Source organism: Convolutriloba macropyga, chromosome 4 (genome assembly GCF_964194025.1).
Source record: "Convolutriloba macropyga chromosome 4, txConMacr16.3, whole genome shotgun sequence".
Taxonomy (NCBI): domain Eukaryota; kingdom Metazoa; phylum Xenacoelomorpha; order Acoela; family Convolutidae; genus Convolutriloba; species Convolutriloba macropyga.
In genome coordinates this window covers 55,817,941-55,926,348 of record NC_134471.1, presented here as the reverse complement: position 1 = coordinate 55,926,348, position 108,408 = coordinate 55,817,941, and the positions used below count along the sequence as shown (strand labels likewise).

At 37.2% G+C, this 108,408-nt stretch overlaps 2 protein-coding genes across 2 annotated transcripts in view; one reads left to right on the top strand and one right to left on the bottom strand.

The window, feature by feature from the left end:
- The first annotated feature begins 14,328 nt into the window (after window positions 1-14,328).
- LOC142338533 (uncharacterized) lies at window positions 14,329-75,324 on the top strand. Its single transcript, XM_075388319.1, has 8 exons — window positions 14,329-15,655; window positions 19,976-20,104; window positions 26,314-26,463; window positions 26,658-26,763; window positions 40,413-40,629; window positions 56,462-56,609; window positions 68,337-68,596; window positions 74,734-75,324. Exons 1-8 carry the CDS (start codon window positions 15,268-15,270, stop codon window positions 75,160-75,162), a joined length of 1,827 nt encoding a protein of 608 aa, XP_075244434.1. The 5' UTR covers window positions 14,329-15,267; the 3' UTR covers window positions 75,163-75,324.
- A 32,361-nt stretch (window positions 75,325-107,685) lies between these two features.
- Window positions 107,686-108,408, bottom strand: part of LOC142338532 (uncharacterized) — a 16,396-nt gene continuing 15,673 nt past the window's right edge. The window contains exon 3 of the mRNA XM_075388318.1: window positions 107,686-108,017. Within this exon, the coding sequence (XP_075244433.1) occupies window positions 107,890-108,017 (128 nt within the window). The 3' untranslated portion in view covers window positions 107,686-107,889. The remainder of the gene's footprint in view (window positions 108,018-108,408) is intronic.

Genomic DNA, 108,408 nt, shown 5'->3' with positions numbered 1-108,408 from the left:
TGAATGGAGCCTCAAATCAAAACTCTCCATCTCGAAAGAGAAATGTGAATGCAGTTTCTTTTCGAGCAACACAAAAGAAAACACGTACTGGACTTGTACATTGGCGGAACGAGAGTTAAACAAACAGGGAATCCAAAGTTTCTGGGCGTCACATATGACAGACAACTTAGATTCAACGCGCATGTCAGAGATGTTACAAAGAAAGTAATCAATCGAAGCAGAGTTCTTTACATCCTTTCGGGCACTGACTGGGGATACGACAAGGCCACCCTGCGCCGCACCTATATCGCAACGGGAATAACAGTAATTCAGTACGCTGGACCGTCCTGGAAACCGCGGATTTCCAAAACTAGCTTTGAAGAGCTGGAAAGGAGCCAGAGATTTGCAGCTCGAGCCAGTACGGGACAGTTTAAGACAATCCCTGTCCAAGATGTTCTGTACGAAGCAGAGCTTAGTACCATTCAATGTACCGCCACCCAACAAGCGGCAATCGCGTTCGATAAATCGCTTTGGTTAACAAGTACAAACCCCAGAAGGAACATAGCCGAAAAGCGGATACAACAACGAACGACTATGCAAAGCTGGCGAAGCAAAACTACGGAATCATGGAAAACCATCTTCGGAACAAAGATCGAGGCAGCCCCTTTTTCCTGGACCTAGGAAACACTGGGAGAGAGTAACGTGCAAGACTGATCGCAAGGACACAAAAAAGAGCGACCCACCGGATGTTCAGAGGCGCCAAGCCCTCGTCAACATCCTGAACTCAGAGCCAACTGAATTAGTGCCTACAGAGATGGATCAGCAGTGGAAAGTAACAGAAACGGCGGAGCGGGTGTCATCATAGTGGCTGGTGACGACAGACTGTAAGTTGCAAGACCAGCCGGGGTCTTTACCAGGCCGAGCTAGTGACTCTAAACACAGCTCTAAAGACGTGCCTTGATAATTACACGCGCAAATCGTTGAAAGTCATCACTGATTCGCTCTCCGCAGTAAATCAAATGGAACAACGCTGCAACTCAAATTCACCCAAGAGCCACCTGGAAGAACAAGCAATGTCACTTATCAAGGAATATAACGATAGAAATATAACCCCGCTCCTGATCTGGTGCCCAAGTCATGTGGGGTAGACGGAAACGAAATGGCTGACAAACTGGCAGAACAGGGAAGTAAGATGGAACAGACTGCCGATCACCCCCATGACACCGCAAAGAATACCATTAACAGACACTTGAAGGAGGAGGCACCCAAAGAGAGAAGCATAAACGCCAACGTCAGCCGAAAGGAACAAGTGGAGATCAGTAGGCTGCGTTCTGGCCACCACCCCGAGCTAAGATACTGGAAACGCAAGATAGGAAAATGCGAGTCAGAACTGTGTAGAGGATGTGAAGAAAGAACAAAAACGTTTGAACACATCCTTTTAAACTGACCTATCTTAGACGACGTGAGACAAAATCAACCAGAATGGAACGACACCTGGTAAAACCCAATTACAGCACTTAATCTCTGGAATACCTGGATCGGGAGAGCGGGCCCCGATTAACACACACACGCACACAGAGCAGCAGCTTTCGATTTTAACACATTGGAATCTGCTAGTGAGGTAAATTGCAATCTATTTAAGTAAGGGCCTCGATACCAATGAATGGTTTATGAATAAGGCAATCATGTGGCACTTTATCAGTATACATTGCGTAGATATCTTCACCTTTCTTAAGATGATAATCATTTTTAAGATGGTCCAGTTGAACAAGTTGTGTAATTGTTTACTTGCTTTTTAAAAATCCATGTTGGAAAGGAGTGATTGTCTGTATAATAAGTGGTAAAATCTAGGGTATAGATGTCGTTCAAAACATAAAGACAAGTTAGTTAACTGTTATAAAACTAAGTCAATTACAAAATTTTATGTATAAGAGTTTTCACTATATCTAGCATCATCAGGTAAAATGCAATTTAACATTTATTCTCTTTGCAATTAAAATGATTTCAATTCACTTAGAAAACAAAACAGTACAATAAGACGTTCTTGGAATATTGTTTTTTGTTATTTCCTTTCAAGATCTTTGAATTTAGATCAAAGATCCTTGGGACCTAAACACCCTGTGAGAAACAAGTATAACGAGGTGCACTACCTTGCAGATGTAAACAAACTTGTATGTGAGTTACGCGAGAATAAAACTGAGCGTGAGAAGCTTTGTGAAATTGGGGCGTCCGCAAAATGGTATGCAAAAAATGTACGCGAAACACAATGGATAGAGGGGTAAAAAAATTTCATGATTACCTAAAACCAATGATTTGCGGGCGGTACCATTTGACAAAGGCTGCTTTTTCTGTGTGATAAAGAAGTCAACGTACAAGGAAAAACTTGATTAGGTGCTGAACTCGGATCAATTTCAAAAAATTAATGGAGCAAAAGATGAGATTGGGATAAAAATGAAAAGCTGATCAACAACAACCTACAACAATGAATGAAGCAAGAGAAGATTAGTGACAAAATTTATCAAATACTCAGGTCAACAGGTTCACAACCATTGAAGCTTTATCGCTTGGCAAAAACCCATAAAAAAGAAACAACTCGCCAACTTGTTCTTTCGATACCTGGTAACAGTTACCAAAAATTTAAACAGATTTCTGACATCATTTTGCAGAAAGCACCGGGCGCAAACATTGAAACCAGCACGCAAAATGCTAGGAAAGCCTTAGAGTCTCTCATACTTGAAGATGACGAGCAGGTAGTATCTCTAGACGTAAAAAGTTTGTACATCAACGTTCCAGTTGGAGAGGCTAAAAAAATTGCTCTAAGAGAACTCTATTCAAGCAACCTAGCTCCAGATATCTCAAGCTCCGCCAAAAAGTTTGTTAAAGCTTGCAGTGAAAATTTTTATTTTAAAAGTAATGGGAATTGGTATATACAATCAGATGGTCTGGCTATGCGTGCATCATTGGCTGTAATACTAGCAAACGTGTGGATGAAATCGTTTGAGGCATCACTGCAAAGACCAGAGGTCAGTGAAAATATCACCAGACCCCACCAAAACGGGATGTGCAAGGACTGTAACCGAAGAGTGACTTTCCGAGAAAGAGGAATAGAATATGAATCATGCAAAAACTGGTTTCATTCAAAATGCCGAAAGATGACGAATGAGGAATACGCCAAAATGCAGGAAGTTGTTTGGATTTAAACGTATTGCAGCAATCATCAGACAGTGGGGTGTTACGAGGAGAAGAAATTGATTAGAAGGTATGTGGATGATATTATCTGCACGGCTCGTGGTGACCCGGACGGGTACTTTAAATTTGCAAACTCATTACACAACAACCTGCAATTTACCTTAGAAAAAGTTAACATGTCAGGGGATTTGGTTTTTCCTGACATTAACATAAATGTGACCAGCAAGACTAATATCACCTGCCATTGTTATCAAAAATCAACTGCCACTGGGATAATACTGAATTTTTGCAGCAGTGCACCGCTTCAGCATAAGAAAAATGTGATTCAAGGACGGTTCACAGGATTTTTAAAGCAACATCTAATTGGCTGGCCTTCGATCAGGCTCTTGAAAAAAAAATTTGCTGGACCAAAAATCAGTATCCAGAGGAATGGTCTCAAAACTTTGCAAGCAAATTGAAGAAACTATTCGAATTGCAAGTGGTTTTTATAACCGGAAATTAAGATCATGACTCCCCACCCTGAAATCATCTTTCGATAGAGACTTGAAATCCCACGTGGTATATGAAAAAAAATGTAATGGATGCGGATCCATCAATGTTGGGCAAACAAGCCGGCATGTTACTACAAGGATAACAAAACATCAAAAGAAGGATTCACAGGTGCGTCCATATATGGTTGAATGTTGTGGCGGCACCAATGACATTGAATGGAAAATTCTGGACGCTTGTCGGACAGTAGAAAAGGTGATGACTATCGAAGCTATATACATCAGCAAGCTGAATACGGCACTAAACACACGCGATGAATATAAGGGGCGGAAATTCTCGCTAAATTTTAGTTCAAATCATAATTTTGACCGGATAAGGATACATAGGGCAAAAAAAATTGTGCATGACAAAACAAGATTTGCAAAACCTCCACAAGAGGGATACTTAGGGTTAGGTCAAATTCGGAATACCCTTAAAAATAAAAAACATCGCCAAAATCGAAAAATCCGGAATAGAAATGTTTTTAAAGAAATTGATAACAGATGTATGTATGAGCTGTAAATAGGCTGAATATTATACATGGGAAAAAAATTTTGATTGAGTTTTTTAGAATAGTTCCTTGAATTGTTTTAATTGAGGTCTCAGACAAATGTAAATAGATATTCATTTTATCTTTTAACAATTTATGAAACAAATTTAACCTGACGATGAACGTAAAGTTCTTAAATGATGTTTGTTTTAAATATCGGAGTAATTTCAATTTGACAAATTGGTTTCTTTAGCATTAGATTAATAAAGTCTTTAGTGACTTTCTAACGTTTCGGTAACATTTTGGAGGATTTGAATGTTTTGAATCGTAAAAATATAATTTTCAAGTTGAGTAACATGACAAATTTTGACTAGTATTTCTATATCAACTCCTGGCTTCGATACTCATCGCGCGTGTCCTCTTTTTTGAAGCTCTGTCATCCTCGCGGTTTTATGTCTGCAAGTTCGCCCGACATAGGAGAAATTGCATCCAGTACGTTATTTTGCATACCTTGTGCGATCTTCGATGCTGCCAAAACTGGAATTTATGGCTGGTAAACTGGTTTTTAGTATATGTGTTGTGTAGATCACTGTATGATCCGTTATCTTTTGCAGTTTTTCTTTAATTCTAAACTATATTTGGCCTCTATACTGTAATAAAAGTTTGGATATGTCCCTCTGCTTTGACGTAACGTTTGACGTACAATCCGCTTTTGTTTTTGCTGTCCCTTTAGAGTCAACAGTTGTGGTCTCTATATCGAACTCATCAAAATCTGTCAGAAAATAGCGAGAAAAGAATAAATTCTCTGAATGAATTATTCATGGGAAGACAATGATAACCGAGGTTCGAGTCTAGGTTTTTACCTTGTGCCAAGCATAAGAAGCCAAGTCCAGAAGAAATCTCTGAATTTCAGAGGAACTACTCCACTCAATTAACTAATGAGTAGTGGAGTCGACTCTGTATTTCAAGCGGTTCCGCGCAAGCGAGCACAAAAAAATCCTTCGTGAGGTGAAGTCAAAAATAGACTATAAAGACGTAATCAACATAATCTTCACGTGATTGTGTCGCTCAAAAATTTTCTGGGTTTTCCAAGCATAGGTTGACACCTAACGAGGCTAACGAGGGTCCTCTCGGACGATTTTTATACAAATTGTTTCTTGTTTACAATGTGTAATCACCAATGAAAAAAAATTCTTTGTCTTCATGTTGCTCAATTGAAAAATTAGCAGATAAGGAAGCCATTGCTGAACACGCGCGATGAGTGCCAAAAACAGGAGTTGACATTGAACTATTAGTCAACAGTTGTCATGCTGCTCAATTCGAAAATTACATTTTAGCGATTCAAAACTTTGAAACGTTCCAAAATAACGCTAGATATAGCATAAAGATATAAAGAATAGCTAGATAAACTGTGATTGACTTGTACATAAAACATTCAACATAATTGACTTAGCTTTTTAACAAACAACAGCTTAGTTGAATCTTCAATGGGTCTAAAATTGTCTATTCGTTTTTAGTCACTTGTTAATATTGGGGTTTAAAAACCATATTTTTACTCGGACGGGAAATAAAAAGGTGTAGAATCTGTCTTACTAATTTAAACACATGCACACTCAGAGAAATACAAACATAATTTATTATGAAACTAGCGAAAATATCACAACACATGCCAGGTTTGCAGGCAATGAAAGCAGCAAAGACACTTTAATATTAACTTCAGGAGTACTCAATTGTTTTTCTTTAAAGTAATGTTCAATATTTGAAGAAAGTTGTAATTGCGAACAGAAATTTAAATAATTTGCGTTGCTTTTACTTTGGCAGACCCAAGCGTCAAAGAGTGGTAAATAATTATTGCTGGCATTAGGTTCTTCTCTTTAAAAGATGATTTAAGATCGAAAGAGTCGTGGAAACAGTCGTAGCGTTTTTTAAAATTAAACTTTTCCAGAAAAAAGTTAGAATCAAGCTCGATTGATTCAAATAGGGATCTTGATTCTGAATTATGCCGCATCATCAGGTTGAGCATTTCGAGATTTTCTTCTAAGACAAATGTATAAATGGAACAAATGAGAAGAAAAAGAAAATAGAAGGTTTACGCACCGTTTACAAACTCAAAAGTTCTTTCAAACTCAAAGATTAAATTTAAAAAATGCAGTTTCTTCTGATAATCAAACTCTTGGGGTATTGATTTAATTTCGAAAGGCAAATTATTACATTCAAAAGGAACAGCAAAACTGAAAGACCTTCGTGCAAATGCAGTCCCGAGATTAAGATCCTTTCAATATGTATACATATTGGCATCTAGTCAGCTTATCATTTCGGAAAACTAATGCGCCAAAATACACGGGAGTTTTTCATGGATGATGAACCAAACGGTGACATAAAATAGAGATTTGCAAGGGACACAATGTTTCACGGGTAGCCAATGAAGCTGTTTGATATAATTTGCTGTTGGTGAAACCGGTGATAGCCCAAAATGAGACAAGCTGCGTTCATTCTACGCTGTAATTTCTGTATACTATACATAGCTAGTTCTTAAGAGAGTGAGTTTCAGTATTGTAGTCGCGAGAGAGCCATTACCCGAACAAAGTCGATCAACGACTTTCTGTCGACCGTATCTCAGATGTAATAAGATTTTCGCAGGAAATAATAACATCTACAACACACAAAACAAAATTTTCGTATATAAAAGGGTGGAATCTAAGCTGAAGATAAAGAACGAAAGTTTGTTAGAAAAATGGGCCTCTGCTGAAATTTCGATATGGCAATTTAAACTATTACTTCTGCTAATAAACATGTACTCAGTTTTCTTCGAATTTATTCAGAGCATAGCAATACTGAGCCACTTCTGCAGAGTTTTTTGCATCAAATCAAGAGCCTCCTGATTTATCGAAGCATTGTAAACAAAATAGATAACAGTGTCATCGGCATAACAACGATAACTGACATCAAAACGTTCGAACAGAACTTCCAGACGAACAAGATAGCACGAAAAAACGGACCTACAACAGACCTTTGAAGAACACCCCTTCTTAAAGTTTTTGGCATGCAATATTCACCATCGATCAACACTTTTTGAGATCTGGTACTCAGATAACTAACTACAAAACTAAGCACTTTATCTTTGAAACCCAAACCTTCAAGATTCGAAAGAAGTAATTCATGATCGAGTGTGTCAATGGCAGCTGCAGCTGATAGATCCCAATATAAAAAGTGCTTTTTTCTCTTATTTCATTTGAGGACCAAATCATTCTTCACCTTAACGAGAAAAAACTTGGCACTTTGTTTATTACTAAATAAACCTTTTTTTTCAAGTTGTTCAGACAATTGCATAAAAACCGCCCGTTCTAATAGTTTTGAAATGTAATTTATGTTTAACTTGGCCTTCAACTGGGGCCTAACAAAGGCCATTTTAAAAGACGGGGGAAAACATCCCACACTCAATGAAAGATAAAGAAGTTCCAGGAGGTCGAGAAAACAATAATCTGCAAATGACTTATCAAGATGTGTCGGAATGATGTCCGATGGAGATGTACCGTTTGATGACACCAAAATCAAATCTCTAAACTGACTTATCGACAACGCTATGAACGAATTCATTGAGTTTACTTTCAGATTTTCAGAGCCTATTGCAGTGGGAAACGATGCAATAAACTTTCCACTTGAGATATAAAGAACTCGTTGAAGTTGTTTGCAGGCTGTTTTTTTCATATTGTGAGGGCTGTTCTACATCCTGAACAAGAAGCAATTTTAGGGTGGCAAAATTTTTACGGCCGCAATTTTCTGTCAACTCTTTCGCAATGTATAATTCACGCTTCCATAAAAATTTTTCAAAATACATAGGTACAGTATTTCATATTTAGATTTTAGTACAGATGTTTTCGATTTTCTAAATCTACGCACTCCTTTTCTCTTCTCTTGTTTTAAACTCAAAAGCTCGTCACTAAAACTGGCCAGTGATGTTAAGTAAATGTTTTTATTTTGAGTGGTAGAACGGTACTCAAAATATTTTCAAACCTTAAATACGTATCCCAAGCTTCAATACTTGAGGCAAAATCAAACTTTCTGCACGGCTTCAGTAACTTAAAAACCATCAAAGTCAAACTTCTTCCAAATTCGGTACATCAATTGGTGTTGAGATTTACGTTGTTTCATATTGCTGAGCGAAAAGCAAATAAACGAATGGTCCGAAGAAGTAATCAAGCTACTCGATTTAACATTAATTGAAAAATTTCAGGGCCTATCGCAATGGGAAACGCTGCAATATTAATTTCCACCTTAGATATAAAGAACTCGTTGAAGTTGTTTGCAGGCTGTTTATTGTTTTCGTATTGTGGGAGGGAGCTGTTCTACATCTTGACCAAGAAGCAATTTTAAGGTGGCAAACTTTTTACGGCCACAATTTTCTGTCAACTCTGTCGAAATGTACAATTTGCGGTTCTATAAAAATTTTTCAAAATACATAGGTACAGTTTTTCATATTTAGATTTCAGTACAGATTTTTTCGACTTTCTAAGTCTACGCACTCCTTTTCTCTTCTCTCTTTTCAAACTCAAAAGCTGGTCGCTAAAAAATGGTCAGTGGTGTTAAGTAAATGTTTTTATTTTGAGTGGTAGAAGGGAATTCAAAATCTTTTCAAACCTTAAATTTGCATCCCAATCTTCAATACTTGAGGCAAATTCAAACTTTCTGCACGGCATCAGTAACTTAAAAACTTTCAAAGTCAAACTTCTTCCAAATTCGGTACATCAATTGGTGTTGAGATTTACGTTGTTCTACAGGTGAGGAACTTTTCCACCCAAAAATTATAAAAGTGAGCCTTCAATTGGAGGATTTTTTTCAAAGGAAATTATAGCTTTTATCAACTTTTTTTCATCTTTTTGTGCTGCAATGGTCTGCCGAGGGGTAAAATGATGTAAGAGTGAGGGAGCAAAAGATAAATTAACTCACTACTCTTACATTTTTTGGGTCTGCCAAGGGAGTTAAAATTATGTAAGATTGAAGTGGTAATGGATCAAATACCCCCAACTAAATCTTTTTACCCTCCTCATCAGACCAAAAATGTGTAAGAGTAGGGGGTTCATTTATCCTTTACCCCATCACTCTTACATTTTTTTTACCACCGTGACAGACCAAAAAGAAAAAAGAGTGGTTGGATAATTTATTTTCTTACCTTTCACCCTCATATCGTTTCACCACCTACCACCATTGCAGCCCAAAAAACGTAAAAGTTTTGAGAAGACTTTTTACAAAATACCTCTCATTGCAGCCCCACTCCTGCATCATTATACCCCCGGAGCCCCACTTTTACACCATTATTCCCTCTCTCAACAAACTAACCCCACATTTCTGTCACTCTTACATTTTACCCCCCTCTTGGAAGCGCTAATCCCACACTGTTTTAACCCCATTCTCGCCCTCAAGACTGACAATCTTGAACCCACAATCTCGGTAACCTACACCGGAAAAATCACATTTCTGAAGCTCTCAATTTTCACAAGGACATGAAACATTCAGCCTTGTGAAAATTTTTAGCGCTTAGGCGAAATCAAGATCAAGTTCCTATTGTCCGAAATGCTCATGTTTTACTTTAGCGAATTAAAAATGTCCATTTCAATGCACTCAAAATTTCTGGAAAAAACACGGTTACTTTTAAGATAGCAAAAAAGACCATTCAATGAAACATATCCATCATCGTCGAAGCATGCATTTTGGAACTGACCAAACTCCATTTATTTGGATTCCAAGACAAAGTCATGAAACCAATTTTTGATAACAAAACTCCTTGCGGAGACGAAACTTTCCTGCTTTCATCGGATCAACACAATTGATGTATGGAAAACTAAGGGACAACATATAATCTTTCGCATTATCTGCAGTTTTATCACAACCACCTGGGTTGAAGTTTCTTTGGTTTCATACAAGGATCATATATTATTTCATACAGTCCGTACTCGGTTTCCTAATACGATCCTAGTATGAAACCAAAGAAATCACTTATGATCTTTTTATGATAACATAGGGTTCATATTTGATCCTTGTATGATTACATAATATACGACATAACATACGACGATATATGACTTAATATTATTACTAAAACTCATAAATGAACGACAATGGAATCAAAGAAAGTTGCATGATCGGTGATCCGGGCCTGCAGAGCGCATGTTTTTCTCCATTTAAGGAATAAAATATCGTCCTGAAGTCAACAAGGAGGCTCTTTAATGTGCGTTTGCACATGATGTTCCTCTAATGTTCCTCAAAAAGTAGATGAGCTAATCTACATTTTTGACTTAAGTGTCAACTATATGAAGAGATAAACAAAAATACATGTTTGAGATTTAAAAAAATCGTTACACACCCAAATTGCTAGGCTGAATTACACAATGCTATGCGTCGTTACAGCGCTCACAAAATCTGCGAAAAAAAGAGTACAAGAAAAAAAAACAAACTACAAAATAAGCAAAAACTAAAATTTCATGGCAAAAATTCAATATCTTAATTTGAAAGCACCCAGTAACAACGTCAAAATGCAATCAGATAAAACCATAACTACACAAATTTGCTTTATCTTAAATACAGAGTAGATAAGATCTTTTTCCTTAAAGAGATTAGGTATCAAACCGACGAAGAGGAGAAATAAAGAGGCCAAAATCAGAAATCAATCAACAATTTTTAAACCAAATAGTTTCAAACGTCTTGAAAACCATTAGCTTTCAACAAAGTATTTCTACAAATCCGATATAAACTGCTTTTGGTTAGGCTAAGCCATAGAGTGGGCTAAAGATGCAGATAAATTCAAAAAATTACAAATAATTTGCCAGAAAACAATTTAATGAGGCCAATAAAATCAACAGCTAATATATGAATTTCATTTTTTGTACTTCAATTGTTATTTATACCAAATATATTTCTACTGAAAGATTAAATAAGTTCATTTTAGCCTCTTTTGAAAACCAATCGGATCCGATAATATGCGAACGTGCAAAAAGAAGTTAAAAAGAAACACAAAATATGGACTTACCTTAAAATCTTTATGAAAACGCACGTTGTCCAACAAACAGAGCATCAATAACAATATAACATCAACAAATATGTTACAACATGAATTAAAAGGAAATGAATAGGACCTCTCAATGATGACAAAAAAGTACAGGCTAAAGAAAAGAACAAAAAAAACTGATTTTTTAAAAAAAATAATTTTAAAAAGTTTTTGAAAACGTTTAATGTGAAAAATTTTAAGACTATTCACTAATAACCAAGTGAATTGAGTATCATTATTTATTCAATTTTCCATTAGAGGCTTATGAGACCTCTCAGAGTTTTACGACTACATAAAAACGAAAACAAACAGGCAGAAAAAGCAAAATAAGAAAAATTGTTACAAACTGTCGAAATCGCTAAAAAATGAACTTTTCCGTAAAAAGTTCGTCAGTCTTTAATTATTTTTCAACACCATTGGGAATTTTATTAAAAACAACATGAGTGCACAAAATCAACAAAAACGAAGAAATACTTTAAAACCACGAAGTTTTTTTTTTAAAACACCCGTTGTAAACGCCATTAAGTTGAATAGCTTTCTGAAGAATACTAGAAATACGCTATCTTGAGCCTCAATGGGAAAACAGTGATGTTTGTTGTTCATGAATTGTCTTTAAAATATCACAACAAGTCTTTTGACTACGAAAACAACGACAAATACAAGCAAAACAAAAAAATTAGTAGAGAAGTGCGTGAAGAAAGTGTCGAAGCCTTTTTAATTATAATTTTTTCTCTGGAAATTTTATCTTTTATCCTTTGAACAAATTCCTCAAGCCGTTGAGTTTATTCAGTATAGGGATAATGTGATACGATTTCAAAAGGAAAATTTTTTTGAAAAAAATATCAAAAATTATGAAAACTCGTGTTATCGAAGTCATAAAGCCAATAGTTAGAAAAAAACCGCTATCAAGAATAATTTTGGTTGCAATAAAAAGAAATGGTGTCATGTCATTACTGCGATTGACTTAAATTTCAGAAAAGTAAGTTTATATTCAGCTGGTGTTCAAAAAAATTGCGAAAATGTGTTTTTAATTTCTTAACAGCATTTAGGTGTCCACTCAAAGCATCAGATAGGTTCACTTAAAGCTCAATAGGAACCCTAGTTTGTTTTTGGTCAAAGAGTCTATGCCATAGGGCTACAGAATTTAGCAAATTCGCAAAACAAATTTATTAAATTTTACGAAAACTCGAGTCGAAGCCAAAAAAAATATACTAGCGACTCATTGAAAACAAATTTGTTGTTCATTGGGCGTCATTTGAATGTAAATGAGGTTTGTAATTATAGAAACCTTGCTATGCAGAGTGACTAGTCTAAACTTTTTTGTTAGTAGACTTCCCTATTAGATCATAAGTAGCCTTTTTTTATTGCCTTTCGTCTATTAGGAACACAGAATTGATTCGTTTTGCAGCGCGAAAAGTAACTTTGAATTAATATTTTTTAGAGAAAAATCACAATTTGGTCAAAAAATGCGCTAAGCTGAGTAAAATCATGCCACATATCCCGTGTTCACACAAAAGTTTAAACCTCGAAAAAAAGATTTTTTTAAATTTGAATTCTGCGCTGGACGAGCTTTTTAATGATACCACTCACATTTCTCTACGGTGAGTATATCGATCGCCAAAATTGACTGAACAAAAAACCCATTTGAGTATATAGTTCCCCCCACAATTGGGGTCGGAACAAATACCGGCTTACTAGTGGTCTATTATAGAATTTTTACGCAACGAAGCTGAAACTCTAATTTATATTATTTGATAAGTTGGTTCTGATCACACTCAAAAAAATTTTTTTTGCTACCAATTTTGTAATATACTTGTAGTGCCCATGCTAATACTGTTAAAAACGGATCAAAGTTTGACCTAAGAAGACTTACGAGCGCAAAACAAATGGAATACTATGTTGCCGTATTAACTTAATGGTTCAAATTGAAAAGTGAATCAGTACTGATGTATTATGGATTCTTACACCAAGAGATGCTTTTGTATATCTGATTCAAATAAAAATATGCCTTCCAAAAATATTTGCGTACAATTACATGATTTCATAGATTGACTCGTGTTCTCGTATTTGCTTTCATTTTTTTTTTGTTGTAAGAAATTTACTTCATTTGTGCTGTGTTCTATGCGGATAATGCGACCTTTTTGAATAACAGTAAAATTGGTCAAACTTTGCCGAAGGCTACCCAAAAACATTTGAAAGCTTTGAATGAAATAAACATTTAATAAATTTTCTCCAAATAGTCTTTTTCGATTTGAAGAAAATAAACGCCTCCTTTATATTCGGTAACATATTTTTGTTTTCTGATAAAAACAAACAATTTAATAATTTTCTACAGGGAGGCGTACAAATTAACGGTAACTAAAAGACATTACCAGTTAATTTGATGGTTGTAGCGACATTCAGACGAACGTTTAAAATACAGAAAAATATTCCTTCCATAAAACAGAACGTCTCTTTATAACATTTTGGTTCATTACATTTATTTCCATAAATATTGAGGGCTTCTTTAGTTTAACTTGACCGCACAGTTAGGGTTTTCATTGCTGAACTTCGCACTATTAGGCGCAGAATTCAAACGGCAGCGATTTAAACTAAATTACTAAAATGATGCTTGTATTTGATTGTTTTGAAAGTCAGTTTGATTGTTCAGCGTAAGAGCGTTTTAAGAAGGATTGACATTTTGAAACAGGAAACGCCATTATCATCAAGTGTAGGAATAAATATGAGTGTATATTAACTCATGAAAAGCGGCTCTAAGTCTGATTAAATCAAAAAGCTATGCAAATTGAAGTTATTTAAAATCTTAATGCAGAAAAACGCCACAATACCTGTAAGTTATCTTATGAATTTCCTTTAAAATAATGGCAAATTGTGCGTCTCATAATTTTTTGTCAAAAATATTTCCTTTTCATAATATCCCATTTTTGCTATGCTAGCGGAAGAACCTTTAACATATTATGAACGTTTTGGTGATTTTTAGTTTTTTTTTTCAACCACGGCTTGTATTTCATATATTGTCGGTTCTCAAACAGGTAAATAAATAGAATTTAAGCAACTATTTTTACTCCTCATAGAGACAGCGTAGAGACAAACAGCAACACGCACCATTTGTAAACAACAAACAATTTTTCCCAGCGAGAGGAAACCGTTAAAAAACAAGGAAAACAACATAGCCGAGTTTAACTTTTCCTGGCTTATTGATGAAACGCCGTGCATTGTTTAAGCATATTTCACAAATAATGGTTCTTTAGTTTTTTCTCATACTTTTCCTCAGTTATTGATCTTTACTTTTTATCATTACTTTTCCTAAATACGTTTTATAATTTCTTAAGTCAGGTTACTATCAAGCGTATTGTTGTTTATTTTGAACATTTGAAACGCTAACCAATGAAATACTTGCAATTTTTATATTAACTGAAGGGAGGAAAAGCAGCTTTTCAGGTCTTTTTGGTACAATACCTTTTTCACCAAATTAGCACTGTCATTTATAAAAGCGACTATTAGCTTAAACTACAATATACCAAAGCCCAATTATATTAAACTCAATTTCCAGTTCATTTCCACCGCTTTTACAATTTACCACGTTGTAATTTTTCCCTTTTCTTTATCCATTCTTCTCTAAGGGTTCTGTTGATATTGTCTAATAATTAAAAGACGCTTGTCTGCACTAAACTGAGACAAACAAACCGGAAAAACACAAACAATTGGCGAATATTTTCCTGTCGACGTGAAGTTGCTTTCAGTTAATTAGGAGCCCGCTAAGCTGACTCAAATTTGACAACAGCACAAGGTTGAAACTAGACTTTAGCGAATCTGCTTAAATTTCGGACGCTAAAACCCTACGCTACCAAAATTGTCTTAACCAATCTTTGAAAACCTTTACTAATACACACAAACGAACTTTCGTTACTGCTTTTAAAAATTATTCAGGCCGTAAATTTTTATTCTCGCAATTAAAATTTTTCCTGACTCTAGCGTTTCCTTAATTTTAGCATAATTATATTCTACTGCTAGCTCTGTTTAAACTGAGTTCAGAACAATGCCTTTTGGTTATTTGAAGAAAATGTTTTTCAAAACCCGCCCCAAGAAAGCTCAGCTAACCCGAACTTCAACGTTGCCCGAAATCAATTTAGCCTCTCCAATTTACATTGTAATTGATAGCGCTGAAGACGAGCCAATTTCGAATACGATTGACGACTCGAACCAAGACCTGCTCGTCAACTCAGGGGGAGGTAGAAATGATCTGACTGGGGGCATTTCACCCTCTGCTGGGGGTAATATGATGGTGAAACCAGCAGAGTCCCCCTTGGTGACTCCCCCACCCCCCATCGTGATTGACGATGATGATGACGACGTAGTCGTGGATAGCAGTAATAGGGTTCTCAACGGAAGTTCAAATGACATTTTGGACTCTACATCTGAAGCAGGTTAGTCTACTCAGTTTTTGGCGATAAGAGCTAAATTGTAAAGTATACGGATTGAAATGAAACTTTCGTCAACATTTCGTTTTGTTAATTTTTTCTGCCAAGAAACAGTGTTGTTCACCCGCGATGACAATATCGATATCACCATTTTTGTTCAAAATTAGGGTTCTCGCTATAGATCATGGTGCTAGGATTAGAATTCCATCTTTAACCGGTTCTAATCATTGATAGAGGGTATATATGCGGCCAATATTGCGCTTTCTTCTAACAAATGCAAATCACCATCTTTATCAATTAATCAGATCTCCCCTTTTAATTCATCGCATCATACATGAGAGCTTCAGCCCGGCGAAAAACTTTAGAGTTGAGGAAAAGACCCAGAACTAAGGGACACAAGGGGCAGATATGTTCAGTGGCACTAACAATAAATCGTGACTTCCACAAGGGAACCAGATGTTTCTGGGATATCTGACTATTTTACAAAAAAAAAAACGAGAAGACTTGAAGAACGTCCCAATCGGGAGAATCCTGGTAATGATGGGCGAATCTGAGGAAGATGACGTCACCGGAGTTAGATAAAAGGCCTAGAAGTTTTGGCAAGAGCAATTTACAGTCTGTCGACCCTTACCATGTTGGTGGCACAGTTGGTTCAACGTTCAACTAGAGGAAACTGGGAATTTGGACAGCTGTTTCATCTCAATATATGAGCTCCTCACAGACAAAAGAAGCAAGAAAAGTTTTCTCAGAGACATTCTTCATTGCTTTGGCCTTCAATGTCTGCCAATGATGTGTAAAAGTACGAAATCATCGTCATACAAGAGAGCTTCAGCCGAGTGAAAAACTTTAGAGCTGAAGAAAAAAGACCTAAAGCTTCCTTAATAGCACCCGAGAGACACAAGGGATAGATCTGTTCGGTGGCACTAACAGTAAGGCATGACTTCAAGAAGAGACCCTAAAAAGTAAAAAAACTATGTTTCTTGGATATCTGGACATTCTACAAAAAACTGCAGAAAGTAGTAGACCGCAAAAAGCAGCAAATGTGTTGAGACGATACACCTAGAGGTGAAATGCAAGACAGAGATGGAAACAATCGTGAGTCAGCGGCATTGGGAACAATAATGACTAAATTGAACAGTACCTGCGGCTCTTACCCTGTAGAACATAGCAGGCGTGCTCTTGTTGTGCAGATCTTACAGTGGCAAAAACCGATAAGTTTGTGAACTCCGTGTCAGCTCATTCAATCCATTGTGATCTCATCCTTGTTTTATTTGAGCCTGACTATTTTTCAAAATTTTTCAGTTTGAAAAATTGCGTAATGGTGACATAGATTGATTTCCGAGAGAGAAAATAGCTGCATGAAACACCAAAAGGAGCGAGTAAAAGTAATAGAAGACAATAATTTGTTATTCTTAACCTGCACCGTTGTAGAACTCAGGAAGAGTTCCAATCAGTGCAAGGAAGTGGCACAGACAATTTGGTCGTTTGACTCAAACTAATATGGTCAGGAATGCTCCAAACACAGTGTGGAACTCCAGCAACATTCTGTTGCGGTTCTGCATTGTGTTCGCAGACCAATCGAGGTAGTTTGTGTGTGTCGAATTGCTGAATGCAAATAATGAAGAACTGACACGTCAATGCAAATAAATTTCTGTCAGAAAAGTTCAAGATGTACTGTTAGAACACTGACATTTCACAGTAGACCATAACAGAGATTTCACAACAAATTGGAGTAACTGAGAGGCGCAAACAAGCCTTGATGGAGTTTACCATACGCTCGCTCATTGATTCCTGAATAATAAATATGATGTGAGTAACATCATTTCTCCTTGCTGCCATTATCATAAATTTGACCCGGAGAAGCAGCGAAATAAGATGCACACCAAGTATGATGACAGTTCAGAAATCTAAATTTTCTACAGGTGAATTCTTTACTTTTTGTTGCACAGTCTTTATGAGACAGAAAGTATGAGCCGTCAGCAGACTAGAACCAAGATAACTGGAAGAAACGTTCGTGCATTATTGTATTTGAGACAACAGATACCTGGTTTATATACACATAGCCAGAGAAGGAGACAACTAGCCTATTATAAAAATTTTCAGACGATCTGGAAACTTGGCATCAGGATGATGGTCATCAAGTTGATTCCAAGGAAGAGAGATGTGGAACATCTACTATGATCGAAGTGGAATGGTATGATGCATACAGCGTTGAGACTCATTAACAAACAACTTCAAGAAAAAAACAGCTCTGATCTTGAACAGGAGGCATTGAACAAAATTTTATAGAGTCGGATGTCCACGGGACTCAAGTTTTCATGCGGGCAGTGATTATGGAAACATTTCATTGACACAGACAGTTGGATTCCTTGATGAAGAATTGGATCAGGTGGACAGAGCTGACACAATACGCTGGACGCTAGCAGTACAGGTCTTGCAAATTATGTTGAGGTCAGTAGTAATCATGTTGCTATTGAGGGTGACTATATGGAACACAGATCAGTTTAAAGGGCCAAACAAAGTGATGACAGCAACCGACGGTACCAAGCATTGAAAGACGAGGCTCATGCCCTTCAAGATAATGAGACTGGGAAAAAAGGCAGACCCCTCACAGAAAAGGAAGTCGTTTCGGGAAAAAATACCAACAAAGTAAAACCGACACCCGGTAGTCAAATTTATTAGTACACATCACAGAGGCAAAATATCTGGATAAAATTCTCTAAAAGTTGTACGGACTGCAATTTTTGGAGAAATTTGCTTCATTAAAGAAGCTTAAAAAATTCAGGAATCTTCTTGAATTTCCAGCAGAACAAAACCGTGTGGTCCAATTTGATGTCAAGGCGGCTTTCTTGTACTTACTCATTGAGGAAAAGATGTACTTGTAACAACCTCAAGAGTTTTTGGAGCCAGGACACGACGGAGAAAAGTGAAAATCCCGTTTGAATAAAGCGTTTAATTGTGAGAAACAGACAGTTAAGAAGTGGTACAAGAAACCAGCGAGGGTGACCCCGACTTAACAGAATTTGAAACGATCATTGATGTTTCCAAGAAATGAAACAGAGGCCCATGGTTTTATTTATGACTGAGTTGACGACATTACTCCATCATCGAGAAACACGACAGTGAACTCCGACACCAAGAACGCGATAGAAGACACTTTGGACATAGAGACCAAAGGGAAACTTCACTGGTTTCTGTGCATACAAATCAGAAGAGAGAGGGGCAGTTACAAAGTCACATTCGACCGGGAGCACTACCCATAGACAATACTTGAGTGCTTTTCTCAAATCAATGATTGAATACCTTCAAAAACTCCACACGAGTTGATCTTAAAAGTTCAGTCAGCAAAAGGTGAAGGCCAGGAAGGGGATCATTGAACCTACAAAAACCTGGTGGGATCATGTCTTCGCCTGGCAAAACATGACAGAACAGATTCTCACTAATCCAAATCACCATCTTGATCTATTAATCAGATCTCTACTGTAAATCTTTAATTTTACTCTAAAATTTGTTTTGGTTTTCTCTCATTCTTGAGTAATTCATATTGCTAACATGGTTAAAACGCTTTTATTCTCCCTGTGAACTTTTATACACCAAAAATTAGCTGACAATAAGTGACTTTTTTTAGTTTATATGACTCTGATAAAGTTGCTGACAAAATCTGGCCTTGAATGAGAACCACTTAGAGGTTCGAGATGAGCCAGAGTTTTGTTATAACTGTTGCAAATTCACGTAAACTTTTTTGAAGCACACACTTTGTGAGTTTTAAAATGAAGGTAGTTAGTTTTAAAATGTTGCACCGTATAGCAAAAAATCTGGCAAATCAACGATTAAATTTGTCTCATCGCGCATGATGTCTGCGGACTTCCGAATTACTCCAACGTCAACAAAGTTGATATCAAAGGAAGCCAACAGTTTTTTCACAAACTAGGTTTAATTTTACACCTACTAAAAGTCACTAATTGCCACATTCATTTTTTTTCGATAAAATTGAAGTCTTAATTTGCCAATCAAAAGGGAGGATCAGGGTTAAAACTTTTCTGAATAAGTGTTGATTTGACGTACTTTTGAACTCCCAGTAACTTAATGATGACTTAGACCCCCGACTCTTAGCGTTCGAAGATTTTCAGCAACTAAAACCTACAAACGAGGAGAATTTTCACTATTTTGAGTGCTCACCCTCAATTCACAAATTAGTTCTAGGCAATAAATCTCTTTGTACCCATTTTTACAAAAAAAAGTCTTTAGTTTAGTTTACGTCGGTTTACTTGAAATTTTGCACAATCTTTATCTGTACATTAGATCATTTGTTGCTATTTTTTTCAGGCGATGACAATTTGGCGAGCCCAGGTTTGACTGGCAAAGACAATGCCGAACAACAACAGCAGCAGACGAGATCCCCCTCCCCTGCAAACTTCCCCGACTCGCCTATGGCTACTTCTCCATTCTTTCAAGGTTCGGAAAATAACGACCCGTTTGGAGCATGCATAGAAGACCAGCTCTAAATCACACAAGCTCTAAGTTTATCTGTCCGTTTCGCTGATCGTGTCAGTTTCGATCATGATCAGCATGTTTTTCAGTGCAAAATTTTGCTTCTCTAAACTAACTCTTTTCATGTTAATAATCAGTATTGCCAATAACTGAACTCATAATAGTTTTCCTCGCAAACGTTTTGTTTTATCGATATTGTCAAAAAGTGGAAGTTGAAAAAATGCCTTCAGAAATCTTTCCTCCTTCAGGAGGATCTTTTCTGAATTTCGAAGATATTTCTTGATATCCCCAAAAGAATTCACCGTAGCAGTTTACAGCTACAACAGGACATTTTTTGACTAGCAATTTAATTACTATTTAATTATACTGGAGTTGCATTACTTGATGGAAACAAAAAACCACTTATTATAATGGATTTTAATATGACACCATCAAGTGCTATTATTCGCTTTCTTCCATTTTTTCTCATCTTGCAGCCTGGCAGTGAAAAAGGAACTGGAACTTCCTTTATCAGCCTTTATCGCCTTCACCAATAAGTGACTATAAGGCTAGCATGATTCTGTGGGTGGCACAGAATACTTCAAATAGCAGAAACTTCATTAAATAGACTTTTAGATATTGTCCAACAAACAAACATACAAGATCAAAAGAAATTCAGAATAATCGGAGACGTTGAAATTAAAGTAAATAATCGTTCATATGATTTTTCTCTCACAACAAAATGTAAATCAAACTGGAGTAAAATTTCAATTATAAGAAATTTTGTTCGTTAATGGAGCAAACTTCCAAGAGTTCTACGAAAGTTTAAAGAAGAGATGCAAAAAAGACAAAAACGAGTTCCAACGGATAAAAAATTTGGAGGCTTTAAAAGTTTATTTTTACAAAATAATTCACGAAAACTAGAAGCTGAACCTTAGTTTTTTAATATTATATTTATTTATTCAAAGGGAAAATGTAGTATGCTTGATTCATAACATTACAACATGTAACTTTAACCTTGTGGTTATTCGAATTTACATGTTTGAGATTTTTAAAAAACGAATGATTTCACAAAAGCATTTGACTGTAAACAATGCATATCTTTTTATTGCCAATGACATCGTAAAATTGTTTGCATCCGCACTAAAATAGTATTGCGATAACGGCGATGATACTTCAAAATTTTCTAGAAAAAAGGGCTATAAAAATTGAGTTTTAAGGGGAACCAAAATGACTGAGTTATTTGAGCCTAACTTTTACAACAACGGTGATTTAAAAAGCTACTATTATTGCACCATAAATCAGTTTTATAGTTTTTTTCGCACATCGGTCGACCATAATATTTCTCATCAGCGTTAATCTATTTTTGTTTTTACTGAACATAGATTTGAACTGACTTCGAACGGCAACTTAAACAATTTTCAAGGTTAATTTTCAAATGATTCTGTTACAGGAAAATCTTTTAAAATGATTTTAGAATTTAATCAAAGTTTGTAAAGGTGGGATGACGATTTATCTTGAAACTTTTGTCTTTCAAGCTATGCATTTTTTGTATTTGAATTCTAGACACAGTCATTATCTGAAATGTGAAATAATTGGTCTTCTAGATTGCCATCAAAAATTTGTTTAATTTGTCTTAAACAATTCAGAATAAAATAAATCTCGATCAAGGCGAAAGTGGCATTAGCCGGTGAAAGAGTCAGAGTTGCGTTGAATATTGTGATATTTAGGTTAAAACTGGGAGAAGCAAATATGCATTATATTTCAATAGCTATATAAATTTACAATCCATTGCAATTAAAAATTATTCTCACCTGTGTTTTTTCTCATACTAAAACACTCCTTGTTCTTTTTTCCCCAAAAATTTGTTCAACAAGCAGCAAAATTCAACGAGTTCAACAAAAGTACTATTCTAAGGGCCATTCACTGCAAAAATAGGACAGTTGGTGAAAAACGGTGAATAGTAAATACAAATTTTTGAATTAAGAGAAATATAATCAATCTGAATCGATGATAATTAACAAGCCTCTGCTTGCTTCTCTTCCAAAAAACAGATAAATTTCTGTTGCTAAACACCTGAAGAAATGGTAGACAAATGGCTGAGCAATGAAGACAGAACTGACAGTATGGAAAGTATGAAAAGTATGGAATAAAAATGAGAAATTTAGTAGCATAGTTCTTGTTTTTATGTATTCAATAACAATATTGCCTTTTCGAACTCTGATATTTATCATCATATCCAAGCTAAAAGAAGGCAGACGTTTTAGGTTAAACTACATAAATGAACATAAAACTAACAGTTGTATTGGAAGAATATATAAAAGTCATAACTGAATGAGAGCTTTGTCAACGCTTACTGTCTTAAAATAGCGATCAATCTGTCATAATCGTTCAAAAGAGGACAAATTAAAAAACATAGCAGGACAAGTCCTGAATTACAATCCAAGGAATTGAATGCAAAACAGACCCAATATATTTGACCAGCAGATCAATTGAACAATTCCAGCCAAAGAGACAATCTCAAAAGTTGAGAAAGTAAAAGAATGAAACGAACTAAACAAAAAAAAATTATTGCCAGACCTTTTGAAGCTTTTAACCTGAAGACCATATATATGACACAAATCAATATACTCATTAACTCACGCAAAAGCCTTGAAACAGATCAATTTGCCACAAAAGGTAAATAAACTTGAGAAATATAACAAATGCTTCAAAATATTGAAAAATGAAAAGCGAAAAAATTACTGAAATATGGCTGGAAAAATGTTCAAAACCATTTTTTATTTTCTTCTGGAGTTCTGTCTTTTAACAAGTCGGCATTATTTAATGTTTCGTTGGCCAGTACAGATCGCTAAAAAGGCACGAAATTAAAAAAAAAATTAAACAATCAAAAATTTTAAAATGCAAGCTCTGTTAAAAAATTGCCTACAATTGCAATATTAAAAAACTGAAAACTATTTCATTGCTACTAGAAATTATGCAGTAACATACTAGGAAACCCTAAAGGAGGTTCCCTGGCCACTGAGGAAAAATAATAAAATTTCAGAAATTGAAAGAAAAAATTGCAATTTGAAAATCGATAGAATTTGTAAAATTAAAATCTGGAAACACATTCCCCATACCACCAGCAATTATGAAGTAACATTTCATCAACATTTAGAGGAGATTGACTCACAGTTTAGGTTAGATAAGCCTGAAATATCACAAAAAATTTTAAAATTAAAAAAAAAAAGCAAGTTTAGTAAAAAAAAAATTGGCAAAATTTGTGATATTAAAATATTTTCAATAAACTAATAAAACCATTCCAAGGCCAATAAAAAATTTTCAATAAACTAATTTATTAGCAAACCCTAGATGAGGTGTTTCACCACTGGGGCTAGAAAACTTGAATAATGACAATAAATGTTAGAAACTTTGAAAAAAACTGCAATTTTTATCAAAAAAATTGTTAAAATTTGTGAAGTAAAAATTTTGCAAACCATTTCTTTACCACTAGAAACATTATAATGACCTATTATTTGGCCCCACAAGAAGTTTCTTGACTCCAAGGGCTGAAACAACTCAAAAACGCCAAAAACTTTCAAAAAACTTGAAAAAAAATGTTAAAATTGGTATAAATTACCATGTTTATGTTTAGAGTAGCAAAACATATAGCTCGTAAAATGGCCATAAAAAGGAATTTCGTCTTGCAAAAACCCTTTATCGACTTTTACAAACCTCAATTGTGGGCTGATCCAACAAAAAATCCAAAATAATGACGAAAAAAGCGAAAAATGGCATTATTTTGGGCTCAAAAACTCCTAAAAATGACCTTTTAACCTTAAATAACGGCCTTCCCAGTAGCTTCACCACTCTAAGTAATTGCTGGACTACTAAACGCGGCTACGGGCTTCTAATGAAACTTGATGCCCGCTGAGCGTTACCTGTTTATCCCGTTTTGAAAGCTCAAAGTCACGAAAAAAGGTGTGAAAACATCTTACAAAAATAAAAAAAACATAGCAGGACAAGTCCTGACGTACAATTCAAAGAATTTTCATTGACTAAACAGAAAACTAGACCTAGAACGGACTATGAATGGATTGGAAAAATCATTTAGAAAAAAATCCTATCCAAAAAATCGAAAAAACAGTAAAAATCAAAGTGAAATTGCCGCATGTGAACAAAAAATCACTACCGATAAAGCGAATTTTTGTTCAAACACCATATTCTCACTCTACTTTAAAATTAGAGCGAAAAAATTTCACGCAGCAAAACCACTCCCTTTTTCGCTCCATTTCCTGTTTCGGCGTGACCAAAATCACTACTCCAATTTGACTTCAAAAATCATGAAAATGTGTGAACAGATCTTAAAAAAAAGACAGCGCCCCAATACAATTCAAATTCTTTGAATTGTAAAAAGACAGAGCACCAATACAATCCAATTCTTGGATTGTAAAAAACACGCACCACTCAAAAACCTCGAAATTGAAAACATTTTTTGAGGTGGAACTTACCTGACTTAAGGAACAAATTAATACTTAACTACTCGTAGCACTTAGATGAGTACTAAAACTTAGACTCTGTAGCCAGTGAATGCCTTTGAGTTTTACATATCATGTTTAGTACGCCGGGGGAGCAAGCACAGGGGAAGTGTAGATGGTATGTATAAAACCGTATATGACCTCAAAAACAGGGATGCAAAGTAATCAATTGATCTCAACCCTTGCGTCACTTGATTCGCTTGAATTTCAATATCATAATTTCTGTCCTCTTATTTTCATGTCATATACTGTTTTGTATACTACGACTTTTTGCATGCGCGCATTTTTGGGTCATATACGATTTTATAGACTACTGGGTGGTGCTACTGGTGGAATGAGGTGGAAGGGTGGAGTAGTGGGGTGGGTGGTAAATTTAGGTGGGTGGGGTGGAGGTGTTATTGTTAGGGGGAGGGGGCGGTTAAGTGGAGGGGGGTTTCAACCTATAAGAACCGCCCTTTACGCCATGAGTTTATGTCTCCTCAATAGTTTTGCGTTAGTAGTTTAATTAGAGACTAGTGGGCCTAATGGCTCTAGAGAACGGTACGATTTAATTGGTCACTAAAACTTCAAGGCAGAGAGTTTAGTTTCAAAGATTGAAGTTAGACTTGGAGAAGTGAATGCCTAATTTTTGGTCCTAAACTTAGTGTCCTATAATTTTTAATCTTTCAAACTATTAAATCGAATTTTTGCCACTTGAATCAAACTGCTATAAATAGTTGGCTGCTTCACTATCTGAGACGGGGACGTTTAGTTTATTTCAGCTCCTGTATTTTATAGGAAAATTTTTTCTCACCAATCCGCAAAATTATTCATTGAACTTCAATTTCAAATGAAATTCAACATTTTCTTCCCTTTGGTTCTCTAAATACGTTAGAACAAAACCTTAGTTCCCTCGAGCCTCATGCCCAGTGCTCGGGCGCAAGCGCCTTTGTGTCAGGGCACTAAGTCCCTCGGGCGACTAAAAATTTGTTCTATCATATATTTAATACCCTCCGAGCCTTACTTTTTTATCCCATTCTTGAGGACAAAAGTTCAAATAGTCAGACGAATAAAATGATCAGACAAAAGTTGGCTGGTACAAAAAATTGAACAAAAAAGGATAGCTGGACTAATGTAATTGGTACAAACTTGGTTTGAGAGCAGTTAAATATGAATCTGTCAACTTCTATAAATGATACTTCGGCAACTATATTGAATTTTAAAGATTTTTAAAAAGTTTTTTTATAATATTTAATTGTATTCAAGCTTGTCTTTCCAAGTCTGTAGACGTTGCTTGGTTTATTCGCGTGGTCAACATATTTAGACAACTCTGTCAACAATTGGTAAATGTTTAAGAACTCTCTCAATATAAAGTACAATCCGTATCATAAAGTTAAAACACTAGCGAATTTGTCAAAGGTCATATATTCATGATTAAAATATGCAGATATCTGAATATTGATGTTCGCATGTATGCCTGAAAATCCTCGAGCCGTCACTTACATCTCAATTTTATGAAATTCACTATATATCATGGTGCTACGGAAATATTTTCACATAACTTTTTTCTCGCACAAGTTTTCTCGAATACTGCTCACAAAAACCCCAGCTTTAGAGCCGCAAGTGTTGACAGGACACAAAGGAACAGTCAGAAATTTGTTCCCTAAAAGTAATCAGTTTGCAATATAATTTCAGAGTCCCCTTCTGGCAAGAAGTCGATCAAGGGCAGTCCTCGTAAGTCTGGTTCTCCTGTGTCCAACCTGGTGGCCACTCGATTCTTGTCCCAGTCGACGAGTAACATTAACGAGACTAACTGGCAGGAGGATCACAGAAGGAACAACCCAGGTGGGTCCGAATAATATTAGCCCTGATGGTTTGGGGTGGGAGCTAATCCCGAGCGGGTAGCCCTGAGTGATAAATGTATGGTTTTTAAAATAAACATTGTCAGTGTTGCGTTTCGGAGCCATGTACCTGTGATTTTTTGTCTGTATCGTGTTTGTCTTTGTTGTAATTGTTTTGTTTTCTTTTTGTGGTATTAGCCGATGGAAGTGGGACTGCAATCAACTCTGGATCTCTGCTCCAGTTACCCGGAGAGGAGGGAATGATGAGTGCCCAGAGTGAGAATGACCTCTCCAATTTGGACGAGTAAGTTCCTTCCCCATCCCCCACCCCCCCCCCCCCCACATCTCAGTGGGTCCATAATATTTGCAAACCCCAAACCCCTTGGTACATTAACTCTGTTCTTTGGCCTTTGTCTAACTGGGAATTTATTTTTTTTTTACTATTTTGGCTTTTCCTTAGTTTTAAATTCTTCATTCTTTCGCTTCATGTGCTGTTACAAGTTTTTTAATCACGGAAGTTGTAAAAGGCTTCACATAACGAGGGTGGGGTGTGGAGGGGATGTGATGTGCAAAAAACACCCTATAGCGGTTGGGTTCCAGATAGGACGCAGAATTGTTATTTCACTAGGGAGTGAAGAACTTAAGGAAATTCGTCAAAAAGCCATCGATGAAATATTTCAACAAGAACTTCGAGTGGTGGGTACTTGAACTTTTTGCTTTTAAAAGTGAGAGGCTATTCTCTTTGATGAAAATATACTTCTAAATCTAGAGTGACTTTTACTTTTCATTTAACAAGGCTATATTTAAGTTAAGAACTTATTCCTCAAAACAATTTTCCCAATAAAAATTGTCAACTCGAAGGGTTAGAAAGAAAATATATTTCTCCGTATGAATTGAATAATACATGCACATTCTTCTATAATATTGAATTACAGCACATAAAACAGATATTTATTGAAATTGAGACTTGGAGAGGGCAGATAACGAAATTTTACGATCTGCAAGCGTATTCTCCAGTGGCAACACCTGATGAAATTTGAGTTTTTTGCGCAAATAAATGAACTTTATTTTATATTAAAAAAGAAAATTTCTTTTATAATAGGGGTCCATGGATCTGCCGTTGTATTATACCGTCAGCCGTTTTGATGTATCATACTCAAGCGAGTGCACTAGAAGTCATTTAAACCAGGCAGAAAGCAGTTTTGAGAATAAATCTTAAGAGATCAAATTCTATATTCCCAAATTACCCATACGCAAAAGTCCAACACTCAAACTCGACTGAACGAATCATCTCCCCCATACTCAAAAGAGCTGCGGCACTATTACAATGATAAAAGCAAGGCGCTTCTTTTAAAAACTTGTGATATAGAATCACAAAAATTAATTCCAATAATTTTGGCAACTAAATGCTTTTGCAATTGTTTTTTTTACGTCTGTTTTAGACATGACGATAGAAAATGACAATAAAATACCGCATAGATGTGCATAAAATTATACTAAAGGCTTCAAGTTTCTCAAGATTCTCAGGTTTTAAAAACGATTAATATGAATTGTACACAGGTATGGTGGTGGTTGGCATCGGCATCGGTGAAATTCGTAAAGTCTCAACAAATAGACTTTCAAAGATATAAATAACATGCAACAAATCGGATTAATCAAAATACTTAACTTTGTAACTTCATGCGTTTAATTGTAATACATTTGACACAGTCTACTTTTAAACTTAATCCGCAATGGTAATTCTGTAATAGTCCAAAGAACATGATATGAACCTGTCACAACCAAACACAGGATACCCATAAAATTTACTACTTTTTGGCATCATGTTTTTTGAAAATGTTTTGTTAATCTACAAATCTTTATTATGGGGAGCGAGTGTTTTTGCATCATTGAGCACACAATTGACCTATCAGAAATTGATATTACTCTTAGTTCCAGTTTTTAAGCTGCAAATCTTCCATAACTCTCATTGATTTCAATTAGCCGTTGCTAACTGAAACCATGAAGTGTTTATAATGTTTTCATCGCTAGAACTTTTTCGAAAAACTAGATTGTGGATAATTTTTAAAACAGAGAAAAAAAGCTGATATTTTTGATCAAGTTGTTAACAAGTGTATGAAAACCAAGTTTTAGAAAAACTTATGACTTCAAACGGATATTCGGAATTGAACTTAAAAATTCGAGTTCACGAAAATAATTGCAGTATATCATCAAAAAGTAAATTAATTCTTCGACCAAGTTTGCAAAGTAACTAAAATTAATTGTTCTGACCCCTCTTGAGGGGGAGGAACTATATACTCAACTGGTTTTTTTTGTTCTGACAATTTTGACCGATCGATATATTCATCGCAAAGAGTTGTGAGTGGTATCATTAGAAAGTCCGTCCAGCGTAGAATATGGAAATAAAATTTTTTTTTGAGTTCCGTTTTTTACAGAAATAAATCGATGTTTCAAGTTTTGTTAATATTAGCCGGAAATCCGTTGTTTTTTTCAAATTTTCCGGATTTCTGTCTAAATTTTCTTCAATTTTGCAAAAATTTGTTAGTATTTACAGCGACAATGATGTTGGGTGTACTTTTCAGTATAACGGAGGCTTGCCTGTTGGTTTTATCCGAGTCTTTGGTTATCGTGTTTTAAAATTTTGTCTATATTAGACCAATTTGCTTTATTTTTATCCAACTTTTCCGGAATTTTCCGGAAGAACATACCGAAAAACAACTAACACAATCTTGTTAAACTACAAAAGGGAACTAATTCTACTTTAACTTCCATTGAGAGTAGTCGGGAATTAATTTTCTGCCGTTTTTTGCTAACTTTATTTTATGAAAATTAAAAAACAGCATCTATTTTTGCAGCAATAGCAAGGCTTGTTTTGGTTCAATCTTGGACTGTTACAACACAAATATAGTTCAGATTGTAATCATCATTCGATCTTTTATTTTTGAAATTTGACCGTTATATGTTAATTAAAGAACAGAACAATTCAAGTCAGACCTTACCGTTGATAGGTCCAATTGGTGTCCTTATCAGTTCCCAATGAATGTATCTGCTGTTTATTTGCTCGAAAAATAATGGTCGTTTTGACTTTTGAAAATGATTGATTTTGAGAAAAACATTGGCTTATTGATATTTGCCACTATTTTGCTTTTAATTTCGCCAACTTGTAGCTTAGTGTCAGTAAAGAAAGAATTCTTCTTCTTCCTCTTCTTTCTACTAAAAGTAATTAATCTCTTTTGCGCTTTTTTATGTTAATATCTGGTTTTCTGGCGTTGATACTACTAGCTTTCACAATTTGTTTTTGATTTTTAGGCATTGGCTGTTCTTTACGTTTTCGCGTTTTGTCACTCTATTGACAATTCACATATTAAGTTTTTCGCGCTCAAAATATGACACAGTTGAACATATAAAGTCTCTTAAGGCATTGATAATGATGATTTAATGTCTTCGACACCCCGTTCTCGGAGAATTTAATTGAATTTTTCTTATTTGTCTTTAACTGTAAATTTTACTTTTTCTTTTCAGTCAACTGAAATTTACTGGACAATCACAGTTCTCATTGACCTGTTATGGAGGAATAAAGGAGCCAATATTCTGATTTGAGCAGATAGCTGGTGGTTTTCATGACTTTGAAAACAATTGTTTTCAAAAAATAAAGAAAACTTTGCATTTTTGTTCTTCTTTGTCAGTTTAACACCTAGTCTCGGTAATGACATGCCACATATGGCATTATTGTCCTCTAGGGAAAGTGCAAGTGTACAAAGTTTAATGTTTTCAAAAAAATCATTTGGAATTTACTCGCTTTGACATGGGTTTCTAGTAAACTAACTTTTGATTTTTGTCTATATTTGACGTTCTTTTTGTAGACGTAAGCAACAGTCTGAAAAAAAAGGTCTCAATTGCCTCCTTCGGACGACCAAACGAACCTATTTTAATTTTTTTTTGTAATAAATGGCTTTCAAGACTTTTTTCTTGAAAATTACAAAATTTTTTACTTAATTTTGCTGTTTCTCTCTTTTTTTTTTGTCTACAATTTTCCAATTCTCTTTAATGAGAGGTTGCATTCCACATTTTTGGCGTTCTCGTAAGGCTCAATTTAACATAATTTTTGGGGCAAAATGTGACTTTACGGCTTCGACACCTTTTTCGCGCAGGTTTTAAATGAATCTTTGTTTAAACTTCTCTATTTCTTGTTCTTTTTGTAACCGCATAAAAAATGATTAATAACACGTCTTAATGCCCTCCTATATAGACGTATGTGATCATAGACATGTTGGATGTTTTCAACTGCTGTCTATTGGTTTTCATTACTTAGAAATTATTATTTTTTTAAATATTAGCCAATTTTTATAGCTTTTTTGTTCTTTTGTCTATTTGTTACCGAGCCTTATTAAGGTGTGTTTCCTTATCTTTTCTCTTATAGTACAAGTTTTTTTGTTTAGTTTATCTGACGCTATTTTGACTTGTTAATAAGTTTTTTTTTCAAAAAAATGGACACATAATATTGGAGGTAATTAAAATTTGCTGTTATTGTTGTTTGAATATGTTGTTCGTCTTGTTTTGTTTTCTTAATAATGTCTGATTTCATCAGTCTAATGCGGCATTTTCTTACTCCACCGATTTATTTGCATTGCAGGTGATTTTTTGTTCATACACATTTCTTTTTGAAAAATACTGTTACACATTTGTTAGACATTGATGCCAAAAATGAGGATGAGTGGGATCGGAACTTCATGTGCAAACGCGCATTACCGAGCCTCTTTTTTATTGTTTTAAAATTGACGCATCCGTTTCTAACAAAATGCCATATATCTTCCAATTTCACAAACAACTTAAAAAATCTAATTTTGAAGAAATGATATTGCTAATTTGGGTAAAGTTTTTTGCCATTTCATCTCGTAGGAATCGCACGATCAGTTGTATCAACACATTTAAAAAGACAATTACTGTAGCAACTAAATTTCAAAAAGTTTTGCTGTCGTGCATGTTTAAACTTGTCTATCAGGTTTTGCTCATTAAAATTTTTTATTTTTTGTCCACATAATATTGACTCATGTTTTGAATCGCTCACCTCTTCTAATATCAACATGCAATTGTTGCATTAAGATGGTTGTAATTTGGTAAGTTTTATTTAAAAGAAACTTGCTGAATATTGCCAACAGAAACAAAAGGACTAGACCGTTCATGCTACGCTTTAATATCATACTCAAGTTGACTGGTAATGTTCTACAACCAGTGTTTCTAGTTTTACATTCTTCCAAACCCAATTCTTCTTCAAGGTTCGTGTGATTATAATTTTTTGTTTGAAAATTTATGAAGACGGCAATTTTTAAGAATTTTATGAGAAACTTATTCTTGCCTTCTATTTTTATTTAGTTGCGTTATTTTAAAGTGAAAGCATTGATTTCAGTCTTCTTGTTTTCTCTATTGCGCGTTATGCATTTCATTCCATCAAACAAATAAAGTTTTGAAACTAGTTTTGAACATTGAGTGATTATGCTGTCTGAACGGACCGCTGTTAATGTTAATGTTAATGTTAATGTTAATGTTAATGTGTTAATGTATTCCCTCCCCAGTGCCCAGGTTTAGGTCCAGGCCCAAATTGAGCTATGATCAGACTATACAGACTGAAATGACCTCTGATCAGACTTTCCAGACCGAAGTTACCTCTGATCAGACCATCCAGACCAAAATGATCTCTGATCAGACTTTCCAGACACAAATGTCCTCTGATCAGACCCAACCCAGACCACTGTCCAGACTATAGTGCGCTTATGATCAGACCCAAATTCAGACCATTGCCCAGACCTTAATCAGTCTATGATCAGACTCAAGTGCGCTCAAAATAGTCTGATCAGAGAAAGATTTTAATTATAAACAAATCTCTTAATTATGCTATAATATATTCATTTCATAAAAACTGGTGTTAAAGACTGTGATCAGACCTTCCAGACCGAATTGACCTGTGATCAGACCGAACCCAGACCATGGTTCAGACTATAAAGACTATGATCAGACCGTCCAGACTGAATTGACCTCTGATCAGACCGAACCCAGACCATGGTCCAGACTGATCAGACCGTCCAGACCGAATTGACCTCTGATCAGACCGAAATCAGACCATGGTCCAGACTATTGTGCGCTCGAACCGCTTTCCAGACCCTGTAATTTCGGTCTGGGAACACAGGGGTGTGCGCTCGATTGGGTCTGATCATAGCTCAATTTGGGTCTGGACCAAAACCTGGGTGATAATCTTCAATTCTGCAGCTCTGTTATTAAAGCAAGATTTTAGGAATCAGTATTGCAGTTATGTGCAGATAACCATTACCTATAGCCAGACTTATATTATTGTTTGTGAGTTTCTAGTTTTAATCAATAGTCACTTTTTTTATAAAGGTCTACAAATTACAGGTACACTTTGGCTCTAATAGATCACTTTATGTTCAATATTGTGGTTATAATTGATCAATTTGATGTCAGAAACTCGTAAAAATCTTCCTTGATATCAGATTTATAAGTTAAGCAGGAAGAAACTGAAACTTTGAGACCTGCTGTTTCTAAATAGAAAAGCTCCATTAAAGTGTGCAATTAGATTGTTATATTTAGTTATCATTATCAGAATTGGTTTGGTCTGAAAATAATCAGCAGACATATGATAATGATATCTCATTAAATTTTGATAAAACTAATGCATTCTCATTTATTCATTTCACCTTGATGTTTTAATTTTTTGAAATTGATGTTGAATGTTAAATCACCATTAATAAATATCCCCCATCGTAAACTATTTCTAACCAGTAAATGTAAAAAATTTTTGCTCAAAGCAATAGACTATTTTTTCCAATTGTTTCGAAAAAAAATCATCATTGCGTAGTTTTGCTGTCTTCGCTTCACTTAATTTTGAAAGTTAAAGTTGAGGTTTGAATCTTTCTAGCAATCGTAGAAAGATCACATATGCCATATCAAGCAAAACTAAGTTTCCAAAAGTGTAACTTAGTTCCAAATTATTGTCAGTTTTTTTGGATAACAACGAGGCTCGGTAATGGATGTCCGCACATAATGTCCCGACACTACTTGTCCACAAGTTTGGTTTAATTGTCTACCAAATCAGGAATATATAGAATACTTTCAAAAAATCTCACATATAAAATAAAAAATTGCTTCTCACTCAAATCACTTAGTGACGTAACGAGCGCCACATAGGTAAGTCGATGATACTGCCGTTATTAAGATTACGAGATCAGACAAAAAAAAATTACAACAAACCTTTAGATCCAAAACTCAAAAAAACTAAACAAAACAAACAAGTTTAGTCATCACTTGAAAAAACACGGGACCAGTCCGTGATGATACTCGATAACAGAAAGACAAAAAAACCGAAAATACAAAGTTTAGAAAAGACGTAAAAGTTTTCTTGAAAACAAATAATTTGAAATAATGAGCACCATTAGGTATCGATCGAGAGTTTTGTTTCTATTCATTCACATCCTAGTATATTTATTTTGATACCTGCTGTAATCCAGAAAAGGTACATCTACGAAAATAAACAAAAATTTCCGACCAGAAGTCCATTAAATTTTGCAAGAAAACGGCGTCGAAGCCGTTAACTTTTACTATAATCGGTAAAGGTGAGATAAAATCAACTGCGTCTTTTTGAAGACCAATAATGGGAAATGTAGTAACAAAAAAGAGTAACAAAAAAGAACAACGAACAAATAGATCCAAAAGTCTGATATTTTTTGAAAAAAACAACATAATAACACAGTCAAGATAGTGTCAAAGAAAACCTAAATTACCGAAATTAATTTATTCGTCACTAGAATAAACACGGGATCAGTCATTGATATTCGATAACTGCAAGACAAAAAATAACAGAGAAGACGAAGTTTAAAAAAGACTTTTGAGTTTTCTTGAAAACAAATAATGAACGCCACAAGGTATCAATCGAGAGTTTTAAAGAATTTTCTGTTCATTTACAACCTAATGTGATTATTTTGATACCTGTTGTGATCCAGAAAATGTCGTACCTCTACAAAAACAAACGACATTTTCAGACCAAAAATCCATTATATTTTGCAAGAAAACGGCGTCGAAGCCGTTGAAACCCTATTGTAATGATTAAAAGTGAGATAAAATCAACTGCGATTTCTCTGAAGACCAATAATCAGATATGTATAAAAAATGTGTATAAAAAGAAGAACAAAATTGGAAACGTTAAATTATACATATTAAGTTTGAAAAACAATTAACCTCTAAGGCATGAAAACATTAGCTAGCAAGTAAAATCAATAAGCACGTTTTTTAATTTATCAGTATTTGAGATTTTGCAATGTTCATAATGTGTCAGAAGTCTCCAAAAAACGATAAATAGACACAAATCTAAAATTATATAAATATTTTGCGAAAAACCGGTATCTATGCCGCTAAGATAATAAGCAATGCTCTAAAAACCTCAGATTGTCCAATTGTGCCTTTCCTCAAAACCAAGAGTTTGATATCTGACCTATAGTTAAAGATATTATTTAACTAGTAGAAAAAACAACAGCATAAAACAAAGTTATTACAAATTATCTGCATACTTTTTGAAAAGACCTTCTTTAAAGATTTGATTTCGAAGGCATGAAAAACTTCAGACAATAACTGATATCAGAACATAGGTTCTTCTGTTCATCCATATAAATTTGGAAAGAACTAAAATAAACAAAATTTGCTAAAGGAAACCATAATAACGAGTAACACCTTCAAAAAAAAATCATTAAAATTCTGCTACAACATAGACTCAAAGCAATTGAAACCATAATCTATTCACTGACAGCTTGTTGTGTTCATTTTTGCTTTTTGCTTTCTATTTAACTGTCAGCAATGTGATATCTGAAATGAAATGTCAAAAATATGACTAGAGAAGAGGTAAAACCTCAATGAATTGAAGAAATCGCAAAATCAAATATTGTTTCTGAAAACTGAGATTATGGAAACAGAAAAATCACTGCTTAAAACGTACCACCGCAATAAACGTAATAGCTATATTGCTAAGAACACGCTGCGACCTGTTTCTGCGGACCTCCAGCCAGTACTTGGCCAAGAAAGAGAACAAGGTCGCAAAGCTCAACCATCCATCTTTTACTTCAAAAATATTTTTTTTTCAAAGTGAAAAGGACAATCAGGTGTCTACTAAAGAACTAGATAGATTTCATTGACATTCATTTTGAGGCCTTGATTTTTACTGTTTCAATGAAGGCGAAAATGAATCAAAGAAAAACGCCGAAGGAATCTCAATCAGGCCAAAACCAGCCGTGATATTGCCGCTTGACAATAAGGAACACAAAAATTTCCCGATCAATATGGATATTGATATTTTTCCAATGAAAATTCAATATATCAAAAACAATTGTTGAGTTGTGCAGAACTATTGAAATCTTTTAGCGCAAAACTGGCAGAATTTTTTTTTCAATAACACTCTCCAAGGATCCACGAGGAAATATAGCCATCTTTGGGGTAGAAAAAAACTATATCATCGTTTTTGGGAATGTTAATTCTGTAAACGTAAACAGAGTTGACAAAAGAGGCCTATTTCCTGCCATTTTGAATGAAAAAAAAATACTGAAAAATGAATGATTTAACAAAAATTTTAGCTAAAAAGTTGGATCAAACAGATCGACAAGATTTTTTGTCATGAGAGGTAAAACCAAAAACACCAGCATAACTGATTTTAAAGCAATTTTTTTCTAGCAAAATTTGCAAAAATTGCGTACAAATACGGAAAATGTAAATGATACGAACGAAAATCAGTCAAAAGGTTAGCAAAAAGCTAAACCTCGTTAACTCCGTGGAAAAAAATCAATTCAAAAATTATTTCGCTTCTTATATTCACTGCTGGGAGGTCTTTCTAATGAAACCACTCACAATCCAGTACAATGATTTTATCGATCGGTCAAAATTGTCTGAAGAAAAACGAAAGAATTTATTCATCCAGCAGAAACGCACAAATTTATATTATTTACCTCATTAAAATAAATAAGTAAAAGAAATTGTGTTGGACCCTACTGCAACTGGTGAGAGCGGACAACCAGGCCAACAGCCCTACACAAGGTCCACACGATTGTGCAGCTGGTATATCGCGCTCAATTGTAATAAAAAGCCGTGGAGTAAACAAAAACTCCAGAAACTCATGTTTTGCTACCTGATAGGACCACTTTTGTTTTTGCTGTCATGGACCAGAAAACGGTCATATCTCAAAAAGTAAAATTGCTACAGGCTGATATTTGGAGGGGAAAACCCCAAGTGAAAAAATAGCTTGTGCCTCCGGCTGCCGGAGCAGAAGGGACAGCAGCCCTAATAAACCCATCTATTTGAACACCAGATTGAATAAATCAGTATCTCCATTGAAAAAGTGCTTTCTAAATGAATGTAAAAAAGTCAAAATCCGACAAGATGCGATATCAATGACATTCAGTGGCAAAACTCCTGCTCTCTCCAAAGCATTAAAAATAATAGACCTGTATAAAATTGAATACTTCCGGATTTCTCTCTTGCATGAAGGACCTTTAACAGCCGTAGTCCTGATTTTCTGTTTAAACGAATAGAATGATCAAACTTAGTGTATGTAATCAGATATGCTTTGCTATTATGACTATTTAAAGAAATCAAAACAAATTTAGCAGTTCATATGTGTAAATCTTATAAACCGTTTTTCTTAAAAAGGTCTCAGCATTCAAGTTTTTTCTTCTGAAGTATAAAAATAACAGAGTTTCTATCTGTAAGGTAATTGTCCCACTCAAACTGCAGCCCACGTAGACTAGCAGACGATACTGAATGATGGACTTAATGTTAGAATTGTCAAAAGGCAAAATTTCCTTTCGTAGTACACAGTGGCCCAGTTTTCAGATAACGCATCATTGTGTACTTAATTGTTTCATATTATATTCAATATGGGTTTGGAAAGATATCTCGCACTCCAACACAACTCCTATATACTTGCTTGACAATACTAATTGCACTGGACTACAATGTTTACTAAGGTTAATAGAACTGGAAGCAGGGTTACCGACATTTAACACTACAGTTTTGTAAAAAAATAATTTATTTGATGTTAGACAATCGCTAACAGATTGCAAGTCGGCATAGATATCATCTAATGAAGTATCCATTGCAGACAAAATAGCATCATCTGCAAATATACTCACTTCAATATTTTTACAGACACGTTGGAGATCATTTTTATGGTTAAGGAAAAGAATGTGACATAGGGCAGACCCCTCTAGCACACCGCAGCTTACCTTTTTAATTGACATTTTAAAAACTTCAAATTCTATATGCTGCAATTGGTTATATAAAAGAATGGAAGTCCATTTTAGCGACTGACCGCGTATTCCATAGCACGAATTTTCTTAAATCAGGATACTATGGGCCTTTTTGAGATGTAAAAAAATTAACTTTTTTTGATCTTCCATGTTTGAGCATTTAATTCTGCCGATTAATTTTCCTAGGTCAGCTTTGCTGAGTTATCAATACATCTATTCTTTTTTCCGCAACCCAAAAAATTAACTGTGGAATAGATTCAAAACTTAGTAGTAAACTTTTTTGCACATGACTCTTTCAAAAGTTTAACTCCACACAACAGGAAGTGATATTGGCCAATAGTCATTTTCATCAGTCCTTGAACTCGACTTATGAAGCGGTGCAACTTTAGCTTTACGCAGCTGATTTTGAAGCCAGGCTTTTTGAAAAGAAATTTCAACGGTTTCAAGTAGATACGACGTAGTTATGTACTCAGTCACTTTCACTAGTACATTGCTCAAGTTGTCAATACCACAAGAGAAATTATCATCAAGCTGCAGTATAGTTTGCTTCATTTTTGATCCGTCAGTTGGATATAGATAAAAAGCAAATGCTTGATCACTAGGCATTGTGGGTAAAATTTTTAATCTTTAAGATCACAGCGGATTTTCTCTCCAATGGTGCTAAAAAAACTCATGTAATTGTTCGCAAGGTCCGTGCTGGGAAAACTATTTTTATCACTTGCGCAAGACGGCAGAACTGGCAGAGTAAGATTTTTAGTAGAGCGGCCTATAGTATTATTTAACAACTTATAGCTACGCCTTGAGTCTCCGACACAATTGACAAGTTTTTTTTACTATAGAAGTCCTTTTTAGCTGTAGCATAGAACTTTTCAAACTTTAGTCGGACTTGGCAGAAATTTGCCCGTTTCTGATTTTTTGATTTGCCTCCACACCACTCCCATTTAAATTGTTTTCTTGGCACGCAGGTTTTTTAGGGTATTCTTGAACCACTTTGTTTTTTTGATGTTCCTATTGTGAAGTGACGTCTTTCATTTCCCAAATCCTAATGTTATCAAGTTTGTGACTCAAGCAATTTAAATAACAAAAATTTGAACAAATACTCCTTTGAGTATATAATTACTCCCCCACTGAAATTAGTCGGAACAACAATTTTTTGTGAATTTTAATTTAGCAAACGGTCCATAAGAAATGACCCGCTTGATGATCAGGAAAATAGGATTAATGATTTTCTATGCTAAGTTTCCATGTTTGGCCCATTTAGTGGATAATAAGTTTCCATGTGAGGTCGGTTCTTTGAGTAATAATTGTTTATGGCCCGCTTTGTTGTTAGTAATTTGTTCTGCTAAATTTTTCGGAAAAAATACTAAAGTTTTTTTTCAATAACTTAAGACATTTTAGTGCTATCTGTTTATGTTCCAATCCTCGTTCCCGTTCTTGCTGGGTACCGATACGGTGGATTAGCAAAAAAAATCAATTCTTAGAGTGTTGTTTCCAAGCACAGGGTAAGGGCTAAAAGCTGGGCCAGACAAAACTAGTTCAAAGCAAAATAAAGCAAAGCAGAAAAAAATGGCTACAAGATTGTCTGAATTTTTTTTTCAATTTGTTTTTAAAAATTCGTTTTTGAGAGTTTCCAGTTTTTCTGGCGGCCCTCTCTTCCCCCCATTTTGTCCACTGTGAGAGCACTTGGAGCAAATAGACATTTCGAGTTCTTCAGCAGTCCACAAAGAAGATTATGTTTTTCTGTATCTTTAAACGAAATTGAAAGTGCCCGTCCAACTTTTGATGTGGTCTCGAAGGTTTTGACAAAAAAAACACAACTTGTTGAGTTCCATGGTTTACCGAAATTTGAGTCTTTCAAAATTACTCATTGACAATTTTATGTCCAGACTTGTTTGAGTAATCAACTAAAAATCACAATTTGAAAGGCGTGTGTAACCCAAAAATTGATTTTTTTTTTACTTTTTCTTGAAAACTGAGTCCAATGGAAACTTTGTGTTGGTCTGGTTACAATGTTGACCAAAGCACCATGTGATTTTTTTGTTTTGTTAGTTTACAACCTGCAAATCGTTTTTTAATATGATTTGCTACATTACAGTACAACCAAGGACAATTTTTATGATCTATTTGTTTATGAAATCTTTCTAACCATAAAACGGTTCATAAACTTTTTAGTGGCGTTCCATAGTCAGTAATGAAACATAAAAGAAAAAGATTTAGAAATTAGACAATTCTTGCAGAGAAATGGTGTTTTGAAGATGCAACTATCTTTTTTTCATCTGTAGTTTGAAGTCAAACTAAAAATTTTTGATGATCGCTGTATGGTTGGTAAGTTTTCATGATGACATCTATTTATGGCTTTTTATCATTGGTAAGTTTCTTTTATGCTGGTCAACCCGTGAGGTTGCACACAACTACGTGTTTACCCTGGATAATCCCAAAATAACAATCCGGTGAAACAAAACTTGTTAGGTATTGATGACAGGCAAGGTATTAGTCTTGACAAACTGAAACACTTTTTCAAGAATTTGAACGACAAAGAATTATTCATGAATATTGATAAGATCTTGCTACGATAAATTTCTCCAGATCTTGTTTACCTTGACAAATATATTCTTAGTTACCAATGAGACCAAAAAAACCCTATATGCATTTTCAGAAAAAGTCAAAAATCGGCACTGATTGCACGCCGAGTCGCCAAATCTGGAGGTCGTTCCGGCAGCTGGCGCAAAACTTGGAGTCGCAGTTTCCGCAAAAACATTCTGGGACTGGACGACCCGGATGACCCAGAGGCGGCCAGACTACGGAAGTACCGGACACGAAGGAAGAAATACGGAGGCAAACACTTCATCATTGCATTGTACAATTGCGGAAAAGTTAGTTTAATTATCATGTTTATAGCTTTTTCAAATTAATTCTTTCAAAAGTCGTCTATAAATCTCTAAAAAATGCGTTGCTATCAACTATTTAAAACGTTTCTGCATAATTAAAAAAATTGCTCACATCGTCCCTCTGTTTTCTGCTGGTTATAAACTATTGTATGAATCACTTTATCTCTGTACCCAAACGACTTTTTGCGATATGGAAGATTTCAGACTATTTAGAGCTCTCAAAATTACAAAAATCAAGTTTCAAATTTCAAACATAAAGCAGAAAAAGTTATCTTTTCCTAGAATTTTTATTTTTCAGGTCACAAAATTTTCAAAATTTGCTTTTTGATTCAAAATACTCTTGCTTAATTGAGTGAAACGGCAGAAAACTAAAATTTACTGATCACCATGGATTACAAACGCTACCAAATAAAAGCCTTAAATGAAAGCTTTCAACAATCCTCTACATGTGAATCACAATTAGAAGCAGACTTCAAAAACTGTCAGAAACAAAAATAAATTAGAAAACTTTTTAAGTTTTGCCACAAATCGCGGTTCTAAATAATTTCAAACTATTTTTTTTACAAAATCTAGCTGGAAACACATCTGAAAACCCTTAAAAAACAATTAGGCTGTAACAACCTCAAAAAATTTAGATGGCAAAAAACACCTTTGCAAGATCTTGAAAAACGATTCGGCTGATTATGCTCATGAAACATCAAAACTGACAAAATATTTCGAAAAATCTCAAAAACTTCATTTCAATTATACTGTCAATTTTAAGTTAAATTGCCTCACGATCTCAAGATATTCATATATTGTTTTTCAAAAAAAATCAAGAATTAAATCAAGAAAAGCGTTAACGAACCATTAATAAGGATCAAACGCCAAAAAATTTCAAACGTGATTATTTTCGGTATCGGTATTTGTACTTGTGTGTTTATGTTTGTGTATGTGTGTGCGCTTAAGGGGGTGTATATGCATGTACTTGTGGTATTTGTGTGTAGGAGCAGGAGAGGAGGTGTAAGAAGAGAGTTAGTGTGAGGGTATTAGTTCCTTTAAAGTTTGCAAACAAATAGATACAGAGTGCAAAAACTGTAGCAAATTAAGAAAAATTTAAAAAATTACCTAGATTTGCTAAAATGCCCTTGCTTTTAAAATGTCTACTACTGGAACAGTGTATTCTGAAACCTCTGTGGTAGAACGTCTGCCAGATTTAAAACATATATTGTTCCCTTATGCACCTCCAGATGGACAAAATATTTCGACGGCAGTCAAAAAGTTCATTTCAAACTTAATTTTCATTTTATAATCAGCACTACAATTGTCTCCAAATTCTATAGCTGGTTTTTCCCCTACAAACAATCAAGACTTAAACGTACGGTAACGAACCTGGAGTAAAGATCAGGTGCTAAAAGCAAAATTTTAAATTCTGGGCTCTGATAGGGTTGGTTCCTCTAAAGGTTAGACACAATTAGAGGCAGTGTGCAAAAACTGTCAGAAACCATGACAAAATTAGAAGAAACAAATAATAATCGCTACAAACTGCGGCTTTAATTGAATCCGAGACCTAAAATGTGAGTTTTTAAATCTCACTGACGACACATCTATAAGGTTTTAAATATTTGATAAACCGATAATGCCTATGGAATATCAAATTGGATAGTTTTTTGAAAAATTTCAAAAATTCACGTTTCGATGTTGAGTGTCAAAGTTATATTCACCGTCATAATTGCCCCAAAGGTTCCACATCAATGTTTTTCTAGAGAAAAAGTACAAAAATCAAAATTGGTTCTTTTTCAAGTGTAAAAGGTGTAAAACCACTCTTTCGGAAGTCAATTCATTTCGGTATATAAGCAATAACGTGTTATTAGAACAAAGCAACGTATAAGCATTATAATATCAAGACGTACAAACATACAACCTAAGCATTAACGATCAATGCAACAAGTGAAAACTTAGACGGCAAGGTTTTTTCGATGCTCTTTTACTGGTTTTTTGTCTGATGTCATTGACGTCAAAATCAGTTCGTATTCAATCGGCAAGTGTCTAGAAAACCTAAAAATATTAAGCCGAAAACCAGCTTAATCGATACATATAGTGGTTACATTTACATAAAATTAGGTTAAATGGACTTTTTCGGAACTTTCTATGTATATTAGAACGTTTTACACGCATTTAAATTCAAATCTAAATTCTCAATTCTAATTGGTTAATATTCTTTCATTTACTTCGTAACATCCTCCGGCCCGGAAGAAGATGTTGGGAAAACTGGTACAAGTTTTACAAGCGGGCGGACGAGTGAACCGGTCGACGTACGTAAAACGGCGGAGCGCGCGACGCCATCGGAGCCGTAACTGAGTTCCACAATCCGAGCGGTTGGGTAGTAACCCCTAGGGTTGGTTTCCTCAACTATCCAAACCAAGTCACCGGTCTTAAGGTGTTGCTCGGCAGGCGTCTGCCACTTAGAGCGTCGGTTCAGCGTCGGTACGTACTCTCTGATCCAACGGGACCAGATCGCATTAGCGTACGACTGCGCACGGGCGTAGCGTTTACGATGGTCAAGCTCATTATTGCCGACAACAGACGGAATACCGGTAGAGTATTCTCCTAGAAGAAAGTGGTTGGGCGTTAAAGCGTTGAAATCGCACGGATCAGCGCTTACTGGTGTTAAAGGACGCGAATTGAGAGCATTCTCCACGAGACAAAAGGTAGTATGCAGTACCTCATCCGTGAGGCGACGCGTGCCAAGAATAGTATACAACACGCGCTTGAAGCTGCGTACCAACCTCTCCCAGATACCACCTTGATGTGGTGCGCTGGGTGGATTTAATCTCCATTTTATACCTTTGTGAGCGAGCTCAGCTGCAATGTTGACAACGTTCCACTTTTCAATACTTTCTCGGAGTTCTTTCTCCGCTCCAATAAAGTTAGTGCCATTGTCCGACCAAATCATGGCAGGTGTACCCCTACGTGACACAAACCGCTCAACTCCCATAACACAAGAACTGGTGTCCATGGATGTAACTATCTCGACATGGACAGCGCGAGTAGTGAGACAGGTGAAGAGGAAGCCCCACCTTTTCTCAGTAGTACGGCGGACAGTAACATAGAATGGCCCAAAGTAGTCAACGCCAGTGTTCCTGAAGGGAGGAGACTGGTAAGCAAGTCTCTCCTTAGGTAAGTCAGACATGATTGGTTGCATAGTTACAGCTTGGAATTCTCGGCATCTCAGGCAGTGTGCTTTGATGGAACGCAAGGATGATCTTAGTTTCAGTACTGTGTAGTGTTCCTGCGCAATTGATCTTAGGTATTCAACGCCTTGATGATAATGCTTTAGGTGAGTGTGTTCAAGAAACAGTTTTACAAACGGATGACGTGCGTCTAAAATGATTGGATACTTTACGTTAAACCCAACTTCAATTAACCGCTTGATGCGGCCCGAGGAACGGATTAGCCCATTTGGACTAATAAACGGTGAATGTGGAGCAATTCGGCTACTCCGTTTAACGAATTTATTGTCCAGAAGATCTTTTCTTTCGGCTTCAAAAGACTCTCCTTGCACCAAGTACTGTAGATGACGCTCGGCTTCGTCAAGCTCAGTAGGGTCGGTAATGCTACCATCAAGGTTACGGTAGCCGGCATGTTTTGGCAAAAGCCGGAGAACGTATGCGGCAATGCGCAAGTACTTTTGATAAGAACTAAACTTATCAAATGGGAATAACGACGGAACGGGAGTTGTCTGTTTTTAACAGATGTAGCAAGAGAAACAGTGTTTTCTATAATGACTGCTCGGTTGACGCCAAGTTTGATGTTATTAATGACATCTTTGTTCGGCACGAAAGGGAAACTTGAGTTAGTTAAGAAATGTGGACCATTGACCCAACTGCTTAGTTGCAAAACCTCAGCGGACATTCCACGCGTGCCAGCGTCAGCTGGATTATCCTTAGTTGCGACGTGGTTCCATTGGTCAACGCTGGTATACTCCAAAATTTCACAAACGCGGTTTGCAACAAAGATTGGTTGCTTTTCATTAGAGTTAATCCATTGAAGAACCGTCGTGCTATCTGTCCACATGAATACTTGGTTAACAGTTACGGTAAGTGCTTGTGTAATTTCCCTTTTCAGTCGAGCGGCAAGTAGAGCTGCTTGTAGCTCGAGTTTTGGGACAGTCATTATTTTCATTGGCGCCACGCGCGCTTTCCCTAAAACAAACGCAAGCTCTGTTTTTTCTTCGCCCGTAGGTGTTTTTACACGGGCTCGCAGGAATGCGACCGCACTGAAAATATCCTGCGAACTGTCACCGAACATATGCAACTCTATATTATCAAAGGGTCCACTAAAATAACTTCGGGGAATTTTGATGTTTTCAAGCTTTGGTAAGTCCGCACTCCAAACCAAAAATCTTTGAACAATGTCCTGTGGGAGCTCGTCATCCCATTGTTGTCCTGTGACACGCCAGATGTCTTTTAAGAGCAGTCGCGCACCGACGGTAAACGGTGCGACAAGACCAATGGGGTCAAAGACTTTCGAGACAAGACTTAGGACCAAGCGTTGCGTGAGGGACTTGGTGATAGCGCAGCTTGTACCCCTACTCACAACTAAAGTGTCATTAGTGTGATCCCACTTTAACCCTAGCACATGCGATGAATCCTCCTGACATGAAACAATAACCTTGGGCTCAGTAGATTGAGGCGAACCATCAATTCGATCAGCCAGATTTTGCACATTGCTTACAAACTTTGTAAGCTTGAACCCACCGAGATGGAGAAGATGTACCAATTCCTTCGATCTATTGATGGCTTTCTCAGGAGACTCCACTGAGTCAAGGTAATCGTCCATGTAGAAGTTTTCAAGGACGGCTTTTGCAGCTTCGGGGTAAAACTTGGCATTGTCTCTCGCAGTGCGTTGTAATGCATAGTTGGCGCATGTGGGCGAGTCTTTAGCCCCGAATATATGGCGCGTATATTGATACACTACAACGTTAGTTGTGGGGTCCTCCCGCCACAGAAAGCGAAGTGATGGTTGATCTGATGGTAATACACCAACCTGTAGAAACATTCCCTCGATGTCGGCAGAGACGGCATATGGATGTTGTCGGAAGCGAAGAAGTACGTAAATAAGGTTTTGGAGCAGACCAGGGCCAGTGAGCAAAGATTTATTCAGTGAGGCGCCATGAAATTTTGCTGCTCCATTGAGCACCCTACGCACCTTACCCGGTTTGTTCGGGTTTAAAACCAGATGGTGGGGTAGGTACCACTCTTTACCGGACCGCTTCTCAACCTTGTGAGCGTCCGGAACCTCAATTACATACCCCTTGTTTAGGTCTTCCTTGATGGTACTAGTATACTTCTCTCTAAGGTCTTCATCCTTAGCCAATCGTTTTTCGAGAGATTTTAGTTGCACAAGGGATGAGAAGTAATTATTTGGGAGCTTGGTGTTATCTGCTGCCCACAGCATTCCGACATCGTATCTCAGGCCATTGTGTATGGTGGTACTCTCAAGGATTTCGTGAGCCCTTGCGTCTGCTGCAGATCTTGAGTCGACCTGCTTGTTTGCCCCGAATGATTCAATGTCGTACCATGACTTTACTTGAATTGCTAACTCATTGTCTTGTTCGATATTCACTTTAAAGCACGTTGAGGTTAAACACGAACTTGATGGTAACGGACCGCTTAAAACCCAACCTATGGGCAAGCGTACGGCAACGGGTGAACGCTTCTCATCGGCAGAGAAGTATTCTAACGGGCGGATGGCATGATAGACATCTTGTCCGAGTATCATCTCAATGTCTTTATAGGAATATGTTACGGGATCAAGGACTGCTAAGTGTGGGTAAGTCTCTTGCAGGGCCTGTACATTAATTATATCTGAGCCGACGTTCAGACTCTCTTTAACGAAAGGGTTGACGGTGAATGGTTCGAAATCTTGTTGTTCTCTTGGTTTCACAGTAACTTCAACAACCCTAGTATCAACTACTTCTTCGGTATTAATACCCTTGACAGTTAGCTTTAGTGCTTTACCGTGCAAACCGAGTCTATCTGCGAGACTACCGGCCACCCAAGAGTTACTGCAGGCGGTATCACACAAGACTAAAGCCTTGGTATCTAAACCGGACGAATTGACCAACTGCAATTCAGTCACCTGAAGGAGCCACTTAACATCAGTAACAGATGACATTGTTGTGGTCTTATTAGGCTGGAGTTGTCTAGAAGTTGCTTTACTTTGACCTGTGTTGCCAGAAGGTTGAATGGTATTGGAATTTGTCGACTGTTTTGTTGGGAAAACCCTATCTGCTCCATGCAATAGTGAGTTATGCGAACTATTACACCCTTCTGCTCGGCACTTTCTTGGTTGAGGGCACTGGCGGAATGTGTGCTTGTCCCGTAAGCACGAAAAGCAAAGTTTGTTATCCGCCACCAACTTAGCTCTCTGGGTTGGAGTCTGTTCCTTGAAAACTCGACAATCCCATAGCCGGTGGTTACCTTTGCATACAATGCATCGAAAGTAAGTATTTGTGGAAGCAGATGGCATTTGCTTCTTTGTTTCCCTTTGTTGCGAATTTGATGCAAACACTTTTGAGGCTGTTTTGGTCTTGGTTACTGAAGTGATGTTCTCTTCAGGTTTGGCCTTGGTTGCGCTTTGTTTCATAAGATCATGGGCCTCAGCCTTTTCTTTAAGCCAATCGTTAAAGTCAAGGAGGGTAGGCTTGACCCAGTGCTTCTTAACCGTAAAGAGTGACCATGACTCTTTCATGTTTGGTGGTAACTTCTGTACCGCTTGGTTAAGTAGGGAAGCGCTCTTCAAGTCAGCATCATATGATAATGACTTGAAAACCCCAACGAGGCTGGATATGGCTGCAGAATAGTTAATGATGTTATCACTATTGTGCATTTTAAGAGGCGGAAAGTTGCTTAGTTTATCCAAGTGTGCACTTACGACTGCCTGTGGCTGGCCAAACTTACGTTCCAAAGTCCTTAGTGCATCCTTGTACATTAAACCACAGTAAGCAAACTCAGCGATTGCAATCTTTGCTTTACCAGTGACGAGTGTCTTAAGGTATGTCAATTTAACGTCATCACTTAGCGATTGCGAGTCAATCGCGCTTTTGAATTGACCATACCACTCGTGCCATTGTAATGGATCGCCATTATACTGAGCAAGTTTCCATTCTGGCAAGGGGTCATTTTTCTTGCTGGATATTGCATCAGCTAATTCCCTAATCAATGACGCATTGTCCGGTATCGGAGGGGCAGGTGCAGACACCTGCGGACCACTCCAACTCAACGGAGTGGGCCCAACATAAGGGTATGTTGGCTGAAAAACCGGAGTGGCCAGACCAGGTACAACATTAGTAGTCGCGATCAGGTTTTCGTGCTGCGCGCCTAACGGTGATTGCATATCAATCAAAGGGGGCGAATTGTGATAAATTCGTGGTGGAAAATAAGTGCTTGATGGTGCGATATGGGCGTGTACATTTGGAGGCAGACTATTCACGGTGGTTGTGTCTTGGTTGAATATTGACGGTCTGTGCTGTGGAAACCACCAGTGACTCATATTTGGCACAAAATTTTGGCCAAGAGGGATATTGGGCATATTTGGGACAGGCGGAGCAACGGAACGTACAACTTTGTGTACTCGGTTATTATTATTCTGAAATGTTTTGACGAGAGGCTGATTATCCAAAGTGGCTTGTGGGATGGGAGCAGTGAGGTTAGGTGAGAAGACTGGTTTCGGAATGGGAAGGACGTTAGGATGAGCGGGTTCGGAGTTGTGCTGTTTAATAATTGGACTTGGTGGGGCGCTTGGGTGCAGGGGAACGTTTATTGCGGGGGCTGGATGATTTGTTGTCGGAAAAGGAGGAAGAGTGGCGTTTGGTACTCGGGGGACAAAATTAATTTGTTGTCGGGGACATATACGCTGGGCCGAATTATTCTCGGGCAGACTTGATGTTTCAGGTCCCCTGGATTGCGAAATTTGAAGTTGTGCGTTGGGAAAAAACTCGGTTGCAATATTCTGATTTTCTTGTGGTGCGAACGTGTGTGGTGGAATGGGCTTTTGAATGGGCGGTGAGGAAGCCCCTGGGGCGTGTACAGAAGGCGGCTGACTATCCGCGGTTCCTTGGTTAGTTATGCTTGGGAGCGCCGTGCCTTGCTGGCCTGTTTGATTCATTTGCGCCCTTAGTTGCGCCTGGTACAACGCCTGTGTGTTAGCAGCAGCCAAAAAATTTTCAGGTGGAGTATAATAGGGGTCGAGTTGCTGCAAGGTCTCATTGCTTAAAATGTAATTGCCTCGACAATTTTTTGGAATGGGATGCCTTGAAATTTCAGTGTTCTGATCTTCCACTGTTTTGCCGTTGTTGTGGCTAAGACATTCTGGAGGGTCAATCATAACCTGTGGTTCGCGAGTTTTCTCCTCATTGTGAAAACTTAAAGCAAGTGAGGTGTTGATCCAATCTTGGACAGCCTTTTCACTTCTCATTGAGCTCCTAGCACTAGCAGTTGTTTCAGATTGGCTACCTTTAGAAACGGCGTCCAGCAATTCAAATTCTTGCAGAGTTGCCTCTGCCAACCGTTTCCTGTTGTTTTCCTCCAGTTCATCCAATTCCATTTGCTTTTTCTGTTTAGCAAGGCGAATGGCTGCCTCATTTTGTTTTTCAATTTCTTCGAGCTTCATTTTAGCAAAAACATAATCATGTTTACGCTGACTAGATGTTTTTGACGATGTCATAATTGAGGGAAGTCTAGAACGAATGGAAGCCCTCGGTTCCTGAAACTCACTCACTTTATCATCAGCAGAGTTGATGTAGTTTCGTGCTGAAGTGAGGATCTTGTCGTTCTTGGTTGTCATTGCCTCTAAGTAAGACTCTAGTGAAGGAATAAGTGCACTTGGATCCTCCGTTTTTCCAGCAAATGCAATCAGGTCCTCATTTTTGTCTACAACGGTCATAAATGCTTCGTTGCACTTCGTTACTAGGCGTTCAACTTTCACTCGCCTACTTTGACTATTTATACAATGAAGAATATCTTCATGTATAGCATGCAATTCAGCTTCACGCTTTGACCTGGCAGCGTACAACTTTTTGACTTTTTGATCAAGACTGTTAGACATCACGATGTTATTATTTCCAAATACCAGCAAAACTACCACTGCAGACGGTTATCTTTTATCAGCACACTCCAAACAAATCAAACCCACACAAAACAATCCCAACGCAAAAAGGCACCAAACACAGCAAACTGTAGACAGTCTGTAAAACAAACCGCCCAAAGAGCAAAAAAGGTCGTCGAGCACACAGTGTCCGACATAAACAGAAGTGGGGCGCTGAACGCTAGGCGCTCAACGCGGAGGGAGACTAAAGACACACGGGAAGTCGAGCGAGAAACGCGCGACGAAACGGAGACGTTTAGGACGGGAAGTCGAGCGAGCAGTGCGCGACGGAGCGGAAACGGGACGTGCGGGAAAGCGAGCAAAAACGCGCAACAACGAAACGGGAAGGTGGGAAAGAACGGGCGGGAGAAACTATGTTAGCAGACCGCAGCAAAAACTCAACCAAACAACCTAGCCGTAACTCCAGAACAAACTTAAGTCACACCCTAGGAAGAAAGAGAGAAGCTACTGCAAGACAATCTAACATAGTTCATAATGGGTCTATAACGACAAATTTAACGACAAACTAATTTACGGCAATGCAGTAGTACACTAAAAGTATGTAAAGGTCAAGAAATTTTCTAGCCGTAACTCCAGAATAAACTTAAATCACATCCTATCAAAACCCAAACCACAACAAACATTCAGCATACTAACGGTATTAAACAAACTACATCAAATTTGAATAAACTACAATAGTGTATTTGTAGACTGAGACAGTTGGAAAAATCAAGAAACAATCCAGCCGTAACTCGAGAATAAACTTAAGTCACACCCTAGAAGGCAACAAGACCAAATAAACTAGCAATCATACATGTACACAAAACATAGAGCAGCAAAATCAATATACTACAACAGGAGGGCTAGTAAATTAGTAAAGTTGAAAAGTCAAAGCACAATCCAGCCGTAACTCGAGAATAAACTTAAGTCACATCCTAGAAAGCTGTAAGACCTAAACAACAAACCAGCATACTAGCATACTCAACATACTACGAGAAAAACAACAACATACTTCATCACATATGACATACTACATCGAAGGAAAAATTAGGCGGAGAAAAACAACTCTGAATGAAAGAAAAAACGGAATGATTGGAAACGAAAACGAAAAACAAAATTTTGGGAGAGCGACGTTGATGAAAATTGAACGGAAATTGTGAATAGCGAAGTTAAGGAACAAAAAAGAAGCGGACGGTACGGTACGAAAACGAGATACGAAGATAATAAGAAGACAAATTTTTTTTTTGAGCCGGAGGTTATGAGTTTATATCTCACACCATTATCTGTCCAATTTTTCAAGTTTTGGTCAATTTTTTGCAAATTCTTGATTACGGAACGGTAATCCAGTAAACTGGACGGTTTTAAGCTTGAAAGTACGATTTATAAATATTCGGTAATGATTTTCTAAATTTTTTGATTTGCCTCAAAATTGACCAAAGATTTTCAAAATTGAACAATATAGCATTATGTGCTCACTTGTTTTTCTCATATCTGAGGTCAATTTTTTGCTATGTAGCCATAATGGACCAATTTGTCTGAATTTCCCAACTTTCGACCAAAAAATTTTCAAAATCGATGTTTTTTTTTCTTAAGAAGTTTCTCAGCTCCCTTCTCCAAAAATTATACTACTTCGCTGAGACTTGTCGTGATAGTACTACTTGCTTTTCTTTACAATCTGGCGGAAAAAGATTTGTGATATTTTAAGTCTAAGTATATATAAAGGTTTCTCAGCTCCCTTTTCTAAAAAACATTCTATTTCGCTCAGACTTGTCAAGATAGTACTACTTGCTTTTCTTTACAATCTGGCGGAAAAAGATTTGTGATTTCAGAAGCTTTGATCAAACTCCAAACCTTGATGTTTTTTAAGCTCAAAAAATTCAACTATGGGCGTTAATGGTGACTTTTTAGGGATGATTTTCACGGAGTTATTTGACTACACAACCCCTTGAAAATGTTTTTGAAAGATATCAGGGGTTGGGTTACTTGCCGTCTAAAATCGTTTGTAATCAATTCACTGCAAAAAAGGTTCTGTTTTTACAGTTTTTTTGTTGGGGATTGTCCATGAGTTGAAGGACCCATCAACAGCTGACAACGTCATCAATTGTAAATTTTGGATGAGGAACCTGTAACTCTAAACCTGCGATTTCCTTAACCTCGATCGGGGTTTCAAATCCATGCTCGTCAAAATAGTCAGTTGTCAAACTGAACCTCTTGAGATCAACAAACAGGGAATCGCCTCTAGGGAAGGTTGGGTTGAGGTACTCTAATAGCTCGAGATACTCTTCGGATCCAGTTTTAGGCCACAGAACTCGTTCATCGCAAGCAGAACATGTACATTGATCTGCGATATATATATAAATGGAAAGCACGCGAGCAAAATGGGCGCAGTATAAGATCATCTGGTTTCTCGCCAGATATAATTTCGTATCAAATGCTGCACTACACATCTTCAGGGAAACCCATATTTGATAAACTGTAACAATAAAATGCTACGCTTAATTTTCTCTGCTGCTTTAGCAACGATTATCAAGTGGCCATACTGCCCTTTAATACGTTTTATTACGTTTATCACAACAATTAGGCTAAAAGTGTTCGTTCATAAGCAGGAGCGGCACCAATGTAAAAGGTGTAAAACCACTCTTTCGGAAGTCAATTCATTTCGGTATATAAGCAACAACGTGTTATTAGAACAAAGCAACGTATAAGCATTATAATATCAAGACGTACAAACATACAACCTAAGCATTAACGATCAATGCAACAAGTGAAAACTTAGACGGCAAGGTTTTTTCGATGCTCTTTTACTGGTTTTTTGTCTGATGTCATTGACGTCAAAATCAGTTCGTATTCAATCGGCAAGTGCCTAGAAAACCTAAAAATATTAAGCCGAAAACCAGCTTAATCGATACATATAGTGGTTACATTTACTTAAAATTAGGTTAAATGGACTTTTTCGGAACTTTCTATGTATATTAGAACGTTTTACACGCATTTAAATTCAAATCTAAATTCTCAATTCTAATTGGTTAATATTCTTTCATTTACTTCCTAACATCAAGGCTATGGCATTTTTAGGCATCCCCAACTTACGACCGCGCATACACTTGGCCATGCTAATTTAAATAAGCAATACAAAGTTAGATTACGCATTGATTATCTTTATTACAGTTTAAATGTAAGTTGTTACAGTTGAAGGCAAGTTATTACAGTTGATTTTTTTCTAAGAAAAAAATTGCTCGGCTTTGGAAGACAGAGCAGCAGTAGCCGATGAGACTCCAATCCAAACGAAATTTGTCACCCAAAAGAACATTAAGAGAGAAAAAACGGCCACAGGACATTAAAAAGAGCGCGGTATCAAAATTGCCCAGAAATGAGTGAGCACTCGTCACTAAAAGGTTTTAGCTTCCAGTGATCTTACAAATGACACCAATGGTGAGAAATCTATGCATTAGTACTGAGGACACCAAGATGAAAAACAAATTGTTTTCTTTGAGATTCTTCAGGCCTTTTATTTGCCCAAACCGTCAGAGAATTATTTCTGCCGAGGAATATTATCAAAAACTGCAAACGCTTTTTATCTAATTTACAAAATTAACGTTTTCAAATCAGAAATAGTGGACGAGAAGATAGCAGCGGGTCAGCAAGTAAGGTCCAATACGAGCAAATTACTCTAAATTACTCCGAATTTTAGCTCTTTGTCTTATTTTCCCACCGTTCTCATCTGATTAACCCAAAACTTTTTAATTCGACAAAAATTTTGCGTTTCTACTCGGGCTCGAACCAGCTGTCCTCAAATGCGCATCCTGAGCAGCAACTTCTTAGCTACATTGACTTTGATTTTCCGTCCTCAAAGCATTCTTTTAAGAAAAAAGCTGCGTGATTAAAGCTTCGTGTATATATGTATGTATATTAATAGCAAGTAATTTCCTCTTCTCCTCTGCTATACGCTGAAATGTCATTTCTTTTTTTTCGAAGGAGATGTGATTCTTACGAAGCTGATCGATCCTTTCGCCATCACGTGCAGTTTGTTTTTTATCAATTTTTTCAACTTGAGTTGAGCTTGATTGCTTTGTAATTGATTATGGGATGTTGTACTAACACCATCTGCTTGTACAATTTACATATGGTAATCTGCCAACTACTCAATCTATTTATTTAATATACTTTTTTTTCGGGCAATTTCAGTGAATTAAGGAATTATAAGTTTATCGCCTAAATAAATCGGCAGTCATAGAATAACCAATGTTCTGTCGGAATTGCCAATTTAGCCAATTTAACTCTATAACTCTGAAGTTAAATTTTACTTGTCAGAAGAACTCATAGTTGACGATTGGATTTTTCAAATGGAATTCTCTTTGCTTGATCATATGTAAAACTAACATTTAAATCTTCCAAAATTTCCACTAAGCTTAAATTGAGGTGGTGGATGCTGTTATCATTATTTTCCAAGATTTGATGAATCTTGTTTCATTAGTGCTGCAAATTTATTGTATATGATTCCTTAGGATAAAACCGCGATTTGTCAACTTTTATTTGCTTGAAGCAGACATTCATTGCTCAGTATTTTTGTCAGTTCAATGATAATACGGCCAAGAACAAAAACTGTCTGAAGTTTCAACAACAAAAAAAGTTCTATCTGAAAAATTATAATACTGTGTCAATATGAAAGCTTCAGTTCATTGTCTTTTATATATACTTTAATTAGTTGCTTGTGTTGAGCACAAATACAAAACAAAATCATATTGATACTGTTATAATTTGGTTTACGGGGTAAATGAAGAAAATTTTGTAATACTCCCGTATTCTAGAATTTTGTTCATAATTTGGTATCCAGTGATAACAAAAGCTGAATTATAAAGTAAAATTTTCACTGATTATAGTGCTTCATTTGACACGATCTAACAGAAACTGAAAAAAAATCCAGTCAAAATAAAGCAAGTCTTTGTCTTTTATTCTCTACTGGTTGAATAGAAAAAATGCGTGTTTGATTTTAGCAGAATCGCAACATTCTTAGCCTGAAGTAGACAAATTGAGCTCTAATTAACAGGAGGAAATATTAATAAATCTGAACAAACCAGGTTCGCTTTTATAGCTTTCAAACAAATTGAGGCTGGAAATGAAGAAAGGTACTTAATTGAAATTGTTAATGATTTGATCAACATGACAATAACCCAAAGTTTTATAGAACCACAAAAATTTTGTTTAATTCATGATTTTCTTAAAAAATATATATTTTTTTCATAAGAAATGCTTCATTTTGTAGTTTAATAGTTTTATGTTACGTTTTGTCCGTTTTTTTGCAGAAACCTATAAACGGCTTAGATTATTTGCTTAATGAACTAAATTGAGTTATGCATAAATAAAGCTTGCTGTTCTTTCTGTAATAAACAGTTTGTAAAAAATATTTCCCTATTTTTTTCACAACAAAGGCTTTTACGTATTTACATTAAACAGGGCCCTCTGCTACATTGAACTCGTTACAATATAGCTTATCAATTTTTCTATTATCTTTTGATCTTGAGGTAGTGATCATGTGAAAAGATCCTCCGTGTAATGATTGGTGATCCATCATACCATATCTCGGAAGATTTTTATAAGATAACAAGTTTTTTTGTTAACTTTTAAGCGGAAAATTATTAATGTTTTTTTTGTAATTTTGAAAACATTGCTTTGCTCCTGTGATATAACTTTATTTGCTTCTTGCAACTTACAGAGGCACGGACAACTAGATATTGTCCAGAATAAAGGGTCTTGCAGCAATAATAATTAAATTTCAATTGAAAGAAAATAATTCACGAATTTTTGATCAGGAGAGTTAATTTTTTTCCTTTTTCCACATTATTTCAACCAGAAAAACTCCATTCGGCGAAAAGCAAGCCTTAATTACTAGCGTCGACGGTTTGAGAGTCAACTCACTCATTTTTGTACAACATTTCACTTTTCCTATCTAAATAAATTCTACGTGTGAAACGTACTTACAAACTTCGAGGATGAAAAGGGGATGCCCTAAATGGATATTTCACTCAGTGTTTTTCACTTTTAGACTCGAAGTAGGAAAGTGGAATCAACTTTCCGCCGCAAAACAGTTTTTGCGTAGGCGGCAAATCACCTGCAGCATAATCTCTCATTTTATTATCCTTAAAGGATTATATCGTCAAACTTTTAAAATTTTGTGGAATGCCCTTTGAGCCGAACGTAACTATAAATACATCAATTTCTTTGGTAGTGTTTTCCATTTTAAGTTATTAAATTGCCGTGTGGATACTACTCAAACGTAATTTAAGCGCTTTTCACATTGGGTGTCAAAAGACCATGTTCGAGCCACGTTCTTTGTAACGAGTGTTTGTTTTGGTACCAGTAGACGCTAATGGCGGTATTGTTTGAGTTTCCAAAACTATTTCTTTTCTTTGTTTAGAAACACTAATTTGAGTGATAAACAATTCTGTTGGTAAGATACGGTTTCATTAAGAGATCTCTGAGATTCTTTAAATTTTTCTAAATCATTGTTTTTTAGTTCTAGACTGGATTAGTCGATTTCTTTGTAGTATCGGAGAAAAGTTTAGATTTTGATTAAAAAATATTGCGCTAAAATTCCATTTGGAGAACTAAGGATCTAAACAAGATTAATACCGCTTGCGTCTAAAAACAATAATCTCATCAGTTGCCATAATTTCCATTCATTTTGAAGGCCCAAAATTCAGCTGGTCCAAAGACACCAGTAATGAGGAGCAATTCGACAGCCAGTGGCAGCGGGGCAGTGATTGAGGAGAATGGAATTGAGGGGGAGGAGCCCAGAGAGGAAAAAGAACCAGACACTTTCTGCATCGAAATTATGGGTGAGTTGATCAATTTCAGTGTTGAGCATTGAGACCCCCCAGGTTCGGGTCCCAGACCAAAGTGATCTCTGATCAGACCGTCACAATCCGATCGATGTCACTTATAATCAGACTTCAGAGCGATCGAAAAGTTACCTTTATCAGAGGTGGGTTCGTTTTGGGACCTCAACCTGGGCGTGAATCACAATTGTGAATTTACGCTGATTAATTTCAACAATTTGATTTGAATTTTTGCCGTTATTAGACCCTCTCCCCCAGATACGTTTTGGAAAATCTGGCAAACGTTTACGCATTAATGCGATTCATTTGCATTCATGACGTTTTTTGGCTGTATGGGTGCCGATCAGTTTGTATTCCTGAGTTTAACAAATCTATCCCCATGTGAATTCCTCCATATAGCTGTGCTAAATAATTTCCTCTTGTCGCAAAGCAAATACTTAGTGTTGTGCACAAGACTTAGCAACAAAAGTACTTTTTTTGTGCAGAAGAATTAGCAGCAATATTTGGGCTCAGAAGAGCAGACAGAAAATCTTAGTGTTACAATCTCCAGTGAGAACTGAATAATGTCTTCGAAACACGCACGTTTTAAAGTGACAGATCACTGCAGTGCCAGATTCTCAAAATAACGTAATTAAGTAAATTCCTTAATATCTGATGGGGCTTGCCAACTGTCCCTTTGCAGTTCAGTAACGGCTCTGCGGATTAATTCAACTCTTTTAGGCAATTCCAAATTATGCCTAAAATTTGGAACCATACGGAGTTCTCGCTTAGGGTTAGATTTTGTGATTGACTTCATCAGAGTCACAATCTGTTCTTCAGTCACATGCCACAACAGATAACCAGGTGCTTGTTTGTGGGCACAAAAGGCATCTTTTTCAGCAGTTTGTCTCATATCATCCATATGCAATCTTGAAATGTGTTTGTCCAGTGCTTCAACAGAACCCTTGCTCGCTGTAGATAACTTGAAACTTTAAACAAACAAATAATTGTTCCGACCCCCACTTTAGCAGGGAGGGAGGAACTATTTACTCAACTGGTTTTTTTTGTTAAGTCAATGTTGGCCGATCAATATATTCATCGTAGAGAATTGTGAGTGGTATCATTGAAAAGCCCGTTCAGCGTAGAATACGGCATTAAAAAGATTTTTACGATTTCGTTTTTTACAGGGAGTTATCGAGGTTTAAAGTTTTGTGAACATTCGACTGTTTTTGTTCACATTTTCAGTAATGTTTGCTAAAATTTGGCACAATTTCGCTAATATAATTCAAAATAAGTTAAAATTTTTAACGACTGAGTGTTGTTGATACCGTTAGAGAATTGTTTGATTGCTGAATTGTTTGATTGATGTTTGTTTGGCTAAAATTTTTGATAAAACTTTCAAAATTTTTTCATCAAAAATGGCACAAAATATGATTTTTGGTCCACTTTGTTAACGCTTGCCAGACTTAGTAACCCAGAAAACTTAAAACAAACTCCCTAATCTAAGAAAGAGCGCTAGTTGCAATTAGGCGGCGGATGAAAGTCTTCTGGATTTAAAACTTTGCAGTTTACCTCGATAATTATACAAAATGCATCGTTCTTTTTTTGATGAAAAAAATTTGATGAATTCCACGCAACAATTGGTCTAATTCGCAAACACTTGGAACAGTTGGTCGGTTTACTGGGCGCAAGACAAAATTAGGGAGAGGTTAGACGATATCATGGATTCTTAGAATCAGATACTTTTTGGTTTTTATTTTGATGCTGCCTTTTTTCAAAATGTTTTGCTTGTTTTTTTAATGTTAATTACTGACAAATTTTTTTATTCACGGCTCCGCTAATGACAGCTCCAATTTACGTAAACTTGAGGCCGAATGTAGATACGGTTCGTTTTCAGAGAACCAAAGGGTTTTTTGTCTTTGAGGAAGAGTTTTAGTAAAATTTAACTGAATTCTTGTTTTTGCCTTCAATTGTTATTCCTTTGGCAGTCTGAATTTTAAGTTTAGCCACTCAAAGATCTATATTTCTTCCTCAACAGGTGCAAGTGAACCTTTTCTATTCATTCAGTTGTTACCTATTGTTTTTTATGTTATTGAATGTATTTGTTTTAAGGAAATTTCTGTAATTTTTTGAACTTGTCAAATTTATTTTATTTTAGTCAACATTTTGCTTATTCTCAGTAAGTACAGGTCAACCTTTCCTCCGTATAGAAGACAAACTAATTTTGTGGCCGATATTTTTAACAGAAAGTTTTCTTGCTTTTGGTACTACGAGTTTTCATACAAAATTTTCTGATTTTTATTCATAATTTTGCATTTTTGTTGTTGTTTTTGTTTCTTTTGTAAATTGTAACATGATTTAACAATCTATCTAAGAAACTTTACAACATTGGAAATTGAGCATATTTTTTGTTTTCATAACATATGGTTTGAAGGGCTGCGACACCGTTCTCTTGCAGAAATTGTTAGAGCTTTTTATTTTTGCCCTTTTTTTGTTTTTAATTTTTGTTGCCATATGCTAAATATTGTGTTATTAAAAGTCTCAGTGGCCATCTATAGAAAAACAAATGAACTTAAAAACTGATATCGGTAAATAGCTAATGGTTGTTTTGACTTTCGAATGAAATTTCTAAAAAAAAAGAGTAATAGCATTCTCCAACTTATCCCTTTTGTTCTGGTTTGCGTTTTTTTTTTCGTATTTTACAATGCTGTATCATTTTCGTAAATTAGCCTCATTATTTAGAGCTCCTTTTAATGTTTTGTTGAATCAAACAATTTTTCTGTTGCTTAATCGTTTTAAATGATGTCTTCAGCGCTTAGACAATTTGTTTCAGAAGAATTTTGTGAAGTTTAGAAAAATATCACTTTTTGTGGTTCTTTCTGTTGTTATTTTGTAATAAAAGTTTTACAAAAAGACGTTATGATGATAAAAAGAGACGCAAATGAAGATGTTATATTCTCGCGGTTAATATCTTATAAATTTAGTGACTTCAAAGCTGTGGTTTCGTAAAATTGTTTTTTGTAACTTATTAGTTCAGCTAGTATTTAATGTTATTTTTAGTCTTATGATTTAGTCTCTTGAAAAACAGTTGCAATTAGTTTTACGAGTAGTTGAAAGACAAACTGTCTACTCCTTTAGTCGAAAAATTTGTTGCCTATAAATTTTGAAAATATTTGTTTTTAATAAAAAAGAGGAGATTGATTTTTGAGATCTGCCAATTTTATTTTTGTTAAATTGTAGCTAAGCATCTCTATATACAATTCACATCATTTATCTATTGGAATACAATTTGCTGTTTACAACGGTTTTATTTTCCTCAAATGGTCATTCCTCTTGGAACAACCAGTTTTCATAAAACCAATTTTTGTGATTTTTGCATTTTTGCCCCTTCTTTGTAGGTTTTTGTTTTCTTTTCACAGTATCACAATAATGGGCGTCGTTTGATTTACAACTGTTGTTACCTTCAAAAAATGTAAAGAAAGATTTTTTTTTATTAGTGATTAGCTTAATATTTAATTGATTGGGGGGACATCGTTTTCGTGCATAATTTTTTGTACAAATTTTTAGTTTTTCCTCTATCTGCCGTTCTTTTTGTGGTCGTATGACATATCCTTGATAATGAAAGGCCTCAGTTGCTCTCTATCCAGGTATAAAAGACTCTCTCAATGATTTCATTTGATGCACAATGTTTCTAATCAGTTCGAAATTAATTTTTTTTTTTAAAAAAAAAGCAATATTTTAATAAACTTTGCCCCTTTTGCTCATTTTTAGTCGACTTATTGCCAAGTCGCATTGAGGAATAGTCCCAAATTTTGTTCCAAAAAAGTGCCGGTTAATCTTCTGATTATAAATTTTATCTGATGATTTGGATTTGGTTATTAGTGGTTTTCAAAAAATGGACAAGGAGTTTTGCTCGTAATTAATATTTGCAATTATTTGATTTTTATTGTCGTCTTTTCTGGTAGTCATATTATGGTAGCAACAGGTCTCGTAGGCCCTCTAGAGTAGATTGTTTCATTCTTTTAGTAGTTTGTTGAACGATATGTTGATATGTTAGTTTTTTAATCTCTTCCTCATTTGGTAGACATTTAAGTGAAAAATGTAGATGAGCGGGGTCGGAACATCATGTGCAAACGCACATTACCGAGCCTCATTGTTCCCAATAGACGCTTAATTGTGACTTCTTAATTGTGACTCTCTTTTTTTGCACTTCTGAAATCAACCTGATGACTTCTGATAGCAAATTTAACAGTCATTCTTTATATTGCCGATTAATTTTATCAGCTTGTCAGTCCGAGTACGTTTTTTTTTGTTCAAAATGTCTAATATTTGTCAAAATATAAATTTGATAAAATTTTTGGTATACTTGGGGAAGTTTCAATGTCATGTAATCAACAAATGAAGCAATATGGCTTGATAACAAAAACAAGGAGAATCGGTAATGAGAAAGAGAAAAGAAACTTTCAAAAATTCACATACTGTGCAAAAACAATGGTCGTTTACTGATTTTTTGAAAATGGCTATTTTGAATTTCATAGGAGCCAGTAGTTAGCAACTGAAAACAATAGTAAGTTTCAATAATAGCTCATTGGATAGCCGATTTACCAGTGAATAAAGAGACTAATTCGTAACACCTGCAAAAAAAACAACAGATGCAGGCAAAACTCAAGAATTCGTAAAAAGTTAATCGAAAATGCTTTGTGGGAGCCCTAGAAGCTTGAGTTCCTCTCTGAAAACATATATAAGAGTTGCTTATGGGGTCTCAATTGAACGTACGTTGGATTCCTCATTAATGAGACTCTATAGAAAAAGTGTATTATATGTAGTTCGGCATAAAAATTCAATAGATTGTAAAAACGTGCATTTTTTTTAAGAAAAAAAAGACCGCGCACCATTAGAATGCGAATCACTTTAGCTTGTATCAATAAACAAACTGGCCTCTTTATCTGGCTTCTACTTCAAACACTTAATTGTTCCAATTAATAGCGGAAGCGGAAGTAAATTAGCCATCATCTGGGTAGATAAAAATTTTGTCAGAAGTTTGCATGTGTTTGTAGGCTATTTATGATTTAAAAGCATATTTGGCGCCATGTTTCAAGACACAAAAGTGAAGTCTCAAAAGTCTAGCCAAAAATTCAGTCAAACCGCTTGAGTCAAACCATTCAGATGTTTACAAAATTTAAAACTTGATAACACTTCGGAAAAAACGAAAACAAAGACAATTTTTTTGAAATTGTACGCTTGGCGGGCTTTCTAATGAGACTACTTACAGCTCCGTACAATAAATATATCGATCGGCAATATTGACTCAACAAAAAGCCAGTTGAGCATATAGTTCCATTAAGCTGGGATTGGATCAAAAAAATTCATGTGTTATATTTTTTATTGATTTTTGACAAGGTTTCATAAAAAATTAAAACAGTTCATTGATAGAATCAGAAGTTATGTCTTAATCACCCATAAACTGGTCAGCCTGACAAAATGGTTGTACGCCTATATTCAGGTTTTCCAGATTTACCTTCTCCGCAAACTGCGTCAGACCAAATAAATTGTATCTGATCAGCTCCAAATACAGACTTGGACTCATGATAACACCTTGACGCAGACATTTTCTAGACTTTTGCGCGATCATTCTTTTCAGTACATCTAAAGTATGTTGCACGTAACTGTTGTACGCGCCCTAAGATGGTCTAATCATCGTCCAAATTTGGGAAAACTTCACACTTTTATGATAAAGCCTGCAAAACCATTGTCCAGACCATCGCGCGACTCAAGCGTTTCCCAGACCATGTAATTTGGGTGTGCGACCCAAATTGTCTGGTCAGACCGGTCTAGGATCGCACAACTAAACCTGGGAATGCTAACTGCTTAAGTGTACTCGGGCTATCAAACATAAATATCAAAGGTAGCTAAAGGGGTTTTATGGCATTGGGTAATTTGGAATTAGGGTAATTTGGGTATTTGCTTAACTCTCTATTATTTAGCCCAAATTTTTTTATCTCTCTATTATCTCACTCCGATTTAAATCCTTTATGTAATTGGTACTATTAACAGTAAACACTAGGTTTACGTAGGGTTTGTGTAAAGAATTTTGGTTTGAACATCTAAACTAGAGGATACATAGCGTTCTGAGATAGGATTTTTTGTGTAGTGAAAAGTTTGCGGGGTGAAATGATCGATGGCTGTTGGGTTATGGACTTCCGCAAGCGGAATAATAAAGCGTTTTTAACTAAGTAAAAGAATTAATTTCTCAAAAATGAGAGAATAACAAAATGATATTTTACAGTAGAATTTAGAGATTTACAGGAGAGATCTGATTATTAGATCAAGATGGTGATTTGAATTTGGGGATGAAAAAGGACTCAAAAATCAGCTGTATATATACCCATTATCAGTGTGAAAAAATCCAGATACAAAACTAATCTTAGCACCGTGATTTATAGTGGGGGTCGCAAAGGTTACCCAATATGGCTTGCTTCTGCAAATCAGTCGCAAAGGGAACCATAAATGGAATGCATTTGCACTTTTCAAAGAATTCATTCACACTTCCGGAGATATCATCATCATTTAAAACTTGCTGGGAAGATATTACATCAATTAATCTAACTCTAATAATAGTTATCTAGATTCACCAATTTGAACCGAATATTGATTCTAAGCACCATTTCTTGACGATTCATTTATATAATTTCTTTGATCGAAGTCATATTGCTTGTCTTTCTAATCTGGTAAGTCAAACGTTCTTTCTAATTCTCACTAAGTTTAAGACTATAGTTTGATCAATATTCTAACACCCCCACTCAGACTTGAGCTGATTGCGTAGAGTCTGTTCCCATCAAAACTGCTCTGAATGTTTCCACTTTCGAAACGGGTAAGGACCTTGTGAAGACGTCCGCTGCCATTTTGTCTTTAGGGACGTAATGAATTGAAATAACCCCATCCTCCGTCTTGTCCCGGATGAAGTGAAACTTTGTTTCGATGTGCTTGCTCCTTTTGTGCATGACTGGGTTTTGGCAGAGTCTGATACAACTTTGGTTGTCTTCTACAATTGCTATTGGACGTTTCCGTTGGATGCCGAAATCCTCTAGAAGTTGTTTCAGGTAGAGTGCTTCCTGAACTGCTGCTGCCATGCCCTGATATTCTGCTTCTGATGAAGAAAGAGCAACTGTGGCCCGCTTCTTGACACCCCAGCTGAGTGCTGCGCCACGTCCGTTGAGATTGAAGTTGTAGACCGTCGTTGATTTTCTGGCGTTCATGTCATCAGACCAGTTTGTATCACTTTCCCCCACTAAATCATAACTAGCTTCTTTTGTGTAAGTAAGTTTTAAACCTTTTGAACCTTGAAGATATCGCAGAAGTCTTTTTCCGCACATCCAGTGTTGATTGGTAGCTGCATTCATGGACAGAATGTTGACTGTGAACATGATGTCTGGCATCGTCTGTTTGGCCAGATACAGAAGTGGTCCAGCCAAGCTTCTGTAGATCCTCTGGTCCACTTCTTTGTCTCCGTTCTGTGCTGTCTGAAGTTTCAAATTCAAATCAGCTGGAGTTCTTGAGGGTTTGCATTGATCCCTTTGAAACCGCTCAAGCATTGTTTCTATATAGCGTTCTTGGTCGACTGTGACTTTGCCCTCTTCTCGTCCGATTCTTAGACCCAGAAATCAGTGTAGTCTCCCTCTGTCTTCCATGTGAAAGGTTGCTTCTAGTGCCTTCTTGACATCAGAGACCACTGTCATACTTCCTGAAACTACTATGATGTTGTCAAACCAGACCAAGATGAAGGTGTAATCCTCTGCCTCTGATCTTGGGAACAAGCAGTGATCGTTCCTGCTTCTGGTGAACCCCTGTCTCAGAAGGAAGTTTGCCAGCTCTTTGTACCAATTGTTAGCAGCCTGTTTCAAACCATAAATTGATTTGTTTAGTCGACATACTAACTTCTCCCCATCTGATCCGCGTTTTACAAACTCCTGTGGCTGTTCCAGATACACTTCTTCCTCGATTGGTGAGTGCAGGAAAGCAGTCTTGACATCAAATTGGTGCATCACATGGCCCTGCTTCGCTGATAGCTGAAGTAGAATCGTGAATGTCTCTGGCTTGCAAGTAGGCGCTAAAGTCTCAAAGTAGTCCAGTCCTTCCACTTGTTTGAAGCCTTTCGCCACATAGCGCGCTTTGTATTTGTCCACTTGACCACTGGTTCCCAATTTCACTTTGTAGACCCATTTGCCCGGTATGACGTCCCTGTCTATGGGTGGTCTCACTAGGTTCCAAGTCTCGTTGTCTTGGAGTGCCTTGACCTCGTCCTTCATCGTACGGTGCCACTCGTCCAAATCGTCACCTTGCTTGGCTTCGTTGACTGTTTTGGGTTCCACATAGTTGCGCTCAGTCACAGCAAGATGGGTCCTGACGTCTCCAAAAAATTGCGGAACATTCCTTGCTCGTGTCCCTCGTCTGGGCTCTGCTCTGTCCGCGTGTTTCAGTGCATCTTCATTGAAGCCAACTGTGAGAAGTCTTCTGTGTCACTGTCTTCCAGTGACTCTGAGTCTCTGTGACTCCCTCTTGTTGCAGTAGATCCTTCATCTAGTGCTGTTTCTCCAACATCCGAGGCCTCTTGTCTCAGTGTTGTTTCTTGAGTATTCACGCTCCCTGCGTCATGCCACTCCTCCTTTATTGCAGTAGATGTGTCCTGTCGTTCTCTGTTGTCATCGTCTTGATGACCATCATCTGGGTGCCAGATTCCCAGTTCCGACCCATCATCTAGTAGGTCAGCCGTTTCTTTGTTGTCAGGGATTGAGCCCACTTCAGACTCCTTGATGATCACATCTCGAACTGCCATCACCTTGCGTGTGTTGGGTATGTACACCAGGTATCCGATTTCTCCTTCAGTATAACCCACAAACTTTCCTTCCAGTTTCTTGGGTTCTAGGTTGCTGACTTCTCTGTTCCTCTTCCTAATGAAGACTGTGCAACCAAAAATAGATAACTTACTAATTGGAAGCTTAGGTTTTATACCTCTCATCAGCTCTGCTGGGCATTTTTCTTCTCCTCGTCTCACAACCAAGTTTCTGATCCTTGCTGCGTGAAGAATTGCTGCTCCCCACATCATCTTGGGAAGTCCTGAGTCAATGAGCAAACATCTAGCCATCTCCAGCAGTGTAGAATGCCTGCAACTAAGCAGTACGTCTTGAACTGCTCTGAGGGAAACTCCTTCGCATTGTCTTGCCTCAGCTTCTTGGGCGTCCCACACTGAGAAAAAATTTCTTCAGGCTGGCCGATGCTTCACTCTTTGCCTTAAGCAATTCCACAAACACAAACTTCGTGTACTGGTCTGCAAACACTATGCAGAACCGGAACCCTGACAGTGACTCTACTCTGAAAGGTCCCATCACGTCTGTGAACACCCTCTCCAGCTTCTCTTCTGCTTGGGTCTCTGCCACTCTTGGTACCGGAGTCTTTGTGATCTTGGCCAATGCACACACTTTGCACACATCATCGAGTTCCTCCACTGACTCTGGTGCATTCCTGACCACATCCGCTTGATTTAAATGGACCCAATCGTCTGTGCCACTTCCTTGCACTGTCAAGTTTCACGCTGTTGGAACTCATCTTGAATTCTAGAACGCTGCATGATAACAAAAACAAATTATTTTCTTGTGTTTGTTTTACCCGAGTTCCCGTCTGGAGTTTCATGCAGCTATTTCTTTTCTCGAAAGTGAAGCTATGTTTCCACTCCGTGCATCTTGAGGCTGATAAGAGGTTTGAAGAAAATTCAGGCACACACAAAACATTTTTGAGTTTGCATTGGAATTCCCCTTTGTTTGAGGGTATGCTGATCCTCACACAGCCTCTGCCCACCACTCTGGAAGCCTCTCCGTTGGGATTTCTGACCACTGATTGAATGGGCACAAAGTTCAGGAACGCATCGATGTTCGTCATTATGTGATCTGTACAACCACTGTCCACTAGCATGCCTGCTTTCTTCCAGTGGGGAAGAGCTGCCCAGCATTCCTCGTCTGGTGTAGCCAATGTTGGACCCATTGCCACCGTTTCATGTTTGCCTCCATCTCTTTGTCTCTTGCATGCCCTGTCTAGGTGACCCTTCTCACCACACTTGCTGCATTGTGCTGTCTCCTTCTGCCTGCAGTCCTTGGCAAAGTGTCCAGGGATCCCACACACACAAAGCAGTTTCCTTTCTTGAGTCCCTTCTTAAAGTCACGCTTCACTGCCAGTGCCACTGAACCACTTTGTCCCTTGTGTCTTCGCACCGTGCTCTCATGAAAGTTCTGCAGCCTTTTCCTCAACTCTGTGAAGTTCGTTGCCCGGTTGAAGCTTTCCTGTATAACAAAACTTTCATGCCTCATTGGCAGACCATTGAGGACCAAGACGTTGAAGAGGGTCTCTGAGACTGCTTCCCCTGCTTCTTGTAACCTTGTGAGCAACTCCTATCCTCTGATGAAGAAACTGTCCAAATTCTCAGAATCCTTGAGCTGCAGTCGAGCGAGCTGTGCCACTAAAGTCACCATTGCCGGCGCTCCACACTCTGAAATCTCTCTTGCAAAAGCTTCCTAGCCATTGCTCCATCTCCAATGCCATCATCTCCGACACAGTCATGTCTCATCAGCATGAGGGTTGTTGCATCTAGAGTCAGTGCCAGATGGCACCACACATTGTTCCGTTTCTCCTTGATGTCTGCAACTTCCTTCTCATATGCATCCTTCAGCACCTTATGGTTCTTCTTATCATCATTGGTTGCCCCATTGGCCAGTGGCGCAGGCTCATTGGGTTGCTCCTCTGTCCCCAGTAGTGATTTGTAGAGTCCCTTCGTCTGCATCATAGCCACAAATCTTGTGCTCCAGATTGGAAAGTCCTGTGCCTTTCCTGTGTAGGTCAGCAGATTCACTGTCTGTTGATCCATTGGAGTTTGAGCAGGCAAAACAGTTGTGAAAAGAAAAGGTACTAAGCAGAAAAGGATTATGACTGTCAACAACAAATTAGTTTTGTTTTGGAAACTAATTTTATGACTTAAAAAATTGCTGAGCCCATAACCTGTTGGGTTATGGACTTGCGCAAGCGGAATAAAAAGCAGTTTTAACTAAGTAAAAGAATTGATTTCTCAAAAATGAGAGAATAACAAAATGATATTTTACAGTTGAATTTGGAGATTTACAGGAGAGATCTGATTATTAGATCAAGATGGTGATTTGAGTTTGGGGATGAAAAAAGACTCAAACATCAGCTGTATATATACCCATTATCAGTGTGAAAAAATCCAGATACAAAACTAATCTTAGCACCGTGATTTATAGTGGGGGTAGCAAAGGTTACCCAATATGGTTTGCTTCTGCAAATCAGTCGCAAAGGGAACCATAAATGCAATGCATTTGCACTTTTCTAAGGATTCATTCACACTTCCGGAGATATCATCATCATTTAAAACATGCTGGGAAGATTTTACATCAATTAATCTAACTCTAATAATAGTTATCGAGATTCACCAATTTGAACCGAATATTGATTCTAAGCACCATTTCTTGACGATTCATGTATATAATTTCTTTGATCGAAGTCATATTGCTTGTCTTTCTAATCTGGTAAGTCAAACTTTCTTTCTAATTCTCACTAAGTTTAAGACTATAGTTTGATCGATATTCTAACAATGGCGATAAGATATGGCGTTAAAAAACTCGGTGTTAAATAAATTGGGGCGAAAAGAAGTAGAACAAAAATTTTATGTAATCCTCTTGTTTGCAGAGGAGATGAACTTTGAGTCGCGCAACGACCCCACCCGGCTGCTGCCAGATTTGATCTCTGACAAGCACAGAGAGAAACTGAAAAAGACACTGGCCAATTTCTTTTACGCAGACAACATCACAGAGCAGATAGCGTATAACTACTTCGTAGCCGACCTGAACAACGAGGTCAAAGAGTTCATTCACATGCGGTTCCCGTTTGTGATTGTGTTCTATCACGAGGAGGACGAACCAACAATCAAATGTGCCGAAATTGTCAAGGTCAGATTTTTAAGTTTTTCACGGAATGTCTGTATTCTAAATTACGGTCATGAGATAACAGCGAATAATGAGAGATTTTGGTCGTTGTTGCCGATATCAAGTGATAAGAAAGCCCCAATAACAGTTACACATGTATTATACAGGGGTGACACTTCCCCATTACAGACTAGCGCCCCTACCAAATGGAAAATAAACTAGATTAACTTAAATCCCGAATCCCATAAAATGGCCTATTTTCTGGAATATGGTGACAAAATTGGTCACAAAATTCCACAATTAAGCATGTGAGCATGTTTTTTGGTAAATTAAATTTGTCTATTTGACGTTGATCTTGCTAAAACGGCAGTAATCCATCTTCAGAGATATTTGTAATTGCTTCTTGTTATACTGTTTTTGTAATTGACTAAGCTTCTAATAAATAGTAATTAAGACCCGCGCAAAGGAATAATAATAGTAATTAGAACTAACTTATCGATGCAAGACACCTTAGCAATTGTGCAATGATGAAAAATTTGATCAATTAGGTATGGAAAATGATTTGATTAAATCAATCACTTATGATTACCATCATTGTTACTAGCATATTGAAAACCAAAAAGTAGAGTAGTAATTACAGATCAACCAAAGAACAACTGAAAATGAGACTTTTCAAATTAACAGTTTTGTATACGTCTGAATAGGTTTGAGGGATTTTTCAGAAAAAAAAAGAATCAGACGAGGTTCTTGGTGGCCTTAAAGACTTTAAGTTACGGTTTTTAATTCCAACTTCCTTCAATTTTTAACAGTTAAATTTAATTACAGATTAACAGAAAACAAAAGTAAAAGTTTTATAAATATTGTTAGCATAATTTTTAATATCAAAACATTTTGTTTGAATTAATTGCATGTGGTTTTTCTCTTATAAAAATTTATATTATATAATCAAATGTGTAATGTACAAGATAGTTTGTATAACTATGCACCTTGTAATTTGAATATTCCCGCATTGTCAGCTAGATTTGTTGTTTTCAAATTGTCTCTGAAGTTGGATTATTAGCAACTCAAACAAACATTAATTGAATGCTTTTTTGTGGAGTCCAAGGGACCTAGCGAGTGGAAATTGAATACTGCAAACACTGGAGTGTCTTAGTTTTAAAGTGCAGAATCTGAGGCGCAAATTTTGTCACCAGATTCCACAACTTGTGGAATCTGATGACAAAAATTGAATCAATTTCCTAACCAATCTTTCGTAACCATATTTCACATTTTGAGCCAAATTTGCATGTTTTAATATGCTTTTTGTGGAAAACGATAGGTGAAATGGACCGAATGGTCCGTTCCAGTTTGGTAGCGGCGCTAGTCTGTAATGCTACCCTATTTGAGAGGTCGGTTTAATAAAAAAGACTGTGCTCGACCGATATTGGGTATGAAGAGACAGACGGTGGTCAATCTATCAATCAACTTTTAGTCGAACGTTAATGTTTTCCATAAATAGGTAAATGAGGTAACGATGCCCCCCGTCCTCAGTCTTTTCCTGGTATTTTAACAAATAACAAATTTCCTTGCAACAACATTCGATAGAAATCAGCTATCTTATTCTTAAGATGAGTTGACTTTTATTATGATCGTTAATGATTTCAAGTTTAGCAGTGCGATTAGCGTGATAGTTAAGGTTTCATGATTGTAAATGAGTTCCAACCTTTACTAACATTTGATTGTGATGAACAACCTGGGAAAATGACAGCGCAACAAAATTTAGTTGTTCATTCAACTCCAAACCCCTCTCCCATATATTACTGCAAAACCCTAGTGGTATAACTACCGCAATGGTCCTGGAAAAGCTTTAATTTGCCGTCACACTAAATTGCGTTAATGAGTGTCGTACAGATTTAGAATCTGTAGATTTGAATTGTTTCGTAGTGCCAATTAGCGTTCTTTATTGGGTCAATTTAAGAGTGAATTGGCGGAGCGAATTCAAGCTTTATTTTGTTATTCAAATATTGATTATTTGAGTTACAAGTTTTAGGTTGATTTGGCGGAGCGAAATCACGTTCAACTATCTATCGGGTATTTCGCTTAGCGAAAGATACCAAATTTTTGATGCGTCTGAATTTAGGCTTTGGCGGATCGAAATCTTGTTAAGAGAGAGAGACAACTATTTTTAATTACGAAATTGAGTAGAATGAAATTAGGCAAGATTAACAAACTGCTTCACAAATTGTTCACAAGATAACATTACTAAATGGCGGCAACTGACAATCACAAGACAAGGCGAACAGACAACAATTCATGCTTAGGATATAAACAAATTAACGAGTATGAAATCTTTGGATTTGATCTTCAAAATTAAACTGAATAAATGAACAAATTAAAATAAGGAAATTGAACTAAATTAAGTTAAACAGAAATTGAACTAAATTGGTTGCACCGAATTAAGGAACTCAAACTAAAAATGTACTATTGTACCACATTTCCCCCTTGGCGGAAATAAATAACATGTTATTTATCAGAAAATTAGTAAGAAATATGTACTTGTTAAATAATTAATACTGTAATGTTTGAGACAAAGTTTTGAATGGTCAGTTTTACTCATTAATCGCTTTCGCTTTCATAATACCTTTCCGCCTCGCCAACTGTCATAGATAACTCGGGTTCCTCATAGTTCGGAGAGACGTAGAATTGCGTGGGGTAGGAAGTTGTTGGGGAACATGGGCCAACTGTGAAGTTTGACTCCTCTTGATTGGATTGCGCCGCAGCCGTTTGTATTGCAGAAATTATGGACTTGTTTTCGATTTGTTGTTTTTTAATGTTTTGCCGTCTCTTCTGTTTTCCAATTGCTGAAGTACTTGGTGTTACCGGAGGACATGATTGTGTTGGGATTACAGACTCATCCGATTCTGTTGTTGAAGTGGCAGAGTGTTTTCTCTTTGGAGGAATTAGCACTGCGGATGCTTTCGTGGCTGCTTTTCTTTTCGGTCTGCTGGGTGGCTCCGCGATAATGATGCTTGAAGTTGGTAGTTGCATTGGCACTGCGGGATCGTTAGTTGACTCCGTGGTTTGATTTCGCGGCGCCGTTGTTTGTTGTGTCTTTGGCTTGGTCGGCATTCTTACTCTGAGGGCGCGGGTTACATTAGAGTGAATGGACGACACTGTGCTGACGTCATCTGCCACTTTTTGGTGTTTCATTTTCTTTCCACCTTCCAACTTTTTTCTTAATTCTTTAGCATGGTGATGAATTATTTCCTCCGTTGTTTTTCCCGTGGGGATTTTCGGGCGTCTATTTGCATATATTTGCAAATCTGTTTCTCGTTCCGCCTTTGTGCCGAACTTTGCGAGGTCAGAATTCATTATAGTAACCTCTCTCTTGCCCGGTTCTTTGGTTACTGATGTGTTTTCGGTTGTTTCAATAACTGACGATCCTGGTGCAAGTACGTCGTAGAGACCGTCGAGACTTTTCTTTGATCGTTTTATTTGTGGTTTTTTCTTTGCCAATTTGAGCTCCCGTGACGATTCTGTCCTTGGTATCGGTTGACCAACATCGGGATGGGAAAGGAATCTCGATTCTTTATTTGGGTCGTCTCTCTGCCTTTTCATTGCCTCTTTGCCCAGCTTGTCCTTGTTTATTTCCATTTCTATGTCGCTTCGCTCATCATTGTCCCATTTGTCTTCTGTGATGAGTTGGTCCCATTTGACAGTCTCCAAATCTAAATATTTGTTAAGAATATTTTTGTAAGTTAAACTTTTTGAATCTGGATTAGTCGTTATATTGCTTAATGGTGTATTCGCTTTTCTGCCAAAATGTGCCTCAAAAGGTGATATTCCAATAGTCTTTTGAAGACATATTCGTAAGTGATAAATTATTGAGTTTATGGATGCTTTCATGTTAAATTGATTTTGCGCCGCCGTTTTAATACAGGCTAAGCGATTCTTGATTGTTTGAATGAGTCTTTCAACCAAACCAATAGCTCTGTGGTCATGTATTGGCGCCTCGATAAGCTGTATATTATTTTGATTACAGAATGTTTTAATTCGATGCCCCGTTTGACATCTAGCTTGATCCAATCTAATCGCGCGGGGTATACCGTGTAGCAAAACATATTCTTGAAGAAACTTTGAAATATTATCTGCATTGGCTCTATCAAACACCTTTGCTGTTGGAAATTTCGAAAATCGATCAATACATGCAAGAAAATAAATCTCTTGATTTTTCCCATTATAAATGGGTCCTCCAAAATCAATTTGAATCTCCTCGTTAGGAACTTTACATAGCTTTAATGGTGTCCATTTATTTGCTGGTATAATAGGTTTTAAATTTTTACCAATTTTGACACATGGGTTGCACTTTGCTGTTTTGGTGGCAATATCCCTGTGCAAGTATGGCCACCACGCGTATGTCGCCATATCCGTCATTCCCCATGTGCCAGGATGAGTTGCGTGAATTGCATCTACATACGCATCCTTGATTGCATGTGGGAGTGCAATTCTGTCGTCTATGCAAACACACCCATTCTTCACGTGTAAGTCCTTCCAGAAGGAATGAATGTAGGGTGAGATTTGTCTGCATCTGTCTTCATTGGACGTCAAAATGCAGTCGCGAATCTCTTTCAAGATCGCGTCCTTTGTTGTCAGGCTGGCCATGAGAGAGCTTGAGAAGATTTTTGACAGCGCGAAACTGAAGGAATCCATGTACAAGTCGTCTACCGAAGGCGAAGTGGCTGTTGTGTCTGTAGTAGGTGTAATGGGGGTCACAGGTGCCGCTGGAACAGTAGAAGGCCCCGCCTCTGCAAATCGGACTCTCGAAGGTGTCGATTGTTTTACAGTCATCAGTGTGTCGTCGTCAGATGGTGATTGAGACATCATATATACGTTCTTGAATTTTGTTGCGATGCGTTGAAATTGATTGAGATTAGAGTGTGACTGTTCGGTGGGTCGGTTTAAGGCAAAAAGCGAGTGAGGAATGTTAGTTGTTTCGATTTTGGGGATGGAATTTAAATTATTTATCGTTAATTCGCTAATTGAGTCGTCAATTTGCGTGCTTGTAGAATGTTCTGGATTTCGCGGTGCGAAATCACCACATAAGTTATTAGTGTAATTTGGATCCTAAGCATGAATTGTTGTCTGTTCACCTTGTCTTCTGATTGTCAGTTGCCGCCATTTAGTATTGTTATCTTGTGAACAATTTGTGAAGCAGTTTGTTAATCTTGCCTAATTTCATTCTACTCAATTTCGTAATTAAAAATAGTTGTCTCTCTCTCTTAACAAGATTTGGATCCGCCAAAACCTAAATTCAGACGCATCAAAAATTTGATATCTTTCGCTAAGCGAAATACCCGATAGATAGTTAAACGTGATTTCGCTCCGCCAAATCAACCTAAAATTTGTAACTCAAATAATCAATATTTAAATAACAAAATAAAGCTTGAATTCGCTCCGCCAATTCACCCTTAAATTGACCCAATAAAGAACGCTAATTGGCACTACGAAACAATTCAAATCTACAGATCTCGAGCTGACTGCGCCATGTCGTACAGATTTAGAATCTGTAGATTTGAATTGTTTCGTAGTGCCAATTAGCGTTCTTTATTGGGTCAATTTAAGAGTGAATTGGCGGAGCGAATTCAAGCTTTATTTTGTTATTCAAATATTGATTATTTGAGTTACAAATTTTAGGTTGATTTGGCGGAGCGAAATCACGTTCAACTATCTATCGGGTATTTCGCTTAGCGAAAGATACCAAATTTTTGATGCGTCTGAATTTAGGCTTTGGCGGATCGAAATCTTGTTAAGAGAGAGAGACAACTATTTTTAATTACGAAATTGAGTAGAATGAAATTAGGCAAGATTAACAAACTGCTTCACAAATTGTTCACAAGATAACATTACTAAATGGCGGCAACTGACAATCACAAGACAAGGTGAACAGACAACAATTCATGCTTAGGATATAAACAAATTAACGAGTATGAAATCTTTGGATTTGATCTTCAAAATTAAACTGAATAAATGAACAAATTAAAATAAGGAAATTGAACTAAATTAAGTTAAACAGAAATTGAACTAAATTGGTTGCACCGAATTAAGGAACTCAAACTAAAAATGTACTATTGTACCACAATGAGAAAAAAGCCAAAACTTTGTAGAAGACGCTTCTGTTTTAGGTGCTCAAATCAATTTCTCACGACTATAACTTATTCAAAATTGACGTTTTATCAGACATGGTCTTCGGCAGTCGCAATAACGAAGAGAAAAAATTGAGCTTAAACATGCCCTATGTTTACGTATTCGGTCACCATTTCGAAAAATCAGACAAACTTGCGTACCATGAAAACTGCAGCTCTTGTGAAATGCTCGACCTCATTATCACCCAAAGGTCAATTGAAGTTCTGCAGCTGAACAACCGCAGTGACCTCTACGAGAAGATAATGCACAACAAATTGTTGAGGAACAACTTTTTTCACACGGCTTTAATTACTTATAACCTAGTTATGTGTGGGTTATATTCACCAGTTGAGGGCATGATGGGAAGAAAATCAGGTGACAAAACTCGGGTTGAAGATGACGCTGATGATGATTACCTGAGCGACTGAACAAACGAGTGAAATAACCCAAAAATGAAATCATCAGATTTAAAAATTACTGTCTGAAAAATTTAATGAAAAACATATTGAAGACAGGGTACTGAATATTATATAACAAGAAATAGGAAGTTGTCGAAAAAGTTATAAAATCATGATGCTGAGCAACTCCCCCCCCCCCCCCCCCCCCCACTGCCCCAGACAACCTTGACCCGGCACAGCACCCACCTTCTTTCTCCTGAGCTCACAACCGCACCCACACGTACATTAAATGAAATCAGCCTGAAAACTTTCCATGAGGGGTAATTAAGGTGGCCGCCGTATTGGCCGACAGGGCGTTTAGCCGACAACCAAAAAATGAGAAATTTAGCCGACAATTTAAGTAAAATGAGCAATAAAACTTATTGTGAAGCTTTGATTGGCCAATTTAAACACTATTTCGTAAGCGGATAAAATATACCGCAGTTTTTTCATCAACTAGCGTAACGAAGGTCTATCAACTAGTGTAACAAAGGTATTTAACCGGATCTGGCCATGCCTCGCGGGCCATGGCCATGCCTCAGCGGCCCATGGCCATGCCTCAGCGGCCCGTGGGACTTGATATGAATCTATCACAACCGAACTACTGATTTATGGACCAATGAGACTTTTATGACCAATTATGATAAATTGTCGGCTAAATTTCCCATTTTTCCCTTGTCGGCTAAACGCCCTGTCGGCCAATTTTCCTAGCACCGGTAATTAATTCCGCTTTGGAATGATTAGCAAATCGGCGCGTAAATTTTTGTCTCCACTTTCAAACTTTTGGGGTTAATTTGTAGGATTAGTAGCCAGGTATAAAGTGTCTATCGCTCAACTATTTGTCCAGCTGTTTGGTTATGACATCTGTAAAAATGTATGGACAGCTTTTGTCCTTTTCTTTAACTTCTTTTGGGGGTAGCATCATGATTGCAAAATTATCTGTTCATCCATATCAAATATTGTCATCGTTAAATTATGATCTAAACTATTTGTGTTTATAAACGCGATCTAGCTTTAGTACAAGACTTCTGTCTTATTTTTTACTTTGTATTTTCCAACTTTATTTTCAAGCAAAAGAACCACCACTGTACTGTAATACCATCAGCCATGCAGTTATAACACTATATCAGTTATAATATTTTGTGCTAACTACTTGGTAGTAAATGCAATTGGTACTAATTTGCTTCACGTTTCATCCAAGTTCAAAAAAACCAACTGCAAAAGTTATTGTTTAAATTTGCAATTTCACCGCTTAACAATGCACATTTTGTGCGCAGAAATCAATAAATTTTTCTTAATTAAGCCACTAACTGATCGATAAATTGGCGTAGAATAGAGAAAATTTGGTTTTATAGATTTTCTTTCATTATAATTTGAATATATTTTGTCTCCCCATTATTGCGTTTTCCTTTGTACCTAAGGAAAATTGAGTTAGTGAATGATGAACAAAATTTGCGTCATCGTAGGGAACGGATTACGAAACTTGCTGCTTCATTGCCTCATGCTTACCAAAACAGGATTATTGTTTATAATAAACAAGTTCACTTTTCCCAATAATTGGCACTGTTTTCCACAAGACAGAGTGAAAATTGAAATTGCGTACCTAATTTTTCTAAATCAATAAAGAAGAACACAAGAGAGAAATGAATGAAAATTGATTGAAAATAAAACTGTCATCTAGAATTTGACAAAAGCTGTTTTTCAACCGCATGTAGACATTGTTTCACATAAGTATGGAGTGACACATGAAAATGCTTGGTTACCATAAAAATTGGTCGCACCAATAAGAAAGAAATTAAAGACGAAAAACAGATAGACTGATTTGATTGCTTTCTTTAAAATGTAAGGGAGCATGATGTCAAAAGTGCATTGATGGGTGGCTTAGCCGTTAACTGATTTTTATGAACGAATCAAATTACTTTAAAAATCATCACGAGCTACTAACTGAAATTTGTCAGTTTTCTATCGCAAAAATAATTTTTGTGAGAAATCCAATTTGGCCATAAAAATAAGCGCCAATGTTGACAATGAAATGTGATAATTAAAAATATGGAGCAACATTGAGGAATTTATACTAAGCTCACTATCAGAGAGAGTTGTGGAATCAAGTTATAACATATATATATATATATATATATATATATATATATATATATATATATATATATATATATATATATATATATATATATATATATATATATATGTTATAACTTGATGCGCCGAAAAAGCTTATGTCGTTGCCACAAACAACAAATAGCTCAAATATGGTATATAGGTGTTGTTTTATAGAATTGTTTGGATTCATTGTTTGGCAAACAAAAACGGTTTTACGGTTTTGATTTGTTTTAGTGACCAGTAGTAAAATTTGCAACAAAATTTGTATTTAATGAAGAAACGATTCCTGCCAAGATTTGGAAATACTTGCGTGGTTCTTGCAGAACCAAACAATATCTTATTTGGATTTGGAAATGATGTCGTGGGAATCCAAGATCTTTCATGGATTTATCAGAACTTTAGAGAAAGTAAACGTAAAAATAGTTATTGGGTTAAGACACCAAAACCTTTAAAGCGAACAAAAAGTTATTTTTTACCTCAGATCTGTGAGAAAAATTTGACCTTGTGCACTGTTTGATGACCGAACTCATACCACGCTGTACAATTTCTTTAAGAAACAAAAGAAAAACATAACCGATTAAAGTTGGACGAGATGCTCTGAAAGATCTGGCGAGTCGTTGGCTCTCGTAGTCACTATAGCTTAATCGTAGGGAGCTTATCGTCACAGGGTGGGGGTTACTGTTCAGCCGTGAAACTGTGACTCCTCAACAGTTTCGATGAATCACAGTTTTAGAGAACAGCAAGGCTTGTCGCTTGGAGCAGATCAACAACTTAGTGCCTTTCTTTAACAGTTTTTCGCATTTCCCAAATCAAAAAGTCAAGAAATCCGTTGGTCAAAAAATAACGATTAATAAAACAATTGCTTGTACGAAAATCGCATCACGAAGATCAGCAAAAAGATAATAAATTGCAAGGACAATTATTTAAGCAGGGATAATTATGCTACAAACTAAGACCGTTAAATTTTGTTTCTTTTGAGGCAAAAAAAAGTAAGCTGCCAGAAAACAACTGCTCTAATTTTTGCAGACTTGCAGTTTCAAAAAGAACATTAAAAAAATGCGCGAAGAGGCTAAGTTTCTTTTTGTTGCTGTTTGTTGAGATGTCATTTTCAAGAAATTGCATTATGTTTGCCTCGTTTCTCTTAGCTGTCATCAAATAACTTTCTTTTAGACATGCCTCATTGCTTTGGACTAAAGTTAGCAAGAATAAATTTGAGAGCGAGAATGTTAATTCGAGATGGTCGAGATGGCACGCCAAAACTGTTCGAATTCAGTCAAAAATGCTTGAATGAAAAAACAAAATGCTTTTGGAGTGTCGCTGAAGACGCCATGTGGTTGTGACAAAAAACTTGACGGTAAAATTTAAAAAAAAAACAGAGCTGTGTTAGTGATAAATTAAAATCTAATGAACTTGATTGATTAATGGCTTGATTAGCGACAATGCTTAAGTAGGAGGCTACTTTGATAGACAATAAAACAAAATGACCAAAGCAAGATCAAACAAAAAAAATAAAAACAATTTGAGAACGTCCTCCGAAAACTAGCGTGGTCAAATGTATCAAGGACAATAACAATTTTAGATATAACTTTTCAAACTATGTGTCCTTAGAATGGACACAGAAAATTTTCGGAGACCACTGAGAAGTAAATAATTTAATTGACTAAAAAATGGAATTTTGATGAAAATCAGAATCTTTTTGAAATTTGATGCAGTTGAAGTCGATAAAGCACATGGCTATATAATAAAAGATTAAACAACCACAAAGTCTTTAAACTGGGGGGGAATGAACATTAGAAATTGAAAAAGGACTGATTTTATCAGGTCAAGAGGGGTAAAAGTAACAGCAAATACAAAAGATCCAAAAATAACAAAAAGGTTGCAAAATCATTGAATTCAAAAACAAATCTTGCCATTTTAATAAAAACTTCAAGTAAATTATGACCTAATAGACCAAATAAAAAATCTCATTAGGAGACCAATAAAAATTTGTTATCATTCACAAAACTTTTAATTTTGAAATTTTGCTATAGTTTTTTTGAAAACAAATAGCAAATAAAACATTGAAACTATTACCTAAAAACCCAAATCCTTCATCAAAAAACCTAAGTTCCCGTACGCCTAATTATCATTCAGTTAGGCAAATTGTTTATCGAAATAAGCGACAAATGAACAAAACTAACTAACTTTAAAGCTTTAAGAATACAAAAATTTGAAAAAATTCATAAAAGAGATGTAGTTAAAACCGCCTATTAATATGCAATCAGATATGTCGTCAATCAGACTGTGGTACTCTACTCAATTAATACCCTATTCGCGGAGCGAGATGACGATTCAATAACTTGGGTTGATTTTGCTTAGCATGAAAGTAAATTACTTTCGGCCTTACCTTTGCGGCGCCAGAATTAACAGAAGAATTAATGAACTGAATTTAAAGCGAGAAAGAAAAATGCGAATTTAAAGCGAGAATGAAATTGTCAATTAGTTATCAACAAGACAACAATTTTGAAGAAATTTTTAATCGTGATGCGCGGAGAAATATTTATGAACAGACATTAGATTATAAAGCGGGAACTTAGACACTATGAATAAAGAATAAGATGCAAAGCTATCGAAATTAAGGGCAAATAAATTTAATCTAAATAAAATGTCATAACTATTTTACTGCACGAACCTTTAAATGATGGATACGTATGACAAACTCCTCAGTTATTTTCATAATAATTGCACAGACATGAAACTTTAATTGTTACATATTGACAATACTAATAAATTGTCCCTCTTAGATATGTAATAACAATATATTTACTGGCTATGAATAGCTGGTGACATTTAATAGAACAAAGATTTAACAGTTTACTGCATAGCAGTTTTAATCCAAATTATCATTGCGTTTTGTCTCATATACTGTCACTGAGATGACATCATCGGTTGTCAAGCTCCTGATGTCAGTAAAATAGCGTACTCGAGGGTCAGGGACGAAATGGTCCAATCATTATCAAATTTTTTTTTCCTCAGGGACTTGTTCTGCGGTTGCCTGCACTGTTTCTATGAAACAAATTTATGGGGGTTTCAAGTTTTCGATATCTCCTGCTCTTTGTTTTCGTGTTGGTTGGATGTCAGTCAGTGAATCAGACGAATTATCGAAGTTACCGAAGTAATCATGACTTCTTCTAACATCCCACTCGATCGGGCCTGATTGCTTCTGTCTTGTGTGTGTGTGAAGATGGTGCTTGTTGTAGGGCATATAGGGAGCAGTATTGGTTGTGCAATTCAAAAATTGGCCTGGCGATTGCTCAGTCGAAGTGGTCTTGGTCTCTCGAACTGGAGAGAAATTTGCTATCTTTGGTACCTCTTCCGGTCTGGTGCTTGCAGTCTTCAATTGGAATGCGGACACTCCACAGACGGTTCTTGGAGTTTATGTTTTACCTTCTTGTCCCAACGTCAGGTTCTTGGACAACCCTTTGATTTTGGTCTGGATTTTTTCATCAACTAGTTTTTCTGCTGCTCATGGTCCTCGTCTCACTGCATCAAATTTCTGGGGAGCCTGTCATTCAAACTGGGTACCAAATTTTGCGATATTGCGGTTGTGGACTGTGACGATTGGTATTCCCGGCTTTCTAATTTTTGACGTAGTTAGTCTGACTTTGACTATATTGAATCTTGTTGCCAGCATTTCATAGAGATCTTCTAAGTTCTTCTTAGATCTCCTTTTCCCATGAGCTTTCGGGCCAGTTCTCACTTTGCTTGCTCAGACAAACCGTTTGTGGGGCGGAAACTATTTGAGAGAAACGATCGTGGTTCATCATCCTCACTTTTTTTCTCTCTGATTTGACTCGGGTTGCTTTTGTCATTCCTTTTTCAACCTCAATGTCACTGCTGTAGCCATTTATACACTTTTTATCAGATAAAAAAGAATCTGGACTGATTGCGTTCTTCTGAACAATGCTTTTTAACACCTTCGTACGAGACACTTGAAAATTTGGGGTAGTGCATATTTTGCTTAGAGTGGTACTAGATTTTCTACCAAAGTTTGCTTCGAACAGCGAGATCGTTGTAGTCTGCTCTTTAAAAATTTGCAAACGATGTAATACCATTTTTAGCGTTGTTTCAAGTAGACTGATTTTATTGCTGCCTTTTCCTCTTTGAGAACAGCAATTCTTTTTTTAAATGGTCCGAAGTAACCGCTCTACTATTAAACGTTCATCATTTACTGGTGCTTCAATTATATCTGAGTTATTGTTTTCACAAACGTTTGTAACCATTTGTAAAGACATTTTGCTTGATCTAAGTGGAATACACGATGTACTATATAATTTTCATTATACATGTCTAATAACTTTGTTACACTAAGGCCATTTGATTTATCGAAAATCTGCTGTAGGTTATTTGAAAAATCGTCTATTGTTGCAAAGAAATATATCCGTTGTCTTTTTTCTTCAAATATTGCCCCCGAATCAACTTATATTTTTATATTTCTTAATTTGGTTCAGTACATGGAACATGAGGTAAAAAAAATTTTGCCGGAATGAACAGTTTAGGATTCTTACCAAACGCTTTGCCATGTTTACATTCAGCAGATTTGACTCTCAACTCTATTCATGTAGGGCCACCAGCAATGTGTGACCCTACAAAATATTTCCTAGGCAATTGGTTGACTAACGTGAATGTTGTGAGTTAGAGTTTCTGGCAGTGCGTTTGGTTGTATCTTTTCATCGATACAGAGAGAGTCAGATCGTACACGCCGATCTGGTCAATGCGAATGGATGTAAGGATTAATCTTGGTTAGTCGCTTTTAATTGTTAGTCAGTACGCAATCGCGTACCTCGTTTACAACGCCGTCCTCGCTGGTTAACGCTGCTATTAGACTCTTACTGAATACTTTTTAAACTATGTTACCAAATTTTGGAATGTGTGTCGGCGATCTGGATATAGGAAATGAAGGAGGATGTGTGTTGTCTGATGATTCTCCAAATCTGACTCTAGGCGTTCTTTTCCCGTTGGATTTCGAAGTCATAGTTTTTTATTTTAACATTAATTTTAGATTTAAAAATAGGAAACTGATTTTGATTAGCGAAATGGGCAGAAAGCACTGAATTTTTTTGCTGCTTGACATTTGAAAATATTATTGGAATGCATATCAGTTTGTTGGAATTTGTTCCTTATTAATTGCTTTTCTCGCTTACCGAATGTGTACGCTTTTTACGGTAAGTATTATTGAACTAAGATGTATGTCGCTGAGCAAGTACTGCGTGAGTTGGTATTTGCGTCGCAGAATGTACAATTTTAGAGTTTTTTATTCAGAGTTGACTTTTCAGGCTTGAAATTGTTGAGTGGGTGACATTTCAATGTTATACATGCTTGAATGGGTCAATGGTTTTAATTGTGTTTACTGAAATTGATTCAGTAAAAACTAATGTGTTAATTTGCTGTGCGCGATGATGAATTTTAAATTTGCAAATGGGGTACAGTTTGGCTTAACTTAAATCTATTGACTTCGCAGATTCAGATAGTAATTTTAATTCAATAATTAGGGTTTCTTAACAATACAATGCTACTCTTTTGGCTTTTTAGTATGAATGTCGTGAATTATAATCACAAGACCCATTTTTACAGCTGGCATGTGTTCAGTGGAAAATGCTAGGGCAAAATTCGATCCACTCAAAGCGTTAGACGGCTCTTATTTGATTAATTAAAGCGGTTTTTTTGAGTATCGAGAGTTGGGCTCTTTGATCTGTTATTACTTTAAGCTGTTGTCCGAAGAAATAGTTTTTAGAATATTCAATAGACCAGACTACTCCTACCAATTCCAGTTCATTTACCCTGTAGCTTTTTTCACATGAATTTGGAAACCTGGATGTATAAACAATACGCTTCCACCCGTTTACTTTAAGTTGTTCTGAGGCAGCTCCAAGACCAACAGGAAAAGCGTCACATTTTACGCGAGTTTCGAGAGACGGGTTGTATTGACAATTTTCTGTAGCGTTCGCTAGGCCTTTTTTCATTTCAACGAAACTGTTTTCGTGTGCTGCAGTCCAAACGAATTTTATGGTTTGCGTATGAGAGGTTGTAGTGTGTTGCTTTTTTGAGATGGATCAGGAATGATTTCTGCAATATAATGTACCGAGCCACGGAACGATCGAAGCTTCTTTAGAGTTTTTGAAGCTTCGACTGACAGAATAGCAGATTTTCTGTTTTCGAATGGCAAGATTCCTTTTTGTGAAATCTGTTTGACAAAACAGTCTACTTCTACTTTTGCGGATTGGAATGTAGGTAAATTGAGTCTGAGGTTTTCTTCATCCAGTTGACGTAAACAATCAAAAAAAGTTTCTTGAGCTCTTCTGTACCTTTCCTGACTATTAAAATATCGTCAAAAAACTGCACGTATTTTTAAGTCCGATTAAATTATAGTCCATCGCCTTTTGTTGTTATGCAGGCATATTAGTATTGCCTATTTGCATTTTGCGAACTGTAGGTGCCTGTCATATCATCGCTTTTATGTTGATGTTGCAGTTTTTTGCAGTCTCAGGTTTCTGATTTGATTGACTGTATGTGTATTTAAGTTCTATAGTAAAAAAACTAAGTAGTGTCTTGCGGTGGGGATCACCAATTTGTTGGGATAATGATTCGATTAGTGTTTCTTTCTTAGGCATTTGATATTTGCGATTATACAATTTATGTTTTTTATAAAAAATTTGTTAAGGATTTTTGAATCTGGTGTCAATTTTAGTGATAAAATTTTGTTTTCAAACGGTGACTGCAAAAGGTTAGATGAAACCTTGACCTGGACAATTGGTTAGTGTTTTATGATATGTATTTCATCAAGTAACTAAATGTATGTTCTACATTTTTTTTCTTGCAAATAATTGGAAATCGTCTTCCTTTTTGATGTCTTGGTTGTTTGTTGAGCTTTGATTTAGCTAGATTTTTTAATATGTTTCAACAAAAAAATAATTAAGGAATTTTCTTGCTTTTTGTATTATAATTGGACACTGAGTTGTATTAATGTTTATCTGAATGCTTTTCGAAGATGGAAGTTTTGTAACTGCTAACCCTAGTTGGTCAAACAGATCACGTCCACTTAATGGTTAGAGACCATCTGTTACTACCGTGAATTCAGAATGTGGGATTTGCCAAAAATTGCTGGACAAGGGTCCAAATTGTTCATTTAATTTGAATTCGTTCATTTGAGAATGTTCGCAACTGTAAAATTGAACTAACCGTATTAGGATGACCATAAACACAAAGGCCGACGGAGTTGTTGAGGAACCAACAATAATGCAAATTTGCTGAGTTGTTTACTTAACACCAAAACCCACCATAATTTGACTCGTAATATTGCAAACTAGTAAACTGTATTGAACGTGAAAATGAATAAAGGTGCTCGAAGAGGAGTTAAAATCATGAAAGTGTTAGTGACAAACCGGGAAAGGAAATTAGCAGACCGGGAACTAAAGGGGAGGATGAAGTCGTTAGACATGGAAGCGCGTGTGCTGATCCGTATGTCACAGATAGCACAGGGGAGGTTGTTTGCTGCAAGGGGAGAAGAATCGAATAGTGGAAATGAGTCGGAGGAGGAATGGCTAAGAATAATGAGGGCGGAAGAGAGTAAAACTAAAACTGTATAGACTAAACTTAAATTATTATCATCATCTCATCATCGCATCATCATCGCATCACCATAGCTATCGTATTGTATATTTGCCTTTGACTTTAGTTTATTGTGGTTTCGGGACAACTTTCCGCACCGGGCTAACATGACCCGTTCCGTCGTCCGTGACCGAAAATGCAAGGTAGATTGCGGGAACCGATGGGCCAGCGTGCGTGCCCGTGTAACATTCCCATTGACCCTCTGATTGTCCAGGGGAACTAATATACACGTAAATATTCGCTGATAATGACCGGGCAAGCATCCGTAGGTCGGTCGAACTCAATTCGGTAACGTCTTCGACCGATTCACTCGAACGAACCCCATCGGGGAGGTCGAACAAATAACGGTCTGGTCCTGATTTTCGCAGGCGTTTCACCCAGTCCTCGATAATTCCGCCAGAGTTGCGGGCACCCGTTAGTACTACTGATAGAGCCAAGCACACGCAGTTGTACCTATGATGACCAGTACGCAGAGTCTCGATTCGGAACTGGGTGACGTCAAGAGATTCCGAACTAAAACGATGCAGTTATTTAATTATCATCGTATTTAAACGTAGCACGCGATATATACTATAATACTCACTTTTTGAAAGCTGGAGAAAGCGGGTGGGTACCGTTAGAAGGTATCCCCAATTGTTTGCACAGTCGTTCTACCCGCCGCTTGTCGAGGTGAACCATAGGTCCGGTCTTGCGAACTCCGACACGCTGTTGGCACTTCCGACAGCTCGCCACCACCTTCCTGCAGAATTGTCGTAACCGCTCGACGTGGTACTTCGTGCGGATAAAACTTTCCAGCTGTAAACGATCAGGGTGATTTCTATCCCGGTGTTCCATAATCAAAGTAGCTAGCGCGTCTTCGCTATGGAGGACTCGTCTTCCATCTCGGTAGAGTTTCCCATCGCGAATTGTGAATAGTCGAAGCTTTGTTCGGAAATGTCGTTCTGCACGAGTAAGAAGCTTCGAGGATGTCATAGAGAGCTTTTTGTAGTGTAGTAACTTGTTATATTCGTTAACATCCATTATAACTGAAAGAAAATAGAGTTTTACAAAATTCGTAATTTTGGCCAAATCTGAAAATTTTTACAAGTTGGGACCGAAAATCTGTCCACCCCCCCCCCGATTTTTTGAAGCCGATATGGCTGAACCAAGCTGGGGTCACCATCACCTTAGGGCACCCCTAAGCTATTTACAAACCAGGATTGGTAGTGCCAGCTTTACCCAGTCCGGAGCTATTAACACTTATGAGGGAAAAAAGTGATAATTTTGGGGAAAATCCGAAAATGCTGATTTTTGAGTTTCATGGACTCTAGTCATACTAGGGTGCAATAAGGCCCTGAGCCTACGCCTGATTAGGCGGAATACGAACCATACCCCCCAAACCGCCCTAAGTAAACAAAAGACCCGGAAACACATATTTCGTAGGTAACTAAGTATAAGTCGACTTGTCGGCCATTTTGAACTTTTTGCTTGTTACGGACGTATGACGTGACCGGACCGTAACCCTATAGCGGACAAGCGGACGTGCGGACGGTACCCTAGGAACCCCCCTATGTAAACAAATTGCACGTAAGAACGGAAAAATCTGGAATTCGCATATATGTAAATTTGGCGGCCATCTTGACTGATATCTAATAAGTAAGTTTGGTATTTAACACGTCACCTTATTACGGCAGTGGTATTACGGAATGTAAACGAAGTAGCCAACCGTGGTATAGAAGGCTGAAAACCTTGTGCAATAATGACGGTTATTTGGTTTGAGTAAACAAACTGTTTGCTCGGCTCAGTATATAAGCGGCTTACACTATAAGCGCGGCGCAGAAGTTGCAAATCGCGAACGAGTTAATTATCGATTGTTTGGCATAGTTTGCCGGTATTATTGAGTGAGAGGCTCTTGTTAATCGTTATTAAGCGTCGTTGCGTTAACTTTGCCGGAGCGATTGAGCGAGAGGCTCTGAATAGTCGCTGTTATAGAATTAGAGTTATTTGGCTAAGTTTTGCCTGATTTGATTGAGCGAGAAGCTCTGATTAGTCTTTGCGGTGCGGTTACATTATCGAGCACCCATTGCTGTTGCAAGTGAGCGAGAGGCTCTGGAACTTGCGTTATTCGATCGAGCAAGCGGCTCGGATTAGTTATAGTTAGAAGAGTTGCCTGTACCGTCGAGCATCGAGCTCGGATTGTGGTCTAGCGTGTTTAAAATCGCTAGACGGTTACTTAAGTAATAGAGCGATCGCTCTGATAGTTTGCGGGATTACCGACGTTTATAGCGGGTAGATAAACGCGTAGAATCGTATCGTTCCGTGGGAATTTGGCTAAACCTAGAAGTTTGTTGTGCTTAAGGATTACCAGTCAGTACTCTGAGTAGTTCTTAAGTTTATTATAGTTAGTGCTGTAAACTGTTACTTTAGTTGGGTTACCATTGTACAGTTTGATTGTTTGTTGTTATGTTTACTATTATTCCATTAGTTACTTACATATTTAGTTATTAATTGAATAGTTGCACTAACTGTTTTGATCAAGCCGGAAGAGCAAATAAACGGGCAAATAACAAGAACGAACCACCAAATAAAAACCTTTCGAATTGTGAGATCTGGGCGCTAGTTCCCGTTCTAGGCTGCCTAATAAAGTTCAGAATCTTACAGCAACTGTGGTTTGTCCATCTCGTTAATCCAGAATGCTTGTGTAGTTTTTTCTACCACCCTGTGATACCCGAACAATTATTTATTTCCCAATTTCATTGATGCAGTAAAATTTATATGATGCTCTTAATTTAGTTCATTATCTTAATCTTAATCTTATGATCTTGTTTCAACTGTCTGGTTAGTTTCCCGCTTCGTGATCAGACATGTCTGATCACGCATTCACGTTGTGCTCGAGTGGTTGTAGTTTATTAATTTCATAGTTCTGATTTTCTGCAATTCAATTCAGTTTGCAAAACCTTCTCTTAATTTCCCGCTCTGCAAGTAAGCGAAAGAAATGTGAAAGTAGATCTCGCGCCGCGAATAGTCAAAGAATATTCCCTTTGCAATCTCGCACCGCAAATCATCACTGCAAAATAATAAAGTACGACATGGCGCAGTCAGCAACGAAAAGAACACCCCTTGGAATCGACCCTTTCTGGGACAAACCAACACCTGATCCACCACTCCGCTGGGAGAAGTGGAGGGTACAATACAAACTGGCACTCTTAGCCAAAGAAAACATCATTTTGGACACCCTTCTCGGCCCAAAACCTGATACGGTAGAACTACCTCTAGAGCCAATCTACGAAGAGATTTTGTGGGTGCATCTGCAAAATCAGAGAGGGAGAGGAACGCGCGCAACGCGCAACAAAAAATGAACTGGCAAAACAAATGCCAACGACTTATTGAGGTAGGCATCATGTGTGGCGACAAACCCTGGTCATTGGCAGACCGGAAAACAGTCTCCCTTCTTTACTTGAGCATCGGAATAGAGAGACGTCGTATCCTTAACTGTAAGAACCCGCATATCATGATAGACACTCTTGCTACTATCGATTTTTGGAAAATCGTGGAGGAAGCATTCATTCGCCCACGCAACATAACATTTGACAGACGTGTCTTCCTGATCACAAAACAGCTTAGAGGAGAAACTGTCGAGCATTTCTATGGTAAATTAAAAGAACTGGCGGAAAACTGTGATTTTGAAAACAAAGAGGAGACCCTAATTCGAGATGTATTCATCACCAATCTGATCGATCCCGAAATCCAAAAAGAACTACTAAAACAAACGGTAGAAACGCGACAGGCGTTGGAACTCGCAATCAATATGGAACTCGGGATGCGAAATCAACACCAAATACAACAGCACAATAAAATTGTTGTTCCGGCGAATGTCAATGCTATTCAATTCAACAACTCACGAAGACCGTATTGGCAGAACAATAATAATGTTCTAAAACAAAATAATAGATCAACAATGTATTGTTCGAATTGTGGCGGAATCTGGCTCCCAAATCATCGCAAAAAGTGCATTGCAAAAGGAAAGACATGCAACAATTGCGGGTTATTAAATCTTTTTGCAAAGGTCTGCCGTAAACAGCAAAAGAACATCAACGTAAAGCCTCAAGATCCCAAGAAAAAGATGGTTCGGGTGGTAGAAGAAGAGCCACACCCAGAGGACTCGGTAAACTTCGTCCAACCGGCAAAACTCTATGAATCAGACTACAGCAGCGGTGAAGAGGACAACACAGTCACAATGATTGAAGCCGCAGTGGAGAAAGTTGAACCCCTCAATATGCCTCTCGAGATTGGAAATGTCAATACAACTCTACTCGTGGACTCCGGGAGTGCATGCAGTATACTTCATTATTCACTCGCGTCGCAAGTGGTACAAAGCAGCCCCCGCGCTTTCTGGATTCACGAATCGTCACCACCACAACTACGAAACTTCTCTAATGAACCAATACAGGTACTGGGAAAGATTCAAGCCCGTGTAACGAGCTAGGATGGGTATGCGACACAGCAGCTTTCACAGTTGTGGCCGACGGCTTAAAGTCCTTAATAGGTCGTGATTTGTTCAACCAACTTGGACTTGCCGTAACTCAGTCTACACTTATTAAAAGTAACAGTGTCAACAACATCGCATCCCCTGAATTTAAAGAACAGATAGCCAAAAAATTTCCTGGTTTGGTATCACGCATTGGACGATCAAAAAGTCATGTAGCAAAATCTAAATTTCACAAGAATTTCCAACCTAGACATCAAAAAGGTAGACGAATTCCTATCAATCTTCAAGATAAAGTTAATACAGAACTTAGAAAACTATTAGCTGAAAAACACATTATAAAACTGTCAAGCTGTCCTGATAGTTATTTCATCTCACCTATTGTGGTTACAGTTAAAAAAGACCAAACGATAAAGCTTGCACTGGATTCAAAAGTTTTAAATAAAGCTATTCATAAGAATAAAAATCAAATGCCAAACATTGATACGTTAATTGAATCAATATCTCAGCAAATAAGTGCTCCCGCTTCGCAGAACACAACGTACTTTTCTACGATTGATTTGAAATACGCTTTTAGTCAATTAAATCTGGACATCAACACAGCTAATCATTGTAATTTTAATATTATTAGTGGAGATATGACTGGCACTTACACATTTCAAACAGGATTTTACGGACTTACAGATATGTCAGCTGAATTTCAAAAAGCTATGGATTATACTCTAATTGGTTTAGAAAATACATATTGCTTTTTGGATGATATTTTAATTGTTAGCAAAGGGTCTCTGATTGATCACAAAAATTATGTCATGAAATGTCTCCAACGTTTAGACGACGAAAATCTTAGGATAAATCTTCCTAAATGCCACTTTGGTAAATTAGAAATTGATTGGCTTGGGTATCATATATCACAAGAAGGTATTTCGCCCCTCGAATCTAAGACCGCAGCAATTCTGGCTCTCGAAGCTCCGAAAACTTTAAAGAAACTCCGTTCATTTTTGGGATCCGTTCATTATATTGGGAAATTTATCCCTAATCTAGCCCAAATAAGTCATCCTCTTCGCCCGCTACTGCGGAGGTCTTCAAAATTCATCTGGACAACTGAACATGAAAATTGTTTTCAAGAAATTAAGACTCGCATAGCGAATGCAACTGCAAATAGTCATTACAATCCGCAACTCGAAACACGCGTGAAATTCGACGCATCCCGCTCAGGTCTCGGCGCGGCCCTCGAACAATTAACTGTAGATGGGTGGAAACCAATTGCATTTGCGTCTCGATTTTTAAATTCCTGTGAAGAGCGTTATAGTGTAAATGAACTTGAACTTTTGGGTGTAGTCTGGTCAACAGAATATTTTAAAAATTATCTGTATAGAAAACAATTTAAAGTAATTACCGCAATTACCGATCACAGAGCACTTCTCTCAATCATGAAAGAACATAGATCTAATAAATCATACAATAGTAGATTGACCCGCTGGGTCGATCGCCTTCTTCCTTTTCAATTTGATATTGAACACCTTCCTGGGGCAAAAATGGGTTTGGTCGATTATATTTCTCGCAATCCATCACAAAAAGCTAAAAAGATCTCTACATACGATGAAGAATTTATTGTTGCCAAATTGAATCTGATCTCGAAATCAATTAACGCATTAGAATTAAACACTGAACACCCTGCATCACATTTACCCCAGTTATTAACAAATTACACTCTCGACCCGCAAAACACGTCTAAAATTGAGATACTCGATCCCGTATTACAAACTACACCTAAAATTGGGACCACTCATAATTCAGTAAATTCAATTAACACCCGCGCTACGCGGGTACGCAAACATGTATTTGGCAATTCACTCGCTCCGCGAAACCTTGCCTCAAATAGTATTTGTCAATTAAACAATTTAAAGTATGCGACACTCGCGTCACAAAATCCACTTTGCACCTCTCTCGCCCTGCAAAATACCAGAAACAACAACAAATTAATCCAAATTAGGAATAAAGTGACATACGCGCAGCTAGAGCATCCATTCACTCAATTACAAATCCCGCCAATCAAATCACATTCCACAAATACTTCTAAAAGTCATCACCCAGAATTAAAATCAGTGCTTTTTGCCTCTTGTCATTCTAGAAATCAGTTGCATCCTTCTAAACTAAATAATTCTAATCAATCATCATCCGTATTCAAATATATCAATACAATAGATAGTAGAATGCCTTCGAAAAAAAAAATAACCCGAGTCCGATTCAATGATGCATCCCGCGCTGCGGATCAACCCTCAACTAGCGACAACACTACGCGCCCCGCAAGTACGCGATCGAATTTGCCAACCAGCTCTCGTGCGGCGAATCAACCCATACAAAATCTCAGTACACCGCATGCAACAAGTACGGCACAAAACACAACTTCCCCATCCCCAACTCATTCTTCTAATGCTAGTACCCCATTGACGCCGAGCCCGCACGTACCCACTTTCGATTATATCGTCTCCAAAATTTTTAATAAGTCTCTGATTGCCTCTCTAACTAGTAAGGACGCTGTTCTTAAAGAGGTCAGAGATTGTATCTTGACTAACAACGAAAGCAGATTAAAGGCAATAAACCCCTACATACACTCGTACTGGAGGGATCTGCACGTGCGCTCCGGGTGCGTGTGCATAGATGAACGAGTGGCTATCCCTAACGTGCTCCGCGAAGCGCTGATCGACGATATCCATTCAAGTCACCCAGGTACCTGGGGCATGATTTGTATGGCTACACACTCCTGGTGGCCCTACATGCACAGGGAATTAATAGTTAAATCCACTGAGTGCAAACCATGCACAGCAATCGGTAAGAATCTTAAATCAATTATTCCCGCTAAACAATTCACTCCTCATATACCATGTGTTGAACCTAATCAAGAAATTCAAATCGATTTTGGGGGACCAATTTTTGATGAAAAGGGCAATCAGGTGTACTTTTTGGCAGCATTTGATCGTTTTTCTAAATATCCAACTGCATATATTTACGACAAAGCTAATGGCCCAAATGTTTTGAAATTTTTGGACATGTATATGGAAACTCATGGAATTCCAAGATCTATTCGTCTGGACCAAGCAAAATGTTTAATTGGACATCAAGTAAAGACTTTTTGTAATAAAAACAACATCGAGATTACTGAAGCGCCGGTATATGATCATCGTGCTATTGGGTTAGTGGAACGATTAATTCAAACAATTAAGAATAGACTTGCATGTATCAAAGAAGAGAAATTATCTACACACGCCTTTCATGTAAAGCATGCATTAAAGATAATCATTCACCAATTGCGTATATGTAAACAAAGAACAACAAAGACCTCGCCCTTCGAAGCACACTTTGGAAGAAAGCCTAATACCCCGCTAAGTGTGATTGCAACTAAACCTAATTTGCTGAACCTGTCATACAGGAGTATTATAAATCATTATTTAGACGAGGACACAGTGATGCCCGAAGAGATTCTGCCTGACGATAAGTGGACCAATGGATATCGTAGCGATATCGAAGTAGAACTTGGCATGACCCGAGCTACAGCTGAAGCACGATCCAGGGAGCAGGCCAGTACAGATGGGGAACCACGATTCCTCAAGACCACGGCGATCCGCCCCATTCCCCTGAAAGAGCGTGCGGCCGAACTGAATCTTGCGAGAAAGGTCCATGGCAAGCGACGCTCGAAAAAGAACTTGGAGGGTTTATACAAGGTCCTTGCCCCTGGGTCGCAAATTCTCAAAGTGAGCCCCACCACGTCGACCATAAAAGAACCGGGCAAGCAAGTAGTGACAGTTCGCAATAGCGATATTGCAAAATTTGGCACAAAGTTGGAGAGGCAAACTCCACTGAAAGCTTATGCGGATAGACGCGGACCCCGTTCTGGAGAAAAAGTCGTGGAAGAGCTGATTCACAGCCATATCAAAGAGTTCACCCGAAAGCAAAAGGGTGACAAGAAAATGAAGCACTGCTGTAGCCATTTATACACTTTTTATCAGATAAAAAAGAATCTGGACTGATTGCGTTCTTCTGAACAATGCTTTTTAACACCTTCGTACGAGACACTTGAAAATTTGGGGTAGTGCATATTTTGCTTAGAGTGGTACTAGATTTTCTACCAAAGTTTGCTTCGAACAGCGAGATCGTTGTAGTCTGCTCTTTACAAATTTGCAAACGATGTAATTCCATTTTTAGCGTTGTTTCAAGTAGACTGATTTTATTGCTGCCTTTTCCTCTTTGAGAACAGCAATTCTTTTTTTAAATGGTCCGAAGTAACCGCTCTACTATTAAACGTTCATCATTTACTGGTGCTTCAATTATATCTGAGTTATTGTTTTCACAAACGTTTGTAACCATTTGTAAAGACATTTTGCTTGATCTAAGTGGAATACACGATGTACTATATAATTTTCATTATACATGTCTAATAACTTTGTTACACTAAGGCCATTTGATTTATCGAAAATTTGCTGTAGGTTATTTGAAAAATCGTCTATTGTTGCAAAGAAATATATCCGTTGTCTTTTTTCTTCAAATATTGCCCCCGAATCAACTTATATTTTTATATTTCTTAATTTGATTCAGTACATGGAACATGAGGTAAAAAAAGTTTTGCCGGAATGAACAGTTTAGGATTCTTACCAAACGCTTTGCCATGTTTACATTCAGCAGATTTGACTCTCAACTCTATTCATGTAGGGCCACCAGCAATGTGTGACCATACAAAATATTTCCTAGGCAATTGGTTGACTAACGTGAATGTTGTGAGTTACAGTTTCTGGCAGTGCGTTTGGTTGTATCTTTTCATCGATACAGAGAGAGTCAGATCGTACACGCCGATCTGGTCAATGCGAATGGATGTAAGGATTAATCTTGGTTAGTCGCTTTTAATTGTTAGTCAGTACGCAATCGCGTACCTCGTTTACAACGCCGTCCTCGCTGGTTAACGCTGCTATTAGACTCTTACTGAATACTTTTTAAACTATGTTACCAAATTTTGGAATGTGTGTCGGCGATCTGGATATAGGAAATGAAGGAGGATGTGTGTTGTCTGATGATTCTCCAAATCTGACTCTAGGCGTTCTTTTCCCGTTGGATTTCGAAGTCATAGTTTTTTATTTTAACATTAATTTTAGATTTAAAAATAGGAAACTGATTTTGATTAGCGAAATGGGCAGAAGGCACTGAATTTTGTTGCTGCTTGACATTTGAAAATATTATTGGAATGCATATCAGTTTGTTGGAATTTGTTCCTTATTAATTGCTTTTCTCGCTTACCGAATGTGTACGCTTATTACGGTAAGTAATATTGAACTAAGATGTATGTCGCTGAGCAAGTACTGCGTGAGTTGGTATTTGCGTCGCAGAATGTACAATTTTAGAGTTTTTTTTTATTCAGAGTTGACTTTTTAGGCTTGAAATTGTTGAGTGGGTGACATTTCAATGTTATACATGCTTGAATGGGTCAATGGTTTTAATTGTGTTTACTGAAATTGTTTCAGTAAAAATTAATGTGTTAATTTGCTGTGCGCGATGATGAATTTTAAATTTGCAAATGGGGTACAGTTTGGCTTAACTTAAATCTGTTGACTTCGCAGATTCAGATAGTAATTTTAATTCAATAATTAGGGTTTCTTAACAATACAATGCTACTCTTTTGGCTCTTTAGTATGAATGTCGTGATTTATAATAACAAGACCCATTTTTACAGCTGGCATGTGTTCAGTGGAAAATGCTAGGGCAAAATTCGATCCACTCAAAGCGTTAGACGGCTCTTATTTGATTAATTAAAGCGGTTTTTTTGAGTATCGAGAGTTGGGCTCTTTGATCTGTTATTACTTTAAGCTGTTGTCCGAAGAAATAGTTTTTAGAATATTCAATAGACCAGACTACTCCTACCAATTCCAATTCATTTACACTGTAGATTTTTTCACATGGATTTGGAAACCTGGATGTATAAACAATACGCTTCCACCCGTTTACTTTAAGTTGTTCTGAGGCAGCTCCAAGACCAACAGGAAAAGCGTCACATTTTACGCGAGTTTCGAGAGACGGGTTGTATTGACAATTTTCTGTAGCGTTCGCTAGGCCTTTTTTCATTTCAACGAAACTGTTTTCGTGTGCTGCAGTCCAAACGAATTTTATGGTTTGCGTATGAGAGGTTGTAGTGTGTTGCTTTTTTGAGATGGATCAGGAATGATTTCTGCAATATAATGTACCGAGCCACGGAACGATCGAAGCTTCTTTAGAGTTTTTGAAGCTTCGACTGACAGAATAGCAGATTTTCTGTTTTCGAATGGCAAGATTCCTTTTTGTGAAATCTGTTTGACAAAACAGTCTACTTCTACTTTTGCGGATTGGAATGTAGGTAAATTGAGTCTGAGGTTTTCTTCATCCAGTTGACGTAAACAATCAAAAAAAGTTTCTTGAGCTCTTCTGTACCTTTCCTGACTATTAAAATATCGTCAAAAAACTGCACGTATTTTTAAGTCCGATTAAATTATAGTCCATCGCCTTTTGTTGTTATGCAGGCATATTAGTATTGCCTATTTGCATTTTGCGAACTGTAGGTGCCTGTCATATCATCGCTTTTATGTTGATGTTGCAGTTTTTTGCAGTCTCAGGTTTCTGATTTGATTGACTGTATGTGTATTTAAGTTCTATAGTAAAAAAACTAAGTAGTGTCTTGCGGTGGGGATCACCAATTTGTTGGGATAATGATTCGATTAGTGTTTCTTTCTTAGGCATTTGATATTTGCGATTATACAATTTATGTTTTTTATAAAAAATTTGTTAAGGATTTTTGAATCTGGTGTCAATTTTAGTGATAAAATTTTGTTTTCAAACGGTGACTGCAAAAGGTTAGATGAAACCTTGACCTGGACAATTGGTTAGTGTTTTATGATATGTATTTCATCAAGTAACTAAATGTATGTTCTACATTTTTTTCTTGCAAATAATTGGAAATCGTCTTCCTTTTTGATGTCTTGGTTGTTTGTTGAGCTTTGATTTAGCTAGATTTTTTAATATGTTTCAACAAAAAAATAATTAAGGAATTTTCTTGCTTTTTGTATTATAATTGGACACTGAGTTGTATTAATGTTTATCTGAATGCTTTTCGAAGATGGAAGTTTTGTAACTGCTAACCCTAGTTGGTCAAACAGATCACGTCCACTTAATGGTTAGAGACCATCTGTTACTACCGTGAATTCAGAATGTGGGATTCGCCAAAAATTGCTGGACAAGGGTCCAAATTGTTCATTTAATTTGAATTCGTTCATTTGAGAATGTTCGCAACTGTGGTTTGTCCATCCCGTTAATCCAGAATGCTTGTGTAGTTTTTTCTACCACCCTGTGATACCCGAACAATTATTTATTTCCCAATTTCATTGATGCAGTAAAATTTATATGATGCTCTTAATTTAGTTCTTTATCTTAATCTTAATCTTATGATCTTGTTTCAACTGTCTGGTTAGTTTCCCGCTTCGTGATCAGACATGTCTGATCACGCATTCACGTTGTGCTCGAGTGGTTGTAGTTTATTAATTTCATAGTTCTGATTTTCTGCAATTCAATTCAGTTTGCAAAACCTTCTCTTAATTTCCCGCTCTGCAAGTAAGCGAAAGAAATGTGAAAGTAGATCTCGCGCCGCGAATAGTCAAAGAATATTCCCTTTGCAATCTCGCACCGCAAATCATCACAGCAAAATAATAAAGTACGACATGGCGCAGTCAGCAACGAAAAGAACACCCCTTGGAATCGACCCTTTCTGGGACAAACCAACACCTGATCCACCACTCCGCTGGGAGAAGTGGAGGGTACAATACAAACTGGCACTCTTAGCCAAAGAAAACATCATTTTGGACACCCTTCTCGGCCCAAAACCTGATACGGTAGAACTACCTCTAGAGCCAATCTACGAAGAGACTTTTGTGGGTGCATCTGCAAAATCAGAGAGGGAGAGGAACGCGCGCAACGCGCAACAAAAAATGAACTGGCAAAACAAATGCCAACGACTTATTGAGGTAGGCATCATGTGTGGCGACAAACCCTGGTCATTGGCAGACCGGAAAACAGTCTCCCTTCTTTACTTGAGCATCGGAATAGAGAGACGTCGTATCCTTAACTGTAAGAACCCGCATATCATGATAGACACTCTTGCTACTATCGATTTTTGGAAAATCGTGGAGGAAGCATTCATTCGCCCACGCAACATAACATTTGACAGACGTGTCTTCCTGATCACAAAACAGCTTAGAGGAGAAACTGTCGAGCATTTCTATGGTAAATTAAAAGAACTGGCGGAAAACTGTGATTTTGAAAACAAAGAGGAGACCCTAATTCGAGATGTATTCATCACCAATCTGATCGATCCCGAAATCCAAAAAGAACCACTAAAACAAACGGTAGAACCGCGACAGGCGTTGGAACTCGCAATCAATATGGAACTCGGGATGCTAAATCAACACCAAATACAACAGCACAATAAAATTGTTGTTCCGGCGAATGTCAATGCTATTCAATTCAACAACAACTCACGAAGACCGTATTGGCAGAACAATAATAATGTTCTAAAACAAAATAATAGATCAACAATGTATTGTTCGAATTGTGGCGGAATCTGGCTCCCAAATCATCGCAAAAAGTGCATTGCAAAAGGAAAGACATGCAACAATTGCGGGTTATTAAATCTTTTTGCAAAGGTCTGCCGTAAACAGCAAAAGAACATCAACGTAAAGCCTCAAGATCCCAAGAAAAAGATGGTTCGGGTGGTAGAAGAAGAGCCACACCCAGAGGACTCGGTAAACTTCGTCCAACCGGCAAAATTCTATGAATCAGACTACAGCAGCGGTGAAGAGGACAACACAGTCGCAATGATTGAAGCCGCAGTGGAGAAAGTTGAACCCCTCAATATGCCTCTCGAGATTGGAAATGTCAATACAACTCTACTCGTGGACTCCGGGAGTGCATGCAGCATACTTCATCATTCACTCGCGTCGCAAGTGGTACAAAGCAGCCCCCGCGCTTTCTGGATTCACGAATCGTCACCACCACAACTACGAAACTTCTCTAACGAACCAATACAGGTACTGGGAAAGATTCAAGCCCGTGTAACGAGCAAAGGATGGGTATGCGACACAGCAGCTTTCACAGTTGTGGCCGACGGTTTAAAGTCCTTAATAGGTCGTGATTTGTTCAACCAACTTGGACTTGCCGTAACTCAGTCTACACTTATTAAAAGTAACAGTGTCAACAACATCGCATCCCCTGAATTTAAAGAACAGATAGCCAAAAAATTTCCTGGTTTGGTATCACGCATTGGACGATCAAAAAGTCATGTAGCAAAATCTAAATTTCACAAGAATTTCCTACCTAGACATCAAAAAGGTAGACGAATTCCTATCAATCTTCAAGATAAAGTTAATAAAGAACTTAGAAAACTATTAGCTGAAAAACACATTATAAAAATGTCAAGCTGTCCTGATAATTATTTCATCTCACCTATTGTGGTTACAGCTAAAAAAGACCAAACGATAAAGCTTGCACTGGATTCAAAAATTTTAAATAAAGCTATTCATAGGAACAAATATCAAATGCCAAACATTGATACGTTAATTGAATCAATATCTCAGCAAATAAGTGCTCCCGCTTCGCAGAACATAACGTACTTTTCTACGATTGATTTGAAATACGCTTTTAGTCAATTAAATCTGGACATCAACACAGCTAATCATTGTAATTTTAATATTATTAGTGGAGATATGACTGGCACTTACACATTTCAAACAGGATTTTACGGACTTACAGATATGTCAGCTGAATTTCAAAAAGCTATGGATTATACTCTAATTGGTTTAGAAAATACATATTGCTTTTTGGATGATATTTTAATTGTTAGCAAAGGGTCTCTGATTGATCACAAAAATTATGTCATGAAATGTCTCCAACGTTTAGACGACGAAAATCTTAGGATAAATCTTCCTAAATGCCACTTTGGTAAATTAGAAATTGATTGGCTTGGATATCATATATCACAAGAAGGTATTTCGCCCCTCGAATCGAAGACCGCAGCAATTCTGGCTCTCGAAGCTCCGAAAACTTTAAAGAAACTCCGTTCATTTTTGGGATCCGTTCATTATATTGGGAAATTTATCCCTAATCTAGCCCAAATAAGTCATCCTCTTCGCCCGCTACTGCGGAAGTCTTCAAAATTCATCTGGACAACTGAACATGAAAAATGTTTTCAAGAAATTAAGACTCGCATAGCGAATGCAACTGCAAATAGTCATTACAATCCGCAACTCGAAACACGCGTGAAATTCGACGCATCCCGCTCAGGTCTCGGCGCGGCCCTCGAACAATTAACTGTAGATGGGTGGAAACCAATTGCATTTGCGTCTCGATTTTTAAATTCCTGTGAAGAGCGTTATAGTGTAAATGAACTTGAACTTTTGGGTGTAGTCTGGTCAACAGAGTATTTTAAAAATTATCTGTATGGAAAACAATTTAAAGTAATTACCGATCACAGAGCACTTCTCTCAATCATGAAAGAACATAGATCTAATAAATCATACAATAGTAGATTGACCCGCTGGGTCGATCGCCTTCTTCCTTTTCAATTTGATATTGAACACCTTCCTGGGGCAAAAATGGGTTTGGTCGATTATATTTCTCGCAATCCATCACAAAAAGCTAAAAAGATCTCTACATACGATGAAGAATTTATTGTTGCCAAATTGAATCTGATCTCGAAATCAATTAACGCATTAGAATTAAACACTGAACACCCTGCATCACATTTACACCAGTTATTAACAAATTACCCTCTCGACCCGCAAAACACATCTAAAATTGAGATACTCGATCCCGCATTACAAACTACACCTAAAATTGGGACCACTCATAATTCAGTAAATTCAATTAACACCCGCGCTACGCGGGTACGCAAACATGTATTTGGCAATTCACTCGCTCCGCGAAATCATGCCTCAAATAGTATTTGTCAATTAAACAATTTAAAGTATGCAACACTCGCGTCACAAAATCCACTTTGCACCTCTCGCCCTGCAAAATACCAGAAACAACAACAAATTAATCCAAATTAGGAATAAAGTGACATACGCGCAGCTAGAGCATCCATTCACTCAATTACAAATCCCGCCAATCAAATCACACTTATTCCACAAATACTTCTAAAAGTCATCACCCAGAATTAAAATCAGTGCTTTTTGCCTCTTGTCATTCTAGAAATCAGTTGCATCTTTCTAAACTAAATAATTCTAATCAATCATCATCCGTATTCAAATATATCAATACAATAGATAGTAGAATGCCTTCGAAAAAGAAAATAACCCGAGTCCGATTCAATGATGCATCCCGCGCTGCGGATCAACCCTCAACTAGCGACAACACAACGCGCCCCGCAAGTACGCGATCGAATTTGCCAAACAGCTCTCGCGCGGCGAATCAACCCATACAAAATCTCAGTACACCGCATGCAACAAGTACGGCACAAAACACAACTCCCCCATCCCCAACTCATTCTTCTAATGCCAGTACCCCATTGACGCCGAGCCCGCACGTACCCACTTTCGATTATATCGTCTACAAAATTTTTAATAAGTCTCTGATTGCCTCTCTAACTAGTAAGGACGCTGTTCTTAAAGAGGTCAGAGATTGTATCTTGACTAACAACGAAAGCAGATTAAAGGCAATAAACCCCTACATACACTCGTACTGGAGGGATCTGCACGTGCGCTCCGGGTGCGTGTGCATAGATGAACGAGTGGCTATCTCTAACGTGCTCCGCGAAGCGCTGATCGACGATATCCATTCAAGTCACCCAGGTACCTGAGGCATGATTTGTATGGCTACACACTCCTGGTGGCCCTACATGCACAGGGAATTAATAGTTAAATCCACTGAGTGCAAACCATGCACAGCAATCGGTAAGAATCTTAAATCAATTATTCCCGCTAAACAATTCACTCCTCATATACCATGTGTTGAACCTAATCAAGAAATTCAAATCGATTTTGGGGGACCAATTTTTGATGAAAAGGGCAATGAGGTGTACTTTTTGGCAGCATTTGATCGTTTTTCTAAATATCCAACTGCATATATTTACGACAAAGCTAATGGCCCCAATGTTTTGAAATTTTTGGACATGTATATTGAAACTCATGGAATTCCAAGATCTATTCGTCTGGACCAAGCAAAACGTTTAATTGGACATCAAGTAAAGACTTTTTGTAATAAAAACAACATCGAGATTATTGAAGCGCCGGTAAATGATCATCGTGCTATTGGGTTAGTGGAACGATTAATTCAAACAATTAAGAATAGACTTGCATGTATCAAAGAAGAGAAATTATCTACACACGCCTTTCATGTAAAGCATGCATTAAAGATATTCATTCACCAATTGCGTATATGTAAACAAAGAACAACAAAGACCTCGCCCTTCGAAGCACACTTTGGAAGAAAGCCTAATACCCCGCTAAGTGTGATTGCAACTAAACCTAATTTGCTGAACCTGTCATACAGGAGTATTATAAATCATTATTTAGACGAGGACACAGTGATGCCCGAAGAGATTCTGCCTGACGATAAGTGGACCAATGGATATCGTAGCGATATCGAAGTAGAACTTGGCATGACCCGAGCTACAGCTGAAGCACGATCCAGGGAGCAGGCCAGTACAGATGGGGAACCACGATTCCTCAAGACCACGGCGATCCGCCCCATTCCCCTGAAAGAGCGTGCGGCCGAACTGAATCTTGCGAGAAAGGTCCATGGCAAGCGACGCTCGAAAAAGAACTTGGAGGGTTTATACAAGGTCCTTGCCCCTGGGTCGCAAATTCTCAAAGTGAGCCCCACCACGTCGACCATAAAAGAACCGGGCAAGCAAGTAGTGACAGTTCGCAATAGTGATATTGCAAAATTTGTCACAAAGTTGGAGAGGCAAACTCCACTGAAAGTTTATGCGGATAGACGCGGACCCCGTTCTGGAGAAAAAGTCGTGGAAGAGCTGATTCACAGCCATATCAAAGAGTTCACCCGAAAGCAAAAGGGTGACAAGAAAATGAAGAACAGGAAGAGAGAACCGGGCAGCGGGGTTTCATCGCAAAGATCGAATATCTCACGCGCAATGCGGGGACCCCAAAATTACCAAACTTCTCTGCGATACGCAATCAACAACCTCCACTCTCGACTAGCGAACCAACCACAACTACATCTACTCACGCGGCCACAACATCATCTTCTACGCGTACTTCAGACCGTCCTCGTCGAAGCCCATCATATTATGGCTTCGAGACTTCTCCACCAGCTTCTGATATCTTGCCTCCACCGAAACGACCCCGCCGAGCGGACGATGTGGAAAATTTTGCACCACCTGACACCATTGTCGAATCGGTACAGCAAATTGTGGACAATCAGCCCGAGGAACAAAATGTGTCACCCCGTATCAGTTCTGTCTCGCCTCCCGCTACCCGAAACACGCCTCTGCTATATGTGGACACCCCAACGCTGGTTCTGACGATGACAGCTCTCGAGGCAGAGAAACAAGATTCTGACAATGAAGATTGGAATTTGTAATGCTCGAAAACTGCAAAAAGAAAAACGTCATATATTGTATTAATCATCGTATTTTTAGCTATGATAACCAGTAAATATATTGATATTATCTATTTAACCGGGGACCTTTATTAATTTGTAAATATTGTTATTATATAAATTTTGAAAATTGTATTCTACAATTTTCTCTTGCTGCAAAGGGTATGTGATACCCGAACAATTATTTATTTCCCAATTTCATTGATGCAGTAAAATTTATATGATGCTCCTAATTTAGTTCATTATCTTAATCTTAATCTTATGATCTTGTTTCAACTGTCTGGTTAGTTTCCCGCTTCGTGATCAGACATGTCTGATCAGGCATTCACGTTGTGCTCGAGTGGTTTTAGTTTATTAATTTCATAGTTCTGATTTTCTGCAATTCAATTCAGTTTGCAAAACCTCTTAATTTCCCGCTCTGCAAGTAAGCGAAACAAACGTGAAAGTGGATCTCGCGCCGCGAATAGTCAAATAATATTCCCTTTGCAATCTCGCACCGCAAATCATCACAGCGAAATAATAAAGTACGACACACCCGCAAAAAAATTCCATGCGTTGTAGCCACCACGTTACTGTCTCCACTGCAGTAACCTGTATCGTACAATTTATTGTATAGTGATGATTGTAATATTTTACGAAATCATGCATTGAAAGTTCTGATTTTACTGCTTTGACCAATTTTTCTTGTTTCGGTTCATTTCCTTGCGAGGCTTTCTGCATACTTTTGCAAACTGATTTGATAAGCCACAGTAATTGCACTGTTTTCCAAGTGCAATATAATTTTCTTTGTGGCCTGGTGTTTTGGCTGTTGGAGGCGGGAGTTTGGGAGGCTGATATTGGTATGTAGTTCGTGGCGGTTCAATTCGCAGAGTGAGTGCATGCTGGGTTTTGAAACGAATTTACGCTTTCCGGGACATGTGTTCTGTTATTTGGTTGAACTGGCGTTGATTTCTCATACCAAGTTCCGTGTAAGTTCCTAACTCCTGGGTTTTTGTGTTTTTGGGTTAGGGGGCCATCCTGGGTTTTACCGATTTCTTTAACATTTTTTAGATTCTTGTATCTATTAGATCAGTTATGAAAACTTCCTTGTAAAGTGCTACTTTCTGCAATTTTTTTAGTTTGTAGTTTGCCGTATAAAAACTTGTCTAGTGGGTGTTTTGTTTCCTGGCCTAAGAATTGCTTCTTCCACCAGAATCCAAAATTCTGATGTGGAAAGACTATCCACCATGGTGTTCGGGTATTTTCTTTTAAATATCCGCCTGCCTTCTAATCCAATACTCAAGTACAAGAGGTAGACAGTCCTTTAATCCGCAAGGGGCCAAGGTTTTTCAGCGCAAATATTCCAATTTCTGAACGCCTGCGACTGTTTTCCCTATTCATCTTTTTCAGTGCTTTCCGGGCGTTTTTTTCTCGTTCAGATTGAGCTAACGAACCTATTGTCGTTTCGTCATGAATTGGTTCCAGTGGTAATCCAGCATGTCCAAAATTATGTTTGGTTATTCAGTAGGGTTATATTTTGTTTTGCTAAAAAAGCTATTTTGTATTGAACCCTCCAGTTTTCTCAACGGGGTCTGGAGGTGCTTTGTCCCCGAATGTGTCAATTCCTCGGGCAGTTCATTTGTTTGACTGCGCCATGTTTTAAATTTTTCAATGAACACTGTATCGCCGGAGCGAGATGACGGTTTATTGGCTTGAATTTGATTTCGGTTAGCAAGAAACTAATTTTTTTAGTCCTGAATTTTGCGGCGAGGGAATCAACAGAAGAATTCATGAACTTAATTCAGTGCGAGACTTATATCTGAAAGAAATTTCCAAGTACCTAGGAACAAGACGACATATAAGAAGAAACCGTTAATCATGACGCGGGGAGTTATATGTATGAAGAGACATTAGATCAGAAAGTGGGAGTTTAAAAAGAATGAAGAAGGAATAAGATTCACTTTTATCAAAATGAAGCTCAAAAAATGGAACTAAGTATTACATCTTGTGAAATTTAATGTAATGCACTGAATTAGAATCGCTGGATACGTATGACACAGACCAAGTGTGAAGATAACATATTCCTAAAGTAATGCGGGTATAGTTCAAAATTTTACATAGTTTCAAAGTAACAAAAAGCGTTATTATACGCTAATTGCAGATTTGAGATATTTGCAACTCGACAAAACTATAACCCAGCTGGCATTCCTATAGCAATCACGAAAAGAAAAAGATATCAAATTGCCGTACGTGAAAGTAAATTTTCTTGTAACAACCAGACATTTTTTCAAACGCAAATTTATAACTTCTTTCAAAAGCAAGTTGGAAAAGTCATACTCCAACACTACTCTTTTTTCACTAATTTGCTAGTCGAGCGTGAACAAAATCACCGCTTTAATTAGACGTCTCATGGACATCAAAAAGTTGAAAAATCATTTTTAATCCGCTTTCAATTTAAAAATAACTTGTTTAAGAGACCAATAGTGATAATTGCATAAACAAAATCTGTGTCCTTTGAAAACCATGCAAGTTCCTGCCAAGATCTTCGAAACCTTGCTTGGTTCTTGGAGAACCATCCAAGTTGTAGCGTGGACTCGGAAAAAGATGTCTTCGGAATCCCAGCTCCTGCATGGACTTGGCGTAGATATCTTGGGTTTGCAAAATTCAGATAGCAATAACCTGATGCGTCTTTGTATTTGTAATTTTTGCTCAGCAAATTCTCAACAAACAAATCAGAATAGTTTTTCACGATTTGACAGTGAATCTACTTAATTTACTGGTGCTTTTTTCGCTTTCACGACAGTCGTCTTCAAAAAACGTTAGCAAATTTTTGATTGTGGCCTGCTTTTTTGGATGCATTTTTCAAGATTAAAGATCGAATTACAGTTTTCGAATTTTTCCTTCACTGAGAACAAGAATTAAGTTTGTGATATTAGTTAAACCGACGTGGTAAAAAATGCTAAGAATCTTTGCAGCTAGGGTTCACAATTTTTATTAAGACCACTTTGAAGGAACAAGTTCATTAATTGCTGTTAACATTTTTTTCAAAAGAGCTGCGATTCTCTTTAAATTAGCAAATTAATGGTAGTTTTGGCTGTGTTATTACTTAAATAGTCACGTGCACATTTTAAAACGCCGAAAGTCTGCATTTCCAGAAGTTAAAATGCCATAATTTGTTACCTAGCCAGAAGTTGACCGTTTTCACTTTAAAACATGCGCGTTTGGTGTTTTACGCATGGTTACGACTCTGCAGAAGTCACTTCGAAATTCTGACTTCTTATCTTGAACCGCTTCTCGGTTCACGAGAAACGCCAGAATTTCTCACTGACTTCAAGCAGATTCAGGTTACCATTACTTAATTGCTTGCACTAAGAACAGCTCTCATTTGAACAACTTTCGCTACAGTTTCTTTGACAAGATAGCAGGGATATGTTTAGTTCTCCTTTTTGGAGTTGTTTTGTTCCTCAATCAGTTAGTCTTAATAATGGCTGATCTTGTTGGCTCTTTTGAAGTCAAATTTTAAAGCTTAAATTAGTTCATTCATTTCTTTAACAACCGTGTTGCTATTTTAAAAACGCCAGTAATTCCTTGGCTTCTGCGGTGAGCATTTCTGTCCTATTTGTATTTGTCTTTTTGATTGCTCATTGGATGCCTGTTGAGATATATTGAAAAAAAATTGTTTATTTATATGTTCGATCATTTCTGTTAACGTATTTTTTGTCTATCTTTATTGTGATTTGAATTATTTAGTGAACAGAGGCCTTGCGGTTGATTGTTTTGAAAACAGACCACAGCCATCATTCTGAAAAGAACCAGGCCGTACAATTCGTATACACCTACGCTTCATCAATCGTTAAACTTAACTGAGATAATCATCCATGGCGAGGTTAAGCTTTAAGTTAATAATTTTCATACATTGATTATTATTTGAAGGGTTGGAACTTCATGTTCGAACACATTACCGATTCTCATTGTACTTCATAAAACTTGAGATCCAAAATAGAAAAATTACAAATTATGTTTTTCTTAATTGTACGGATTTAGATTACATCAAAGACGTAATGATAGCCCCATTTATCAGCGTTAGTTGTGAGAAACAAACAGAATAACCATTTAGGTGATGGCCAAAACAGTCATTCATTTTAAAAAAAGCATGTCGAGTTTGTTCTTGGTTTTTTTGAAAATAAGCAAACCATTTTTCAGTGCCCAGTCGATATCGCATAACTTCTAATTTCAGGCTTTCTACCGCGATGCTTTTATTACTCGAAAAACCCAACAGTTCATTTGGCGGCCAAGTGTCAAATTCAACTGAGTTCCCGATAACCGGAGATCTATTATTTGCAAGCCACAAAATATCCGATCAAAACTTGATTGAGCATTTTGGTGGTGAAAGAAAAGCGTGGAAAGTTCGATGACCATCAGAAGTGAAATCTTCAGCAGTACATAACTTTCAGAGGCAAATATTTTTTTGGTAATTCACACGTTTTATAGCAATTAATGAATTGAAATGCTGACTAAAACATGCCTAAATGCTGACTAAAACATGCCTAAAACATGAAATGTTGACTAAAACATGCTGACTAAAACATGCCTAAAACATGAAATGTTGACTAAAACATGCTGACTAAAACATGCCTAAAACAGGTTCGCAGCACCTTGCTGACTCCTTGCCAATAAAACGAATTTAGAATACCTCTAATTAAATCGATTAGTTCGCTCATTATTCAAGTCTCAATATTCGCTATCAATATATCACAATCTTAACCTCAGCGTACAAATTCTTCATGTGAGCATATTAATACAGTAATCCAGTCATTCTGTTAAACGTAACGTCTGTTGTAGATAAAATGAGTTTGTGTACTTGGTGAATGTGTCTGATAGTGTTAACCCATTTGCCATGGCTTGAGACGACAGTTTTCGTGAAGTCCTTTGTATTCGTAATTTACTGGCAGGTCGTACTTGTCAAGGTAGTTCTGCTCCGCATCTTCAAGACAACGTCGCATGTGCACCACTGAAAAAATTAAATACAAATTTCCGCTTTGAAATCGGATGCAATATGTTAACGTCTACCCTCAAACCACGCACAGGAGATTGGAAAAAATAGTAATAATTAATAATATATTGTTTGATAAAAGTAGTCTCCCCCTAACCGTTCCAAATTATGCGTTGTTACACAGCGCGTTACAGAAAAACAGCATTAAAAATCCATATCCAGCAGACTGCCATAGTATGAAATCCACTACGAAGGGCCATAGTATAGATTAACACCGCCTAAGTAAAGGGTTGCAGTCGGATGAGCGGATACTTTGTCAACTATGTTCAGCGAAATTATATAGCTGACAGATTATTAGAAAAAGCTATAACACATTTGCAGTAGTAAAATACCGATGATAAAAGAACCA

What these genes read in the sequence shown, in the direction of transcription:
- LOC142338533 (XM_075388319.1), top strand. Translation starts at nt 15,268, where the DNA reads ATGCCTTTTGGTTATTTGAAGAAAATGTTTTTCAAAACCCGCCCCAAG. An exon ending in CATTGTACAATTGCGGAAAA is followed by an intron (nt 40,630 to 56,461) that starts GTTAGTTTAATT and finishes TTCATTTTGAAG; the next exon opens with GCCCAAAATTCAGCTGGTCC. An exon ending in AATGTGCCGAAATTGTCAAG is followed by an intron (nt 68,597 to 74,733) that starts GTCAGATTTTTA and finishes CTTCTGTTTTAG; the next exon opens with GTGCTCAAATCAATTTCTCA.